Source organism: Monodelphis domestica, chromosome 2, assembly GCF_027887165.1.
Source record: "Monodelphis domestica isolate mMonDom1 chromosome 2, mMonDom1.pri, whole genome shotgun sequence".
NCBI lineage: Eukaryota > Metazoa > Chordata > Mammalia > Didelphimorphia > Didelphidae > Monodelphis > Monodelphis domestica.
The window spans coordinates 213,190,787-213,318,791 of NC_077228.1; the positions used below are offsets into that span (position 1 = coordinate 213,190,787).

The window sequence follows — 128,005 nt, forward strand, 5'->3', positions numbered from 1 at the left end:
TTGTGTCTGTTTTAGTCTGTCTGTGTGTCTCTGTGTCTCTTTGTTCATGCGTCTTTGTCTCTGTGTCTTTGTCTCTGTGTGTGTCTCTCTGTCTCTCTCACTGTCTCTCTTCCCTTCTGGTGATCACTGCATGTATTCTTCCAACCAATTGAAGACAGTCCCTTATTCAAGGATGCAGATAAATATTTTCTGAGCCCATCTCCCTCCGCCCATGATGCGGCACGCAGCAGCACGGAGCTCTTTCTCTCTTTCCTCCCATGCACCAGGGTGGAAGTGTATGCGGCAGGAAGAATAGAACAACTATTCTTTGTTATTCTAAAACCCCTGACTCAGCCTCAGGCTTTCCCATCCCCAGACCCGAAGCTTCCCTTTCATTCCTTTAACCTTCCGGGCTCCGAAGAATTTCTTCCTTCTTCCCCTTACTGTCTGCACCAGCAAAGTCAATAAACATTTATTCCAGGAGCCCGACCCTGAGCTAAGCACTTCACTTCGGACACAAAGAAATGCGTGGCAGCCCCTGCCCTGGGGGAGGGGAGTATCACAGGCTAAAGGAGGAAGAGAACATAAAAAGAAGGTGAAAAACAGATGCTGGGGAGAGGAACCCGGTAGGGGCAGGGACCTTGGGACTTCTTTAGCCTGATGGAGATTAAAATGAGGAAGAGAACCTTTGACTTGATTTCATCTTGCAAAACGATGAGTCTATGGAGATCATGAAGTCCGGGAAAGCAGACAGGTGGGAAATAACAGGTGAATTTCCTAGGTGCCCTCTTAAAATGGTGGAAAATTTAGGAGGAGCTATCAGATGTGTCTCTCCCCTTCACTTAGAGCAAGAAAAGACAGGGCAGCAGGGACTGGGAGGTGCTGAGGAGATGCCGATTTCATCTTTTTTTTTTTTAACCTTTACATTCCTTATTAAGATCAATACTATGTAATGGTTCTAAGGCAAAAGAGTGGTAAGAGCTGGGCAATGGGGGGTGAGGGGGGTGAGGTTGATATGGGGATACAGGTTTTCCCTCTGGACACCCAAACTCCAGAAGTGTTCTAGGTCAAAGGGGACATAAGAAATTCCCTTCTAGGAGCATCCAATCCCACTTTTGGACTTCCCCCTAGATCAGTGATGGTGAACCTTTTAAAGACTGGTGCTGTGCACCTCCCTCCACATGCTGAGTACACTCCACTAAGTTTTACCCCACACAGGGAAGGAAGAAAGAGCTCCCATTGGGCTGCTGGACAGAGGGGCACAAGAGGAGGAAAAAAAAGGCATCAGGCATGGTGGAAAGGGGGAAGGGAACAACTCTGCTGGAGATTCTCTGCCTTTCAAACTCTGCCTAACAAACTCTGGGGTTGGGGAGGGAGGGTATCCATGTGCCCACAGAGAGTGCGCTTAGTGCCATCTTTGGTACCAGTGCCATAGGTTTGCCATCAGTGCCCTAGATCATAAATTAATATAGATCCGAACTTCTGGTTCCACTCTGATAAGCATCAAAAGATATCTAACCTAATCATCCTTTGAATTCCATAGATCTCATACTCCCAATCTCAGTGAAATTATCTCATTCCCACCCCCCTTTTCTTATTTTATGACCACTGCTGTCAAAAGGGCATAAAATCCCCATACCCCATCTCCTCAGGGAGGCAGTGTCTACCCTTGCATCTCTCTCCTGGCTATTTGGTATTGCTTCCAAATTTCAAATTAATAAATTTCTCTTTTTATTTTTAAGCTAAGTTTTAGAGTCTTGCTTCTTGCAAAGGGCAACTTGTCCCAAATCTGAGGTTTCACTTCAAAGCTCTCCTACAACAAAGTGACTTGCCCAGGGTCAGCTAAGAAGTATTTATTGGAAGTCACATTTCAACCCAGGACCTCTCATTTCCAGGTCTGGATCTATCCACTGGACTACCTAACTGTCCTCTTGTGCAGATTTCATCTTATAGAATGATGAGTTTCTGGAGTTCATGAAGTCTAAGAAAATTGCAAGGTAGAAAATGATGAAGTGAATTCCTGGGATCTTTCCTTAAATGGAGGAAGAATTTTCATATAAAAAACACTCTTTTATCAAGTATTCTAGTATTTTTAGTTTCTCCACTAGGAGTATGATCTAGGGAGTCATAAACTGTTAGCTCTCCAAGAGCTTCCATTCTTAATTAATCTTCATTTTTAGATTTTTATTCCACTCATCTCCTTTTGGTTCATTTTAACCTGCATCTTTTGTTCTTGTCTTTGGCTGACTGCCTGAATCATTTACTTTAAAAAAAAAGACATTCAAATAGGATCAGAGAAAGCCCAAACTTCTTACACTGATAATTTGGCCTCATTTATGTTCCTTTTCCCTTTTCCCCCCTTGTTTCTTTTGCCATTTCTTTTTACCAGATTCTGCTAAAAACATCTTTCCATTGCTCCTCTGCTGACAATTTGGTGTGAAGAACTGTGTTTCCTGTGTTGTCCTATTAGGTTGCTAGGTGGGGAAATATAACACTGTCAGAAGAGTATGAGCCAAGTTGTTATCATGATGATTTTTCCTACTTTGTAGCAATGCAAAACCACCTGTTTCTATAGCCCAGGGAACCAGAAGCTGGCTTCTTGCCAACCCCTGTGTCTTTAGTTGCCATCTATGAACCAGTCAAACCTCCTTCCATGATTTTTCAAAGACCAGTCAATGGCTGGGCCTCAACACTCACAATCCTGTGATATAGTTCTTGCTCACTTACATTCATCAGTTTCAGGTCACTTCAGCTAGGTTGCCTTTGATCCCCTGCTATACACCAGATTATAAACTCCTTGAGGGCAGGGACTATCTTTTGTCTTTTTTGGTATGATTTGAGCCTCAGAGTCCATTGGTATTAGACTCTCTTCTTATTGGTGGAGATCAGTGCCCTGTGCCTGCTAGAGGGTTGGGCCAAAAATGGGGAGAGTGGGAGAAAAGAGGTATTTGGACTCTTCCGTTTCTTCAGAGTTCTTCTGACCCATGGCATTGAAAGAAGATGGATGAGCAACTAGAGTGCCAGGCCTGGAGTTGGGAGGACCCAGATTTAAATCTGGCCTCAGACATTTCCTAGCTATGTGACCCTGGGCAGGTCATTTAACCTTGCCTTTCTGTCTTAAAGTTTGTTGAAAGAAAGATAAAGAGAGAGAAAAGGAGAGGTGAGGTGCAGGAGAAGAGAGAAGAGAAGTGAGGAGGTGCAGGAGATTCTTTTCAGGACTGAAAAGAGAAAGACTCAGGGAAAAGACAACATATAGAACTTGGATCATGTATTTATTTCAGCTTGCTATATTAGGGGCTTTAGGGAATTTCTCCAAGTAAGATCTGGGACTTTTTCTCTTGGTTGAACTGAGTAATTTCTCTCTTGATAGGATAAGTGGATTGTGTGTTGTGTATGTGAATGTGTTCATTGTAGGACTGGTTTTTGGTGGGAAGGAAGTCCAATCTTGGAAATAAAGCTTTAAATATTCCTTTCTGCATTTAGAATAGCAATCAGGACTTTAACTTGAGTGTAAAAATTATATGCCCTCGACTAATAATATTTAAGGGATCCGATAGATATAAAGGAAAACAGAGGGGCCAGTTTCTGGTTCCAACCTTGTTTCCTTTTTTGACAAGATTTAAAATCTTTTGGAGAAGGAAGGATGGGAGGTGAGATAGATAAGAAATGTCTATTCTTGCCTCTCTGAAAGCTACATTTATAACACCACATCAAGATAGCCTTGCTACATTTGTATTCCCAGCTCTCAGCACAAGGCTGGCATATAGTAGACGCTTAATAAATGACTCAGGGCTTGCTTCTCACTGGATTTGCCTGCAAATCCTAACATGGACTTGTCAACATGGAAATCTAGAAGTTCCCAGTTTATTTAGTTTGAGGGTAGAAACCCCAGGGTTTGACCTTGTCACAGGAGAGGTTTCCCCCTGAGGGAAGGTCCCACTTCACCGGCCAATAGACATCCACTTCAGGTGGGAGGCAGATCCCATCGGAAGTCAAGTAGTTCTTTTGTCTCCAGAAGCCTTTCCCAGTATGTCACACCATCCTTCGGAGGATCCAACTCAGGACCTTCAAGATGTGCTACCTACTGCACCAAGGCTGAAGTGGATGTCTAAAGGCTGAAGTGGATGTCTATTGTCTGGTGAAGTAGGTAGGAACTTCCCTCAGAGGGAAACTCTCCTGTGACAAGGTTAAAATCTGGGGGTTTCTACTTCCCTACTAAATAAACTGGGGACTTCTAGATTTCCACGTTGACAGACTCCTATCACTGAACTTCCAGCAGCTCAATCTTTCTAACCTTTCAAAACTCACAAACTTAATCTGGTCTGTCTCTAACACTCCACCTAAATTAGGAAAGAATAAACTCAAGAACAGAAAGAATATCAAGGATACAGGCATTGTTTATGTTGATACAGGTAAGGAGACTAGGCTGGTGCTACTCTCTTTTCCCACCTGGAGGCTCACAGGAATTGTTCCTGTCTCTGTGGTGGGTGGCTCAATGGATTGAGAGCCAGGCCCAGAGATGGGAGGTCCTGGGTTCAGATGTGATCTCAGATATTTCCTAATTGTATGACCTTGGACAAGTCACTTAACCCCCATTGCCTAGCCCTGACCACTCTTCTGCCTTGGAACCAATGCACAGTATTGATTCTAAGAAAGAGGGTGAGAGTTTTGAATGAAAAAAAATTTTTTTTTTAATTTTCCTGGACCTCTAAGGCTTTACGGGACCTTGGAAGAAATTTTTATGTGGTTTGTGTAGAATGTTGTAGCTCCCAGTAGTGAGAGTAGGCCCCAATAAAATCAGAGCCATCAGCTAGCTAGAGCCAAACACATAGCTTACCTACCCCCACCCCCACATGAAAACTTAATCCAATTCCTTCCCAAATACTAGATGTTCTTCCAAGAAATCAATGTTGCAGGAATTCTGTGAGAAACTTTGTTAGATGGTTACACACTGACATATTGAATTATTATCCTATAGAAAACTCTGTCTAAGCTTTGGTGAGGTAACCTAAGTCATTGTACTAAGATTGTAAATCATTACTAACCATTGTCCCTGCAAAAGGCTTACCTAATCCCTTATCCCATGTCACTTTTTCTATAAAATACTAGCTGTGATCAATAAACTTTGCCAGCTTCACTGTCCTTCCTTATGAGTGTCATCCTTCTCCCCACATCTCATTCTCCTCACCCCTTCAGGACCCCTGAATGTTTGTCAGGACCCCTTAGGATCCCCAATAGAATGGGACATCTAAAATTTTTGACCAGTCTCTAGCTTAATTGACCTTATGTACTGAGGGGGAAGAGTTTACGACCAGAACAATTTGGTTTCTCACTTGAAGGTAAGAGAATGATAAGCAGGTCCCATTCCTGATTTACTGCATGGGAAGCTTTATTAGAAATCAGGTTTCCTTCAAAGCCAGGCTTTTTGTTGCCTTTTTCCTTGTTGCCTTTGGGTTAAGGAAGGACATTTTGAAAATCAAAACAAGACCTTCTTACTATGAAGCAAACCCTCAATAAACTTTGCAAATTGTTTCTTTGTTGAGTTTTTATGTATTTGGGGCAATTGGATTTTTACCTATACTCTACTTACATGAGATTTGTGCTACAGTGAATTATTTGAGACTATATCCTGACAGTAGTAGAGAAGTAAGTGAAAAAGCAATGCTTATACCTCCTTAGACTAGAGATAACTATTCTAGCTTGGGAGATGTTACTCAAAAGGAGCACCAGAATGGCGATAGTGGAGGACAGTTAGGGCTCAGTGGAGAATGTGCCTATTCAGGGAGCCTGCTTCTGGAAATGTTTGATAATATGGAATGGAGGTCCCCTGATCAACATTTGAGATCATGACTGTTTCCAGTCCTCTAGGTTACTGTGGTTAAAAAAAAACAACACTTTTAAAAAAATTCATTGCTGGGTCTGCATTCAGAAAGCACTAACCAGTCAAATTAGGCTCTTCTCTCCATCCTCTCTCTCATCCCAACTTCATTTAAATAGAGGCAAAGACTGCTATAACCTTCCTGGCGGGAGTAGATTGCTTTCTCCATCTAGATCAACAAGAAGTTATATCTTCCTACTTCTGTCCTCATTGGGCCTATTCTGCCGTTGGTGAAGGAGTATTGGAGACAAAACATGAGGCTGCAACCGCATGCAGTTAAAATTTGAAGAACAAGACACCATACATTCCTGCCAGGGTTTGCAGGCAGCTGATCAGAGTAGAAATCTGAGTTTAGAATGATTTCCTTGTCTTAGCACAGCATTATATTAAAGGAAGCCAATTGGGGTTGGGGGTAAAGTTCTCATCTATCATCAATGTTAAATTTGGAAATGAACTTAATGGGAAAGACACTCCTAATTCCTCAGGGCTACATCTAGAACCCTAATGGGGAGAGAGGACAGAGGTAGCTTGGAGACTCAACTCATAAAACTGGACTTGGGGTAAGAATTCCTAGTCCTGTGGTAGTGAACCTATGGTATACATGCCAGAGGTGGGCACTCAGAGCCCTCTCTGTGGGCATTCCTGCCATTACCTCAGCACAGAGTTTGCCAGAGTTCCATGACTAGAAAGCCAGAGGAATGCAGGGTTGGGCTACTCTCCTCCCTCTCTCTCCACCTATGCCTGAGAACACGCTTGCCCCTCTAAAAAGTTCACCATCATTTCCCTAGTCTATATAAGGGAGAGATTCTTAACTTTTTTTGTGTCATAGCCTCCTTTGGTAATCTGGGAAAAACCTATAGACACCGCAGAACAGTGTTTTTAAATGTACAAAATAAAATATGTAGGATTACAAAGGAAACCAATTATATTATATAATTTTTTTCCTAAAAAAATAACTTGGATCCCAGGTTAAGAACTCCTTATAGAATAAGCCCAAGTACCACTCTTTCTCTGTGTATTATACCAAGAATTGCTTCTCTTTTGAGGAAAATTTGTGCTGAGGATAAAGTTTATGGGACAGGTTGTACTTCTTTGGTTTGTTTCACAAAAAAATTAGGTTGAATTTTTTTCCCAATAAATAAAAATCCATTTTCTTTCTATTACCCCAGCCATAAGAAATAAAAAAGAAATACAAAATCTTTATAGCATATATATATATATATATAAAACAAAATAAATCCCTATATTGGCCATGTCAAAAAAATGTTTTAATCTGAACTCTTGTGTCCATTACCTCCCTGTCAGCAGTTGCGTAGTATATTTCATCATAGGTCCTTCCTCTGGAATTGAGTTTGGCCATTTCATTCATGGGGTTCTTAAGTCTTTCAGAGTTCCTTGTCTTTACAATGTTGTTATTGTAGAAATTGTTCTCTTGGTCCTGAACTTCACTCTACATTGGTTTGTATAGGTCTTCTCAGATTTCTCTGAAACTCTCCATCATTTCTTACAGCCCAATAATATTCCATTCTATTCATGAACCATAATTTATTTAGCCATTCCCCAATTAAAAGCAAAAGATCATTTCTGAAAGGGACAAGTTGTTTTTCTTCTCAGCCTAGAAGAGACTGAAAATTTCTAAAACCTAATCATGAATCCTGGAAGTTGCAGTCCCATATAGAGAGCATTGTTTTCTCTCTGCTCTAGGAGAGACTACCAAAAGCTCCTAGCTAGAGAGGACATCTGTTGCTTCAGTTTTTAACTGGACTGAGGCAGAGCGGAGGGGCATTTAACTGAAGCCCAAAATGAGAGCAGTGGGCAGTAGTAGTTAGCAGAAAGTGGCATAATGGCCGTCAGGGAGACAGAAAAATTCTAGTAGGAACATTGAATTGAGAATAAAAATGAGGTTATTGATGTTACTGGAGATCCCCCTGCTTAGTATTTCACCGATTCTAACTATGAAGAATGTGGATAGCTGGAATAGACTAAAGCCTAACTGTTGTCACTCCTTATTATGAGGGAAAGGATAGTAAATATCCCCCGTGCCTGTTTCAGATACACTTTCCAAATTATTTTCCTGATTTCTTTAAGCTGTTTCAATTTCTTGATTTTTGTCCCCCTTCAACTTTGCCTGATCCTAAGTGATCTGTTACTTAGGACTCTCAATTGCATATGGACGGAAGTGCAATGATTAGTTTGGCTAGTCACTGGACTAAACAGATCAGAGATCTAGAAATCTGTTCAAAATTCTAATGTTTTATTTATTTCACTGAGGGGGAGCTATCAATTGAGATCAGTTTTCATGGTTTTGATTGTACTACTCTTATCAGTATCAGAGAGATGGATTAGGGCCCTGAACTCTTAGGCAATGAATCCTTGAGTGAACCAGATTCAGGTGGTTTAGGTTGGTAGTTATCCCAGAGAAATTTCTAGGAGAAGCCTGGACAAAGAGAAGCTCACACTTCCTGGACCAATCTGTGGGAGGAGGAAAGTGGACTTTGGAGAGAATCTGCCCTGCACAAATTCTCCCTTTCTTTTCATTTTCAGTATTTCCCATTATTCTTAATTATATGTTTTCTATGTAGCTTTTACTGTTGTTTTAGTTCATTAATAAAGTATCCCTTTAGCCCTTTTTTAGTTTAGTGTTAAATCCATGGATTATTTCAGGGGGCAGCTGGGTAACTCAGGGGATTGAGAGCCAGGCCTAGAGACTGGAGGTCCTGGGTTCATATATGAACTCAGATACTTCCCAGCTGTGTGACCCTGGACAAGTCACTTGACCCCCATTTCCTAGCCCTGACCACTCTTCTGCCTTGGAACCAATACACAGTATTGGCATAATTATTATTGGCATAATTATTATTGGCATAATCATATTGTTAGCAGTTTTACAGCATCAGAACACAGTTGTAGGACTGGCTATCCCAGAAGCTTCCAGCAATTTTACTGGGATTCTTTGGTGAAATGTACCACTGGCTTGGCCTGGCTCACTGCAGAGAACTGTTCTCTCTGATGTCATACTTTTTTCCTAATTGAACTTTTCCTTATAAATCTTTTTGGAATATGGTGCTTTTCAGCAGTGGTGCTGATTTAACTGAGATGGAGCTTGGTCAGTGTCCAGCCTGCTTAGAGCCGCAGGGGCTAATCCAGGCAAATGAATGTAGATATTTGTGAAAACCTTTCTAGCTACCAGAGCTTGAACTTTGTTGGCACAGTCTTTGAAAACCTAGGATCACTTCTACACCACAACAAAATGATGCTAGAGCAAGGAGTTTGTGGAGCCTCTGTGACAAGTCCCTCATTCAAAGATCAGTCTTGGAAGAAATTAGAAAGGATTATCATTAGTATGGGGGTTGATGAATGAGTTTATTTTTTGTTTTTCCTAGAGATACTTTCCAAGACAATTTTTGTAGTTGTTGTTGAATTTTTAAGGATTATTTAATATATTTTATTTTCCCCAATCATATGTAATAACGGTTTTTAACATTTGTTTTCCAAAATTTGAGTTCCAAATTCTTTCCATCTTTCCTCTCCCCCTCCCCTTGACAATTTTCAAGGTTTTAGAAGGGTTAGGAACTCTTGGTGGAGGGAGTAACCACACTGACAAAATCACAGATCCTTGAAGTACTTAATTTGGTGAACCACAATGTGACATCATCATCATCATCATCATTATTATTCATGAACATAAATTTAAAACCAGAACCCTCAGACAAAATTTGGCCAAAGTATTAAGATCTGCCTTTAACCATCACTTGTATAAATACTATAAAAGTACAAAAGGGTGCTCTTTTAGTGCATCTTAAAGTAATTTATGGGCAGCAGCTAGGTGGCATAGTGGATAGAGTTTAGGTACTGGAATCACAAAGCCTCATCTTCATGAGTTCAAATCTGGCCTCATATGTGGTAGTTGTGTGACCCTGAACAAGTTACTTCACCCTGCTTGCCTCAGTTTCCTCTTCTGTCAAATTAGCTGGACAAGGAAATGGCAAACCACACTAGTGTCCTTGACAAGAAAAACCCAAATGGGGTCACTGAGAATTGGACATGACTGAACAACAAAATAACAGAGCTATTTGCAGTCTCTTCTCCTTCTTCTCTGCCCACCACTGTTTTGTTGCTGGGTAGCAGCCACCTTTCTCTCCCCAGACTACCCCACACTACCCCACACTGTGCTTCTCAGTCATGGGGGACCTCCAGAGCCTTGTGAGCTTCTCCATCACCCTCTGGATCCAGTCTAACAATGGTCCTGTCTTCTTCAAAGTGGACGGGCAACACTTCGGGCAGAATCAGACCATCAAACTACTCACTGGTTCCTCTTACAAGGTGGAGGTGAAGATCAAGCCTACCACCCTCCAAGTGAAGGACATTACCATTGGTGGTGTACTTGTCCCATTAGAACTGAAATCCAAAGGGCCTAATAGGGATGAAATTGTTTACAGGACACTGAAGGCACAACTCCAACCAAAAGTGGGGAGCGACGACCCATCCAGATCATGATGCCTTTCAATGATATTGGGACCTCTGAGACAGCGTGGCAAGTCAAGTTTTACAATTACCACAAATGGGATCATTGCTAGGGGGGAAGCCCCTTCTCTGTCCCTGAGTGTGAGTCCAAGCCCATCGAGATGCGCAGCTTAATGTGAGTGAACAAGGAATCTTTCTTGTGCACATGAGCCTGATATTGCTGGACAATCTCTTCAGAAATCTACCTTAACAAAATTAAACCCACAACCAGCACAAGCCTTAATGAAGGCCTCCTTTGACTGTTGCTCTCTCTCTCATTGGATACTAGTAACAGGAGTCTCAAACTTTTTTGGAGGTATAATCCTCCTCTGATGCAAGCCGCTTCCCCTCATGTTGCAGATCATGATGCAGCATCCCTGGCAAAACTACACCTTTCTCTATTTTGCATCTGTGTACATCCCCACCCACCCCCAAAGTACTCAGTGGGACCATTGACTGCCTCTAGCTATAGCCAAGCAGAAATATGAGTTAGATGTTGGCTATTAAGTGGTTCTGTGGACTGTTGCACATCTTGTTTCCAAGTTGAATGACTTTTTCTTTTCTATTCAGTGTTGTAAACTGTTTTTGGACTTTATTCACCATGTAGAATTTGGTAACATGTACCCTTTGCTGTTTTAGACTCTGGAAGGATTTTTCAAAGAAGGCCCTTTGGAAAGTTATGAACTACAACAAACGATAACTAATATGGTTTGCTAGGCAGAGTCCCTCGCCACCTCTCTCTCCCCAGCCCACCCCACACTAGCATCCCCAGGCTGTGGTGCTCAGTCATTGGGAGACCTCCAGAGCCTTGTGAGCTTGAGTATCTTGTGAGTATTGAGCTTGTGAGCTTGAGTATCTTGGCTTTGTGGAAGTAGGCTTGCAGATAGATAGCATTTTTCCTCTTTTTCCCTCAGATGTAAAATGAGATGGCTGAAATGGAAGGGACCTCAGAGACAGTCTAGTTCTATAACTACGCTCTTATAAGTAGCTAAAATCTTACCCAACCACTTCTGTGTAGGGTCTAAGAGACTGTCACAACTCTGCTCTTTGCAAGCCAGTTTACCTGAATTTTGTCATATTGCCCCTTTATTTAAGAAGTTTTGGTCATATTGCCCACATGGTTGAGACCTGAATCACTACATTCCTCCCTCATGTGAACTTTGTGAAAGTGTGTATGGAATTGTAATCAACTTTTGAACTTTCTAATAAAGGAATTGAAAAGTTAAAAAAACCAAAAAACAAAGTATTTCATGGGTTACTTAACTTGATAGGTTTGGCCAAAGAATTCATTCCTATGGGTTTAACAAAAGTAATGTCACAACTTGAAAAAAGCTGATTTGATTGGAATGTTCCTGAAATAGAATTGGTTACCAATAACTCATTTTAATTTATTTGAACCATCATAGTCAACTAATTTTTTTTTTTTGAGGCAAACAGAGTTGTGACTTGCCCAGAGCATACAGCTAGCAAATGTCTGAGGCTGGATTTGAACTCATGAATCTTCCTCTTTCCAAACCCAGTGCTCTATCCAACTTTTAACTTTTTAAACTAACTTTTAAACAATTTCTTCTTCAGTACCTTTGCTGTGCTTTGCTGAATAGTTTTTTCAGTTATATCCAACTTTTTGTGATCATATTTGGAGTTTTCTTGTTGAGGATACTGGGGTGGTTTGCCACTTCCTTTTTCAGTTCATTAGACAGATGAGGAAACTAAGGCAGAGTTAAGTGACTTTCTTAGGGTCACACAGCTAACAAGTGTCTGAGAACAGAACTCAGGAAGATGAAGTTTTCTGATTCCAAGCCCCACACTCTGTCCACTGTACCACTTAACTGCTTCCCTAAACTGGGAAATGAAAAAGTAAGTCTGAAAAGTAGCAGAAAATGCATTTAGTTCTTTCCTTATAAAGCTTACAAGGTTTCTGGGGAAACCAGGAATAAACATAAAAATTAAATAACAATACAAAGAATTCATGGCAATGTCATTTTTTTTAACCCTTTTCTTCTGTCTTAGAATCATTACTAAGTATTGCTTGTAAGGCAGAAGAGCAGCAAAGACTTTGCATTTGGGGTTGTGACTTCCCCAGGGTCATACAGCTTGGAAGTGTCTGCAACCAAATTTGAACCCAGAATCTCCTATTTCCAGGCTTGGCTCTCTATCCACTGAACCACCTCACCTACCTCACACAATTAAGTGCCAAATAAGTGCATAGAGACATAGTGGAATGTAATAGAATGATGGACTTGGGATTCAATTCAATCCAACCCAATAAACATTCATTTATTCATTCATTTATTTTTGTCTAAACTCTTTCTCTTTCTTTTTTAATTCAAATTTATTTTATTTTCATAAATATTTATTTATATATTTCTCTTTCCCTTCCCCCTTTCTCTCCCAGCCCCCTCCCATATTGAGAAGCAAGAAAAAACAAAACCTGTTACAAACATAGACCTGTCCAAAAAAGAAAAGAAAAATTACTGTCTATCCCATTTCTATCTGATTAGTATATTTTATCATGTTCCCTCGAATTGTGACTGGACCTTGTGCCAGCCAGTGTTCCCAAGTCTTTCAAAAATTTTTTCTCTGTATTATTGTTGTTATTGTATAAATTGTTCTTCTGGTCCTGCTCATTTTGTTCTGCAGCAGTTAATGTATTTCTTTGCAAGTTTTTCTGAAACCATCTTTTTCATCATTTCTCATAGTATGATATTTTATTTTTCAATAAGGGCTTATTGAACACCTCCTGTGTGGCATAGTATCCATGGGATCAAATTTAATTTTTCCCCCAGATTACAAATTGATAACATTTTTAATACTTGTTTTCTGATATTCTGCAATTCATGTTCCTCCCCACTCTCCAAGAAGGTAGATATGACATAGGTTGTACATATATTATCATGTAATACATATTTCCATGTTTATCATGCTGTGAAACAAGACAAGTATTAATTACACCAGAGAAGAATTAATGGAAGAAATAAGGTAAAGAATTGTAAGTGTCAATTTGCAGTCAGCCTCTTTCTGTTTCTTCTATGGAGGTAGAGATCCTTTTTCATCATGAGTCCTTTGGGGTTGTCCTGGAGGATTGAATTTTTATTTGACACTTAAACACTAAAAGAAAAATTAGCTTTCCTATATGCACAGTTGAACAGAAAAAGACAATTTTGTATAAATCTGTGAAACTTTATAATAATATACAGCTTGGTTGTTTTTTTTTAATTTGGAAAATTTTATTTAATTAAGTAATTTAGAATATTTTTCTATAGTTACAAGATTTGTGTACTTTCTCTCCCCTCCTCCCTCCTCCCTCCTGAAGCTAATGCACAATTCCACTGGGTTTTTCATGTGTCATTGATCAAGACCTATTTCCATATTATTATTTGTACTAAGGTGATCATTTAGAGTCTACATCCCCAATCATATCCCCATTGACCCATGTGATCAGGCAGTTGTTTTTCTTCTGTGTTTCTACTCCCACAGTCATTCCTCTGAATGTGGACAGTGTTCTTTCTCCTAAGTCCCTCAGAATTGTCCTGAATCATTACATTGCTGCTAGTAGAGAAGTCCATTACATTCGATTGTGCCACAATGTCTCTGTCTCTGTGTATAAGGTTCTACTGGTTCTGTTCCATACAGCTTGTTTTTTAAAAGAAATACATAAAAGGGGAAACTAGATTGTACAGTAATTAGAGCACAAGGCCTAGAGTTGGGAGGATCTAGATTCAAATCCAGCTTCAGATACTTCTTAGCTGTGGGACCTTGGGCAAGACGCTTAACACTAATTGCTTAGGCCTTATTTCTTTTCTACTATAGTTTCATTTCTAAGACAGAAGGTAAGGGTTTAAAAACACACCCATGTACACACAAATTAAATCCTCACTGCTAATATGGAAATATATATTACATGAAAGTATAGGTATAATCTATATCAGACTATTCACTGCCTGGGGCAGATGGGGGGGCAGAGTTGGAAGGGAAATTTTTTGAATTTAAAATGTCAAAAAACAATTGTCAAAAATTGTTTCTACACATAACAAAAAAAAAAGCATTATTAAAAATAATCCTCATTGCTATTTTCAAAGTTGCCCTGTTTGTCTATTTTCCTTTTTTCTTTTTGTTTTCTTCTACGTACTGTCACTTAAAAACTTCAGGATTTTCAAGTTCTGATTTGTCACTATGTTTATCAGAGTTCTTAAATCTTTTAAATTTGTTTTTTTTTCTTACCCTGTTGTTATTGAATACATTGTTATATGATTTCTGTTCATTCTGTATCAATTTATATAACTCTTGCTAGATATCTCTGAAACTATCCATTTCATCATTTCTCAAAGCATACTATTTCATTACCTTCTTATATCATAATTTGTTCAGCCATTTCCCAATTGTTGAACAACCTCTTTGTTGCCAGTTCTCTTCTACAACAAAAGAAGTTGCTGTAAATATTTTTGTACATATTGGTCCTTTTCATTTCTTTGGTGGTATAGCCCTAGTATTAGTATTGCTGGTGGTATAGTTTCAAATTGCTTTTTATCTACTTCTTTTCTGTGAATTATATTTTATTTTTTCAGTTAACAAGGATTTATATTCTCCCTCACAGTTCTTCCTCCCACCACTGAAAAATAAAGAAAACAAATCCATTGTAACAAATATGCAGTTATTAATATAATTTGTTCAACTGTTCCCCAATTGGTGGGCATTCCCAAATTTTCTATTTCCTTTCTACCAAGAAAAGAGCTGCTATAAACATTTTTGTTTCTATAGGATCTTTTAGTATTTCTTTGATCTTTTTCAGATTACAAGCATTGTAGTAATAATATAAGTGACTCAAACGGAATGCATAGTTTTTTTGAGGCATAGTTTCCAATTACTTTCCAGAATGATTATACCAATGCACAGCTCCACCAACAGTGCATCAGTGTTCCTGTTTTCCCATAGCCTCTTCAGCATTTGACATTTTCCTTTTTATCAATTTTGATAATATGGTGGAGGGGAAGGTGGTACTTCAAAATTGCTTTAATTTTCATTTCTCTAATTGTTAGTGATCTGGAGCATTGTTTTTATATGGCTTCTGTAGAGTCCGATAAGTGGTACTACAAGGAGGGGGTTGTCCTTTGTGATAGGGACCCGAGGAGAAGTAGGGAATCATCGAACCAGGGTGAAGAATGACAGACACGGACAAGTCAGTGTTTGAATAGGGCAGGCAACCTCTATGATTTTCCCCTTGGGAGGAAGATATAGAGGAGAAGATTAAGGTGGAGAATGTAAGCAGACAGGGGCTGGAGCCTTGTGGAGGAAGAGATTCAGAAAGGAGAGAGAAAGAGAGAGAGAGGATTAAGGAGCCCAGTGGAGCTCCACGAAAGGGGAGAGAAAGCCAAGAGGAAGTTCATGGGTTTGCCTCTGAATTTAATCCCAAGCACGTAGTAACCACATCACAAAGTATAGACACTTAAGATTGGGTGGCAAGGTAGAGGGAACACCTTTGTAGAGAATTGAGTCCGAGCATGTTAATGAGTTTGTCTTAGCCAAGGGCCACATGGCCAGTTCAAGGTTACATTCACAAGCCTCATTGGTATAACCTTATGTTTGGAGACACAGTAACCATACAATGATTTATATTTCATAGATGTGAATATGCTTGGGATGCTACAGCTTCAGATTCTTTAGATTTCTTCCCTCCATAACTGCCCATTCACATCCTTTGACTATTTATCTATTAGAGGACTTTTGTTCTTCAATATTTGAATTATTTCTTTATAGAACTTGAGCATCGCATCTTTAACATAAAAAATTGTTGTAAAGATTTTCCCCTAGTTAACTGTTTCTCTTCAAATATTAACTGCATTGATCTTGTATGGATAAATATTTTTCAGGTTTTTTTCCTCCCTTCCTCCCTCTCTTCCTCCCTTCCTCTCTCCTTTTCTTCTTCCCTCTCATCTTTCCTTCCTCCTTCCTCCCTCCCTTCCTTCCCCTCTACTTTCCTTCCTTCTTCCCTTCCTTCCTCCCTTCATTCCCTACTACCTTTCTTCTCCCATCCCTCCCTCTCTCTCTTTCTTTTGCCATCCATTTCCATGTTCTAGCCTAGTTCCTTGTTAAGTATGTTTTCATTTATTCATTAAGTTGGTCAACCAACAAGCATTCATTAAGCACTTACAATATGTCAGATGCCAAGTATTCTTATATGTTCAACCCTCCTTTATCCAGTTGTATTGAAAATGAAGTTTCATGTAATGCTCCTTTTCCCAACTCCTTATTCCTGGTCTGTGTTATATAGTAAGTTCTTTCCCTTACTATTCTCTTTCTTATCTACATCATTCCTTTTCTTTCTCTCTTTTCTTTTTTTTTTTAATCTTAAACTTGTTAAATCATAACAAGACTAGTCTCAGACCTTCTGTCTTATATACATCTCCCTCTGTTTCTTCTTTTAGACTGTAAATGATGCATCATTGTAGAGTCCCTACAACATTTTCAGATATATATACCTTTGTTTTTCTCTTGACTCTTGCATTTCAAAGTTTCTACTCAGCTCAGATCTTTTCCTCTTTTACTAAAGGTCATTTCCCCCCCTCTTATAGGACTTTATTCAGTTTTGCTGGATAGGTTATTCTTGGTTGTAATTCTTCTTTTGCCTTTTGGAACATATTCCAAATTCTCTTTGAAATGCTAGCTGCCAAATCTTCTGTGATGATGACTGTGACTCCTGGTATTTGAACTATTTATTTCTGACTGCTCCCATTATCTTTTCTTTGATATAGAAGCTCTGGGTTATTGCTATGATATTCCTTTGGCTTTTCATTTTGAGATTTCTTTTAGGAGGTAACCGGTGAATTCTATTTTCACCTTATTGTCTGTTTCTAATAAGATTGTGAGGTTTTCTTTTAGGATTTCATTCAGTACAGTATCCTAGATTTTTAAAAAAATAATTTTGAAATGTTTTAAGGTAATTCAATGATTCTTAGATTATCCTGACTTGGTTTCCATTTCAGTTGTTTTTGATAGGAGATACCTTATGTTTTGTTCTTTTTTAGTTTATTTTATTAATCCTTGTGGTCTCATAGAATCATTTTTTGTTTAGTGTGTTCTAATTTTCACAGAATCTGTCAATTGCATAAGGTTTTTATATTTTTATACCAAACTATTTATTCTGCCTCCATCTATTTCCTTTAAAACTCTCATTTTAAATTCTTGGTCCATTTCTCTTAGGAATTCTAAAAGATCTTGTGTCCAAGCTGAATTTTTGTTTGAAGCTTTGCTAATATGCTGAGAATAATGCTGATATTATTCTTTTCTTTGAGATTTGTATCTTGACCATCTCAACTATTTTTAGTATTTCTTTATCATTGCTGCCTTTTTTTAAATACCAATTTTTCTAGCCTTACATCCTGATTAGAACTTTTCATAACAATAAAGCTCTACTCTTGTCTAGAAGGAATGGCAGGGGTCCTGTTTGTTACTGATTTATATTATCTGGCCCTTACTTCCTTCAAGAACTGAATACAATGTTTTTCAAGGACTTTAAAATCAGTACAAACCAGAGGGCAGTCAACTTTCAGAGCCCTAAGGTCTGATCTGATCTAGAGCATAATCTTATCACTGCCCTCCTGGTCTGGGCTTTGCAGAGTGCTGACTTCATTTTAAGGTCAGAGCAGCCCAGCCTCCTCCCTACTCTTCCCCTGGGCCATGATTCACCCCAGAATCTAAACTCATAGGTTTTTGGTTTCCCTCTCTTACTCCTGGTTTATGTGTTGAGTAGATTCTTTGCCCTATGCTTCTAGTCCTGGATTTTTTGACTGGATCCATTCCCTTTTTTCTAGGGGAACACAAGTGTATTACCAAAGTTCCCTGGATCATCCCAGTTCTGTAAACTGAGAGGTTTCCTTGTATTATGTTTCTAGGCTGAGCTTTTCTGGTTGTGTTTTTCAGCAGATCTAGTCTAGGAAAATGCACTGACTAGCTTTTCTCCTTGGATTTGTTTTGTTGTTTTTAAATCCATATCTTCTATTTTCGAATCACTAAGGTGTATCAGTTCCATTGCAGAAGAGTGGTAATGGCTAGGCAACTGGAGTTAAATGACTTGTCTAGGGTCTCACAGTGAGGCAGTGTCTGAAGCCAAATTTGAACCCAGGACTCCCTCTCTCCAAGACTGGCTTTCTATCCATTGAGCCACCTAGCTACCTTCATATTTGTTTTAATGATTCAGTTTGGTGAATTTTCTTTCTTCTCTTTTTTTTCTCCCCTTCCATCCTTGCCCAGTGGAACTGGGTGAGAACTTGGTTGTTCTGCTGTTGTTCACTCTACCATATTGAACTTGTGCTAATCAATAGGATTTTAATAGAAATGAGTGGTGTCGTGGGCATGCTGGTAAAACATAAGTTCCTTGAACTTTAAAAAATGGTCTTTCAGGGGCAACTAGATGGCTCAGTGGATTGAAAGCCAAGACTAGAGAAGGGAGGTCCTGGGTTCAAACATTTCCTAGCTGTATGACCCTGGGCAAGTCACTTAACCCCCACTTATCACTTTTCTGCCTTGGAACCATTACACAGTATTAATTCTAAGATAAAAGGTAATAAGTTGTTTGTTTGTTTGTTTTTTAAAAGAAAAGGAAAGAAAATTATCTTCCATTAAAACAATGGATAATGTAATTGTTTACATTTTTGTGGGTGCTGAAATATAGTGAATTGCTGAAATCTACAGTATTCAAACTTATCTCTAGTATAAATGGATTCACCAAAGCACATAAAGCTTTGGAGACTGTAATTTAGAATTGTAATGAAAGTGTTTTGGAAAAATTATAAGTAGGACAGAGGCTAGAATAGGGGAGGGGAGAGAGGAATGCTTTATCTTGAGGAGATAACCATCTACTCTTTTACCACTGGTATTTGCTGCAGGCTGTGATATGGCAATAAGCCATCTTCAGAAGTTCCAAATATTTTTGCATTTGTTGCAGGGATCTGTTTACCCCAACAGGTGGAAGTGTGTCATGCCCAAAAGATACCAACAGCTGCAGAAGCCTGGGCTCTTCAGAAACTGTCTTAAGAAATAAGTTGGAGGCCATTCCCTGTTACTGAGGCATAACTGAGGTTTGTGAGGGTCCCCCAACTGGAATAACTGCTATTTTTGTCAGCTCTACATCACCTGTTCCATTTAAACATTACAGTGAAAATGTCGGGTCTTCGCCATGTGCCCTTCTCCAGGCCCTGTTAGAGGTGGGACAATTCTGGAGGATTTCTGATTTCTTTTCTGTTACTGATTTTCAGTGCCTCCAACTTGAATTTCAAGCTGCCTACATCATCACACTGTAGGGTCTCATGTCTAGGAAATGTCTGAGGTCACATTTGAACCCAGGACTTCCCATCTCCAGACCTGGTGCTCCATCTACTGTGCTACCTATAGTGGTTTAATAGTATGTACTTCTTAAACAAATGTGACATCATTTATCAGTCTGCTATCAATAAGACCTATAACCCGAACTATTTTCCCAGTAATCCCTAGTAATGGATTCCCTCTTTGCATTCTGGTATTTGAACAAAGAGTTGGGAGAAACCCTGGAGATCAGGTAGTCTAACCTTTCCTATTATAGATGGACAAATTGAGGTCCCCAGAGGTGAACTAATTTGCTTGACTGGTAAACTCACTGATAAGGGAGCCAAGAACGTGACACCATTTCTTGATTTCCAAATCCCTGCTCTTTTCCATCACTCCATGATGATTTGGAGAGCTTCACTTATTCAACAGAAACACCGAGTACCTATTAGGTTGTCTGGTTTCTCTCCTAACTCAGGAAATATATTTTTGCAACGGTTGATCCAAGGGAGAAGTTTGTGGGCACAGGATGCCCCCCTCCCCCTCAGCCCTAGAAGTCAGAAGTCTTGACTCCGCAGCTGATATTATGTAACTCTGGAGTCACTGATCTGACCTCAATTGTTAAAAAAAAAAGGATTCAGACTGGATAAGTTCCAAGATCTCTTCAAACACACTCTGTGGTTGTGGAATCAAGTTTTTCTGTCTTTGACCTTAGGGGCTCAGGCTTGTAACGAGCAGAGCTAAGTAGACACAGACAGCCATTTTAGCCTCACTAGGACAATTGCTGTTTTGCTCAGCTCTGCATCTGTTCCATTTGGCTATTCGTATTTAAATACATCCCTCCTTCTCCAGTTGGGTTCATCAGGTGGGATGAGCGGCAGTTGTTTTAGGGCAGAGAAGCCTTAGGAGTGAAAAGTCAGAGTATCTATCATGTGGAGGTTGGCATTTTCTTGCTCTTTTGTTCCCCCATCAAGTATATATGAACCTTTGCAATGTCTAAGTTACTCTGCTCAGTGCTTTGGAGGATACAGAATGGACAAGGAAAGGATGGCAGGCTTCAGAGTTGGAAGGGACCTTAGAGGTCATCTAGGCTTAGTGGCTTTATAGAAGAATAAACGGGGACTTGGAATGAGATGGGAAATAATGGTCAATAAAGCACAATAAAGGGAAGTGACAGAGTGGGGAGCAGTGAAGGAGCACAAATGAATGGAGCACCAGACTTGGAGTCAGGAGCACTTGGGTTCAAATTTGACCTCAGATATTTCCTAGTTGTGTGACCCTGATCAAGTCACTTAACCATGACTGCCCAGCCCTTACTGCCCTTCTGTCTTAGAATTGATATTAAGACAGAAGGTAAGGATAAAAAAAAAGAAAAAAGAAAAATGCCTGGAGAGGATAATATAGTGTATGTAGTGAATATAGGCTTTGAAATCAAAGAATTTGGATTTCAATCTTAGCTATTCTGTATGTAGCCTTATGATCTTTCTGGATCTACTTCTTCTATAAAATTAAGGGACTGGATTAGTGACCTTTGAGGATACTTCTATCTCTAAATTAGTGATCCTATGATTTGATCCAGAGCCTTCTTACTCTAAATTCAATCCAGGGGCAGCTAAGTGGCTCAGTGAATAGAGAGTTAAGCCTGGAGATAAGAGGTCCTGGATTCAAATCTGATCTCAGACACTTCTTAGCTATGTGACTCTGGGCAAGTCACTTAACCCCAATAGTCTATCCCTTACTACTCTTCAGCCTTGGAACCAATACTTGGCATTAATTCTAAGACCAAAAGCAAGAGTTTTTAAAAAATCAAATCCAAATATCCATCAAATATTCAAATTTCAGGGGGATAATTTTGCTTGAGCATTTATTAAGTGCCTACTCTGTTCTGGGCACTGTCCTTCATGCCAGACAAAAAATGAAATAGCCCCAGCTTACAAAGAGTGTATATTCTTTCAGAAGAGACAACATATACATAAATAAGTATATGCAGAATAAATATATGGTAATTTGTTTTGGGGGTGGATTAGGGAAAGGGTACTATCTTTTAATATTTTCACTAAAAAATAGGTGGTACAGTGGATAGAGTACCTGACTTGGAGTCAGGAAAACTCATCTTCCTGAGTTCAAATCTAGCTTCAGATTCCTAGCTGTATGACCGCCAGTAAGTGGCTTTTGCCTTAATTCTTCATCTGTAAAATGAGCTGGAGAAGGAAACCACAAAATGCTTCAGTAACTCTACCAAGAAAATCCCAAATGAGGTTATGATGTCAGACAAACTGAACAACAAAATAAAAAATTCATCTTTTTGTTGAAACATTCTGTGAAGTACTTTGGTACAGGAAATTCGCCTGATATTTTCCTAAAGTACTGAAGGGCTGCATACTCTACATCCACATAACTATACAATTTTGCAAAGAGCTTTTCATTTAACAGACTTAAAAAAAAAGAATTTATAATAAGGTAGTAAAGCCTAGATGGGGCCAGGTTCTGAAGAGTTTTAAAAGCCAAACAGAGGAATTTATATTTTATCCTAGAAGCAAGAAGGAGCCATTGGAGTTTATTGGGTCAGAGGACTCATATAGATCCGACCCAGCCATAAGAAATATGACTTTGTTAGCTGTGGAGGATAAATCAGAAGGGAGAGAAACTGGAGGTGGAGAGATTGGCTAGAAAGCTATTTAAGTAGTTGAGAAGTGAAGGCAGCCTGAACTAGAGGGATGACTGAGTGAGGAGAAGGGAATATAAAGGAGAGATATCATAGAGGTAGAAACATATGGGATAAGAGTTGAGGATGACATTGAGTTTGTGAACCTAGGTGAGGAGGATGGTAGGGGAAGTTTTGGAGGAGGGATGGATTTAGGAATGAAGATAAATTCTGTTTTCAATACACTGTTTGACTTGACTTGCTATATCCAGTTTCCAACGTCCAACAGACAGGTAGTGATACATAGCTAGAGCTCAGGATAGAGACTGGGGCTGGATGTGTAGATCTGGGAAACATCTGCATAGCTAATTGAACCCAAGGACAGCTAGGTGGCTGGGTGGATAGAATGCTGGACTGGGAGTTAACAAGACTCATTTTCCTGAGTTCAAATCTGGCTTCAGACACTTACTAAAGCTGGGTGACCCTGGAAAAATCACTTAACCCTGTTTGCCTCAGTTTCTTCATCTGTAAAATGAGCTGGAGAAGGAAATGGCAAACCACTCTATCTTTGCCAAGAAAATCCCAAGTGGGATCAAGAAGAGTTGGACTGAAAAAAAAACTGAACAAATTGAACCTAGAGGAGCTGATGAGATCACCCAGTGAGATAATATGGAAAGAGAATATAGCTTATGATTGGGAGACACCCACAATGAATGGGAGTGGCATAGAGAAAAGTCCAACAAAGACACTAAGGAGGGGACGGTCAGACGGGTAGGAGTACCCAAATTCCAGAAAGAAAAGAAGACCCGGGAGGAAAAAGTGATCGTTATTATTCAGTGCTGGAGAGAGTTCAAGAAGAATGAGGACTGAAACTGAGAAAAGATATATTCTATTTAACAATTATAAGATCAAAGATATACCCTTGGCACCTAGCACTATACAGTAGGTGCTTAACCAGTGTGTTGAACCCAGAGAATAAAAAAAAAACAATTAAGAAAGGTCATAAAGCTGCTCAATCTTCAAAGGCAAAATTGTTTTAACGAGGCCTTTTCTTTTCTTTTCTTTTCTTTTTTAACCAAGGCTCTATGAGAGCCAGCAGTTGTCTTTATTCTACTCCCTTATAATTGACAGGAAGTTTAACTTATAGTTAGCACGGGCCAGGGTTCCCCTTTGTCCAATCACCTCCTCACATTTCGGGGAGTGGGGCGGGCACTGAAGCTCCACCCCTTCTCAGGAAGGGGGTGGGTCTTAGGCCTCTTGTACCGCGGCATGAGGCTGCCTGGCAGCCCATCGAGCCAATGGAAATGAAATTGCCAGTTTGAATGGCCCAATCCAGAATGGGGGAGAGGCGGGGTCTCAGCCCTGTATAAAAAGAGCGGCCAGGGGCGGAGTGGGGTAGAGGGTGGCTTTTTTTGTGTGTGTGTCTGTGTGTGGTAGGGTCTCTCTGTGTTTGTGAACGTGTGTTCGGTTGGACCCGTCTGAGCGCGGCGCTGCGCTTCCTTACCGTTCGTCCTCCCCCGTCCCGGGCCGGCTCCGACTTCACCATGACCACCACCACTACCTTCAAGGGCGTCGACCCCAATGGCAGGAATAGCTCCCGGTAAGCGGGGGAGGACGAGGAAGACGGAAGAGGAGGAGGAGGAAGATTCTTGAACCGGGGGGAGGGGAGAGGGGGGTGGCCCGAGGTCCCCGAGTTGTATCCCCTTAGGTGCTGGAGGGCGTGGGTGGGGATGAGGGATTCCTCGAGTGGCGGCCCACCTCAGCCGTTGGTCGGGCCCCCCCTTTCTCAGGGTTGGCTGAGTGGGTCTCCCCGGGGATGGAGAGAGGGGGGAGCGAGGCTCCTTTGTGTGAGGGGCCGGGCCGGCACTGGCTGCCCCACCCGGCTCACCTGCCGTGGGGCTCGTGGTCCCCACTCTGCCCTAGCCGGAGCCAGCCTGTGCTTTGGAAAAGGGGGAAGCAGTGGAGGAAATCCTTGAGGATCCCCTTCCTTCCCCCCATGCCAATTGACACATTTGACCACCCGGCAGTCAAGCTCGCAGCCTGGAGTACCTTGTCTGTCATAGTCTGCAATAGCCGGGACTTTATGCTTCTTCCTTCCCCGTCACCCCCCACCCCCAAGGCCCGGCTCGTGGCCCCTGCATGCACCTTCCCTCCTTCCTCCCTGCGGGGAGGGTGTTCTAGTGTCTGGGTGTAACCCATTCTCTCCTCGCAGGACTGGATTGGAAGTGGCTCGGGGAAGTAGCCTTCCCTTGACAAAGGAAGGCTCTCTACCCCACCCACTTCATCCCCTAGCCAAGCCCACCTGAGAACCTTGGGTCCTAGAAATCCTCTCTCTGGTCCACCCTTTTGGACCTCACCCTCTTATTCCTTCCCCTCTCTGCTTTTTCCCCTGGACATTTCTCCGGGGAATTTATTTTCCCGTTTTCCCGTTGCAGCAGCTTTCTGCACTTGGGTGGGGCTGGAGGCACATCCATTGTCTCTTCTGTGGCTGCTCCACCTGGGAAGAAGCTCCTCTGCAGGCTGGGAGGCGGTTATCAACTCCTCTTTAACTCAGCCTGGTGGTTTGGGGGAGGCAGTGAAGGGCTTATGAGGTCCTGGCTGAAACCCTTTAGGCCCTTCACTTCCTGGAAAGGTTTGATGGTTTTCTTTAAGGTGTCTACATTGTTTAAGCTAATCGGGTACTGTTGCTTTAAATGTATTATAGCCAGCTTGAAATGAGCATGCTCCTCCTGGGTTGGAGGAGGCTTAGATTCTACTTTGCTTGAATGTGTCTCAGTTCTCCGTTGATCAGTGCTGTTTTGGCAAGTGGCTGGTATTGGGGTCCTAGGGAAATGTTACACAGGGAGCCATTTTGTGGGGCCAAGGAGGCAGGGAAATGACAACAGTATTTTATAGGGTCGATGGGAGCGGGGTTAGACCACTTGAATAAAAAGCAGGTCTCCGTGGTAAATTAGTGCAAATTAGACAATAAAAACTTTAAGTTAAACTCAACACCTTAAATGTTTTTCAAAGAAAAATAAAAGTGTTTATGAGCCTCTGTGTGACTTTACACAGCTGTTGTTTAAGGGACTATCTGGAAACCACTTAGTTGGCATTACTTTCTAATTCACTTGATTTTTTTTACAATATGTCAGGTATCATTGCTAGCTTTCTCAATGGGTGGTGGAGAGAATTGGAACTCAGGTTTAAAAATAAAAAAATAAAGTATAAAATCGGGTGGTCGAGATTTTTTTTAAAGGCAACTAATGACAATGACTTATTGGGGGAAGGTGAGCAACACTTAGTTGAAAATTTAGGTATAAAACCAAGAAAATACTTGATTGCTTCTTGCCTTGCCATCTTTGAGCTGGAATGTTAAATAAACACAAATTAACTTTTGGAAAGAGTGGTTTTAAGTATGAAAACAAGCCTTGGTTTTGTATTTCCTTAGAAGTATCTCCTGTGATTTCATCAACTTATCTTTAACTGCCTGAAAAGGTTAGAATGAAATTGCAAAATTTGGAATTTTGGGGACCATTTTTGGTACTGTTTATACACATTTTGGTGTGTATAGTAGTACACACATCACACAAAGGCTCAAAAATACTTTTATTTTTCTTTGAAAAACCCTTTTTGAGTTAAGTTTTATTTAAAGTTTTTATTGTCTGAAAAGCATTAATTTACCATGGAGATTATGACTTCTATAATCACCTATGTTATTGTGCCTTACTTTGTTTTCATTCTGTTTCTCCAGAACTTCTTGTCTCATCTTTGCCAGATTTGTACTTCATCAAGGGTTCTTAATCTGGGGCCTGAGAAGTTTGTTTTTAAATAACTTTCAATATAATTGGTTTTGCATTTACATTACTCTGAGAAGGGGAACATAAGCTTTACCAGCTTCCAAAAGGGGAGGGTCCATTATGAAAAGTTAGAGAACTCCTGCTCTACATACTTGTTTGGCTTGAGATTTTCTTTCCCCTTGGTAAAAGTAAACCGATTTTGAAGAGGTAAAGTTAGAAGATCACATGGGGGTGGGTGGGGAAATGCATTCTACCACCAAATAGCCTAGTATTAATAACATGCTTGATCAGAAATTAGCCATAGTTTGTAATATTCCAAGGGGAGAGTAAACTCCACATTTTAAGAAGTTATTTCTATTTGATTTTTAAATCTCCTGAACCTTTGTTTAGGGACTTTTCCTATTTGCTACTGTAAATGTCATGAACAACAGCTTACTGTGTTGTGGGGAGGCCTTGATATTGGCAATTGTATAGAAGGAACACTGTTTAAACTTAGGGGGAGACAATGCTTTTGCTTTTTTTAAACTGTTACTAGACTAAAAAAAATACAGTAAAACTCTTTAAGTGTCCCAGTTCTGAATATATTTATTTACTGTTTACTGTGCCTTCCTTCTTAATTAAAAGCTTTCCAACAATGAGAGTGAAGGGGGAAGGTGGACTAAAGTTAATTGGCTAGAATAATTCAAGTAGTTTAGCTGATAAGATCATAGATTTAGAGTTAGGAGAGATCTTAGAAGTTATTTAGCCCAACCTCATTTTGCAGTTGAGAAAATGAGGCTGCGGTCCTTTTATTTCAAATTTAGTGCCTGGATACAGATAGTAAGTTGGCATTAGTGCTTTTATGGTTTATCAAGTACTTTCCTCAAACAACCTTGTGCAAGTATTAACTTATTTTTAAAACTGATTCCATTGTGACTTTTAGTTGAGAATATGGAACACAATGGATAAAGGGCTGGTCTTGGAATCTGCTAGACTTAAGTTCAGATAGCAAGTTCATATACCAAATCTGATAATGTTTAGCTGGAGGAATTCCTTTTTATAATCAGCAAGCATGTACTAAGTGCCCTCTGTGTCAGGTATTATAGAAACAGAAGAGATGAAACAGTCCTTGGCCTTGAAGAGCTTACACAGTATTAGAATATATATTTGTATACATATACACATATACTATAGATGTATGTGTGTACACACAAACATACCTACAAACATGCAAAATAAATACAAGGTAATTTGGAAGGACAGACACCAGCACCCTGGAGGAATCAGAAGACATGTTCTGAAGACCTCCCTTCTCCCAAGAATTCTGAAGGAAGCTAAGCTAAGAAGTCTTAAGAGGTGAAGGTGAGGAAGGGAGTACATTCCTGGCATGATGAAGGTGGGTACAATCTATGCAAGGGCATAGACACAGAATATGGGATGGTGTAGGCGAAGGACAGTAAGAAGGCTAGTTTGGCTAGAGAGGAATGTGTGTGAAGAGGAACACTTTATTATGGCCAATAGAAGAGTTTGTATCTGACCATTGAGCAGGGAAGTGACATGATTAAACTTATGTTTTAGGAAAATAGTTTTTTAAATTAAAATTTAATTTATTTCCCCAATTATGTAATAACAATTTTCAGCATATGTTTTCTGAAATTATAAGATCCAAATTATCTCCTTCCCTTCCCCATCTTGGAGATGGTAAATAATTTGGTCTGGGGTACACATTATGCAGAACATACTTCCATATTGGTCATTGTAAGAGAATACTCATATTAAACCAAAACTCCAAAATAAAAACCATAAATAAACTCAATATGAAAAATACTAAGCTTTGATCAGCATCCGACTCCTATAGTTCATTCTCGGAGGTGGATAGCATTCTTTGTCATAAACCTTTCAGAATTATCTCAGATCATTGTATTGCTGAGAGTAGCTAAAACTTTCATTAATCATAATATAGTATTGCTATTACTATGTACAGTGTTCTTCCAGTTCTGCTTAGTTCAATCTATATCAGTTACAGCCATTCCCCAATTGATAGACATCCCATCAATTTCCAATTTGCTAACACAAAAGAAGCTGCTATAAGTATTTCTGTACAACTAGGTCCTTTTCCCTTTTCTTAATGCTTTCTTTGGTATACAAAGTGTGGTATGCAAAAGGTATGCAGTTTAAAGTCCTTTGGTCATAGTTAGGAGAATCTTTTATGGCTGTTTTACAGAACAAAGACTGGAAAGAGCAGAGTCAGGGAGGAGATGAATTAAAAGGTTATAGCAATAGTCCCAAGTGAGAAGTCATATGGACATAGGTAAAAAACTAGGGTGATAATTCTGATTAGAAGAATTGAAGAGATTCCAAATATTAAGGTAGAATTAACAAAATATAGCAACTCAGTATGCGCGATGAGGGAGAATGAGAGGGGATCAGGTTTGATAATCTGAATTGCTGGAAGGAGGAGGATGCTCTTGATAGAAATAGGAAATTTGTATGAGGCTTGGGGGAGGGGGAGAACAAGTTCTGACATGTTTGAAATGGGGAAAGTTTCGATAGGTAGCTGGTGATAAGTAGAGGTCAGAAGTATCTAAATCTAGGAATTATCTGTGGAGAGAAGATAATTAAACCATTGAGAATTGGTGAGTAAGCTGAGAGTTATAGGGAGGGCCCAAGGTAGAACCTTGGGGTATAATCAAATTTAAGAGTATCTAGGAGGAAGGGGTGGTTGATGAGAAAAATGTTGCCATAAGTGTAAATGACTCTTTCAGTGAGTTTTACTTTGAAAGAGAGGAGGGCTGATGGGGAAGATTTGGGTCTTTTTTTAAGCCTTGGGAAACAACCAATAAATAGATTGACAATTGGGATGATTGTAGAGGCAGAGCTGCTGGAGGGGATGTGATCAGGGATATAGTTGTAAAGATACAAGACATTCTCTCCCAAGACTAGAGTAAAGGAAAGAATGGGGTTGATGTCAAGGATTTTTGAGGAGAATTTAGAAGAGGGAGTTTATGGTGATTGGCTCCTATTAAGTATGAAGGAAGATTCCACTGTGAAGGTGGGGAGAAGGGAGTTGGGTTGGGGGGCTTGAGAACTGGTATGGAATAGCTGTTGCTGAAGGAGGGAGAAGAGGCAGTCCTTGGCAAGCAACAGAAAATCAATAAGGAGGAATAAAAGGGCCTCTTGTGGGGGCAGTTAGGTATCTCAGTGGATAGAGTGCTGGGCCTGCAGTCAGGAAGACGTAAGGTCAAATTTGGGCTTAAACATTTGGTAGCTGTGTGACCCTGGGCAAGTCACTTCACTCTGTTTGCCTTAGTTTCCTCATCTATAAAATGAGCTGGAAAAAGAAATGGCAAACCACTTCAGTATGTTTGCCCCCCCCCCCCAATCCATATTAGGTCATGAAGTATCAGATATGATTGAAAAATGACAGAATAGCAACCAAAAGGACCTCCTTATGTGGACCAAGGAAATAACTTGAACAAGACATAACTGAAGAAAAGAGTTCTGGCCAAAAGAAGCAGAACCTGGAGCCCAAACAATTAAAAGTTCTTCCAGAAACCAAAATGGGAAACCAGTACCTCTGAACTGTTCCAATAGGGTAGAGTAATGGCTAATAGGACAACCCCTGGAAGAAATTTAATAATGTAAATCTCAGCAGAGCTGAGTACTAGGAATTTATCAGAACTATAGGGTTTTCATCCTCAAATGTCTTGGTATTTATAATTTTGAGCTGTGCGCTGGACAGTGGGAGATATGCAGGGAGGGTCAGCTTCTTATCCATTGGTAATGGCAGGCAAGAGTTAATCTAAATCTTGTCAATGGAGGGGACAGGGGACCATTTTGTTACAACCTCTCGTAACAGGGAAAAGAATTTTTTTCAGTTAAATATTGTTAATTTATGACTTTCTATCAGTCATTTATGATGGTAGACAAAACCCTTCTTTTCTACTCTACTCCCCAAAAAGTAACATTAAGCAAAAACAGTCCAATAGAGTGACTGCATCTGACAGTGTGCACAACATTCTGTCCTAGGAATTAGGTCCTGCCTTTGCTGGGAGCATATAGGTAGATGTTTGTTTTTTTTATTCCCAGGGACCTTCAATTTTTTTAGCAATCTCTTTTATATATTACTGTATGCAGTCATATATTTTTCTTTTGGTTCTGCTCATTTCATTTCACTTGTTCACATGTTTTTCCTCAGGTTTTTCTGAATTCTTCATTTATTATTCCTTATTGCACAATAGAATCGATTTTATTCACATGCCATTTTTTGCATCAACACTAAAGATTCTACAGAAAACTAAAACTGGGCACAATTGAAGGAATCCTGGATTCTAAGCATATTCATGATAGTTCAGAATAATTTTAGCCTTTATTATACCTAGTGGCTAATTTTCATTAGAGGTCATTGTTGAAACTTCCAATAGAAAGCTATTTGTAATGCCATGTTATTATTCAGAGGTGAACTTGAATTGTGAATCCAATTTTCCTCTTAGTGGTTCTATCTGCATTTTTTCTTTGGAAATTAAAAAAAAAAAACTTATGGACTATCGAAACTTTTCTTTTATTCCTAGGGTGTTACGTCCTCCAGGGGGAGGGTCTAATTTTACTTTGGGTTTTGATGAGCCTAGTGAACAACCAGTGAGAAGAAACAAAATGGCATCTAATATTTTTGGAACATCTGAAGAAAATCGACCTTCTTGGGCCAAGTCAGCAGGTATTTCTCACTTGCATGAACTTAGGTTATCTTTGAAAAGTATATATGCTTAAGCAATCTGAACTGTTTAGTGTTCCTGAAGAAAACATTAAGACTTAGTCTAATCATTAATAAAACAGGAAAGTTTAATTCTCTTTTGGTGAAGACGCTGCCTGGAAATAGTATCCTTTGAATGAATTGATAAGTTTTTCAAGACTTTTACTAATCTTACAACTTCTGGGTGGTGTGTTTTTCTTTTTAGTCATTACAATCTTGAATTCTAAGACTTATTCTTATTTTTAGGGGCTCAGTCTAGTAGAGATGATTCTGAACCATCTGGGCTCCAAAGAAGAAACTCATCTGAAGCAGGTTCTGGAGATTTTGTAGGTCCAAAGGTTAGTATGCCATATAGCAATGCAAAAAGAATGTTTTGGATTTAAAAAAAAAAGAACAATAACTAATAGTGCTATGTACAATGCATTCGTATGTCAAAATTTGCAGATTGCTTTATCTCACCCCTAACAACTTTATATGGCACTACTTCTGTGAAAGGAGTAGTTTATATAAGAGAAATCAAGATCCTGTGGTTTAGTGGCTAAGCTCTAAATTAACATCTACTCAAACTTCTCTCTTAAACCAAGAATTACTTTTGTTCTCTTGTATTTGACCAGTGCTTTAGAGTCATAAAATCTGTCCAGGCTTACTCATTTTTAAGGAAATTAAGATCTAGAAAGATTGTAACCCGAGTTGCAAAATTGGTGCTAGAAACTATATTTCTGAGATGCATTGGGAAATTGGGTAAAGCTAGTTTACTTTTTGGTAAATTATTCCTAGCTGTTTGGACAGGTCTACCTTTACTAATCTCAGAGGTATGATAGGTATATCTGCTTTAGCTAAATACCTCTGCATACTACTTAAAAATTGTCAGATCATTTTTTTAAGCACTAACTTATGTCTTAGGATTGATACTAAGTATCAATTCCAAAGCAGAAAAATGGCAAGGGGCTTAAGTGACTTGCTCAGGGTCATACAGCTAGGAAATGTCTGAGCTCAAATTTGAACCCAGACCTTCCTTGGGCTTGGCTCTCTATCCATTGCTACCTAGATGCCCCACATGATGCAATTTTTAACAAGAACCAAAATACTAATATCTCTATCTCTTTAACTAGTTTTCCTTTCTTTATGCCAAAACTCAGTTGGATATTAGATCAAAAAGATTTTTGTAGCCACTATCACTATCTCTGGTGAAACAGAACTTGTAAGCCTCTGGTTGTTGGGTCCACATGTTATATCTGTGTTGTCAAATGTTGGCTACAAAGTCTTATTTTTCCTTTTTTCCCCCCTTTGTAGGGAGAAGGTGATGTTCATGGTGAGTACTACTAGTTTGTTTCTGCTCTATGAATGGTTTTATAATAAAAATTTTAGACCAAGTTGTACTGGAGAGGATGAGGGTAGTAGAATAAATGAATTAGGTTGGACACAAGACCTGGATCCTGCTATAATTTATAAGGTGAGTTAAATGTATTAACAGTATTTTCTACAGAGGATAGAGAAGAAAAATACTAGAGATTGAATCACTCTATTAAGCTCCTACTACTTACCAGGAACTGTTCTTGGCTTTGAAAGTATTTGGCACACAGATATAGAGATGGGAGGTCCTGGGTTCAAATTTGGCCTCAGACACTTCCTAGCTGTGGCACTCTGGGCGAATCATTTAACCCCAGTTGCCTAGCCCTTACCACTCTTCTGCCCTTAGGAATCAATTGATTCCTAAGACAGAAGAAGGTAAGGCTCTAAAAAAGAAAAAGGAAGTATTGGCACAGATGCAGTCATATCTCATGTTGTCATCAGCAATGAGATTATTACCACCTTTCTTTGGTTCATTTTTTTTTTTGCATTTGTGGTTTAAGAAAGAAAACAATGAAACTTCATAAAAAGGGTACAATAAACTCCACAAAGGCAAAACAAAGCCAAATCCACAAGTCCTGAAATTGAGATTAGTTTTGTCTTTGTCATGTTCACCGAGATTGTTCCCATAAATATCTGGCTTTTCAAGTTCAGTAAACAATATTTTTAAGCATAAGTGTATGTAGAACTTTGTGTTTATTCAGCAAGATATAGAATCTTGCTGACTTTTATTAGAGGTTGGGTGCCAGGTAGAACCATAAGTTGAAAGCTAAATTGACAAATGTCAGACATCTCTAGTTATAATGAATCCTCTCATTACAAATATCAATCAATGTTGATCATTTTAAAAATAGCTGCTGTCTATAAGAATGTGACAGTCCAGTTTTCTGATCTGTTTTCTCTTTGTCATGAGTCATTGCTGTATATAGTTTTACTTTAAGAATGAAATCCCTTAAGAACAAAATTCTCATCCACTCAAGCACAGTTCTTTGGGAAAGAATCAAGACACAAGAGTGCAGTTTGAATTTCCTAAAACCATTTCTAGAAAGACAAAGCTCAGTTATTTCTTTTTTGGTCCAAAGATTTGCATACATGATTTGAAGTGAGCAGACTGTCCTTTTGATGACTGACTGATCAGTGGTCTTGACTAAGTAAAAAATCAGTAGACTGCTGTTCTTATAGTAGCATTCAAGTACCTAGAGATTATAGTAAATGTTATCATAAACTGAAATATTTCTCTGAGAAGTCTCTAATCCTTATTCAGGAATAGGTAGTCATGGAAATAATTAGGAATTTGGTATATGTAGTAGTAGCAGCTATACTTGGGCTACAAAAGAACAAGTACTTGACTAAATGGTATCAAATCCAATTTTTCAAGTTTTACTCTTTGAATGCAAGTAAGTGATAGAAAAAACATTTTACAGGGCAGCTAGGTGGCCCAGTAGCTAGAGAGCCCGGCCTAGAGATGGGAGACCTGGGTTCCAATCTGGCCTCAGACACTTAATAGCCGAGTGACTCTGGGCAAGTCACTTAGATGCCTTGGAACAAATATTTAGTATTCCAAGACAGAAGTTAAGGTTTAAAATTAAAAAAATAAAAAAACATTACTTTGCTTTGGATCACACTTAGGTTTCTTTTGATAGGTCAGTTTACCCCTTCTATATAGTTTTGTGGTGGTTTTTGCTAGAAGTAAATATCTACTACTAGACCTTTAGCATGACATTGTTCATTTGGATCTTTGTTATAGAGAAAATTATTATAACTATCTGGTGTTTGCAGTGACTAAACTTCCTTAAAATCCCAAATCAATATTAACTGAAATACCTGCTATGGTAGAAGTGTATCATAGGGAAGCTTCAATGGTAATCTCATTTTTTGGTGCCAATTATCAGTATTTAAATATTATTTGTATAAGTCCTATTCATGTGATGTTTTTCTCTTGATTAGCATATTGTTGGCATAGTACTTTAAACTCTTAATTATAGTGGCTTACAGTAGTCTGGCACTCTCCATCATCATAATCATTGTTGACATTTGTGTCACACAAGGTTTTACAAAGTCTGCTTAACTTGTGATCCTTCTTAGTTACAGGACCTGGAATAATCTGTATTTACCAGAAAGATGGTGTTTTAGTTATGAAAGTCCTATTAATTCCCCCCCCAATCCACATGAATAATTTGATTTTTTTCCCCCATTCCCCCCAATAATTTATATATGGGATTATTCAGCACCTTTCAATTTTTTCTTTTTGCTTATGTGGGATGAACCATTTAGATACTCTGAACCTCTAGCTGCTTATATATTTCCCATTTAACTGAGGTGTGTGTTTGACTCTGCCCATGGAAATGCTCTCTGCTTTCTGGAAATCAAATGGTTAGAGCTATATTGTTTTTAGAAATTTCTTTTATTACAAGCTATTTTAATCATTACATATTTCCCTGGGGAGAGGTTGGTAGTCTCCATCCGTGGGTCTCTTTAAGAGAATATACATTCATCTCTTAAGTGATTTGGACATTGCTTTGGCCTCCAGACAGAACAGATGGTTGAGTTTCTTCTAGATCTGGGACTGGCCCTTGTAATCTCTTCTCAACCTTGTCTTCCTCTTCCCTCTCCCCTAGAGCTATATATATATATATATATATATATATATATATATATATATATATATATATAATAATTTTATTATATTATATTTTAAATAAATATATATATAAAGCTCTTCCCCATATGTATGGGGAAGAGAGAGTAAGTAGAATTTCTAGCTGGACCAATAAATACTTCGATCCTAAGGTCTGTTCCTTTGTAATGGTTCAAGCTTTATAAAGATCATGTTCTTCATTTGATGTAAATTAGATATATGACTAGGGGAAGAAATAGCTGATATATTCCAAAACTGACCTAAGGAAGTGAAAGCTGCCATTGTAGAACTGTAGATTGATTCACCGTGCTTCAGGGTATATCCACTAACTGTGAAACAATGAAGTATTCACCACGAACCAATTAATTCAGACTTTCAGAAGTTCTTCATAGTGTTGAGCGGGTAGGCAATGTCAGATCAACTTGGGTGTAACATTTTGGAATTGAAAGCTGAAATCATGTATGAATCTTTTGAAACATTAAATTCAGTTCCCAAATTCCAAAAACTTACCCATTTTGCTTTCCCAATAAACTGCCTTCTGTTCCCCTGTTCATTTGTAAAAAATACTGTTATTTTGGTTTTGCTATTACTAGATCTACCCTCAAACATATTATACTTTATAACAAGACAACATAATCATATAAAACAGATCCACATATTGGCAATATCCTGCATTGTTTTTCACCTTTAGCCCATTATCTTTCTGGCCTTCCCAGGTTTCTCTGAATTGTTAACATTCAGATATTATAATTGAGTTCTGTTAATCCCCGATTGATAGGCATCTATTTAATTTCTAGTTCTTTGCTACAACAAATTAAGCTATAAATACTCTTTTACCTGTGTGTTCTTTCCCTTAATCTCTTTAAGGCATTAGTCTAGATATAGTATCTATCACAGTCACAGGATATGCACAATTTAGTGACATTTTGGGTATGATTCTAAAATACTTTTTAGAATGGCTGCACCCATTTTACAGCTCCACCAGCAGTGCTATAGCATGTCTATTTTCTCTGAGCCTCATGTTCCTGTTCTGTAGACTTGTAGAACTTGGGTTTTAATCATACACAAATGGATACATGACCTTGAGATAAAACATTGCATGATAAATTAGAGAATGGATGGAAATGCCTATTATAACTATACGAATATATACAATTGCTAAGAATAAGAGACTTTTTGCCCAAACATGACTGAACGGATTCATTGGAGAAAAAGTGGAGTTTTGATTACTTAGAATTGAAAAAAGCTTTTTTGTATAAACAAAAGCATATTACCATTAGAATTAGAAGAAAAAGTTAATTTTGGATTAATAAAACTTTGCAGCAAATTTCTCTGATCAATAAGTCTGATATCCAAGATATGTAAGGAATATATATAATTAGGAACAAAAGGAATTCCCTAACAGATAGATGGTGAAAGGATGTGAAAGGCAATTTTGAGAAAAACAAGCTATCAACAACCATATCAAAATGCTTTTAAAGCCATAAATAAGTGAAATGTAAAGGACATAGGTACAAAAATATTCATAGCAATTCCTCTTGTTGGAATTGCTATGAATATTTTGTTGTAGCCAAGCCAATCTTGCTGTAGCCAAGAACTGGAAATCAAATTGGTAATTTCCCCCCATCAGGTGGATAATAACTTCATAAAATGTGATATGTGAATGAAAAGTCAGATTCAAGAGAAAAACAATACAATACAATAACAACACAAGCAAAGGAAAATAATTGTGGAAAACATAAGATTTTTGGTTAGTGCAGTAACCAGTCATGACCCCCAGATGTTTGACCAGCAGAAAGGTGGTAGATTGGAGGTGCAGAGTTAGACATATTTTCAGACAGGGCCAAAATTTGGAGTGATATTTTGTAACTGGATTGTTTATTTGTTTAAAGGATGGCTTTTTTTTTTTTTGGATGAGGATGCAGTCAAAAATTAGAGATGGTGATAATACTAAAAGTTAGAACCATCATTGAGACACTTAAAAAAATACTCAGAAAAGAACCTGCAGTAGGGGACAAAACCAAAGCAAAGGCAGTGTTGGAATTACTCTATTAAATTTGAAATAAAGTAGAAAAAAAATTGGCTTTGTATAGTGGTGACTTTGTTTTTAAAGGCAGACCATTTTCCTTTGTATAAGTAAATGTGTTTCATGCTTATTAACTTCATAGTAAAATTGAGTAAAAATTTTAAATTATATAAACTCCAGACTCTTAAGATTAGGTCAGTAATAACAGGACATTGATTTTTTTTTTACCCTTACCTTCCATCTTGGAGTCAATACTGTGTATTGGCTCCAAGGTAGAAGGAGTGGTAAAGGCTAGGCAATGGGGGTCAAGTGACTTGCCCAGGGTCACACACCTGGGAATTGTCTGAGGCCAGATTTGAACCTAGGACCTCCCGTCTCTAGGGCTGGCTCTCAATCCATTGAGCTACCCAGCTGCCCCCTGCATTCACACTCTTAATAGTTCTTTTTCTGGAGGGTAGATGGCATTTGTCATCCCTCCAGGCAGAAATGAAGAGGTTGGTTTTTTTTTGAGACCATTCACACTATGAATTTAAGAACTGCAGCTAGTTTGGTGTTAACCTACCATATATTTAACTTCTTCATCTTAAGCAAATGTCTAAACTTGGAAAAACATTGGTTCCAAAAGACTTAAATTACAAATTGAAAGGCTGGAATTAGAAACAGGAGAAGAATCTGTATTGTCTAATACTTATGTATCCAATGTATCCAAAGTGATATTTCGTTAGGGGGACAAAGGGGGAGGTCTGAATAGTAGAAGAAGGGAGAGACTGTCTAACTTGATTTTCTGTCACAATAGAAAACATGGAAGTTGATTTACAAGTTGACCTGGGACAGAATGAAGAGAAATCTGTGCCTGCTGCACCTGTTCCCAGTCCAGTTGCATCAGCACCAGCACCAGCACCAGCACCATCCAGAAGAAATCCACCTGGTGGCAAGTCCAGCTTAGTCCTTGGTTAAATATGACTTTTTTTTTCCTCCCCTCCATGCTTGTGAACTGCACAACTTGAGCCTGATTGTACATCTCTTCAAAATTTCTTTCATTAAAAAAGCACTTTATGTACTGCTGCCTTTTTTTTTTTAAGAATTATTATCCCCATTTTCCAGGTCTGCAGGCCATGGCATGAGTGTTCTCTAGTAGGTTGCTGAGCGAACACTTTATGAAGCTTAGTGATGTGTTTTCAAGAACTAAAAACTCCGTTCTACATGTGTTAGTTTTTTGTACCTAGGTGGTTTTTAAAACTCCATTCTTGATCAACCTTATTGATCAAACGAGGCTCAATAGACCCATGTAAACAGTCTGAAGGTACAGTTCTTCTCAGGCCCCCGAAACACAAAGTTGACTTCATCCAAGGCTGTCTCTTTGGTTTCAATCTAATTTATCCTGTAAATAGCCTTTGCTACAAGCATCCACACTTTTCTGTGCCATACAAACCCGTAAAGAGCCCTGGGCCTCATGCCTTGCTGACTGGAAAGCAGAGAATCTGTCTCTAGATTTTGAACACAGGAACTAAACCAGGAGTAAAATTGATGTCTGAGCCTAAGGCGGAAAGGAGTTGAGTGTCCAATTGAATTTAACTGGATTCAAAAACAGTAGAGCAAGGGGAGTGAATCATACAGAAAGTGAGTATTCATCAAGGAATGTATCCTGCAGGGGTATTTTCCCTACAAAATGATTCAGTGCTGTGTGCATGAACATGCTGGTGCTTGACCATGAAGTGAAAGTCTCATCTTTAAAATGTGTTGTAATTTCATTAATCTGGGCTGTTTAAAGTAAACAACAGAGAAGTTTTGAAGTGTTGTGTCCTGTGTTTGTTTGTTTTTTTTTTTAGGTGGGGGAGGGAGTAGATTTTTACTCTAATATATGTTTTGGTTTTATTCTTGTTCTCCTATGAATTGTTCATTTCTTTATTCTATTATTTTTACAATTTACACTTGGGTTTGCCTTCTTGGTTTTAACTTCTTAAAGTTTAAGAAATGACAATTAAGAACAAAGATTCTCTACTCCAGAAACAAGATATTGGAATAAGGATAATACTTAGCTAGTGGGAATCAACAGTATCAGATGTTTCCTTCATAAAACCTTTTTTACCAGACCTGCTGTACAAACATTCTCTTGATAGCATTGTTTCTGCCACACTGAATTGTTCATCTCTAGCTGAGGACCAGAAATGAGAGAAACAAAAGGTGTGGGCCAGTCAAATAATGGATCATTCATTAACCACTGCTTATTTGGAAGAAGGCATAATCAAGTACTAACCACACTTTCTTGCAAATACTGCAAAATATTTTATTTGCTAAACAATGTGAGACTACAATTTTCACCTTTTCTATCTTCCTTTAACCAAATCAAGTTGTTAGCTTACATTTTAAGAAACTGATATTAGATTAGGGCAAGAGCTAGGCAAACTAGGGGTTAAGTAACTTGCCCAAATTTGGAATTATGCCCAAAGGGCTTGAAAAGAATGCCTACCCTTTGAAACAGCAATACTACTACTAGGTTTGTACCCCCAAAAGATAAAAAGGATTGTACAAAAATATTCATAGCTGTGCTTTTTGTGGTGGCAAAAAAATTGGAAAATGAGGGGATGCCGTTTGATTGGAAAATGGCTGAACAAATTGTGGTATCTGTTAGTGATGGAATACTATTGTGCTATAAGGAATGATGAAATGAGCAGAGAGCAGAACCAAGAGAATGTTGTACACAGAAACTGAAACATGGGGGGGGGGGCAATGTTGAATCTGGCCAGATGGACAGCATAGGTGGAACAACATAAATGGAAAGCTCTTTTAGGAGGACAAAATAGATGGAAAGCTGTCCCCTAGAGGTCATCAATTCTAGGGGTTTTATACATATATGTGTGTGTATATATGTATATATACACAACAGTGAAGATGGGAATATGCACTCAGGCAGGCACAGGGAGGTTTGGCCATCTGACTAGGTCTGCCTGAAGACAAAGGAGATGACCCTCATAGTTTAGGGGACAGATGGATATCTGAGATAAACAATCCGATGGTATCAAGGTGTATCTATGTCCATATCAAACCTAAAGGATGAATTCTTTCAGGGTCTTATCAGATGTAAATTTAGGGTTAGTAGTCACAGGGATGTAAGGGAGCAAAGGAATTTTTCTGTCTATAGTTTGCCTGAAATACTTCTATAATTTGGGGGTACAAGGTCCCATGCCAGAATGATCAAATGTAATAGACTTTGCCACTAATAGCAATGTAATGATACAGGACAATCCCGAGGGACTGAGAAAGAACGCTACCCACATCCAGAGAAAACTGGAAGTAGAAACACGGAAGAAAAACATGATTTATCACTTGTTTCTAGGATTATGTGATTTGGGGTTTTGGTTTTAAAAGATCACTCTTACAAAAATGAATCATGGAAATAGTATCAAGTGATAACACAGTGGGCGACACCATGAATCATATAACCATGGAAAAATATTTTAAAATTTTATAAAGTAACTTGAGTCAGAGGCAGTGTCTGAGGCCACATTTGGATGCAGGTCCTCCAACTCCAAGCTTGGCACACTATCCATTGTGCCATCTAGTCGCCCCTATTAGATCAGTTCTTAAGCATGCAAAACTGTGATGTCAGGAATACCTGATGGTAGGACTCTAAGCAAGACATTTCACCCTGCTTGCCTCAGTTTCCTCATCTGTAAAAAGAGCTGGAGAAGGATATGGCAAGCCATTTCAGTATCTTTGCCAAGAAAACTCCAAATGGGACCAAGAATAGTCAGTCAGGCTTAACCTGAACAAGGGTATCCCTGCCTCTCCCTAGCCCCACCTTCCCAAAGACTAATTTCCGGGAAGATTTAAATTTAAGAGCATTACAGCCTGATTGCACAGGTTCTTCATTGCCTTCTTGACCTCAGAGGCCACATGATCTAATTTTTTTAAAACTTCCAATTTTATTTTCAGTTCAAACATTTAAAAAGTGCCAACTGTTGCAGGCACTGTATTAAGTGCTGGGGATATATAAATTGGCAAAAGACTGTCATGTCCCTGTTCTCAAGGAGCTTACAAGCTAATCAGGGACACACCGAACAAATGAATATATAAAAGGCGAGCTATATACAAGATGAATAGGAAACAGAGGGAAGGTACTAGAATTAAGAAAAAATTGGGGAAAGCTTCCTGTAGAAGGTGGTGGTTTTAGTTGGAACGGAAAAGGAAACCAAGGAGACCAATCCGAGCGGAGGAGAGAGAGAACTTGGAGAACACCCAGAGAAACTGGCTGGAGTCCAGGGAGGGGACAGAGTTCTGAATTTTTTCCTTCCCTTACTCATAGAGAAGGTGAGAAAAACAAAACCCATTGCAAATCAGGATAATCGTGCAAAACAAATTTCCACATCAGTAGTCAATAAAATAAAAGAAAGAAGGCAATACACTCGCGGTCATTCGCTCCCAGGCTGGAGGCTGACCGCACGTTTCCCCAAGAGCCCCCTGGAATCGTGGCTGGTCAGGGTCCGTCCATCCTTACTTTACAGATGGGGAAACAGGCCCAGCAGTTGTCAGACTCGGGGTCCTCACTCCCTACCCTCGCCAGGCTTCTTTTCACTTACCAATAATCTTAAGGAGAAGCCAATTCTCTTAATGTTCTGATAAGGGAAGTTCTCTTAGAAAATGCCATAGGGCTTTAAAGCGGCTTAATTGCCAGTTTCTCCGGGGCTCCCCAAGTTAGGAGGAAAGCCGTCAGGACCCCATGGGAATGCCTTTGAGGCTCGTCCCACCAATTAACCTCTACTTAGCCGCCCCCGAGAGAGTCGGCTACGTTTGGACGCTAGTCCTTAGCGGCCCCTCCCGGCGGGAGCTCTAGGGGGTGGAGCCGAGTTACCGCCTCCTCAAGGCCCCGCCCCGCTTCTTTTGCGGCCGCTACTGTTCCGGGTTCGCGGCGTTCCCGGGCTATGGAGCTGGGCGAACAACGTGCATTGCGGGTGCTGTTGGACATGGACGGCGTGTTGGCCGACTTTGAGGGCAGCCTCCTGCGAGGCTTTCGGGACCGCTTCCCCCAGGAGCCGTACGTGGCCCTGGAGGACCGGAGAGGTTTCTCGGCCCGGAACCAGTACGGGGCCCTGCGGCCCGACCTCGCGGTAAGAGGCCGGGCCGGCCCCAAGCCTGCCGGGCTCACACCACCTCCCACCCTCCCCAAAGCAGGATGGCCCAGGCTGAGCCCCGCGACCGCGTGAGCCACCGGGTCCTCCCTGGGCTCTTTCAAACCTGCACCGCCCCCTCCTTTGGCCCCGACCCTAGAGGATCTTTCGGAAGCTCGGGGGCAGGCCAGGTGCCCCACTGGGCATTCCTTTAGCAGGACGAGCCTCCCACCGGATAAGAGCCACAGGCTGGGTGAAGAGGCGAGCCGGAACATTGTGTCTTTCAGATGAAAGTGGCAAGTGTGTATGAAGCACCTGGGTTTTTCCTCGATCTGGAGCCTATCCCCGGAGCCTTGGAAGCCGTGCAGGAAATGAGCTGCATGAAGGAGTAAGGAAGTGTGAGGGCAGGGGGGAGGGGGGAGAGGGAACGCTGAAACTGAGCCAGTTTCTCCAAAGGGCCTGTTTATTTTGCAGTACTGAAGTCTTCATTTGCACAAGCCCACTGAAGAAGTACGATTACTGCACGAGTGAGAAGGTTAGCATGTTTTAGAATGTAGACATGCCCTCATCTAATGGCTAGACCAACCTAGTTTTTCCAAACCTTGAACTTAAAACTCTCTCCCTCTAAGAAATCCAGAAAACAGCTCAAGCATCTTGGGGAGGGAGAAATGGGGAGCAGGTGTGGGTGGCAGAAGGGAAGAATGCACTGCCTGGATGCAGGCACAAAGCTTTTCCAGACCGACTACTGGCCAGTTTTCTCTCATGATATCTGGCAAAAAAAGTTAGTGGTTCCACTGCCTGGGCACTAGATTTAGCTCACTGAAAAGAAGTCAAAAGCTTGAGGGTCAGAACATGGTTGACCACCCCACTCCTCTCCATTACAACAGTACCTCTGGGTGGACAAGTACCTGGGTCCTCAGTTTGTGGACCGCCTGATCCTGACCAGAGACAAGACAGTGGTCTTAGGGGACCTGCTCATCGATGACAAGGACGTTATTCAAGGTTGGGGCCTGTTCCTTGGAATTTTCTTTTTTAAGATGCAGGTAGGAGAGGGAGCTTTTTGTTGATGTTGTTAAAATACTGGGTGATGCTAGTTGGCTTTCTTGTGCCCTGCTCCAGGCCAAGAAAAGAAACCAAGCTGGGAGCACATCTTGTTTACTTGTTGCCACAACCAACACCTGGACCTACCTGCTTCCAAAAGAAGGCTTAATTCCTGGAGTGACAACTGGAGAGAGATCTTAGAGAACAAGCGGAAAGTAATAACAGGAGAGCATGGGAAGAGCACCTGGAGGAGCACCAAATAGTAGGAACTCCGCAAGTCACATCAATCCCTGTAGGGAAGAGTGACTTCCAACAGGCAGGGGAGTTGGAGGCGAAGGAAGCTGAAACAGGCCAGGGAACAGACCTTTATTCCAGGGTAACCTCCTCAGCACCAGACCCAACCATCAAATGCCTCCAGGAATAACTGTACCTATGTCACAATAACACGGGACTGTGCGTCACACATCAATAAAACATTTCGACTCTGAGGCCTGCCTGTGTCTCTTTGGAATGGTGAAGGGGGCAGAAAAAAGGCCTAATAAGTATCTTCCCATACGTTAACCTACTTATTCTCTTAAGTGCTGGCTGAACTCTGCTTTTCCTGTGGTCCTTCTCCTAGCACACATGCATGCGTACACACTTTCACCAGTCTTCTGTCCTCCTTAAGTCCCTCTCCAGATGAAAATGTTAAAGAGAAATAAAACCTCTAACCCTTCGGTGCAGAGGTAGGAGAATATGATATGGAATATTGCATGTCCTGTCAGATGCAGTTGAGGGATGGGTTGGTTTGGGCAATTTTTGCCCCCTCTCTAGATCTTTGATATAAGGAAGGGCATGGTTCCCGGCATGGGGGAGTTGGGAAGGATGCATTTACAAATGAAACAAAAAGCATCAATAAAAATGAAATTTTTATTTAAAGAAGAGGCAGAAATATCCAGCCACCTATGGCTTCAACTCTCACCACAAACCGGTACAGGTAACAGTTATGCAAGTATGTGGCAATCCATTCCAGATAGTGGTCTTATTACATGTAAAGGTGCTTCACAGCCTTCTTCCCACTGTGTCCTTGGTGCCCATGAGACCTTGAGAGTTATCCATTCTTAAGGGGCCAGAGATTACATAGAACTTGCTTCATATTATATCTGTACCAGCCCCACAGGGGCCCCCTAACAAGGATGACTTTACATTAAGCTGCTTCGACAGTTCCTAAGGCATCAGCTGCTAGTATAACTAATCCTACCTGTACACTGTTGCTCTTGGATACATTTCATCCTCACAATGACAGTCATCCCCATTTTGTAGATGGAAAAATTTAGGCTCATGGAGGTTAAATGCCTTGTTTAATCAAGAGCACATGGCTGGAATCAGAATTCAGGTCCTCATGTGGTTCTCTCACTTTTACCAGAGTGTTTTTGATAGTTGGGGCATGGAGTTCATTTCAGTGCTTTGTAATTTTACCTTATAAATGTTAAGGGAATTTACATATTACTAGCCAAATCTCCCCCCATCCCCACCCAAAAGGTACAAACCTTTGCCAAACAACGGTGGGGATGGTAGGTACCATACTTTGTTGCTCTTAAGATTCATCTTATTCCAGGGGCTCTTCCTACCCCCAAAGCTTGTTTGATGGGACACTTTTTTCTTGTAAAATCCTGCCATCTTTTTTTCCCTATAACCCAGCTCAGTCTTTTCTCAGGCTCAGCTTCTCTCACTTATGTCCTTCTAATGACAAGCCTTTCTACCACCTAATTGGGGCCTACTTGATACTACAGGGGTCCTAAGGATAGACACCACCAACCTTGGCACAGTATTAATCAGTCTTTGGGAAGTGGGATGCCCACAGCAGTGTGTGCACTCAAATTCCGGGCCTCTTCCACCTGGTCAGGGGAGCAGTAGTCTTCCAGGAAGATGGTAGCCAGATTGCTGAGTCTCTTATTTGCAGAGAGGGAGAAGCGGAGCATGCACTCCACCACAGGCAGGGCTGTGAGCTCCTGGATGGACTGGGATGTGCTCAGGAACATGAGTGTTGTGACTGCTGACATGACTGTCTCCTCATTGCAGCTGGAAAGGCAATTGATGATGGGTTTGACACCTCCCATCTGTAGAATATACACTTTGTTGACTTTATCCAGGCACAAGTTGCAGAGGCCACCTAAAGGACAAAACAAGTCAAGCATCTGGTAGGCCTTTGGACCATCATTCTTAAGGGGTGGGGATGGGAAGAAGAGTAGAAGGGGAAGGCTGCCACATTTCTGCATTCCTAAAGCTTGTTCAAATCACAGAATTTGAGAGTTGGAAGAAAACTCTGTGACATTCTAGACCAAGCTCTACCCCAGTAGGAATCCCTATCACAGAATACCTGAGAAGAGGTCATGGGAACTCTATCAGTTTGGACATCTCTTTTTGGCAAATTCAATTTCTGCTTGAAAAAATCCAAGGAAAACCCACCACCTTCCAAGGCAGTCTAGCCCAATTTTGGATGGAAGACTCCTGGGATCCAGGGGGCCAATGGATGGAGGTGGAGAGACCAAACCTAAAAGCAGAGTCTCTTTTAATACTGAACCTCAGCATGAGACCACTAGGAGAGGATCCTGTTAGATGAATAAGGCAAGAAGAGAGAGACTAACTTTTATCACCAGTCTTGACTTTTTTCTCCTGAGATTTCCATTTTCTGGCTCCTTTTGCTCTGGGGCAGATTCAGTTCATAATCATCCTCTTCCCTAACCAGGGACATGTAAATATCTAACAAAATGGCCTTCCTTTAGTTCTTTGAAAAAGGGTTTACCAGATGGAACTTTGACTAGGAATTAACAGGAAGGATAAACACAATGATGCTAATTAGAGTTTAGTCACAGGCATGGCTGATACCTGGATCTTTGTCCTCCCTCAACCCAGTCTGTTTGGCTATACCCAGCCTAAGAGCAGCTGCCACTGGAGCATGACATGCTACTTCACCCCTTAGGGAGTCCCCATTAAATTCTTGTTTTCGGTTTCAGTTGGAGAACAGAGCCTGTGGCCTTTTCCCTCCAATCTAGTCTTCTTGCCCCTGCCAGAAGAGTCCCTATGAGCATGTGTGATAGGATATCTATTGGCAGTTCTCTAAAGAAAGGGTTGGGTCCACCCAGCCCTCCTTCCTTTCTCATACATGGATAAGCTTTTACTAAAAGGAGACAAGGCTGCCATCCTGGACCTAAATGGCCCTCACTTCCTGGATGCAGCTTCTCCTTTACGGATGGATGGCTCCTGGGACACAATGGATTGACCCTGGGACACCTAGGCCCACAGATGGAAGAGAAGAGACCAAAGCTAAGGGCACAAGAATTCTCAGCCACTGAGAGCTGCATATCTCAGCTGTTAGGGCAAAATAAACTGCCCTCTGTTCGTTGTTCAGTTGTTTCTGAGCACCTCATTTCATTCCAACATGGATCTTAGACTGTGTGCCATACTTGAGCCACCTCTAACATGATATAACCCACCTTCCCACCCCCAACTACACAAAATCCTCTATTGGATCCCCTTCCTACTGCCAAAGAAATACGGTGAAAGCTTCTCACCTCTACCCTCCAAGGCCCTCCATCAATTGGCTCCAGCCTCATCTCTGTCCACACATTTATTGTTGTCCAGTTGTTTCCATCTCATCAACTCTTGGTGATCCCATTTGAGGTTCTCTTAGCAGAGACTGGAGTGCTTTGCTGTTTCCTTCTCCATCCCCTCTACATTCCCCAAGCAGCACTCTTTGCTGCTCTCTGACTTTGCCTAAATATTTCTACTTCTGGCCTTCTTAGCTGGGTTGAAGAATCACTATTACTATTATTCTCATTTTACAGACAAGGAAACTGAGGCAAATGGAAGTTAAGGGACTTGCTCAAGGTCACATGGCTAGGTACTCTTCTATCCAGTGACACTAGCATCCTTGCTATTCTTCAAATACTCTCATTTCCTCATTCTGGGCAATTTTTACCAGTCATCTCTCATGCCTAGAATGCTCTCCCTCATCTCTACCTCATGGCTTCCTTCAAATCTCAGGTAAAATTCCATCATCTACAGGAAGTCTTTCTGCACTCCTCTTAATTCCAGTGCCTTCCTTCCCTCTGTTGCTCATTTCCCATTAAACTTATATAGCTTGTTTGTACATAGTTATCGAGCAGCTAGGTGCCAATGGATAAAGCGGGCCTGGAGTCAGGAAGACACATCTTCATAAGTCCAAATCTGGCCTCAAACAATTAGTAGCTAGGTGACCTTGGGCAAGTCATACAACCCTTTTTGTCTCAATCATCCTCATTTGTCAAATGAACTGGAGAAGGAAATGGCAAACCCTTCTAGATCTGCCAAGAAAACCCCAAATGGGGTCACAAAGAGTCTGACATGACTGAGTAACAACAAACATGGCTGTTTTGTATGTGGTTTCCCTCATTTGTCTTTAAGGGTAGGTCTGTCTTGCCACAATGCCTGGCACATAGCAGGCGCTCCATAAATGTTCAATGACTTCTTGATTCCAGATTCAGTGCTCCATCCACTTTACTCCCTTGCTGCCTCTTAATGCCACACTGACTGTGCTCTCTTCTGTTTTCCTCCAGAGATGTTATCCTAAACCTGACAAAATGCCTTTATGTTTTGCATTTGCCTCTCTTTCCCATTAAAGCTGCTTCTGTTTCTTTGTTCTTGAATGTCTGGCACTTGGTTCTTTTACTTAATAACCTCTCCTCCCCATTTCTCAACACCTCCCACCATCTCTCCTCTCCTCCCCTCTCTCCTCAATTCTGGAGTTACTTCTCATCCCAAAGACTAAAACTCTAAAATTCTACCTGTGGAAAAAACTATACAGAGGCCTTAGGCCCTAGGAAGAATAATCACTTTGTCCTGGCCTCTAACAGTTTTGGGGATCACATTCCACACTGGAACCTCTCTACTGCTAGAGTTTAGTCTATGTAACAAGAGATGCAAAAGTTACATGGGTCACTAAAATAATACTTCCTATTCTGAAATTGGGAGCCTTGCTGGCCTACAGCACTTTCAGTAGCAGGTGTAACTATGGCAGTATATGCTGTGGAAGCATGTGAAAAGCATTTTTAGTTCAAATGAAAATATTCATAAATATTGTCACAATCTAAAGTTCTTTCTAGTTTCCTGAAGGAGACATCACTAGTACTGAGTCAAACTTCTTATGCTTTCCAATAAAATTCTTTCTTTTAGGCCTAATCCTTTGTCTTGGGAAAATATATAAAAAGTTAAGAAGGAAAATTAAGGGGCAGTTAGGTGACACAGTAGATAGAGTGCCAGGTCTGGTCTGGAATCTGGAGGTCCTGGGTTCAAATCTAACCAGACATTTCTCATAAAGATAGCTGTATGACCTATGGCGTGTCAATTAGCCTTGTTTGCCTAGCTCTTGTCCTTCTGTCTTACAAGTTGTTACTAATACAGAAAGGGTTAAAAACAAAAAAGGAAAAGTTAAGGCCCTGGAAAATGGCAATAAAGGCGGTAACCACTCTTAGAATGAGAAATGCCTAGGTCTAGTTAAGACCATTGCCTTCTCTTATTTCCTGATCTACCTAATAATATATTGCCTGAAGGGATTAGAGTTTTAGGGAATCCCTTGGATTACTTCAGGGCAGCTAAGTGGCACCATGGACAGGGCACCAGGCCTAGAGTCAGGAAGACCTGAGTTCAAATCCAGACTCGGATACATATGTGACCAAATCACTTAACCCTGTTTGCCTCAGTTTCCTCATCTGTAAAATGAGCTGGAGAAGGAAATGACAAACCACTCCAGTATCTTTGCCAAGAAACCCCAAAATGGAAATACAAAGAATCAGACCCAACTGAAAAAACAACTGGATTACTCTAGGTCCTTGGTGACCAGCTATAAGAAAGTCCTTGAGGAAAGTGGTCAAAGAGGGATGAAGTGGTTTTAGGAGAATAATTCTAATAAATTTTAATAAATAATTGATATTACTAGAGAAAAAAGGATAGTGCAAAGAGTAGTAAAGTTGGAAATGCAATCATTCTAAATGGGAAGATAAACAACAGAAAAAGTCAAGAAAGGGAAAATTCAGCAGAAAGTTTTGGAAAACTGAGGAGTGAATTTGCATAATTAAAAAAAAAAGACATTCAACTAAGCTAATCTTTTGCCATTGAAAAGCATCTCTGTTGCTACTCACTACAACTGCTGAGTAGCTGAAAGGATGAACTCCCAGATCTTTTGAACCGGGAACAAATGAGGACTCAGTGACTTCTAAGGGTTTATGGGATTTAAAGCTAGAAGGGACCTTGGAGAGCTCCCTGAAGGGACAAGATTCTATTCTCTGGTTCTAAACTATAAAACATGCACTGCCCTTAAAAGACAAACAAAAATCCAAAGCCTTCTGAGACATAAAAAGAAAAAAGCAGGTCTAATCTTAAAACTGGAACACAAAGGGTAATCAGTGAGGGAAGGATAATAATAACTCCCACCAGTAAACAGCTTGGTTTACAAAGCATTTTTGTCAAAGGAACAACATTGTATTGAAACTGTCCTTGAGACTTACCCAGGGAGTTGGACCACTGAGCTCCCTTTCTGGTGACCTGAGTTAAAAAACTAGCCTACAAAGTCTCAGGCATCATAATTGATGGATCATGGCCAACACAGAGACCAGGAAGCTACACCCAACTGAGTCAATGCTGAATATTTGTTCCATACAACGACTAAGTAAACTTATTAAAAACAACCATATGGTCTTATGAATGACTTGTTTTGTTTCAGTCCAGAACTTGAACCACCATACTGGCCTAGCCTACAACAATTACATAAGAATCCCTCAGGGTATATTGTTCAAATACTATTATCTCTATTTTACAAGTTTTAAAACGGATTCTTAGAAGGGCAGGCGGTGTCATAGTGAAGAGTGTTCAGCCTCAGAGACGTAGTACTTATGAGATCCTGGCAAGTTATTTAGCCTCTGTCTGACTTGGTTTTGTGTAAACAGAATCCGCTCCCTTTCCCCCAGCTCGTCCTACCTCATGTGACATGGGTGTCACATGAACAAGCCAAACAGAGGTTGTAGGTGAAGAGCCCCAGGAATATGACCCAGACCTAAAGGTTACGGGTCCGGGTCAAGAAAGGATAAAGGTGTGGGGTGAGACATATCGCTTTTTATTCCCTGGGAGGTGGCAGTGGAGCACCAGGGCTGAGTCAGCCAGCCATGTGGAGAACCACATGGTCAATTGGGTTAGATTAGTCTTAAATCGCTATATATCTGCGTTCTCAATTTCAAGTGATTATTAATAAACTATGGAAAATAAGAACCTGGAGCTATTAATTTAATCTAATAGTTTCCTCAAACATGAAATGGAGATAATAATAGCACCTACCCCAATCAATCAATAAGCATTTATTAATTGCCTACTCCATGGGGCTATGGACTGGGGAAAACAAAGAAAAGCAAAAGGCAGCCCCCGCCCTCAAAGAGCTCATAGTGGAATGGGGGAGTATATAATGGAAAATTGATTCTAATTCTATTTATACGACTCAATCAAGCTGCCATGGGTTCAATACTTTCCTATGGTCTTTTAAGTCCAACTCATTAACGTTATAACTCCATCATTTACTTTATACAGGAGAAACTTGGTCAAGCTTTTCTCTTGTAATTACCTCCATGTAGGACTCAATTCTACTATGAATTAAATTTCTCCTTTGGTATGGTCTACTTTTGTAAGGTCACCCACTGCTGCTTGTTCCTGTCCTACCTCCTCCCCCCACCAATTTCATCTAACTCAAATTCAAGTTGATTCAATTAAAGTCTCCAGGTGCAGACTAATCATCTGAACATTACTCCCATCTTCCAAGAGGAAGCAATAGGGAGAAGTGGAGGTGATTCAACCCACTGCCTCATTAAAATGTCTACCAATCACGATTGGCATGATGCAATGTCAGGCCAATCAGAAGCTACACATATCATAATTAAGGTTTTGCTATGTTATCTTGCTAGTGGTTGTAAAAGACCCTATTAGGCCTTACTTAGGACCTTTGGCCATTGAAAGAGGCCACTGATCTCATCTGTTGGGTCTAATCTAATAATACTGATCATGTTCAGAACTTTGTCTCTCAGAAAGAACTATGGGAGTAGAAATGCAACAGAAGAATATATGATATCACTTATCACATGTATATATGGGTATGTGATTTCGGGTTTTGGCTTTATAAGATCGCTCTATAGCAAAAATGAATAATATGAAAATGGGCATCAAGTGACAGCATTTGTACAACCCAGTGGAATTGCTTGTCAGCTCTGGGAGGGGGGAGGAAAAAGGGGAGGGAAAGAAAAGGAATCATATAACCATGGAAAAATACTTAAAAATTAAAATTAATTAAAAAAAGAACTTTGTCTCTCAGTTTACCTTAATCTCAATTCTGATAGAAGACAATGTGCAAACAACTACGTAAACAATAAAATGTGCAGGATAAAAAGAAAAGAAAATAATTAACAGAGAGAAAAAAGAACTAGTTAAGAGGGACTGGGAAAGACTTTTTACAGAAGTAAGATTTTAGCTAGGATTTGAGGGAGGCAAAGATGAGGAAGGAGAACATTTCAGGCATGGAAAAAGCCTGAAGTCTAGAGATGGAGTATCTCTTTTTCTTTTTAAACCCTTCCTTTTCATCCTAGAATCAATATTATGTATTAGTTCCAAGACAGAAGAGTGGTAAGGGCTAGGCAATGGAGGTCAAGTGACTTTCTTAGGGTCACACAGCTAGGATATGTCTGAGACCTAGGACCTCCCATCTCTAGGCCTGGCTCTCAATCCATTGCACCACCCAGCTACCCCAAGATGGAGTGTCTTGCTTGAGGAACAGCAAGGATGACAATGTCACTGATGAAAGAATGTTTGTTGTGGGGGGTGGGGAGAAACAAAGCTAAGTTATGAAGGGGTTTGAATCCCAAAAAGGGATTTTATATTTGATCTTGGAGGTGGCAGGGAGCCACTGGAGTTTACTGAGTAAGGAAGCAACATGGTAGGGTTAAGGAGGATGGATTGGAGCTGGGAGAGACAAGTGGCAGATAGATCCATGACTGGCCTATTGCAATAGTCCAGCTGTGAGGAAATAGAGACCTGAACCAGGGTGGTGGCAGTATCAGAAGAAAGAAAGGGGCATATTCTCACAGGATTTTTGAGAGGATTAAATGAGATAATATCTGTAAAGCACCTTGCAAATGTTAATGCACTATGTAAATGTTGGCTATTGCTATTGTTACTAAATGATTTGGCTCATGGTCATGGGGTTACTAAGTAAGAAACCATTATTTGACAAAAAGATAAATGTATATATATATATATTTTAAAAACTGTCTTGTGTATTTCTATTTATCAAATAGAAACTTGTGTTTCTATTGCCTCTGGCCTTCATTCCAAAATCTGTATGCCCTTCTGGCATACATGGATAGAATGAATGAATGAATAAATGAATGAATGAACATTCAATAAGCACTTACTATGTACAAAGGTCTGTGTTAAGTGCTGGCAATACAAAGAGCAGCATCTATTCTAGGAGCACTCAGTTGAAGGGCATGTCCAAAGCCGAGTGTCAGGAGGGTAAGTAATTAATCTAAATAGGATTCAGTGTAGAGGGCAAATAAGGCTGGCATCATTTTTAGTATCATTTAAATAAGTAAGATGACTGAATAACTAGAGGGAAAATCTGATGTACTTTTTAAAAGAACTGTATTATATTGGGAGTTCCTTGAGGACAGGAACCATCATTTGCCTTTGTAGACCCAGTGCATAGCACAGTTGTTGTTCAGTTACACCCAACTCTTTGTGACCCCATTTGGGATTTTCTTGGCAAAGATACTGGAGTGGTTTACCATTGCCTTTTCCAGCTAATTTTACAAATGAGGAAACCAAGACAAAGAGGGTTAAATGACTTGCCCAGGGCCATACTAGAAAATGTCTGAGGTCAGATTTGAATTTAGAAAGATGAATCTCCCTGATCCCAGACTGGGCAGTCTATCTACTGTATCACCTAGCTGCCAGCTTAGCATAGTAACAGGCACTTATAATTGTTAGTTGACCAACAAATAGTAATTCGATTCAGAGTAATTAAATACCACTGAATTATGATGGGCATAAACATCAATTTATTTGAAGACCTCAAAATCAAGAAGACTGTTGCCAATAAAAACTGCTGGGAAAATTGGAAGACAGTGTGGGAGAGATTAGGTTTGGATCAACACCTCACCAAGATAAACTCAGAATGGGTGAATGACTTGCACATAAAGAAGGAAACTATAAGTAAATTAGGTGAACACAGAATAGTATACATGTCAGACCTTTGGGAAAAGAAAGATTTTAAAACCAAGCAAGACTTAGAAAGAGTCACAAAATGTAAAATAAATAATTTTGAATACATCAAATTAAAAAGGTTTTGTACAAACAAAACCAATGTAACTAAAATCAGAAGGGAAGCAACACATTGGGAAATAATCTTCATAACAAAAACCTCTGACAAAGGTTTAATTACTCAAATTTACAAAGAGCTAAATCAATTGTACAAAAAATCAAGCCATTCTCCAATTGATAAATGACCAAGGGACATGAATAGGCAGTTTTCAGATAAAGAAATCAAAACTATTAATAAGCACATGAAGAAGTGCTCTAAATCTCTGATAATCAGAGAGATGCAAATCAAAACAACTCTGAGGTATCACCTCACACCTAGCAGATTGGCTAACATGACAGCAAAGGAAAGTAATGAATGCTGGAGGGGATGTGGCAAAGTAGGGACATTAATTCATTGCTGGTGGAGTTGTGAATTGATCCAGTTATTCTGGAGGGCAATTTGGAACTATGCCCAAAGGTCGATAAAGGACTGTCTGCCCTTTGATCCAGCCATACATAGCACTGCTGGGTTTGTACAAGAATATTCATAGCTGCACTCTTTGTGGTGGCCAAAAATTGGAAAATGAGGGGATGCCCTTCAATTGGGGAATGGCTGAACAAATTGTGGTATATATTGGTGATGGAATACTATTGTGCTCAAAGGAATAATAAAGTGGAGGAATTCCATGTGAACTGGAACAACTTCCAGGAAGTGATGCAAAGTGAAAGGAGCAGAACCAGGAGAACATTGTACACAGAGACTGATACACTGTGGTACAATTGCACATAATGGACTCCTCCATTAGTGTCAATGCAGTGACCCTGAACAATCTGCAGGGATCTATGAGAAAAAACACTATCCACAAACAGAGGACAAACTGTGGGAGTAAAAACACCGAGAAAAGGCAACTGCTTGACTACAAGGGTTGAGGGGACATGATTGAGGAGAGACTCTAAATGAACACTCTAATGCAAATACCAACAACATGGAAATGGGTTTGGATCAAGGACACATGTGATACTCAGTGGAATTGCACGTCGGCTATGGGAGGGGTGGTGGGAGGGGGGGAGGAAAAGAAAATGATCTTTGTTTCCAATGAATAATGTTTGAAAATGACCAAATAAAATAATGTTTAAAAGTAAAAAAAAAAAAGACTGTTGCCACACTATTTTAATATTTCCACCTACTGCCCAACAGCTTGAAATAGATCCTAATGAATGCAGTGTCTTTTGCTAAAGGTGAATGGTTAAGCTTATTTATGTTCAGTAGCCCAAAAAAGGCATTTATATATGAAGTCTTTTTTAAAAATTCTAACAGTTTAAAGATTCCCATTCTCATTAAAATCATTCTAAGGAATCACCTAACATCTATTAAGTTGGCAAGAACCGTTATTATGAGTAATGAAGAAAAAGACATGTCATCCTGCTGGTCGGGTTGTAAATTGGTGCAAATCTTTGGGAAAGCAAAAAGGAATTATACAATAAGCACTAAGAGACTAAGCAGGCCTTTTACCTGGGTTACAGAAGTATACCCTAAGGGAGTAAGCATATACAAAAGTATTCACTGCAGCTTTATCTGTAATAGCAAAAAACTAAGAACTATATCTAAGTGGCACAATGGATAGAGTGCCAGGCCTCATCTTGCTGAGTTCAAATTTGGCCTCAGACACCTACTAGCTGTGTGACCCTGGGCAAGTCATTTAGTTCTGTTTCCTTGAGTTTCCTCATCTGTAAAATGAGCTGGAGAAGGAAATGGCAAACCCCTCTAGCATCTTTGCCAAGAAAATCTCAAATGGACTCACAAAGAGTTCTGGTGAGAGGATTTATTTTTTAATATATTGCGAATTGTTTCTGTATTTGGGTTTGGAATCAAGAAGCTCAAATTAGTCCCTCAGCCTCAGGATTCATTCTTTTATGCCCCACCCAAAGAATTTCTCCTATCAGAGAATAGGAAAGTGAGATTATGGAAGAAAAGAGATACCCACAAATAGCCTAAATAATGAGTCCTTCAATCTCTCATTGGAAATCACTGCAAGGGACAATTTTGATTGGGCATAACTGGATTTTTCTCCTGAGTAGTTGGGGAGCACGAGACCTTTACATGGCTAGCCCACCATTACCAACAGATGGAGAAGAATTGAGAGTTTTGATGGATCACCTCCTTATTAGCTATTCCCCAAACAGAGATGTCTTGGGATGTCCAAAGGAGGGAATTAATAATGAGCTCCTAAAATTTTCTATTTATGGATCTGCATGAGGGATCACTTAAGAGATCTATGACCAATTAATTAATTTTGTAGTTAATGCTAGCCTAATCAATAAATTGATATTCTTACCCAGAAGTCAGTCTCTTGGAAATATTTTTTTTTTTTTATTTCGGGGCTTGGGGCTTGAGACAAGCCACAGGATCCTACCTGAGAAATTAGGGACCCCACTACCACCTAGCTGTGCCCAGACACTTGAGACACTGTGCCAACAGAAGCACTTGGGCTTGCCTGTATTTCTCACCAAGTGCTTGGGAGTGGGGCCTGCAGGCTGGCATAGATTCTGGTAACAGGGGGTGATTCCTGGTCGCTCAGTGCCTTTCAGTGGCCTTATCTGGGTATTTGTGACAAAGGAGGGGCCAAGTGGAATGAAGTGGGCAAGAATGCTGTGTCCTTATGCCTCTTGGAAGCACTAGGTGAGCCAAGGGGAAATGAAAGCTCAGGGTGGGAGTGGTTTTCCTGCTAAAAAAAGCCACTGTCTACTTTCTGTTGTATGTTTATAACCTGTCAGGAGATAGGGTAAAGAGACCCTTAGTCTTTCAAGAAGGGCAGGGCCCTGAAGTTGAACACTAGGCCCTGACCTAGAGGGACAACTTCCTCTGTTTCCCTATTGCCTTCCCTCTATGCCAGTTACATCTCCACCCACTTAATCCTTATGTGTGTTCTGGTTTTGTCCCTCAAGCTGTTTCCTTAATGGCTAGTTAGACCTAAAGTCAATTCTTTGGTTCTTCTGCTCATCATTGGTCCTTTCTCCTTAGTATTCTATGCGCCTATATGCTGAGTTTCAAATCTGTTTTGCTTCTATTTAATTAAAAGCCTGAGGTTGGTATATATGTGTCCATGCTATGTCTGCTACAAGGGCTCTTCTCTTAATTCTGATTAGAGCCCAGTTGGAGCAGGTTGCGTTCAGTTTTCAGCTTTTTAAGTGGAAGACTACAGGTAGTATTGACACTATAATCCAAGAGTACAGAATTTTGTATTGTTTTGTCATCCTGTCATCACTCACTAAAAAGAACAAAAATCCAGGTTAACTACTGAGCCTGGTGGTTTTTAACATGTTCCTCCCCTCTGCCTTAGAACCAAAGTGGTCTCAGTCTCAGTTATGCTTGAAGCAGCCTCTATAGAAGGTCCTTAAATAGGCTTTAGAAACTATTGTAAAAAAACAGAGAGGGGGCTGATTTACTTAACTGCAACAGAAGGTCTTGGATGATCCCCACTACCATCCTCTCAGTCTGTCCTCACTTTCTTCTTCCACTATATTAGGTACTATGTCTTCCTCCTCTTTAAGTTCAGCAAAAAAATCATCTATCCCCCAGGCCTTGCTGCTTAGAGCTTGTAACTGGCTACCTTTCTTGTGCTTCCGATAATCATCAACTACCACTGAAAGAAGCTGTGTCACATCCCAGAATTTGAGCCTATGGTCATGGCCAATGCTGGCAAGAAGCTTACCATAGTGAGAGAGGGTTAATTGCTCCACAGGTTCACCAGCATGTTGCCCCATACTGCCCACAATTCAGTTTGGCAGGATATTGACTGCCCTAATAATCCCATCAGTAGAGGCTGTGCATAGCAGATTGTTTGTGATAGGCACAATGCAGCCCATAGACTCTGCCTTTAGGGCAGTTGCTCCAAAACCATTCCAGTTGAAGAGGTAAATGGTCCTCTCACTAGAGCCCCAAGCAACTTTCTTTCCCCTCTTCATTATTGAACGAGGTCAAATTCCCACTCTGTTTCTGATAGAAGTTCATATCAATGGCATTTAATATTAAAGACACCAAGGTAGCCATCCCCACTGGCAGTAAGAAGTAGCTTCTTAGCAGGGTCCAGAGTCATATCTGCAATGTATTCCTCATGTTGCTTCAAGTCCATGGTAGGACCCTCCTTCCTCTGGTCGCAGAGCCGAATACTGCCAACATTATCCCCAGTAGCTAATAGATGCTCATCTACTAGCAATAAGCTACTGATAGGTACACTGTGAGCCTTGGAAATTCGTTTATCCAGTTGGCTTTGCTAAACATCTAGGATATGAATGGCTTTATCCTTGGAAACACTGATAAGTTTCTGTCTATCTTCATCTTTGGAAAAGGCCAGGTCAGAACAGGACTTGAGATGGTGTCCTGAGGACCAGAGCTCCCTGGTTTCACCCTCCCAACAGGAATACTTGAAGATGAACATGTCCCTGTCCACGTCCCCTGCGGCCAGGAGGTTCCGTGCTGTGTAAAAAGCCAGCCCGTTGGCCGGAGCCTCCAACACTATGTCTTCTGGAGTGTCCCGCTCCTGGGGAGCCATGGTCTCTGTCTTAGACTCAACCTCAGACTCACTGGAGGCCGCCATGCTAATAACAACTCTCTCTTGAAATTTTTGTCACATTGGAAAAGATTGAAACAACTGAATAACAAAGGACTGCCCATGTGTCCTACAATGGAGGGTTGACTGATGGTTATATTGTGATTTCTTTTGACATAATTAAGTACACAAAGACCACATAGAAATATGGAAAGATACAGACTTTGATAAAGAATAAAGCCAGAATACAAATATTATGAATACACAATAATAACAAGAAGAAAGGTAGTGTGGTACGGTGGGAAGACCTCTGAATTAGGAGTCAGAGGACTTGGGTTCCACTCTTGGTTGTGATGCTTATAATTGGCAAGACCCTAGTTAAGTCACTTTCTCTGTGGGCTTTAGTCTTCTATTCATAAAATGGGGTAGGGGGTAGGGTAGACTCAAGGGTTCTTAGCCTGCTCTCCTTGAATTTAGGTTTAAACAAATATATTCTGATAACTATATTCAAATATATTCTGATAACTTCAGTATAATTGGCGGGGGTTTTTTGTAATCCTATGTATTTTATTTTATGCATTTAAAAACATTATTCTGAGAATTGATCATACATTGTAATAGACTGCCAAAGAAGTGCATGACACAAAAATGGTGAAGGAAACCTCTAAGTTAAATCATCTTCAAAGTATTTTGAGCCATAAATCTGAAATAAAACAACAAACCTATGAAAAGTAACATAAAAAGTATACATCATAAAAAGCTCTTTTGGAAATTGAGAAATTAAGAGTGGATGGGCCCAAGGTCTAAGTAACACAAATGTCTTCAGACAAAGACAATATTCATTATGAATGTTTTACAAAGTAGAGAAGAGGTACAGGCCCCACACTAGATTGTCAACCTTTTTTGAACCATGGAACCCTTTGGCAAGCAGGTTGCTTTGAAGCCTATGGACCTCTTCTCAGAATAATGCTTGTAAATACATTACAAAGGATTATATTAGGATTACAAAGGAAACCAATACAACTATCAAAAATATTTTTTAAAAAGTTCATATACTCCAGTCAGGACTTTTTGCTTTAGATGAAAATGTCTGGTCAACTGATCCACTTGTCTATTCCATCATCACCATCTTTTTTTACACCCTTACCTTCTGTCCTTGTAACAAATCTAAGAGAGAAGGGCAAGGACTAGGCAGAGTAAGTGATTTGCCCAGGGTCACAGAGCTAAGAAGTATCTGAGGTCACATTTGAACCCAGGTGTTTGGTCTACTTCATCTTCAAACACTCTACCTGCTGAAATCTCTGTTTTTGTTTTGCATTTACTCATCTGTGTATATACTTTCCCCTTTAGTATAGAACTGAAAGGCTCGAGGATAGGGATTATGTTTGGTATCCCTAGTGCAGGGATGGTAGAATTTCAGAATGGAATTCAAATTTAAAATAGGACATCTTACATTTGTGTGGACACTAAATCTTAGTGACACATGGTTTACCCTAAGTGCTTACAAATATAAAGTCTATCACAAATAGGAGAAATGGATTTATTTCACATCAGCTTTAAGGGGAGTCAACTGTCTGACCCACAACTAATTGATGGCACCCATTTGCTTACTGTTATTTTAATGAAACCTTGTGTCAAAGAAAAACTATGCAAGTTCCTCCAGCCCAGAGAATGGACCTAAATCACCCTGTACCACTAAACCACAGCTTTTGAACCACAAAATTCCAGCTCACAACTGTCAAGTGTGCCAGCAGCACCACCTGCTGGTAGTTCCAAGAAAGAAACCATCCTGGGACAGACCCTGCTTTGCAGTAAGAACTCGCCCATATTGATTTAATGGGCCACTAAGTAGTGAAATGGATAGAAAGCTGAGCATGGAATCAGGAAGCCTCATCTTCCCGAGTTCAAATCTGGCCTCAGACACTTCCTAGCTGTGTGACCTGGGCAAGTCGCTTAACTCTGTTTGCCTCAGTTTCTTCATCTGTAAAATGAATTGAAGAAGGAAATGGCAACCTATTCCAGTATCTCTGCCAAGAAAATCCCAAGTGGGGTCATGAAGAGTTGGACACGACCAAACAACATTTATTTATGAATACTCACACAGTTCTCCAACTTGGGAAGGTCACAACCACTTTTTTGGGAGAGCTTACAATCTGAGCACTTCTACACTGATTTAACTGGACTGATTCAACAATCAGTTTGGAAGTTGATTCATGGGCTAGGCTTTTCCATAGCTAGTTAGCAGGCTTAGGCCAAATGGCAATTATTATGAATACTCAATGAAATAACAACAACAATAATAATAATTATCATTTATATAATGTTTTTAAGATTTGCAAAGTGCTTTACAAATATGATCTCACTTTATTCTCACAACAATGCTTAGAAGTAGTAGGTTCTCTTTGTCTCAATTTTACAGAGAAGGAAACTGAGGAACAAAAGTGAAGTGACTTGCCCAGGTCACATCCCTAGCAAATGCTTAAAGCAGAATTTGAACTCAGGACTTCCTCTCCATCTAATTGCCTTATGATCATAAAGATGTAAGAAGAGTTCCCCTTTATACCACACTTTAGGGTTTGCAAAGTATTTGACAATGCCATTTCATTTGATCATCACAACAACTCTATATGCTAGGTACTCTAGGCATTATCTGTAGGGACACAAGGCAGACTATCATCACAGATTAAGACTTTTCTATACTTAAGTTATTTCTTAGAGGGTAACCAGGCCCCTCTGAAATGTTCATCCATACACAAATGAATCAATTGCACCAAACCAGAACATTTAAAGATACTCTACACATCCCACTGCCTTGGTGAATTTTTCAGTCACAACTCTCTCACAAGAACTCACAACAACTCTCATATCATGCTATGTGGAGGGCCTTCAATCTGCATTGGTGGAGGGTGTGTTTTGTTGTTGTTCAGTCGTTTCAGTCTTGTGGAACTCTTTGTAATCCCATTTGAGGTTTTCTTGGCAAAGATACTGAAATAGCTGGCCTTTTCCTTCTTCAGCTCATTTTACTCATGAGGAGACCAAGGCAAAGAGGGTTAAAGAACTTGCCCAGTGTCACAAAGCTAGTAAATATCTGAGACAAGATTGGAACTCAGGTCCTCCTGACTCCAGGCCTGGTGCTCGATTCACTGTGCCACCTAGACTCAAATTCTTTAAAAATGTATCAAAGCAGCTACCTCTCATAAGTAAGCCAAAGAGTGCTAGACACACAGTAAGTAACGGGATAGAGAGAAATACGCTACAGATGACCTTGCTAATAACTTTCGTGGTACAGATTAAGGTGGCTAATGGCCACAGGAAGGCCTACATAGGCAACCAGGTGGCACAGCAGAGAATGTCTGGCCTGGACTCAGGAAGGCCCAGCCTCAAATCCAGCCTCAGACCTTTGTCTGCCTCAAAGTGTCCTCAACTGCCAAAAGGGGACAATAACAGCTCCTATTTCATGGGGTTGTTGTGAGGATCGAATGAAGTAATATTTTAAAAGTACTTAGCATAGGGGCTGTTGGGTAGCTCAGTGGATCGAGAGCCAAGCCTAGAGATGGGAAATGCTGGGTTCAAATCTGGCCCTAGATACTTCCTAACTGTATGGCCCTGGGCAAGTTACTTAACTCCAAGTGCCTAGCCCTTGACTATCTTCTGCCTTGGAACAGAAACTTGTATTTATTCTAATACAGAAAATAAAGGTTTCAAAAAATGAACTTAGCATAGTGCCTGGCACATAGTTGGTGCTTAAAGCATGTTCCTCTTCATTATTTTCTCCCCTACATTCCATGAAGCAATTTGTAATGTCTACATGCTCAAGACAAGGTGACATAGTAGAGAGATGGTTGGACTTGGAAGTCAGGTAGTCCTGGGTTCAAATTCTACCTCAGATCTGTATTAGCTGTATGACCCCAGGCAAATCAGTTAACCTGAAATGGAGTCTCCTCTCAATAAAATAAGGCTATTAACAGCATATACCTACAGGTTAGTTGAGATATTTAAATAAGACAATGTATTGTAAATGCTTTGCAAATCTTAAAAGTGGAGACAGTGCTTAGAGCAGGGCCTGGAGTCAGGAAGACTCACCTTCCCAAGTTCAAATCTGGACTCGAACACTTATTACTTGTGTGATCTTGGACAAGTCATTTCACCCTGTTTCCCTCAGTTTTCTCTTCTATAAAATGAGCGAGAGAAGGAAATGGCAAGTCACTTTACTTTAGTATCTTTGCCAAGAAAACCCAAATGGAGTAAATGAGGAGTCAGACATGCTGAAAAACGTCTGAACAACAAAGCTTAAAACGCTATATAAATGTGAACTCTTATTTAGGATATGGTTTTAATTACATAATTACATTTAGCATCATTAACAATTACCACCTGGAAGGCAGACTCAAAGTAGAGTTATAGAAAGGCGGTCTACCCTACAACTTCTCCAAAAAGATCTAGAAAATGCACCAAACTTTGATTCTCTGTGGGAAACCCAAGAAAAAGTCACAATGAGTCATTTTTCTAGCTCAGGTTGGGACAGAAGGACAGACAGAAAGGTCTGTGGACACTGGGGATGGGGTTTTGGCCAGGAGTTTCCTCTGGGATGCATTCCAGTATCCAAGCACTGAAAGAGTACTGAGGCTGTGTGATGTCCCAGACCCCACTGAAAATTCATTCATGTAGGATGCAGGAAGAGATGCCAACTGGCAACTTTGTTGATTGTTATTGTTACCCACTTCATGGTCACATATTCAGGGTAGTCTGAGAAGGGGAACTATGCCCAGGGATGGTAACTTTATGGGGTGAGTAGCGGTCCTGGGGCCTCTGTTGTGAGCAAGGAGCATGTTCATAGCATCAGCTCTGTGCCACTGACCTCAGGAGTGGAAAATAATTTCAATTCTAGCTTCCAGGCTGTAGAGGAAGAACCAGGGAAGGAATCTCAGACCAAAGGGTAGCTTACAGTTCTTTCATTATGAATCAGCAGATCTTTCCAGGTGGATAATAGTGGTCAAGACCCAGGTCAAGGACTTGGAGAGATGGGAAAGGATCTGTTTGTACAAAAATATTTGTAACTGCACTTTTTGTGGGGGGCAAAAAATTGGAAAATGAGGGTATATTTCTCAATTGGGGAAGGGCTGAACAAATGGTAGTTTATGATGGTGATGGAATACTATTGTGCTATAAGGAATGATGAACTGCTTGATTATTATAAGAACTGGAAAGACCTTCATGAACTGATACAGAGTGAAATAAGCAGAACCAGGAAAATATTATACACAGAAACTGAAACATTGTGGGAAGATCAAATGTAATTGACTTTGCTACTAGCAATGTAATGATCTAGAACAATCCCAAGGGACTTATGAGAAAGAACTATGGGAGTAGAAATGCAAAAGAGAACTTATGACTTATCACTTGTTTATGTGGGTAATGTAAAAAATAGACTCGAATACAGGACTACAATCCCCATGAGCCTTTGCTCCACTTCCCCAGAATGCCTTGTAATCTCACCTGGGCCGAGATCGAGAAGGGATTTAAGTGGATTCAAAGGCTTTTGAAGGGGTCTTGGCTTTTTTTGGACTTCCGTTTTGGAGCAGAGGCGTCTCTTCCATGATGTGAGGTTATTTTGTCTAGGCCTCTGGCCTAGGCACATGTTTCTTACTTGTATATTCTTAATCTTTAACCTTTAATAAACCTCTAAAAAATATAATACTCCTTGCAGAGAGAAACTAATTTCTACCTGCCTCAGATGCCTCAGTCTCCCCATCTCCCCTAAATTTTAATCTTTACAGTATATAATTTGGGATTTTGGTTTTAAAAGATTCTCTATTATATAGAAATAAGTTTTGAGTGATAGTATATGTATAACCTAGTAGAACTGTTTGTCAGTTCTGGGAGGGAAGAGGGGAGAGAGAAAACAAGAATTATGTAACTAACCATGGAAGAAAATTAAAAAAAAAAAGGAACTTGTAGAGCTTAGAGCACAGATTCAGCTATCTGAATATGACCTGAATCAGATTACTCTAGGGAGCACTAAAAGATTGCAAGTTCTCTGTCTGAGCTATCTGTAAGAGCATGGAATAACATTAATATTCAATACTCTAAGAAAGCGGCAGTAGGACCAGCCCAGAACTTCCTTCTAGAAGTGTGACAGAGTCTGGTCCTAACATCAAATCCAAAATCAGGAAGTAGTCTAGAAGAATAGGCAAACAAAAAATAATCCAACCAAAGAAGACTATCATAGTGACAAGAAAGCTTGAGGCACAAACTTTAGAAGAATGAGTTTAAAACATCCATCAACAAAACTTCAAATAAAAAGCATATAGCTTGGACATAAATTTAAAGGAAATCACACAAAAGTTTTTTAAAAGTTAAAAATTTTTTTTTAATAAGCGAAATGGTGCTAGAGGAAAATATTGGAAAAGAAATGAGATCTATGGAAGAAAGAACTAGAAAGAGAATTAACAGTTTGGTACAAAAGGTACAAAACCTTATTAATGCAACAAATTCTCTATACAGACTAAACCTTTTTCCCCTGCATATACCTCACTATTAGGGGGAGATACTACTATTGCTTCCTATATACAGGAATTACAGCATAAACTAAGTGAACTTCATGAATCCGGAGCTGCAGTACAAGCCGGACCACTAGACTTTTCTCTGCAAGACCTGAACCCAGGAGATAAAGTTTATATCAAGAATTTCAAGCGAACTGGAGCAACTCAACCTTCATGGGAAGGACCATTCCAAATATTGTTAACTACTCCAACATCTATAAAGATTGGAGAAAAGGACTCTTGGATTCACTGCTCACATGTGAAGAAAGCATCTTCTGCTGAGACTGATTGACTGTATCCTATCATATGCATTGGAAATAATAATCCATAGACAAATGGATGCTGTTTTTTGAGAACACATTGAATTAATAATTTTTCTTTATTTTTATGATTGCTTTTCTTTTATTTTGATTAGAATATTTGATTTTTTCTCATTTCTTGTACTAAAGGTACACATAATATTATTTTCCTGCAGTAATAGAAGTTTAATATATATATATAACTTGCTATAGTGTCAATGCATACCCAAAAGCTTTAAACTATGGGAACCTGCCAAGTCTGTGCTCCTTGTTTTTTATCCCTTTTTTTGGAATCATACATTAACATTAATCACAGTCTCATAACATTTTATCAATAAATGGCAGGTTCCCATAGTTACTCAGACAAGTACAAAATTTGATTATCATGCTGGCTCCCTATATCCCTGAGAATAACAAAAAGGTCAGACAAGGGAATGACATTTCCCCATCAAAATAGAATTCTAATTTTTTTCTTCTTATATTATGGCAGCTTCCTGTAGTCTTGGCTACAAATGGCTAAATGAAATATTATTGTATTCTGTCCCAAAGACTTATGGGATAGAAATTACTTTAAATTGGACCTATACAAGGACCTATTTTGAATTTTTTTTTGTTTTTGGTTGTTTTTTCTCTTCTTCTGATAATTGACTCATACACCCCCATAACTCAACATTGCGTCCTGAGCTGAACTGGATGTTTTTTTTGTTTTTTTTTTAAATATATTTTATTTGATCATTTCCAATCATTATTCATTTAAAGACATAGATCATTTTCTTTTCCTCCCCCCCACCCCCCATAGCCGACACGTAAATCCACTGGGTATTACATGTTTTCTTGATTTGAACCCATTGCTTTGTTGATAATATTTGCATTAGAGTGTTCATTTAGAGTCTCTCCTCTGTCATGTCCCCTCAACCGCTGTATTCAGGCAGTTGCTTTTCCTCGGTGTTTCCACTCCCATAGTTTATCCTTTGCTTATGAATGGTGTTTTTTTTCTCCTGGATCCCTGCAAGTTGTTCAGGGACATTACACCGCCACTAATGGAGAAGTCCATTACGTTCGATTGTACCACAGTGTATCAGTCTCTGTGTACAATGTTCTCCTGGTTCTGCTCCTCTCCCTCTGCATCACTTCCTGGAGGTTGTTCCAGTCTCCATGGAACTCCTCCACTTTATTATTCCTTTTAGCACAATAGTATTCCATCACCAACATATACCACAATTTGCTCAGCCATTCCCCAATTGATGGGCATCCCCTCGTTTTCCAGTTTTGGGCCACCACAAAGAGCACAGCTATGAATATTTTTGTACAAGTCTTTTTGTCCATTATCTCTTTGGGGTACAGACCCAGCAGTGCTATGGCTGGATCAAAGGGTAGACATTCTTTTGTCGCCCTTTGGGCATAGTTCCTAATTGCCCGAAATGGATGTTTTTTAACACCTACTTCAGGGGGGATTGTATTTTAATTTAAAATCCAGGAATTTTGATTTTTTGTTTGAGATTGTATTTTTACATAAAATCCAAGATTTTGATTTTTGTTCCAGAAAAGATCTTCAAGGAAGAAGCTTGTTAACTCCTAAATCCAGAGAATGAATTGTTGCAGAAAGATGCAGAAAACCTACACTTCAAGAAGATCAAGAATGAACTTTGGATATGGTTGATTGAACTGAACTTTGATTGAACATCTATTGTAAATTTATGTCAAAATTTGGCTTTCTGTCAATGCGCCTAGCAAACATTGGTTTTGCTTTCTTTCTTTTCTATTCCTCCCTCACTACTCTAATTTCCTCTTAGAAAATTGAATATTGTATATATCTATAGTTAGAAGCACATTTAAGACTACAAGATGATTATGTTAATTGATCAATGGGGAGACTAGTCTCCCAATGATCATCAGGGGTGATTGTGAACCTTAAAAATTCTCAGACTCTACTTCATAAGGTTTGGTTAAGACCATTCCCCATTTTAAACAATGAAGGAACTTAGATCAGGAATGTGAGGCCTCTACTCCACCCCTACTTAAGCCTGCTTTAGGGGAAGAAACTCCTTGCTGAACAATGAAAAATACTTAAACCCATACTTATAAGGCAAAAGCTCTTAAGCTGTGCCTATTTTTAGATCTGATACAAAAGGGTGCTAAGTACCTATAAAGGTCAGGCAACTTGTGAATTTACAAGGAGCAAAGAGGTGAGAACTTATTCAGAGGTATTTTTTTCAGGTGTGAACTTAGTCAAAAGTTTAAAGTCTACTCAGATATGAATTAAGAATGGTCTGTCCTTTGGAAAAACATCTACTGTGATTGGTAGATGTGAGAACTTAGGGGAGGTGACATAGGAGAAAATTCCCTTTAAAAGGAGAGGAAAAACTGAGAGCAAAGGACTCTCTCGCTGGAGCTCCCTCTGAGGAGACTCTGTCCCTCTGGACTCTATCTCTCAGGGCTCTCGCTGGAACTCCCTCTGAGGAGGCTCTGTCTCTCTTGGATCTCTCTCGGGAGAGTCAGCTAGGAAAGCTGAATTAGAAGAGGCAACTGGTGTCTCTTTGAACACTAGAATCCTTGCTTGGACAAATCTTATGGTGAGTGGATAAAGGACTGACTGATCTTTCTCTTAGAGCTTGGGCCTGGGTTGGCCAGGGCTGGCCAGGGCCAGCCTGGGCCAGCCTATCCTTTTCTCATTATTTCCTTTTTCTCTCTCTCTCCCTTTCATTTAATTCCTCATTTGTATTAATTAAAATCTCTATAAAACCCAGTTGACTTGGGTATATTTAATAATTGGGAATTTTTCCCTGGCAACCACCTTATATTTGATTTTAAAACAAGACACTGTCTTGAAACCATGTTTTTTGCGGTCACAATTTAAGGCAACCACTCTATTATCTGCCACAATTTATGTCTTCCATTATTTTAATCTCTACAGGTCACACAGCTAGGAAATGTCTGAAGCCATATTTGAACCTAAGACCTCCTGTCTCTAGGCCTGGCTTTCAATCCACAGAACCACCCAGCTGCCCCTGATGATACATATTTTTAACGAGGGTATTGTTTTTCTTTTGTTCTCAGTTTGGGTTAGTGGGTGGAATAGGCAGGAGAAAATGCAGATCTTTGCTGACTGAAAAGAATACAATTTAACTTTTAAAAATTTAACTATTTGATTCAAGCATTCTAGCAAGACACAAGTTGCACTTAGTACCTATGATGGCAGATGGATCATTAGGGTCTACTTACTCTCTTTTCTCTGTACTAGCTGCTTCACCACTCTGAAGGTCTGTGTCAGTGTTTCCTCTACCAATACTGATGACAGTCCCTGTGCGACTTAACAGATGGTCTCTGAGAGATGCTATGGATGAAATTCATTATCTTCCAGCTGCCTGGTGATGAGCCTCTCCTTTGTGAATTAATTGTCAGGTGTCCTAGTCTTTAAGAATTCAGGAGTCACTTCCATGCCATAAGGATATATTATATTAACACTTTATGTCTTCATCCCTCATATTTAATCAGTTGCCAGATCTTGCTGTTTTTCATTTCTGAAACTTGTCATATTCAGATTCTATCTTTCTATTCTCAGTTATCACCTAGAGCAGTAATGGGCAACCTTTTGAGCTTGGTGTGTCAAAATTTGCCAAAAAAACGAGCATAAAGTGGGTGGTGTGTCACTTTGAGAAAACCATAATTTTGTGATATTTATAGTTTAAATAACAAAAATGTATAATTGTATTTAATAAACCAAAACCTAATTATTTAACTTAACTGCTTAGTGACTTCTTTGTTCATCTGACAGTTGGTTTCTTTTGTTGGTCTTGATATTATTTAACTTGTGTGGGGTGCCATGAACTAAGATAAGTGAGGGGGAGGGGAAGTTTAACTAAGTTGCCTATTAGTGACTTTTTTGTTGCTGAATTTCACTGGCTAACTTCAATTGAAGGTTGATATTTTGTACACATCAATGTGAATGTACTCAAAGAATAAGATCTCACAAAAATACATAGAGGGTAAAATTGTGAGTAAAGGGGGCAGCTGGGTAGCTCAGTGGATTGAGAGCCAGCCCTAGAGACAGGAGGTTCTAGGTTTCAATCTGGCCTCAGACACTTCCCAGCTGTGTGACCCTGGGCAAGTCACTTGACCCCCATTGCCTAGCCCTTATCATTCTTCTGCCTTGGAGCCAATACACAGTATTGACTCCAAGACAGAAGGTATGGGTTTAAAAAAAAATTGTGAGTAAAGCCACTGCTATATTTTTCAGGGTGCTAAAAGTATCTGGTAATCAGTTCTAGGCACTTCTCCCTGCCCAGTCTTTGGCAGTCTGGGTACCACCCCACCCCAGCTGCTGTGAGAGCAACAGCTGCTGCCTGCATGTGCTCCTCTTCCCCGCCCCCGTGGGGGCCCCATGCATACCAGCTGCCTGGCATGTGCCACCTGCTGCCTGTCCCCTGCCCCTGAGGCCAGCATGAGGAACAGCGCCCCCCACCAGGCCATGGCTGTGGCCATGTCTGCACAGCTCCTGGGCCCTGAGGTGCTGAGCCTGCATGCGCCATCAAAAATGGCTACATATGTCAGTGTTGACATGTGTGTCATAGGTTTGCCATCATGGACCTAGAGGTCTTGTTTGATACCTTAGTGATTACAGCAATGAACTAGAGTCAAGAAGACCTGAGTTCAAATCTGACCTTAGATACTTGCTAGCTATTTGACCCTGGACAAGATACTTCACCTCTGTAAATGGGGTTATATAGGTTATTATAACACCTATCTCAAGGTTGTTGTGAGGATCAAATGAGATAATACTTATAAAGTGCTTTGAAAACCAAGATAGCTTTCACTATTACTATTAATGGGCAGTTAGGTGGCACAACAGATAGAGTAACAGGCCTGGGAGTCAGGAAGACTCATCTTTCTGAGTTAAACTCCAGCCCCAGATGTTTCTGAACTGTGTGACCCTGGGCAAGTCATTTAACCCTGGTTGCCTCAGTTTCCTCATCTGTAAAAATGAGCTGGACAAGGAAATGGCAAACCATTCCAATATCTTTTGCCAAGAAAACCCCAAATGGGGTCATGAAGAGTGACATAACTGAACAACAACAAATTCAGGTCCTCATCATCTTTCACTTCAATTATTAAAAAACTCTCCCAATTGTTCTGTCTTGGTTCTCCCCTCATTTTAGTCTATCCTCCACACTGCTGCCAAAGTGATTTTCCTCAAGTATAGATTTGATCATGTCACTTTCCTACTGAGTAAACAACAAGAGTCCCTGCCCCCTTCCCGCCCCCCTCCCCCTCTAAAATAACATATAAATATCTGTTTCACTCTTTTTTTTTTTAAACCCTTACCTTCCATCTTGGAGTCAATACTATGTATTGGCTCCAAGGCAGAAGAGTGGTAAGGGCTAGGCAATGGGGGTCAAGTGACTTGCCCAGGGTCACACAGCTGGGAAGTATCTGAGGCCAGATTTGAACCTAGGACCTCCTGTCTCTAGGTCTGGCTCTCAATCCACTGAGCTACCCAGCTGCCCCCTTATTTCACTCTTAAAACACCTTTACAACTTTGCCAAATCCTTTCTGCCTGACTGGATGCTCCTCCTCCTGGTCTTCTTCCCTTTCCTCACAAATAGCATTCCCAACTTTATGCCTCTGCATGTTCCCCCAGGCATGGAATGTCCTCTCTCCCCATCTCCACCTCCTGGAATCTTTTTTTTCCTTCAAGAGGCTGCTCAAATACCACCTCCTAAATGAAGCTTCTACTCCTCATTCCTCTCAAAAGCCTGTGCCCTCCTTCTCAAATTGGTTTGTATTTAACTATTTTCTATTTCTTCTCTTTCATCTTGTAGATTCCATTAGAAAGGAAGCTCTATGTGATGGGGAATTATTTCATTTATTGTATTTTTATCCCCAAAACATTGCACATAGTGCCTATATAATAAATACTTGCTGATGGGCAGCATGCTGGAATCACATGCTAGATGCCCAGGCTATGGTATATGTTTTGTTTTTACTATTGTAAACTCTGTTAATATGGGGGTAGGGGGTAGGGTTTAAACCTTTCATTACAAATACTCATGATTTGTGCAAGGCAGCTATGTAGCATAGCAGATAAAATGCCAGGTAGGAAGACATAGGTTCAGGTCTGGCTTCAGACACTTCTTAGCTGTGTGACCCTGGGCAAGTCACTTAACCCCAACTGCCTAGCCTTTTCAGCTCTTCTGCTTTAGAATTGATACTAATACAGAAAGCAAGGATTATTTTTAAAATAATAAATACAAATACTCATGCTCAGAAAGCTCATTAGGAAATAGGTGTATGACTGTGGGTAAGTCATCTTTTCTGAGCCTCAGTTAAAAAAGGGTAATAAACCCCTTTGTATCCCACATTTGTACCTCACCACTTTAAATTAGAGCTCACTCGTCCCATGGACCTAGGCATATTTTGGGGAGAGAATATCCTCAGGTTTCTGAGGGAAATGATTTGTACCAAATGCTCCTACTCTATCTTCTCAGTAAATACTTTTGCTAAAAGCTAAAAAAAAACAAAATGGGGGGGGGTAATAATAGGGTTGTTAGGAGGAAAGCATTTAAGTGCTTTGAAAATGTTAAAGTGCTACCTAAATGCAAATTATTATTAAGTAACATATATTTATATGACACATTGACTTGAACAGTAATTTTACTTTTTCAAAGTTTTTAAAATCTTTTTTTGGTCTAGATCTGTAATTCCTTCCTTCCTTCCTTCCTTCCTTCCTTCCTTCCTTCCTTCCTCCCTCCCTCCCTCCCTCCCTCCCTCCCTCCCTCCCTCCCTCCCTCCCTCCTTCCTTCCTTCCTTCCTTCCTTCCTTCCTTCCTTCCTTCCTTCCTTCCTTCCTTCCTTTTATTACTTATCATATCCCTTCCCTCTTCTCTCCCTGGATAGCCATTTCTTGAAACAAAGAATAAAAAAGGAACAAAGGAAATAAAATAGTTTAGTAAAATTAACAGATATACTATAATTTCATCATTTCCCTTGGGTGGAAAACCCCTCCACAGATGCAGGTCAGTAATCCTCTGTAATCAATAATCTCTGAGAGATGTCAGAGATAATGATAATTTAAGTTACTTATCCAGGATCATACAGCTATATGTCAAAAGTGTCAAAAGCAGGACTTGAACTTGGGCTTTTGGGGCTTTTTTTTTACTTCCATGCCATGAAGTCCCTTGTTTTATTTTATTTTATTTTCACACTATCTTTCTAAGATAGGCAGCAAGGTGGTGCAACAGATAGAACACTGGGCTTGAAGTCAGAAAGGCTCATTTTCTAAAGTTCAAATGTAGCCTCAGACATTTCCTAGTTATAACCTGGGCAAGTCACTTAACCGTGTTTGCCTCAGTTTCCTCATCTATAAAATGAACTGAAGAAAGAAATGGCAAATCTCTCCAGTCTCTTTGCCAAGAAAACCCCAAATGGGGTCACAAAGAATTAAATACAACTGAAAAACAAATGAATAAAAACATCTTTCTAAGATAAGCAGAGCAAGTGTTATTATGCCCATGTGTCATAGGTAAGGAAACTGAAAGCAATGGATGTCATCCTGCATAGGTTGCATAGAGAGATAATGCATGGCCACCATAAGTAAAATGGTGTCTTAACACCACAATCAAATTATTCAAGCTTAACAGCTTGGGCAAAGAAGAATTCAAAGCTCTTCCAAAGCAAGGGTGGATGGGGGCAAGGGCATAGTGGGAAATACAAGTGAAGTTAGTTATTCTACTACCCAATTCCAAAGACACTTTACCGATTGCAAATTCCACTAATGTATCGCTGTCTTCACTCAGTACATCAAGGAATAAGTCCAAAACCTGTAGCTCCCGGAGATACTGGTAGTTGTTGGGGTCATATGCAAAGTTTGCTAGATTGGCCAGGACCTGCTCCTTGGCTTCTGTAATGGAAACAAACATTATTAGGCTTCAGAGTAGATTATGGACATGGTCCCTTGAGAGAGAAGAGAGGGAAGAGTCAGTGACTTTTTCTCTTCATTCCAGGAAGGGAAATATCAAAGTTACTTAAGAGTCAAAATTGGCTAAAAAAAGTTTTAACTAGGTTCTTAGGGTTGGGGTTCATAAACACTCAAATGTTCAAAAGAACAAGGCTGAAAATCTCAGCCAATATGGAGAGTGAGAAGACCTGTGCAGCAACTTATATACACAGGTGGGCAATGTTTGCATTTCTGACACAGTTGTGGAATTATTATCTGAATATCAAGTGTAGGCTGATCTAGAAAAGAAGGTGATAGAACTAGAAGAACACTGCTCTAGATTTGAGGTTGTGAGGGAGAAGGAATGGTTCCTAAGGGAAAGAGAAGTCACCAATGGTCAAAAAAAGGATATGGCATTCTTCCGGGACATCCTTGTAAGGATGATGGATGATGGAAGAGTGTTATATAGGAAAAAAGAGTTGTACCATTAGGATTATAAAAGATTTCGAGCTCTTCCTGAAGTGAGAGTAAGATGCTGAGGAAAAAGAAGCTAATTGCCCTCCAAAAGAGAAAAGGCAAAGCTCAAGTAGATTATGTTACCAAGGACAGGGAAAGAAGTGAAGGCAGTCATAATAACTGGTGATTTCCTACTCACTATAAATGAGATTGGCTAATTTTTGACCTAAAAACAACAGAGAGGTGTGTTATCTTCGGGAAGCATGAATGCATGAGACCTTCCCATGACTTATCAAAATGGATAACAATTCCTATAGGTAAAAATCCACGTTGAAAGGACCCTAAAAGGAACTCCTCTCTTTTTGCTAAAGGCAAAGCAGCTAATAAATTTTTTAACTTGCTTTCATGAATTCCATCCTTCAAAAGGTAGAGAAGGAATCAATTAAGAGAAATTCTTTTTTGGATCTGAATCTCACTAAAGGAGAGAACCTGGTTGTTAATATGGAAATGATGGGAACCCTGGAGGGAAGTAAACACTCCATCCTAAAGTTTCTAACAGAGAAGAAATCTAGGCATTGTCTGACACATGCCCTAAATTTGAAGGAGATTTCAAAGGGCTCCAAGAAAAGAGAAATAGGATCCCTTGGAACAAAATGCTCTGAAGGAAAGAAGCTTAGGAAGAAAAGGAGGAGATGTTCAAGGAAATTCTGAAGATTCAAAAGGAAACAACTAATCAGAAAGAAAAATGGGATTTGCCTCAAGGAAAAGGCTGGGTAGAGACCTGCTCCTTATTTATCTGTAAACAAAAACTCTGTTAGGTAAAGACATCAGCAAACTCTAGCTATTGGACTCCAAAGCAAAGAGGCTAGGGAAAATTTGTGTGGGCATCTCAAAAGGTGAGAACTAGTTTTCCAGTGATCAAATAATGAGTAAGGAATGATCTAAGTCTCAAAATATCCGCCAATGGGGACTGACAGAGGAGGTCCTAAGGCCAAGCTGTCAGACCAGTCAAAAAAAGGACATGACTGCCTTTATAAACAAGAGAAAGAACTCACTCTCTTCTTCCTTAGGAGGCCAGTGAGCCATTCTTTGTTAGCAGACTCATATATCTGTTAATAAACTATGTTATTCCCAGATAAATGGACTTACATTCTTTATTTGTTAAAAATCTAAACACTACTGTCTGAAGAGACTGATGTGCATACACAAGGAACTCACCAATCAACTTAGATTTAAGGCTAAATTTACAAGAGATGGATACAATGACAAGTAATGGAGAATTCATATAGCATAGTTCTGTGAAAAGAAGATCAAACAACCTCCCTATTTAACCAATGAGGAAATTGAGTTCAAGAGATATTAAGAAATTTGCCCATGTACACATAGCTCATATGTGGCAGTCAGGGTTTGAATTCTTCCTACTGTTTTAAAATTCTAAGCATTTTCATCAACATCTTTAAGAGCTGTCTTTCCTTATCTTTTTTCTTTAATTATTTTTATTACACATTGTTTTTACTGTTAACAAAAAAAGAACAAAAAACCATTAGGAATGCTAAAGCTCAGAAAGAGCTGATCCTTTCTAGGACATTTCATTCATTCATTCATTTTTTTTTTAAACCCTTACCCTCTGTCTTAGAATCAATACTGTGTATTGGTTCTAATGCAGAAGAGTGGTAAAGGGTAGGCAATGGAGGTCAAGTGACTTGCCCAGGGTCACACAGCTAGGAAGAGTCTGAGGTAAGATTTGAACCCAGGACCGCCTGTCTCTGGGCCTGGCTCTCAATCCACTGAGCCACCCAGCTGCCCCCTCTCTAGAGCATTTTAGTTGTCTTGGGAGGAAATGGAAGATCCAAGAAGGGATAGAGTTTTTGCTTGGGGTAGATTAGAGCTGCTCAGTTATTAGTTTGCTTGTTTTTTCTACCAAGGAGAATGGCCTTTATGATGGAAATGACAAAACAAAATAAACTAACAGGAAGTAAATCCCCAAGGTAATTAAGGAGATAGCAATAAAGCACCTTGAAAATTCACCTGGCCAGGATGAATAGTTGCAGATATGACTGGGAGAGATGCCACAGATTGGGGAAGACAGGCAAATGTTATTTCCCTTTTCAAGAAAGAGAAGACAAAGCCTACACTAGCCTATTGGGCTCAATTTCAATTGCTGGGAAAATCATAGATCAGTTCATTGAAGGAGATAGCTCATAAACATCAAGAAAGGGAAGTGGTGATTAGAAAGAGCCAGTCTTGGCTTCATTAAGAACAGTCATGCTACTGGACTGGGAGGACCTGGGTTCAAATGTGACTTCAGATACTTCCTAGGTATGTGACTCTGGGAAAGTCACACATAACCCTGATAGCCTAGCCCTTGCCACACTTCTATCTTAGAAAAGATATTAAGATAGAAGATAAGAGTTAAAAACAAAAACAAAAACAGGTTATGCCAGACTCACCTTATACTTTTATTTTTTAAACCCTTACCTTCTGTCTTAGTATCAATACTATATATTGGTTCTAAAGCAGAAGAGAGGTAAGGGCTAGGCAATGAGAGAGTTAAGTGACTTGCTCAGGGTCACACAGCCAAGAAGTGTCTGAGGCCACATTTGAACTCAGAACCACCAGTCTCTAAGACTAGCTCTCTATTTATTTACTGAGCTACCTAGCTACTTCTACTTCATATACTTTCTGTTGAGATTACTAAACTGGTAAATGAAGGGGAATGGTGCATCTAGTAATGTTTCACTTAAACTTTTAGCAAAGAATTGGATAAAGTATCTCATACTATTTTAATGAAGGAGATGGAAAGACATAGGTTAGGAAATAAAAATTGGTTAAAAAATGAAGGGAACAAGGGCTCTTTAACAGTATATGTCTTTCTCAAGATGTAAGAATGGGGGGGGGGGTTCTTAGGCTGAAGGACCTAGCCACCACCAATTAAAGATGTCTTGAGATGGTCACGGGAGGGGCTGAATAACGAGCTCTTAAAAATCTATTTATTAACCAGCCTGAAGAAAATCATGGAGACCTATATCATTTTCTCAGTGCTGGCCAAATCAATAAACCTGATATAATCGATGAACTTATATTCTTACCTAAAAGTGTGTCTTTTGAGATAATTTTAATTGTAACACACCTTACAGTTATAGGGAGTTGTCTAGGTTACCTAGCTAGTATGTGTCTAAATTGTTTTTTTTGTTTTTTTTAATAACCCATACCTTCTGTCTTGGAGTCAATACTGTGTATTGGCTCCAAGGCAGAAGAGTGGTAAGGGCTAGGCAATGGGGGTCAAGTGACTTGCCCAGGGTCACACAGCTGGGAAGTGTCTTGAGGCCAAATTTAAACCTAGGACCTCCCATCTCTAGGTCTGGCTCTCAATCCACTGAGCTACCCAGCTGCCCCCTATGTGTCTAAATTGTAACAAAATCAGTAAAATAAAATAATGGTATGTGAGTTGTTTTTTTTTTCAGGTGGGGGGGAGCAATGTGAGGGGGGTATGGGGGTCAGGAGGAAAGATGCCAGATTAGGTCTGTCAGTTCTCTCTGACTCTGTTTCTCTTTCTCTCTCACCTTGGCTTGCTGTCTCCTGGAACTCGGTGACCAGTGCCTGCAGGTATTCTAGCCGTCCTCCCTCTGGCACCACTCGAGGTTTGGGGTCCATTGGCAGAGTATTTTGGGGAACACATTAAAAGGTGTTTGTGAATAAGCAGCAGAGCTGGACAGGAGGACTGTCTATAAAGAAACAGAGAATATCATGAAGGAAAAGGGGAAAGATGTGAACCACTGTTATAGGCTCTTATGCAGTGAGATGGACAGCTAAATTGGTCCCTCTGAAAATATATTCCAGTGGCACTACAATTAACTAGACCCAGAATTGAGTAGGAGTAAGAATGTAAGTTAGGAAGTAACCCTCCCATAAAGGAAGGAAGGGAGGGAGGGAGAGTGGAAAGAAAGAAAGGAGGGAAAGAAACAAGATTATATTAAAATGTCTATTATGTGCTAGATAGACACTAAGTGGTTTACAAATATTATCTCATTTGAACTTTTCCAGGGCCACAAGGGTCCTATTCCTCCAACTCAGTTACAAAGTTAATTGAGGCAGGTAACAAAGAGGATCAAAGATAGTGTATAGAAAAGACTTTAGGAGCTATCTCATCCAACCACCCTCATTTTACACATAAAGATGAGATTCACATTAGTAAATGACTTGTCCAAAGTCATACAATGATTAACCATTAGTAAAATCATTGCTGTCACATTCTCTCCTTTTTATACCCTCTCAAGCCTTGGCAATCTGGCCTCTAACCTTGTCACTCAACTGCAAAAGCTCTCTCCAAAATTAAAATGACCTCCTAACTGCCAAATCTAATAGATTTTAGTTGTTGTTGGGGTTTTTTCTATTTTTTTTTCCTTTTTGACTTCTCTGAGGGGACTGGCACTGTGGGTTTTTTTTTTTTTAAACCCTTACCTTCCGTCTTGGAGTCAATACTGTATATTGGCTCCAAGGCAGAAGAGTGGTAAGGGCTAGGCAATGGGGGTCAAGTGACTTGCCCAGGGTCACACAGCTGGGAAGTGTCTTGAGGCCCGATTTGAACCTAGGACCTCCCGTCTCTAGGCCTGGTTCTCAATCCACTGAGCTACCCAGCTGCCCCCTGTGGGTTTTAATAACCCAGAAATTGTTTCCCTTCTATCTGACCACCTCTTTTCAATCTACTTTTCTGGGTCATCATCCATACCATGTTTCCTGTGGGTGTACTTCAAAGCTTTGTCCTGAGTACTTTTTCTCTCTTTATAGTTTCACTTGGTGACCTTAACTGTTCTTATGGGTTTAATTATCTTCCATATACAGATGTAATCTGGACCTATATATCTGGCCCTACTCTCATTCTTGATTTCTTATATCTCTAAATGACTATCAGATATTTCAACTTAGATATCCCGGAGACACAACTATTCTCTGAGTTATTCAGAATTGAAACCTAGATACTATATGGGATGCCTAACTCTCTCCTGTCATATTCAATCCATTAAGATTTGTTAATTCTACTGTTGGAGCACCTCTCCCATACATCTTCTTTTCTCCTCTGACATTGCCATAACTTTGGTGTAGGCCCTATCATCTCCTCAGAATTGTTGCAAAAGTCTGTGGGTTGGTTTCCTTTTCTCAAATCTCTCTCCACTCCAGTCCATCTTCCACTCTGCTACTAAAGTCATCTTCCTGAAGTGAAGGCATGACCATATCAATTAACTCCAAGTGACTCTCGATTTCCATGATCAAATATAAAATCCTCTGGTTGACTTTTGGAGCCCTTCACAACCAGTACCCTTACCTACCTTTACAATTTTCTTATTCCTTATTTCTTATTCCTTATTTTCCCCACCTACTCCAATTACATTGACCAAAAGACATTTCATTTCCTGTATCAGTGCATTTTCTGATGAACTGAGCCTCCCAATGTTTGGATTTTTTTCCTCATTTTCGGTTCCTAATTTCACTGGCTTCCTTCAAGTATCAGCTAAAATTCTACCTTCTTCAAGAAGCCTTTCCTGGGCCCCTTAATGCTAATGCCTCCCCTTTGGAGCACTTCCAATTCATTTCTTATATATCTTGTTTGCTCAAAGTTAAATGCATGTTGTCTCCTTTAGATTTCAAGCTCCATGAGGGCAGAAATTGTTTCTACTTTTCTTCATAGCCTCAGTACTTGCCACGTGCCTGCAACACAGTACTTAATAAATGCTTGTTGACCCGACTTCACTTTGCACTGGCTGTCCTTCATGCCTGGAATGCCCTCCCTCATCTCTACCCTCTTGCACTTGTTTCCTTCAAAATGTCTTTCAAGCATCACCTTCTGCAGGATTCCTTTCTTGGCTCCCCCTCTTTCCCATTACTTAATTAAAATACAATAAATTGTAATTATTTTGCATACACTTAGGTACCTATTCCATCCATCACAACCCCTACTTCACCCCTCATTTTATGTCAAAGCACTTTGAAGGATATTTTTCCCCTCTCGGTATTATTCCCAGTGCCTGGCATCTAGGAGCTTAATGTTAGTTGCCTGACTGATTGAACCTAGGTATTTCGCTTCTAAAGCTAGTGTTCTGGAGCAGGCCCTTCTCACCAGCACACAAGGCCTTGGTAAAGACCAAAGCAACACAATAGAAACAATTTCCGGAGTTTCAAGGCTCCTGGCTCGATTTCCTTAACTCTCACAATGGGGGGAGGGGGGAAGAGAGAGAGAAGAGAGAGCCATTTAGGCAAGCGCGTACGCACAAGCAGTGGGCTTCAAACACAGGGGGTCCCCTATATCTGTCAGTTTCGGGATGGATTTAGGGACAAATGAAGTACCCTTAGGGATCCCAGACCACTAACACAATACTCCACACAGACCTACCTACTCTGCCCAGCTCTTCCGCTTCTCACAGGCGGAAGGTGTCTCTGATCCCGCCCCCAGATTGACGGAAGGGGCGTGGCTAAGCACCGCCCTTTCCAGATCCCCACGGAAGAAGGGGTTCCTGCGTGAAGGCTGTCGAGATGAGAGCTTACTGGACAAGCCCGGGGTTTTTCGGGTTTCAGAGCTAGAAGCCGGGCCTTGACGCCAGATACGCCGAGCTTGGCGCTTGTGGGAAATTGAGAGCGGGCAATGATAACAGCACCTACCTCTCAGGAATGCTGTGAAGCTTAATTAATTTTCAAATATTAATCCCAATTAAAATGAATATTTGGAAAGCACTTTGCAAACCTCAAAAAAGGTTATATATATGTATATATATATACTATGTATTTACATATATATATATGCTACTTATTATGATTTGTTAAGCACTGTCAGCTCAGCATCCTTGCCTTTCTGAACACACAAATCTATCATCCTTCTTGGTGCATTGCACAAGCAGCCCCCTGCCTTGTCTGTCCCTCCCTTCATTTTTTGCCTCTTCCAGTCCTAGTTTCCTTAAGATCTCACTTTCAGCACCATTTTTTACATGAACTCTTGGCTTTGAATGCCTTTCCCTCTTCTTCCCCACCCCCCACAGCTAAATTCTCTTCCATTCATTTTGTATGAGGGGGTAGCTTCTAGAGATGGCTAAGCAGCCTAAGGAAATGTTTTCAAAAGTTGAGGCTGAGCCTCTGAAGGATGTGATCTGATACCAAGAGAAAGTCTAACTCCAAGGGAGTGTGGTAACTCAAGAAATTTGGAAGATTAATGAAGCCTACCCCCCCCCCCCCTTCCATTTCCCCTCCTTCTGGTCTCCCATGGGTAGGTCCCACTTAAGCCCTTTTCGGGCTATTATAACCGAAATTTGCAACAGCAATGCTCAGCAAAATTGCTTGTAGCCCCCTTCGGCACCATCCTCACATATAGATCCCTTCGGCAGGTGGTTCTACCATCTAGGGCAGTCAAGGTAAGACCTTGTCCCCAAATCCCTTTGCCTTTTTGTTGTTGTGCATGTGTCTCAGCCCTGATCTACCTGCCTGGTTTCAAGATAAAGTCCAAGATCTCAAGTTTACTCTAGCTCCTCCTTCAGAAATGCCCTTGCATACTCCCATCATGAACTGGTGGACTCTAGGCTTCGGATAAAATGTCTACCATCTCCCTGACAATTCAGATACTATGCTTATATCTGTGCATTTTTTAAAAAAATTGGAAACAATTTTATGAACTATTTAAAAAATTTCCCAATTAAGAGTTGCAATGGGATTTGAATCCATTTGTTAAACACAGAAAAAATGCAATTTGTTTTCAAGATTAATTGATATCAGGAAAAATAGAAATTTTCCAGCTTAATATAATTTTTAAAACTTTTGTATATAATTGGTGGGACTGAAAAATAAGGATCATGATTTAGTAAAGGTAGTCAACAATGTGCTTCTGGCATTTGAGGCCATATATCCTCATGAAGTATCTTTTTCAACTATTATAGCTGTTTAGAACAAGTACCTAAAAAACTATACTCATAATGATACTTTTGAATTGCTGTGTCACAAAATGTTAAACCAAGAAGTAAATTAATCATGAAGCATATGTAGTCACAGTGTGTCATTCTTGGTATCCCCAGTACAGTGTCTGCCACATAGTGAGTACTTTAAAAAAATGCTTTTTGAGGGGCAGCTAGATGGTTCATTTGGATAGACCGGAGGTCCTGGATTCAAATCTTAGCTCAGATACTTCCTAGCTACGTGACTTTGGGTAAGTCACTTAACCTCAATTGCCTAGCTCTTACCACTCTTCTGCCTTGGAACAGATATTTTTATTGATCCTAAGACAGAAGGTAAAGGTTTAAAAAAATGCTGGTGGACTGACATTCCTTTAAGATATGATTAATATTTTTAGCAAGAACAAAAAGGGTTTTTGGACCATTAGTAATGAAATATTAAAAATATTTTATTTACTCGTTTTAAAATGTCTTTTTTGTGTATGTCATAAAATGCACACAATTAGTTCAGTAGTACATGTATATAATTATAAATAAGTAAATATATATGTGTATATATATATTAGAAGTATGTGTTCAAATTTTTTACATGTAGTATGTGATCAGAAGAATTTGGCGAGCTGGTCTTAGGAATCAGAACCTTAAGAACCCTGGGTTCAGGTCCCATCTCTTCTACATACATACTATCTGACCCTCAGCAAGTCACAACCTCTTAGTATCCCCAGATAGCTCACTAACACCCTGAATTGCAGAATAAGTCTTGCTTTGCATGTGCAGAGGAAGTTTTCTCATCAGGAATTCTCTATAAAAATGAAATCACAGATCTGTTCTAAAAAAATACTTTTTATCAACTTATATACATACATGTGTCCCCAGATAGGGAATGTAAGCTCCTTGAAAGTAGAGACTTTCATACTTTGTCTTTGTATCCCTAACCCTTAGCCTAGGGCTTGGCACAGAGTAGGTGTTTAATGAATGTTTTGATGATTGACTCATTCAACAAATGTTCCTCCTATGAGCAGGGCTGTATGTGAAAGAATAGTATCAGCAAATACTGGACTTGAGACAGAAGGCCTAGGTTCAAAATCTCAAGGAATCACTTTTCCTTTTTTTAGAGTTCAGGGGGAGAGTTATCTTTGCACCATTTACCTCTCCAGGTTGTTGTGAAGAAAGTGTTTTGTAAACAACCAAGTTTTCATTTGCTAGTAAATATGGAATGAACGAAATAGTCTCTGATGTTGAGGAATTTATAGTCCAGTAAAAGAAGAAAGTATGCTTTGAAGGATAATCTTTCAGGATAATCCTACTTGCTTCAGCAGACTCTATATAGCATCATATAAGCAAGGGAGGTTGAGTGGAGAGGGCTGGTAATGACAAGTGCCTCCATCATTGCTTGCCTGCTATGTACCTTACTGCCTATTAGTCAGCATGTTCTTCACAGAACATTCTTCATAGGCTGTCTCCTATTTGGGTACTTTTTGAGCCCACCCACCACGGACCCTACAGTAGGGCAGAAGTAACCAAAGTTAAATGGTTTATAACTTTCTCCACATGTACACATCTAGACAGAGAAGACAAATGCTTAGTAGGAATGTGGAAGCTAGGTACAAATCCATGAGAATATAGAATTTTCTTTTTTCCAATGAACTTTAGAACTAGGAAAATGACCAACTCCAATTTTTTCATTGTAGAGGGAATAGCAACGGAAGTCAAGAGAGGGGACATTACTTGCCTAAGGTCACACAGTAACAGAACCAGAAAGAACCCAGGGATTGATTTCCTGTCCAGGCCTTTCCCCACTGTATGATGATCTTTTATCTTATTCAGCTTTCTGCTACTATTATTAGGGGTAGGGAAGGACAGATTCTAGATTATCCCATTTTACAGACAAGGTTGACTGACTCACCCTCTTGGTATAAGTAAGTTTAGGAAGAGAATTCTAACCAAGTCTTACATCCTGATCAATGAGAGTTCCAAAATCTGTTCTACAACTCACACATGGTGCAAAACCTTTGCCTTTGTCCTCACTTCCCCAAATTAAGAGGGTGTCCTTACTATCCTGCCAGCTGACATGCTTCTCTTGCTGGGGTTGCAGCTACTGGGGTTGGCCTCTTGGGGGAGTTAACGTACCAGCTTGATCTAATCACCCAGAATGTGAAGTGAGTGGATGGGTGGGTACCTGCCATCCCTTCTGTTATCTTACAGAGCAAAGAGCACACTGAAGAACAAGAGTCTCCCACCATTCTGTTCTAGGTCCTCCAAGTCTTTGTGGGGGGAGGAAAGATAGAGAAGATCCAGATTAAATGTGTTTTCTGCTGGAGTGGTCCTGGACCCCTGCTATGAACTCCCCAGAAGGAGAATCAGGGTATTTCTTGGGTCTTTTGAGGGAGTGGGTCCAAAACTAAACCACCTCCCTCCCTCCTTAATCACCTTCTCCCACCTTCCAGAGCACCCCACCTCCACCCCTTGCAAGGTGATTCTCTGTCCTTGGTCCTTATTTTGCTCTGGAATCATCACCCCTTATGGGGAAGGGAGTGGGTAGTGTGTGGAGTAGAATTGGGGAAGGGTGAGATCAATGACCTAGGGTTTGGGGGTCACAGAAAGAGACCTTTGTGCAAGTAAACTATGATTTTAGGGATTTGTTTTTTCATGAGGCTTTTGGGCTGCCCACCTTTCAGTCATGTCTGACTTTTCATGACCCTGTGGACCATACTGACTGGGGTTTTCTTGGCAAAGATTCTGAAGTGCTTTAGCATTTCCTTCTTCAGTGGATTAAGGCAAGCACAGATTAAATGACTAAGTAAGTAGCTGAGGCCAGATGTGAACTCAGGCCTTCCTGATTTCAGTCCCAGCACTTTATCCAATGAGCCACCTAACTGCCCCCTACCCTTACAGGGGAAGGGGCCACAAAAAAACAAAACAAAACCTTAAGGCCTCATATTTAGCAGCAAATGTATGTGCTTGCTGGTGAGCACCAGACTCCTAGCCTGCTCTGTTGTTAGACCACAAGCTCCTGGAGATTTCCTTGTTCTTTCTTTTACACTCCCCATGATGGCTAGGACAACACCAGGCACACAGTGGGCACTTGACAAATATCCTGTGAATGTGAATTCCCCTATGCCCTAACAAGGTTAAATAGTTCAACACAAGGGCCTGAGGCATCCTTGCCTTGTAGCACAGGGGATAGGTGAGATTTTAGCACAGGGAAGCAGGGAGGTCCAGAGCAGGTCCTGTATTCACTCCACAGTTAAAAGTGGGTGCTGATATGATGATGAGAGAGGGGGTGTCAATGAGGGCATTAACTCGCCCCTGCTGGGCAGAATCAGGGCCATGGCACTCCATCCATGCCTGCATACAGCAGGACAGACCATAAGTTCAGGTCATGCAAAGAAAATTAATTCTTAAAGGTCCCTGAGAAAGCTTCTTTCTGGAAACTTAATCCAGTCAAATCAACAACAAAATTCCTCCCAGGCTGCTTCTGCCAAGTGGAGAAAAAGGAAAAAAAAAGGGGAGGGGTAAGGGGAATAAAACTTACCCCACACCTATTTTCTGTGCTTCATTAATTCACTTCATTAGTTCAAAGAGTTTTATAGCCAGCTGCTCCAGGAAACAATGTCCTTGTGTGTAATTCAAACATACTGTTTTTCTTGGTCTCTGCTGCTAGAACAAGTCTGGTTCCCTCTGCCCAGGGCTGCCCTTAGCCTCTGCTAGTCCTCTCTCAGATGGACCTTGCTGCTCCTTCCCCAGGGATGAGAGAGGCAGGGGACTGGGAAAAGACACAGCAAGTTCCTCTTTCTGATCCCTTCAAGGCGCATAGGGTCAGGGGTTTGTGGACCATTCTGATGATAGGTTAAGAGTTCACAAGAGGCTAGTGCTTCACTGGACCTTGAGTGGAGAGAGACCAGAGAGACATAAGAGTAAAGCAAGTGAAGTAGCACACAGGAGGCCCTAGTGTCAGGGAGAACTTGTGGCCAATGGACCCTAGATCTCCTTGGCTCAGACACTTGTCACATATGTCACATATGTGACAGCTTGGGGTGGCTGAGGCACAGGGAGGTCCTCTATGCTTCTCAGGCTGAGGTCATTTTCCAGAGCAATTATCTCCTTGGCTCTGTCCATCATCTTCTCCTTCTTCTTCAGGGTGAAGAAACTGAGACCCAAAAACAATGCAGCTGAGATGAGGAAGAAACTGGACATGTAGAAAAGGTAGCTGTATTTGCCAGTAGTGTCCAAAAGTAGACCTGCAGTGGGGAGAGGAAAGCCAGGTTGAGTGAGGCAAGGGATGCAGGGACCTCAGGAGCTATTTCTGAGGTTCCTCTTCTCCAATAGACTCCTAAGTCATGATGAAAAATCACATAACTGTCATAACACTTTCCTGTTTACAAAGTGTGATCCTTACCACAAACCTTGGGAGGTTTCCAAGACAAGTAACATTATCACCATTTTATAGTGGAGGAAACAGAGTTTGCCCTAGGTCATATAGCTAATAAAATCATCCAGCCAAGGCTTGGATCCAGGGCTTTGGGATCCAAATGTCAGGTTTCCTACTGTATCATTTACGTAAGTCAGACTGGGTGGTGTGTGACAATTTCCCTTCCCTGGGGACTATACTCATAGGCTCATAGGATTTAGAATTGAAAGAGGCCTTAGTTACCATCTAGTCCAGCTATTTCATTTTGACAGATGAGGAAAAGTGAGGCCTAGAGAGATTAAGGGGCAGCCAGATCGCACAGTGGCTAGCGCGCCAGACTTGGAGTCAGGAAGACCTGAATCCAAATGAGACCTCAGATACTTACTAGCTATGTAATCCTGGACAAGTCACTTAACCCTGTCTGACTTAGTTTTTTCATCTGTAAAATGAGCCGGAGAAGGGAACGGCAAAGCACTCTAGTGTCTTTGCCAAGAAAACTCCACATGGGATCATGAACAGTTGGACACAACTGAACAATAATAATAAGAGAGATTAAGTGATTTGTGTGGGATTAGAGAGATAAGTAACAGAATCAAATTCAATTTTATTTCCATAACACCACACTTATCTATGCCCTCTTCTCTCCTCACAGGGATGCTTCTTTTCTCAAATATTAGCCCCAGCCTCCTTCCCCAACTGGTAACCTCCCTATCCTCACCAGCCAGTGGAGGAGATATAAGGACTGGGATACTCTCAAGGATGGTGAAGAGGCCCAGGGCACTGGAGAATCTGTCCATGGGCACTATATCCATGAGCACCTGGAACATCAGAGCCCCAATGCCACTCATGGAGATGCTATACACCAAGCAATAGAAAACCAGCACAGAGAAGTCAGCTGAGATGACACAAATGAGGTTGCTCAGTCCATTGAGTAAGATGGCCAGGATGAAAAAGTACACACGGTGACCAGCAAATATTGACCAGCCAGCTACCACCCCAGTCATGGGCCTCAGGAATATGTTGCTGAAGCCAATAATGGAGATGAGCCAAGCAGCCTTGTCTTCTTCCACATTGTGGCTCAGAGCAAATGGCACCAGGAAGATGTGGGGCACTGTGAAGCCCATCAGCATCCATACTATTCCCAGGGTGTAGAAGCGGTAGCCCTGGTTCTGGAGGAAGACATCAAAGGCCAGACGTCGTCGTAAAGCCTGAGCACAAGTCAATAGGCAACCCTGTGCAGGGACTTTGTTGGGTGGAGGATAGATTGACTCAGTCTTAAGAGACACAGGCCTCATGACGGCCCCACAGATGCAGCAATGAAGGAAGACCCCACCAAATATCAAGAAGGTGCCTCTCCATCCAAAGACCTCCAGGAGGTATCGTGAAAGCAGGGGCCAGAGTGTGGTGCCAATGGAGACACCAGCCGAGGCCAGTGCATTGGCCTGTGTCCGGTGGTAGGAGAAGTAGTGTCCCAATGCTGTGATGCCTCCCTGAAAGCTGAAAGACATGCCCAGGCCTGCAGTGGAAGCAAGGGGGAAGGAAGAGATGCCATCTCAGTGATCCATCTAGTCGAAACCTCTTAAAACTTTGATGAGAGTTGAGGTCCATTCCCCACACCCAACAGTTCCTTAAGGTAGCAGTTTTGCCCCTTTCTCCACCCACTTATCTAGTCCAGTTAGACGTGGCTTGGTCTAGCCCATGACGGAGACTGCCACTGGGGAATAAGCCAGGGATCACTTCTGGAGCAAGCCAGAATAGCATATCACCCTTGCCTTCAAACAGCCTGCCCATCTATTTTTCACCCCAACCATGCTTTTCAGATCTTGTTTTCCCTTCCATCTCCTCCTGCTGTTGCTCCTCTAAGCCCCCATCCCACCAAATCCCAGCCTTAGAAAGTTAGGGGAAAGAAAGAAGGAGGGCAGCTAATGGCTATCACCTGTGATGAATCCGGCTGTGATGTAGAGCTGGCTAAGGGAGTAGGAGAAGGAGCTGGCCACCATGCCTAAGCTGGCCAGGACTCCCCCTAGCATCACTGTCACACGGCAGCCAAAGTACTCCACCAGTATACTGCAAATGGGCCCTGGGTGGGATGAGACCAGAAAGAAAGAGAGTGGGACAGGTTAGGGATGGGGCTGGAGGGAGAGCCTGTAGTCCTGGAGAATAGCAGACTAGGACATATTTGGATCAAAGGGAGCTCCTCCATCCCATTCCATTTCATAGAACCATACAAGCTCCAAGGAGAAAGGAATCTCAGAGTCTAATGTTTTTTCTGAACAGAAATCTTTTCTGCAACATTTCTGAAAGGACATATTTGGATCAAAGGGAGCTCCTCCATCCTGTCCCATCCCTTAGGATTATACCAACTCCAAGGTGAAAAGAATCTCAAGAATCTAATGTTTTTCCTGAACATTCCTGAAAATCATACAGTCATACACTGAAGTCATACAATGCCTCTTTGGATGCTGACCATGAAGCAGCTAAATGGTACAGGGGATAGAGTGCAGAAAATGGGATAGGAAGAGGAGCTCAAGGTCAGCTTCAGATACTTCCTACTTTTGTGACCCTGTCTGCCTCAGTTTCCTCATCTGTATAAGGAGGATGCCCACTACTTCACAGGATTGTTGTGAGGATAAAATGAGTAAAGCTTTTTGCAAACCTTAATAGTGCTAAAGGAATGCTGACTTTTATTGTTGTTACTCTTTTTGTTGTTATACAACTCTATGTGTTAGGAAGTTTTTCCTTACACAAAGCTTAAAGCTGTCTCTCTGCAGCTGCTTCTAGTTCTGCCCTGGAAGGTTATCTCAGGCTCCCCAGGTCTTGCATCCTAAGTGGCTGATTAGGTTGCTTGGAGTTAATGATTAAAAAGGTATATGTAGGTAGCCCTTAGAAATGGAACTCTGAAACAAGGATTGGTTAAATGAAATAAGGTATGCTGGAGGGGAAATCTTCCAACCTATTCCTGTATTCATTTTTTTCCTACCCAGAGGGGGTATGCCACAACCCAAGACATAGATGTCTGGAAATGAACTATTCCAAGTTGTCTGCACCTGGGCATCTGACCAGGACAGCACTTCCAACCTCACCCCACTCCCAGACCTCTGATTAACTTTCGTCCCAGTTCCTGCACTCAGTATGACTCAGGGGTTTCTCAAATGTCACCTTTCCAAGTGACCTGGCAAAGTGAGAAGGAAAGTATAGGAATGAGAGTAAAAATTAGAGGTGAGTGGGAATATATATGTGAAAGCAAGAGATTATGGGGGAATGTATATAAGTAAGAAGGTATGGGCGTGTGTAATATGATGATGATATGGGCAAATTTGTATATAATCTCATGTGATTATAGGAGAGAAGAGGGGTGTCAATGTGTACATAGAGAGAGTCCAAGAGTTAGAATAAAAAATCTGAGGCTTGGGTGTGTAATTTACTAGCTATATGTCCTTGGGGAAGTCAGTGTAAAAACTCCCTGAGCTACCTCAGTTTCCTCTTCTGTTAAATGGGCAGAACAATACTTCACAAGATTGTTCATCGTAAGAATTAAATTATATAATGAATGGAAAACTCTGTAAAAAGTAAAGAGCTGCCTGACAGTCTTGGTAGCACTATGAATTTGTCCAAACATTCTAGAAAGCAATTTGTGATTATGCTAAATTACTGAAATGCTAACACCCTTAGACCCAGAGATCTCAGCACTAAACATGTACCTTCAAGGAGGCTGATGATAAAGTGAAAAGTCTTATATATGCTAAAATGCCAATAGCAGCCCTTTTTATAGTAGCAAAGAACTAGAAACAAAGGAGATGGCAATGAGGCCAAAAAAGTTGAGGGGCATGGATGTCACGGATTTATGATGAATATAGAGAAACACCTGGAAGACTTATAAGATGAACTGATACAGGGTACAAGAACCAGGAAAACAATGACTACAACAAGGTAAATGGAAAAAAATAATAATGAGATTAAAATTGAATGCTGTGAACATATATGACCAAGCTTCACTGCAAAGAATATCTATAAGAATTTACCTCTTTCCTTGAGATAGGGAATTATGGATATGGAACACTGCCCATAATTTCCAATTTGGTTCATGTGCTGATTAATTTAGCTGAACCAAAATTTTTTTTTCTTTTTTATTCTTTATTATAAAAAGGTCTCTTTTCCAGGAGGAGGAAGATTGAGAAATGTAGGTTATAAAAATGAAAGAATAAATAAAACCATAAAAAGTAAAAACTTAAAAGTATTCTGTAAAAATAAGTTAAAAACCTAAAGATTCAGTAGAAATTTAAAGCATTACATAAATGTGAGCTCTTATTTAGGGGTACCAAAAAGAATGTGTATAAGTTGGAGTATACATATGGATGGAAGTATAGGGTGGGTGACTAATAACCCTGTGTTGGAGATATACCAAGACCAGTATGTATTCAGAGAGTTGAATATGTATTTCTGGGGCAGAGAAATAAGTAAATTTGAGTTGCTTTGTTCTCCACTCATTCCTTCAACATTCTACGAATATTTCTCAAGTGCCTATTATGTTCTGGGCATAATAAGCACTAGAAATAAAAAGACAAAAATGAAACACTGGCTCTCTAAGTAACATATCTATCTGATTAGGATGTGAGGAAGGGAATAAACATTTACTTAATTTTTTTTTTTAAGGCAGAAGGGCAAGGATTAGGCAAACAGGGTTAAGTGACTTGCCCAAGGTCACATAGGTAGGAAGTATCTGAGGCCACTTTTGAACCCAGGATTATCTCCAGACCTGGGTTTCTATCCTTTGAACCACCTACCTGCCCCCTAGAATAACCTAGCATTGTGCTAATACTATCTCAGTTGATTCTCACAACAACCCTGTAAGGGAGAAGGTGTTATAACCTCAATTTACAGGAAACTAAGGTAGACAGAGGCTAAGTGACTTGTCCAGGGTCCCACAACTAAGTGTCCAAAGTATGATTTCGATCCCTGTCTTCCTGACTCCAAGTTCAGTATTCTATAGATTATGCTGCATGATGTATATACTTAAGGTATTTAAGGAAACATCTATATGTATGTTAGACTCTCTTAATATGAAGTTAGTATATGCTAGGTGTAGGGCTTGAGGGGCAGCTAAGTAGCACAGTAGACTGAGCATCCTATTTGGAGAACAGAGGTTCAAATCTGGCCTCAGATACTTCCTAGCTGTGTGACCCTGGGCAAGTCACTTAATCCCAATTTTGCCTAGTCCTTATTGTTCTTCTGCCTTAGAATCAATACCTAGTATGGCTTCTAAGACAGAAGTTAAGGGTTTAAAAAAAAAAAAAGAAGCAGGGCTTGAACGAAGGTTTTGCTGACCCTGCCATTCCTTTGTATGAGGGGCCAGAAATCCATCCCTTCTTCTCTTGCCAGGAGACTCCCAGGACCAGGGTCTTTACCCTAGTGGCTGGAGGTTGGGCCAAGGACAGGCAGTCTCTGTTCCCTTCTCTGTGCCAGCTTTGGTAATCTACCTTGCCACAATAAATCTCATGAGAAAGCAAGGAAAAACCATTCCCCGGTGATTGGAAGACAGCTGGGGGGACCAGCAGAGTATGCTCCTGGCCATGAGAGAGGGGGGAAAGGGAGGGAAGAGGAAACTTGAACCAGCCTCAGTTATCTTCCTTGTTCTTCCTATCTAGGCTTATGCTGAATGTGCAGATAGGGGAGGGAGTCTGATGGATTGGAAGAGGATTTCCATCCTTTTCAGGCACTCTGAAGATCCTGGCTTCTTGCCCTGCTCTCTTCCCTGAAAGAGCTCCTGGAATTGCTTAGAGACAGGAATGAGGCAACCCATTCTAGGAGGAGGTTAGTAGCCTTGCCAGGAAGCACTCCCAAGGTAACCTCTTAGGACCACCAGGGGAAAGCTCAGCTTCTGGAAAGGTTGAATCTGGGTCCAAGGGTGAGAAACAGTTTATATTTGTAATAATTTACATAAATATCCTATAAGAGAGGCAATCTATCATAGTGAACAGTGAGTTTCCTAAGGGTTAGCTAGAGAACACAGTGGGTCCAGAGCCAGGCTTGGAGTTGGGAGGTCCTGGGTTCAAATCTGACCTCAGAAACTTGACCCTGGGCAAGTCACTTAACTCCAATTGCCTGGCTCTTAATTTTCTTCTGTCTTGGAATCCATACTTAGAAAGAAGGTAAGAGTTTTAAAATAAAAAACAAAACAAAACAAAAACAGTGAGTTGGCCTCAAATCCAGGAAGATGTGTGTTCTAGTCTCACCTCTGGCATGTACAGGTCAGTCATTTAACCTCTCAGTGGTCTAGGCAACTCGAAGGCTATCATTTGCAGAGATGGTTTTGATTGACATTGGTAGAAGCAATTTTTTCACTTGGGAGTATATTAAATCATCATTAAATGCCTTACATATTATTTTATTTGAACCTGAGAAGAGTTCTGTAAGGTAGATAAAACCAAATATAATTGATATTTTATAGAGTGTTTTATCATTTGCAAAGCACTTTGTATAGCAGGTAAAGTGGGAATGTGTGATGGTGGGGCTCTTTCTCACCCTTCTCTCATTTAATAGCAGGCACAGAGGGCAGATGGGTGGCTCAGTGAATTGAGAGCCAGATATAGAGATGTGAAATCTTGGGTTCAAATCTGGCCTCAGACACTTCCTAGCTATATGACCCCATTGCCTAGCTCTTACCATTCTTCTGCCTTGGAACCAAACACAGTATTGATTCTAAAGCAGAAGGTAAGGGTTAAAAAAAATTTTTTTTAAAGAGCAGGCACAGATATCCCCTGATATTTGTCAGCTTGTCAACTATGATGGCACTTAATTGGCTGGTGAGCTGGGAGCCCATGAAGAGATATACCAAAGAGGCAATCCCCATCCCTAAGTGTGCCTGCTCCTTCTGGCTGCCAAATATAAGGATGGTTCTCAGTCCAGAGTCTTGGGGGGATGGGGGAGGAATGCCTTTCGCCCAGAAGGAGGAAGCGCTCTAAGCGAATAGCCTCTTCGATCTGGGATGGGGCGGCCCCTTCTTTGTATCTTCTCTGCCTTGTGAGCTTTCCTGGGCGCTGGAACATCAGGGGATCAGTTTCCAGAGCAGTTGGGGCAGAAATAGCAGCAGAGGTATCAGTCAGCCAAGAGGGAAAGAGTGTCCCATGGAGAAAGAAAGATTTTAGGAAATAAAAAGAGTTCCCTTGGCCCTGAGGAGGCTGTACACAAGAGAGATAAAATGTGAAATAGTTAATGAGTAGCTCGGTTGCAAATGGACTTTATGGGACTGTAATCATTCTATGATTCTTTATGCTTGGCATTGCTCTTTCTGCATGGGAATAAAATTGCCCGTGTCACTCCTGATTCATATTTGTTTATATTCTGGGTATGTTTTCATCTCCTCCCGGGCCTGATTCCCCCACTGGTGAGAACCCCTTAGACGAGAGCCCAAAATAGGGTTGTTGGTGTGACTAATGCAGAAATATATTTTGGATGATTTCCTATGAATAAGTATTATATTTCTTGCCTTCTCAATGACTAGTAGAGGGGTTTGTGGGAGAGAGAGAATTTGAAACTGAAACTAAACTTTTTTTAATGAAAAAAAAAAAAGTATAGCTGCTCCTCTAAGTTGAAGTGACCTCATCCAACCAAGGCCATGAAGCCAGTAAGTATTTGAGCAGAGTTGGGGTGGCTGGGTTCTACAGTGGATGGAGTGCTCAGCCTGGAGTCTGGAAGACTCATCTTCCTGCATTTAAATCTGGCCTCAGATATTTACTAGCTGTATGACCTTGGGCAAGTCACTTTAATCCTGTTTGTTTCAGTACCTCAACTGTTAAAAAATGAGCTGTGGGGGGTAGCTGGGTAGCTCAGTGGATTGAGAGCCAGGTCTAGGAGGTCCTGGGTTCAAATCTGGCCTCAGACACTTCCCAGCTGTGTGACCCTGGGCAAGTCACTTAACCCCCATTGCCTAGCCCATACCACTCTTATGCCTTGGAACCAATACCCAGTATAGATTCTGAGATGGAGGTAAGGTTTTAAAAAAAAGAGCTGTAGAAGGAAATGGCAAAGCACTCCAGGATCTTTGCCAAGAAAACAGCAAATAGGGTCACCAAGAGACAGACACAACTGGACAAAGGCAGGTAGATGGTAGAGTGGATACAGAGTGGTGCCTGGAGTCAGGAAGACCCAAGTTCAAAACCAGCCTCAGACACTTAACTAATAGTGTGAACCTGGGCACATCATTTAACTGCTATTTGCCTCAGTTTCTTCAACTGTAAAATGAAGATAAGAATAACATCTACGTCCCAGAGTTTTTGTGAAGATCAAATGAAATAATATTTATAAATGCTTACACCAGGCACTTAGTCAATGCTTCTTTTGTTCCTTCCTCTCAGTTTTCCCTCCTTTATTCCTCCAGCTCTCCAGAGAGTACAGGGAGAGCTGTGATCCTTGGCTCTGATTATCCCACATGTTCTGCGCTAGTCTCTCATGTCCTCTTCCCACCATGATGGGCAATTTTCTACCACCTCCTGGAAGGAGCTGCCTCAGCTCTGATCATAGACAGTTCTGGGACTGCTCCGAAGGGCAAGAAGATCAAAGGTTCCTGGGATCCAGGTCTCAGATATGGAGCTAAGTTAGAGATCATTTCATCTCAACAAAGACCCAAGACCCAAAGGCATGAAGTGACTTACTCAAGGTAACACAGGTAGTAAGTGGCAGACTAAAGATTTGAACCTAGGTCTTGTGACTTCCAAGTTCAATACTATTGTGATCAACTGGAGAGTCTTAAGAAGAATCATACCAAAGGCAACTAGGTAGTATAGGGGAGAAAGCACCAGACTTGCAGTTCAGAGGTCCTGGGTTCAAATCTGACCTCAGACACTTCCTAGCTCTGTGACCTTGGGTACGTCACTTAACTCTACCTAACCCTTGTTGCTCTTTCTGCTTCTATCTCAGATAGAAATTAAGAGATTTTGGGGGTTTTCTCTAAAGAAAGTCAACGGAAAACCCAGTTTAAACATTGGATAATATATTGTGTGAAGCCCTGGATTTAGATCCTTGGTGTTTTCATGTAAGAAAGATGGAAGTAACTCTAAGGATTAACTTAAAAGATTTTTTATTATTTCATCTCTAAATTTTTATTGAAATCTCATGGGTTTTTTTTCCAGTGGAATTGCACATTGGCTACAGGAGGGAGGTGGGGGAGGGAAGGGAAAGAACATGAATCTTATAACCATAGAAAATATCCTAAATTAATTAATTGAATAAAACTTTTCAAAAGAGAAAAAAGAAATTTCATGTTTTTACATCATCTCATTTTTTTAATATCTCTCCCTTTGTAATAAAAAATAAAAGAGCAATTCAGAAAAAAAAATAAGTAAAACCCAAGATTATATGCCCTTAATATTGTTGTTGTTGTTTAGTCATTTTCAGGCCTGTTGGATTCTTTGTGACCCCATTTGGGGTTTTCTTGGCAAAAATACTGGAGTGGTTTGCTGTTTCCTTCTCCAGCTCCTTTTACAGATGAGAAAACGGAGGCAAATAGGATGAAGTGATTTGCCCAGGATGGGTCACATGGCTAATAAGTGTCTGAGGCCAGATTTAATCTCGGGAAGATGAGTCTTCCTGATTCCAGACCAGTGGTACCGAAAGGGGAGGTATCTTTGTTTGGAGATATTTAAAAACATTTTTTCTGTGAATGGGATAAAAAGATCTCAGGACTCTTGGCATGAAGTTTGGGAGCAGATGCACAGTAGGAAGAGAATAAGCCTGGATTTAGGTTCAACTCCCAGCTCAGGCTACTTATTGGCTGAATGACTCTTGGACAATTCTCTTAACCTTTGAGTGAAGTTTCTTTATCTATAAAAGGGAAATTAAAGTACTCAATCTGGCAGGAGGGTGGCTGAGTGAATTGAGAGCCAGGCTTCTGGCCTCAAAACACGTCCTAGCTGTATGACCCTGGGCAAGTCACTTAACCCTCCATTGCCCAGCCCTTACTGCTTTTCTGCCTCAGAACCAATCCACAGAATTGATGCTAAGACAGAAGGTAAGGGTTTAACAAAAAAAAAATTTAATCAAGTATTCAATCTGCCAAGATTTCTAGGAAGAGCAAAGGAGATAAATGTTCTTATGATAATAATGAAGCATCATGAACGCATTTGCAAAAGGAGTACGTTGGGCTAGATGGTCTCTAACGTCCCTTCTCTTGCTCTCACATTCTGTGACTCTAAAATTCATTCCAGGACTTGTAGGATGTCAGTGAGACCTTGGGCAAGTCATCAGATCTCAAATGAGCACTCCTCCAAAGTCATGCTTTCCAGGCCCTCCCCCTTTCAGGGAACTCACCTCCAGCATGGAGCACTGAGATCATGATGGAGGGGAACCAGGATGTCTCGCTGTTGCTGGCTTGGAAATCATGCTGGAGGTCAGCGAAGAAGATACCAATACAAGTAGGGAAGCCCAGCGTCAGGCCCTGCGTCACCAAGGTGGCCAGCAACACCACCCAAGACCATCTGCTCTCTGCCTGCTCTTGGAACTGAGGCATTCTCCTCTCCTGCAGGAGTCCCCTAGGGTCCAGAAGGAGAAAGAAGGGGGTCAGAAGCCCAGTGAGCAGCTCCCAGGCCAATGGCAATCTGGGCTGCTTGCCTTTCCTTCTGGCCACCTGCCACATTCACAGTAAGAGCCTAACCCCACGCAGCAGAAACCTGTCCCTCCTTGTAGGCTGGTGCCGGGGCCACCCAGGCTCCTCAGGGGGACGCCGCCCTTGGAGAGGCAGCCCACACTCTGACTCCCTGTTTGCTTTTGACCCACTTCCTGGAACCAGGCAGGCAGGACGAGAGGAGGGAGGGAGTGGGAATTGGAGTGTCTGGGTGGGGATGGATGACACAGAGAGGGAAGCGTCAACCCATCTCTTCCTCCAAAGTTTGGAGCTGAAAAGGAATCATGGCCCACCCCATCATGAACTGAGAAGACAACCGAGGAGGAGGGCTTTGCTCACTGGGGACCGTTATGTGAATGTAGGTCTGACTCCAGAGCCAGCCCACTAGCCCCAGCAGAAAGCCCCAAGGGGAATGGCACACTCCCTCACACAGGCGCCCCAGAAAAAATGTTAAAAGGCCTCTTTCTGCTGAGGCTGATCATATTGTCCCTTTCAGGTAGTTGCTGAAGCAAGTCATTTATAGCCTTAACATTCATCCTAATTTGCCTTGAAAAACACTCCTCTACGGGGTACTTTTCTCAGCCTTTGAATACCCACTTTCTACCACTAACCAGGTGTAGGACGACCCTTCCCTACCATCTTTACCCTCATTAGTCACTTTCTCTCTCCCTCTTCCTTCTTTGGTGAACTAAGGGATGTCTACATTGGGGATAGGATTTGGGGTTTTGGTCTTCTAAGGTGACTCCATTACAAAAGTGAATAAAATGGAAGTAGGTTCTGAGTGATAATACAAGCCAAACCCAATGAAATTGCTTGTCAACTCCAAAGGGCAGGAGGGAAGAGGGGAGGGAGAGAACATGAATCATGAAACCTTGGGAAACTTGTGTTTAAGTTTGTTACTGGAATAAAAAAAAAGAAAAATTAAAAAACAAACAAATTATGAAGAAAGAGCATCTAGGTGACTCAGTAGATAGAATATCAAGCTTGGAGTCAGGGTAACCTGGGTTCAAATCTGACTTTAGACACTTCCTAGTTGGGTGATCCTGGGCAAGTCACTTAACCCTCATTGCCTACCCCTTGGCTTTCTTTCTTCTCTAAGTGGCAAAGTTGGTATTTGATCTCAGAACTTCTAAGTCCCCATCCAGTTTTTTTTTATCCCCCATTTATTTTACTATATCTATATTTATCTAAACTATATTTATCATCCCCCATTTATTTTACTATACAAATGAGACAAGATGGAGTAGATGCCACTTACCCTGAAGCTCTTTAAATATCCTGAGATCTTTAAATCCATTACTGTTGGACCAATACTTTCTTATTCAGTCAGTAAGCATTTATTAATCCCCTATTGTGTGCCAGGCACTATGCTAAGCACTGGAAATGCAAAGAGAGGCAAAAGACTAGCCCTCAAGGAGTTCATAATCTAATAGGGGAGACAACATGCAAACAACTCCATAGAAACCATCTCTATGGGGGATAAAAAGGAAGTAGTTGAGAGGGAAGGCACTAGAATTAATGGAGAAAGGGGAAAGATTTCCTGTAAAAGGTGGCTTTTTAGCTGGGACTTAGAGGAAGCCATGGAAGTCAGGAAGTAGAAAGGTGAAAGAACATTCCAGGCACAGGAGACAGTCAGAGAAAATGTCTACAACGTCTTGTTCATGGAATAGTCAGGAGGCCAGTATCATTGCATGCTGAGTATAAGGTATGAGAAGACTGGAAAAGTAGAAGTGGGGCTAGGTTTTGAATTTGATTCTGAAAGTGATAAGGAGACACAATATCTATCCCATTGGCCCAATGGGCATCTTCAGCTCTCCATAGACCAAGTTATTTCCTGTGCTCTGCAATCAAGTCTTCCTCAATAGATTTAGCATTTTTGCTGTTCTCATTCAGTTGTGTCTGACTCTTCATGATCTCATGGACCATAGAAGATCGGGCTCTTGGTCTTCCACTATCTCTCAAAGTTTATCCAAGTTCATGTTCATTGTTTCTATCTATCACGTCCTCTGCTGTCCCCTTCTCCTTGTGTCTTTAATCTTTCCCAACATCAGGGTCTTTTCCAATTAGTCTTGCCTTATTATGTGGCCAAATTATTTCAGCCTCAGCTTTAGTGTTTGATCTTCCAATGAATAGTCTGAATAAGTTTCTTTAAGTATTGACTAATTTGATCTCCGTGTCCAAGGGACTCTCAGAAGTCTTCTCAAAACACTTCTCCAAAGTGTTGATTCTGTAGTGCTCAGCTTTTCTTGTAGTTCAGCCATACTTGACTTAAAACAAAACAAAACAAAACCCAATCCTTACTTTCCCTCTTAGAATCAATATCAAGTATTGTTCTAAGGCAGAAGAGCAGTAAGGGATAGGCAATGGGGGTTAAATAATTTGAAATGATTTGCCCAGGGTCACACATCTAGGCAGTATCTGAGGTCACATTTGAACCCAGGATCTCCCCTTTCTAGGCTTGGCTGTCAATCCACTGAGCCAGCTTAGCCATAAATTAAAAAAATTTTTTTTTAAATCTCCCGGTTACTCACCTTCCTCCAGCAAGGATTTTGGCATATAGCTCACAATTTTTCTCTCCTCCTCAACTCTTGCCCTCATACTTAGGAGACTTCAACACATATTAACTCTCCCTCAAACACCCTACCCATTCAGTTTCTCAACCTACTCACTTTCCATGCACTCCTCCTCTCCTCTTTATCCATACACAAAGATGATGCTATCTTTGATATTGCCATCACCTGAAAAATGTGGGTGGGTACTTATTTCCCTATTCAAGAATCCTGAAATCCACTTAGCTGACTATAATCTATTGGTTTTCCAGTTCTTCCTCTGCCTTCTTTTGCCATACCCTAATTTTTATCCACATCTTGACCTCCAATCCTTTGACACTCCTCTCCACCTCACTCTGTTCTTTCTCAGGAAATCTCTCCTGTATTAGCCTCTCTCTTCTTTTCCTTACTCTCTCCTCTTTTACTTAGCTTGTCAGCTGTATATTACTAATGGAAAAACCATACCTTTGATTATATGGACCTTAATGGGCAAGGTGATGTCTCTGCTTTTTAGTAAACTGGCCAGATTAGCCCTACCTTTCTTTCCAAGGAGAAAGGATCTTTTAATTTCATGGCTGCGGTCATGATCTGCAGTGATCACTACTTTGTCATGGTGGAGGGGTTTGTATAACTCAATGAAGCTATGAGCTCTGCTGTGTGTACCCAAGATAAACAGGTCATAGTAGAGTTCTGACAAAAGGTAATCCACTGAAGAAGGAATTGGCAAACCACTCCAGTATCTTTGCCAAGAAAACCTCATGTAGACAGTATTAAAAAAGAGTTAGCATAGTGTCCTAATAAGTTTGGATTGATAATCAAGATATTTTTGTTCTAATCCTGGATCTGCCATTAATTAGTTGTGTGACCTTAAGCAAACATTATCCCACTTTGGACCTCAGTTTCTTTATCTATGAAATGAAAGGGTTGGGTCCTGAAGGTCTCTTCTAACTTTGACATTATATGATTGCTGATTTTCCCTCCTCAAATCTTTCCAGCCTAGAAAACAAGCAACCTTCCCTTGAGAAAAACCAAACAAGACCCTAGTGCCTTCTTCTGAGAATTAACTTAGCCTGCCTCCTTCCTTTCTCCTAATTCAATAACTCCTAATTCAAGCAACTTGTTTTGCCTGTGGCAGCCCAGAGGTGAATGAATCAGAGGCAGTAACTCTGACGCCCCAAACTACAGATATTTTGGAGGAGGGCAGACAGAGAAGCATCTTTCTTCATATTTTTCATATCCTTTTTCCCTAAAGTTAAATTTATTTTGTTGTTCAGACTTTTTCAGTTGTGTCCAACTCTTTGTGACCCCAATTTGGGGTTTTCTTGGCATAGGCACTAGAATGGTTTGCTATTTCTTTTTCCAGTTCATTTTATAGATGAGGAAACTGAGGCAAATAGAGTGAAGTGATGTGGCCAGGGTCCCACATCTAGGAAGTGTCTGAGGCCAGATTTGAACTCAGGAAGATGAAACTTCCTGATTCCAGGCTCCACACTCTATACAATTTATCACCTAGCTATCTTTAGGAGAGAGGGTCTTACCAGGGTGCCCAATCCTCCTGCCTTCTTCATCTCACCATTTAGGGGCATCATCAGTAATACCCAAGCCCTTCCTGGTCAGGTTACTTTCCCTGCACCTGCTTAAGCCATTAATACCACTCAAAGCTGATATTTGATCCTTGGGACTTAGTGTCCTATCTGAAGGTACTTCCCTCAAGAAGTCACTCAAATTCCTTCAGAATGTTTCAAAGGCCTCTTACCTTGGCACAGATTCAGGCCCCACCTGTGCCCTTTCTCCCCCTCCTCAATCTGAAGATCTAGCTGGAGGTAGTCAAACTGACCTTGGCCCCACGTGTGGCACCGTGAAATCTGGGGTGTGTGTGTCTGCCTGAATGAACGTGTGAGTGCTTCATTACGAAATTCTCCCAACTTCTAGTTTATGGCCCCTTCCATTCCCTCCCCCCAATCCCTCCTAGCCATCCCGGTCCCAAGGATCAGTGACCAGCACAGACTCCACTAACTCATTAACTTCAATACTCATTTCCTCAGCAGATCTGAAAGGTCAAGGGCCATCAGTTGATCCTGCCCTGATTATTGTCAGGTTTACTCAGACTTCTAACCTATCTTTAGACCCAGCTCTACCCTTAAGATCCCAGCTCCTCTCATTTCCCTTTTCTGTCTCTTTTTCTTTCCCTTCTTTCCTCTTCTTTCTTTGGACCTGCTTGTTAACCTCTTTTATTACAGTTATTATTTAATATATAAAACTGACAAACATCAACAAATATAAACATCTTATATAAATAAGAATAGAAAGAATATCATATAGGACATGAGTGAGGCAGTGTTAGATTTAAAATAGTTTTGAGCGTTAATTAGTTGTAGATAAGAGAGTGGGAGCCATAAAATGTGATAATTAAAATGTTTTGGTTCATTATCATTTCCTTCCATTTCCCCTGCCAAAAAAAACCCTCTTTTGCAAAAACGAGTAAAGCAAAACAAAACTAGATATTACATGTTTAAAAATTATATCTTTCTGTACCTCTAATCAGTCATCTCAATTGTAAGAGCTTGAAAGCAAAATTCATTATCAGTCTCCAGAGGGGTGTCTGGTTGTTGTATCAATCAGAACTTTCAAGTCTTTCACAGTGGTTTTCTTTTATAGTGTTGTGCATGTATAAATTATTCTACTGGCTTTGCTTACCTTGCTGCATCAATTCATACAAATCTTCCCAGGATTCTCTGAATCTGTTCTTTGTTCTTTCTTGCACCACAATAATATTCCATCGAATTTCCTATATCACTTTTTGTTCAACTATTCGCCAATTGACAGACACCCATTGCTTCTAATTCTTTGCTATGACAAAAAGTGCTGCTATAAATATTTTTGTGTATAGAGTTCCTTTCCTTCTTTCTTTGATCCTTTTTAGGTAAAATCAAAGTACAAATAATTCTCATTTTATGTAGGTGGACCATTTAAGGAATTAAAAGTGATTTCTACAGGGAAGACAGGAAGAAAGGAGGGAGGGAGAGAGGCAAAGATGGACACATAGGAGCCAGAGGACAGAAAAGTAAGAGCAGGTACTGATGATAGGAAGACAAACAGATGGGACCTCACTGGGGGTGGGAGATTGGAAGGTGAGTATGGGAGCAAACTGAGTGGGGCAAAGGCCTCCTCTCTGGGCCAAGATGGAAGTCTCAAACCAAGCCCCAAATCTAGTGACAGCACCTGCATTTCTATATGTCCTGTTTTCACTTGGAGGGTTTTTAAAGTTAGTTTTGTTGGGTTTTTTTTTGTGGGGGTAGATGGGAGAAAAAGTACAGTACTGTATAGTAAAGTTAACAGGTTTTTTTGGGGAATGTAGATTTCTTTCAGAATTCTTTACGTAAAGTCAAATGTATATAATATGAATTTACATAAAGCATGAACTGTTTGTAGTGGTATTTTTGGGTTAAAGGGTAAACAGCGACTTCCAATTTTTTTTCCAAAATGATTGGAATAATTCGTAGTTCCACAATTGTTCTATCAGTTTGTTTTCTCACAGCCCTTTCAGTTATGATCATTATCTCTTTTTGTTATATTTCCCAATCTAATGGGTTTGAGAGAGAACCTCAAAATTGTTTTCATTCTCTTACTATTAGCAATTTGGAACATTTCTATATGGTTGATTACTTTTTTTTTTAAACTCTGTTCATATATTTTTTTAAACCCTTACTTCTATCCTAGTATAAATACTCAGTATTGATTCCAAGGCAGAGAAGGAATACCACCTTGCTTCCCCAATATCACTGAATTCAGATTACACCTTTTGTTTTTTCAATGATCAAGGAATCTGTTTTCTTTTTCTTTTTCTTGTTTTTTTTTTTAACTTTTATCTTCTGTATTAAAATCGATACTAAGTATTGGTTCCAAGGCAAAAGAGCTGTAAGGTCTAGGCAATGGGAGTTAAATGACTTGCCCAGGAACACACAGCTATGAGTATTAGAGGCCAGATTTACAGAACCTCTTGTCTCCAGACCTGAATTTCTATCCACTGAACCACCTAATTTTTTTTTTTAAACCCTTGGAGTCAATATTGTGTATTGGCTCCAAGACAGAAGAGTGGTAAGGACTAGGCAATGGGGGTCAAGTGACTTGCCCAGGGTCACACAGCTGGGAAGTGTCTGAGGCCAGATTTGAACCTGGGACCTCCCATCTCTAGGCCTGACTCTCAATCCACTGAGCCACCCACCTGCGACCCCACCCCCCCACCCACTGTCTTAAGGAGACTGTCTTCAAAGAGTCTACTACTTGGGTAAAGTTTTCCGTTTTTAATTCCAAATTATTCTTTCTATTATTCTTATTCTAACTTTACTTCTTTTTTAAATCTCGTTTCATTTCTTCAAGTCACCCTTTTGATCATTGTGGTGTCTATTAGTATTTTTTGTGGAGTTACTTGGTCTGGGTTTGCCTCTTGGGCTTCTCTTAATCTATAGGATGTCCTCATTGTGTTTGGTGGGTTTAAAAAATCTTACACACAATGAATTCTATCACTACTCTACAAGGTGGTATTTTGAAGCAAAGGCTGGCAGGTGGGTAGAGAATATAGGACCTTGGGCACCCAGACTCTCCTCAGCTCTTGGGGGGTTGGAAGGTTCTGGCCTTTCTAGTTTCATGGAGGGTTTGGGGTCAGGAGTGATGGGGGTCCAGGACACTTTTGTCCCATCTTTGGCTCTCCAAACCTCTAGTCCTCAGGAGTCTCCCAAATTGATTCCAAAGCACATTCAGGATAAGATCTCAGCTCTAAACTCCTCTAGGGGCAGATAGCTACAAACTTCAGTTCTTTGGTCTTTGTCAAGTATCCATGTTCCCTTTCCCTGACCTGCCTCTCTCCTCTCTTCAAGCCCTTTTCCTATTCTCCTAATATGTCCCTCCCTTTCCACCCCCTTCTTTCTGGATTGGGTATCAAAGGACCTGGTTTTGAATCCCAGTTCTATCTTTTTCAAGCTGTGTGACCTTGGGAAAATCATTTCTTCTCTCTGCCTCTGTTTCTTCATCTGTAAAGTGAAGTTAGACTAGGTGACCTCTTAAGTTCCTTTCACATTCAACTCGAATGACTTCTGCATCTAACCTTTTCCAGAAACCCCTTCTCCAAACGTTCTTTCTTTAAACTCTTACATTCTCTCTTAAAATTGATACAAAGAATTGGTTCCAAGACAGAGAGTGGTAAGAGGCAGGTAACTGGGGTTAAGTGACTTGCCCAGTGTCACATAATTAGGAAGTGTCTGAAGTCACATTTGAACCCAGAATTTCCCATCTCTAGGCCTGGCTTTCAATCTACTGAGCCACCTAGCTGGCCCCTCTCCAAACTTTCTTTAAGAATCCCTAAAAGGGGGTGGGTGGGTAGCTGGGTGGTTCAGTGGATTGAGAGTCAGGCCTAGAGATGGGAGGTCCCAGGTTCAAATCTGGCCTCAGACACTTCCCAGCTGTGTGACCCTGGGCAAGTCACTTGACCCCCATTGCCTAGTCCTTACCACTCTTCTGTCTTGGAGCCAATACACAATATTGACTCCAAGGGTTTAAAAAAAAATTAGGTGGTTCAGTGGATAGAAATTCAGGTCTGGAGACAAGAGGTTCTGTAAATCTGGCCTCTAATACTCATAGCTGTGTGTTCCTGGGCAAGTCATTTAACTCCCATTGCCTAGACCTTACAGCTCTTTTGCCTTGGAACCAATACACGATATTGACTCCAAGATGGAAGGTAAGGGTTTAAAAAAAAAATAAAGAATTCCTATAAAGGGATAGGGACTGCTTTGCTCAGGACTTTTTCATAGTCAGCCCCCCTTCTATAAATCAGTTTCCCATATATTTCAAGAATTGCTCACTGGTGTGAGGGATTACTTACAGTATTGCCCATTATATCAAAACTGACTGTAACAGCTGATCATGATAATCCATGCTCAGAAATTTCCTGGTCATCTAGGCTGGGAACTTGACCTCACTCTTTACTGGCATATGTTACTCTATCTATTGGAAGAAGCAAAGCCTGAGAAAACAGGTCCATCTGGCTGTATGGGACGATCCCAAGAGATAGACTGATGGCATACCTACTTAAATAGGGCCAAATGTTTATGAGGTTTCAATTAAATGGAAGGAAAAAATGAATGACTCAGTTTCCTTATTTGCATTATCTATATCTTCCGGGGAAGCAGACTTTGTGTTGATCAGGGAAAATCAGGTATAGTGAATATGACACCTTTCTGGTCCAAATTTTCTAGAAAAGACTGACAACAAACTACCATGGGGATTCAAAAGCCAATTAATTATTGTTCTACATATAGAGCCACATCAGTCAGGGTCAAGGGAGATACCTCCAGTCTTAGCTCTCTGGATGAGGGTTCTGGATTCTTTACACCCTTTGATAAATTTGTGCTTGGATATCTTAAGCATAACAGAATCCTTACTCTTTTGAAGCATTTTTTCCTCCCAGCAAGGTATCCTCTCCTGATTTTCTCTCCTTGACACTTTCTTATCTAAATACAGTGGAACACCAGCCTGTACACCCTGTTCCTCTTCTATGGATTTCCAGCACAAAGTTCACATCCCTACATGCTTCCAGAGAACATAGGGTCAGAATCAGGTCCACACTCCTTACCCAGAGACCCTCAGTCAAAAGTGAGCAACACTTGGGGTTCATGTTTGTGAACTGTGGAGCCAAAGCTTTGGAGATCCCTCTTTCTTCCTACCCATTGACAAGACTATGTCCTCCTTCCCAGAAAACAAACCTGGGTAGCTACCACCCTGGAGACGTCTAGAGGACAAAAGACTCCTCAACATGGTCCTCTCTGACCCAGATTCTGCATTTAGATAGATGTTGAAGGAGTGGGTCTGAACCCTGGGCTCAGTATTCAAGTTAATTCTTGCCCATCATAAAGATCCCAGGATTAGAGATGGTACTTCCCAGGCCTCAGAGGCTGGCAACAGAAATGATCAGGCACACTTGGCATGGGACCCCACGTTTTCTGGACCCTTCCAAGGGAGAGAGAAACCAGCCTCAGATTTCTAGATTCTGTGGATTCTGTTGTTGCCAAGGGAATCCAAATAAGTTACTGGCTTCTCTTCTTCCCTTCCCAGTTCACAAATGTGACCGCAGATGTCCTTAGTATGGGGTGGATAGGAAAGGGGAGAAAGACAGAGTATATCCAGAAAGTGGGCAGAAGGAAAGATTAGGTAATGGTGTCTGGCAGATAGGAGTCAACTACTATATGCTTTTTTTGACTGACTGATCAATTGAGAGCCGTTGGGACAGTGCTGAGCCTTGCAGGTGGAGGACTTCTCCATCTCCTCAAGGAGAAGGGAAGCAGTTTTATAGGAGAGGATGACTGAGAAAAAAAGTATTCAGCTCCCAGATTCAAGGTTAATCTCTGCTTTCTGACTCTTCCCGGTTGCCTTCCTTCCCACTTTACCTGCCTCTAGGCTGGGGGGTCTCGCGAGTAACCCGAGATTTAAAGGGAACAGCACAGGACTGGATTTGCAAGAAGAGGCAAAGTAGTATGCTTTGGGAGTCATTGACGTGGGGGATCTGAGGCCATCGGGTTCACAGGAAAACATTTCTCACCCCACCCCATTTCAGCTCCCACAGGTGTGTCTTCCAAAGTAATCCCTGCCCAAGTAGAGGCATGACCTTATCCAAGAAGCAGGAAAATGTGTGTGCCGGCCCGCAAGCTGGCATTGCCCTCTGGCCTCTTAAACAATGATAATCGTGAATTAAAAACAGCAACCAAGAAAACAAAACGAAACAGCCGGGAAGGGCAGGATGGTCATAATATTAGGCGAGACTGGCTTAGGGGTGAGTTTGTTGCCAAGCCCCAGTGTCATCAAAAAGGAAGAAGATCCTGAACCCGGCCTCCATCCCTCCTAATCTTTATCCTCCAGCCCGAGGTTAGCGGGGCTTTTTAAAGGTTTTTTTCCCCCGGGGATCTTGGGCTGCGGGGGTGTGGTGAGAGCGAGGGACCCGGGTTATCTTGGGAAAGTGCAGGGATCCCCTGCAGTGGGGCTGGGAGCGGAGTGGGGAGCAGCAGTAGGTGTTAACTAACCCTCTGGGGGTAGGGAAGGGTGCGGTGGGGGCGTCGGCAGGGGGAAGGTCCCTGCCTCCCCATTCGGCTCACCGGTTCACACAGGGCCCCCATGCAGAGTGACTCCGGAGCTAGTGTCTCGTCTCCCTCTCTTGCAAAGCAGAGAAACCGTTTCCTGTAGTCAGTCGCTGGTTTTTCCCCCCACTCCCCCTACCCCCACTCCCCACCTCTCGCCTCATTCTTCCCTCCTCTCCCCTCCCTTCTCCGCCCCAAGTGGGAGGGAAAAAAGGAAGGGAGGAGTCTGGGGGCTGGCCTGGGCGGTGTTGATCTGGAGGAGTGGGGCAGACTAGAGGTTGTTGGGAGTACTTGTTGTGGAGGGGAAGCCCATAGACCCCACTGGCCCGGACGTAGACCCTTTATCAGACCGAAAGGATTTGAGGTGGCTTAGTGGGAAAAGGGGTGAGGAATTTCTCTCAGGGATGTATGAAGTGGGGGAGGGGGCAGGATGCTTTATGTCTGTGGGGTGGGGGTAACGGGCGGCGGGAATGGGTGATTTGTAGCATTAAGACTTGGCCAGATTCGAAGAGCCTGATTAGCATCGGAGTTGCCTCACTCTGTTTTTTTACCCTTTCCCAACATGGACATCGCCAACAACATACACGAGAATTAGGCAATCTTGAGTAATGATGAGTAGCTTTTAGAGCCAGGACAGGGTGACTTTCCTGAAGCAGGATGCTGGCTTTTTGTGTCCAGGAAGCTAAGAGCGTGGGAGGGAGGGTGGCCTCGACCCAATCGGACCCCACTCCCATTTCCAAAGCTGGGAAGGGACTTATGGAAGCAGTTGGTGAGAATGGAAGACCTTTGATGGATGGATGCTAAAACAAAGCAAACAGATACACCACACACAGAAGCTAGGCAAGGCTTAAGTGATGGAGAGACAGCTTCCCCGCTCTTCTTTTCCTCTCTCCAGCACCTGGCACATGGAGCATATAAATATAAAACTCCAGAAGTCCTAGGAGAGGGTGGAAGAGTAGCAGATGCCCTTTCCCAACCCTGTGGCAGCATGGTCTCTGCCAGTATGTCTGGTGCAGTGAGCACATACGTTTTTGCCAAGGTGACCCTGATCCTTGAGCCCAACTTCTGTTTTGTGATGTTTCCCTGAACACAGGTGATTGAATAGCAGTACCAAGATGGACACTTGTCCAATGTTGGAGGAAGCCTCATAACTTTAAAAAGTCAGGATATCCTGGGTCTCTCAGTCAGAGGTGACTGGCAGCAGGAGGACTCAGAGGAAATAGTTTGGACAGCAGCTCTCAAATAATTTTTTTTAATCTCATGCTTAAAAAATGTGTTTTAGAATTTAAAATTATCATTTATTTAAAAATTATGACATGAAGACCCTCAAAGATTTTTTGAAATTATATTGAAGACACTCAATGATCTTTTTTATGTGGGTTATATCTATCACACTATTTTGTGTGAATTCTATATAGCATATTAGAAATTTAAATGTCATAATGTAATTTTGAAAATAATTTTGATTCTATGGATGTCTCCCTGAGCCTTAGGGAGCTTCAGATCACAAGAGCCACGTTTTTAGACAATGTATGGCCAAAGAAATAATGAATTCTGATTCATGCAAAATGCTTCATATTTTGATGATTGTCTCAACCTCCTCAGAGAGTATGTATTTATATACTACTGTACTTTTGTAGAAGGCAGCTAGGTAGCTCAGTGGGCAGAGTGCTGATCTTAGAGTCAGAAAGACCAGAATTCATATCCACTCTCAAATGCTTACTTACTTATATGATCCTGGACAAATCACTTTACCTCTGTGTGCCTGTTTCATCTATAAAATGGGGATAATACTAGCACCTATCTCCCAGGGTTATTATAAAGATCAAATGAGATAATATTTATAAAATGTATTACAAACCTTCAAGGACTATTTAATGCTAGCTACTGTTATTAGTTACTGATTTTTGTTTAAAGCTTTATAAACCTTTGTGTTAAACATTCTTTTTAAAGAGCTGAGAGTGTGGTGGACGTACGACCCCCCCCCCCAAGAAATCTTGGAGATGTGACAACCAGCTTTGTCTCTGACCTCAGGAATATTGTTTGTCCCCAAAACCAGTTTACAAAAGAACAAAAAAGAACTTCCACCTTCCATGCATATGAAACTCCAGATGGATATATAAATATGTGATAATTTAACCCATCCCTTCTTTTTTAAATTTTTAAAATTTATTTATTTAATTAAATTAGAATAATTTCTATGGTTACACGATTTAAGTTTTTTTCCGTCCCCCCTCCCAGAGCTGATGAGCAATTCCACTGGGTTATACATATTATTAATATTTTAAAGTCAACATCCCCAATCATAATACCCATTGAACCATGTGCCCATTACTTCTTTTCCACCTATATATCAAAGTCCCCATCAAAACCCTCTGATGATTCTCCCTCCCCCTTCTCTGTATACCCCATTTATTACATAGTATATCCTATATAATCTATCCCTTTCTTCCTCTTAAGAGGCAATTTCCATCTTCTCTCCTGGCCTTTAACCTTTGCGCCTAATAAATTAATTTATTTTCTAAGATTTGTTGGAGCTTTGTAACACCATTGGATGAGTCAGCTCATGAGAACCAGGTCATATATAATCCTCCCACAATCAGACCACCAGGTAAATAGTTATATTCAGGCATCTGGTGGCACAGAGAATAGAGCACTGAGGGGGAAGTCAGGAAGACTAGAATTCCAGTCTGGCCTCAGAGACTTACTAGAGCTTTTAGACCTTGAACAAATCACTTAACCTCTACCTCAATTTCCTTATCAGTAAAATGAGGTTAATAATAATACCCACTTCCCAGGATTACTTCGAGGATCAAATGAGAAAATTATAAAGTGCACAGTGTCTGACACATAGTAAACTCTATAGATGTTATTATTAGTGCTGCTAAACTGAGACTGCCCCCTGTCAATTCTATACCTTAATCTGGCTGAAATTATCCTTTGAAGCTATCAGCAATAACATAGGTATAAGTGTAATTGTTTGTCAGCTCTAGGGGGGGTGGAGAAAAGAGGGAAGGAAGAGAAAATGAATCATGTAACCATGGAAAAACATTTAAAAAATTTTTAATGAAGCTATAACTTCTATTTCTTTTCCTTTCAGAGCTACCCTTAATATATAGCCTCATTCTCCTTTATGGAGGGAGTGATGTTCAGTGTGATCTATTGCCTAGAGATGACCCTGAGCCCTATTATTCTCCCCCTTTCCTGTGGACCTCGGTCCAGCCCTCAGCATTGGAAGGGGGAAGAAAGGGTAGTAGGAGTCGGCATCAACTCAAGTTTCCATTTCCCTACCCCAATCTCAACCCTGTTTTATAAGCACCATAATGGCCAGTAGCATGACAACAAATGTCTCCAAAGCAAGCTGGGTATGTTCCCAGGAGGCACCTGAGCAGAAAGAATATCTGGGGGCCAAGATAACTGCTGCTCTTCTTCTTCCTGGAAAAAAAAAAGTTAAATTCTGCCAGTTTCTGACTTCCTCTCCTTTCCCCAAGTCTCACCTTGATTTCCATCTTCTACTTTCACAAGATAAAACTAAATGGAAATCTGTGGGACTGCTGGGAGAAGGCATTCCCCTGCCTCGTGTTCTGGAAGGCACAGGAGAGCTGCTTCCCTGTTTGAGGATACCATGCTAAATATTGGAAAGACTCCCCAAAACTGATAGAAAAACAGTAAGTCACCTCAAAGTAGAACTACTTTCAACTCAGCCTTTGAAATCATTAAGATAGGGGCAGCTAAAAAGCACTTGGCCTGGAGTTAGGAGGACCTGGGTTCAAATCTAAAATAAAAAAATTTCTGGCTATGTGACCTTGGGCAAGTCATTTAAGCCCCATACCTAGGCTTTATTGTTTTTCTATCTTAGAGTGGATACTAAGGAAGGGAGAAGGAAGCCCTAGAGTGGGCCCCACTTGAAGTCCTTCTGTTTCCTATTGAGTCAAGGTAGTTTAGGAATTTGTGGGCCTTTCCTGAAATTCTTCTGATTCCTAAGGGGACAGGGTAATTTGAGGATACAGGAGGAGGAGGAAGGGGGTAGAGTTCAGAGCCCAGTTATAGGACCCATTTTCCATTGGGAATACCAGTTTTATGTAAGAGTTTAATGGTTGGGAATTCCCTTAACAGATTATTCAGTTGCCTCCATGAGTCAGGGTACATGCCCAGATCTGTGATTTTGTGGGGGACAACAACTCCTAGTGTGAAAATCCCTTCTACCAATTCACCTTGGCAACTTGCCTGTCATATATATTCGACTCAACTGTAGAGAACTGGTTCCAAACATTGAGAGGTTAAATGGCGTATCCATAGTCACAGAACTAGTAAGTTTCAGAGGCAAGACCAGAACCCAGGTCTTCCTGGCTCGAGACCAGCTCCCTAATGATTAGTCTGTTTCATCACTACTATTATTGTGTTATAGTAATTAATAGTAGTAGTGATGATATTCTACCAACAACTAGGATGATGACATATCCCTCTAAAGTGTTTCTGATCTTTTATCAGGTCTTTTATCCACCCGTCAAACCTCCCTCCCTCCCCTAATCCTTGGTATATTTGTTTTTAAGCCCTTACTTTCTGTCAGTAGCGACTCTAAGACAGAAGGGCAAGAACTAGGCAATGGGGGTTAAGTGACTTGCCCAGAGTCACACAAACTACTAGAAAGTTTCTTGAAGCCAGAATGGAACCTGGGTCCTCCTGACTCCAGGGCTGGTACTCTATCCACTGTGCTACTTAGTTGTTCCTCCAATATTTGGTTCTTAAATATCCTTAGGAATATGAAAATATTTTTTCCATTATTTCAGTCACCATCTTTACAACTATTTATCTCTTCCAGACTCTTCCTTTATTCCTCCTACCTACTCCCAGGTCCTCATATCATCCCATAATATGCACAGAGAAGCATTGCGACAATAGCTATATCTGGGGTGTTTTATTCTCTTTAATCTTGAGTCCCTCTTTGACTTAGAGCTGAACCCATGTGTAAAATGAGTGTGGAGGTATCTGCCTCACCCAAGCCATTGGGAGCCTCTGTTATCAGATTTGACCCTCCAACTTAAACCTTGCCCCTGTTTTGTTTTTTTTAATTTTATTAGTCGATTTAGAACATTTTTCCTTGGTTACAAGAATCATGTTCTTTCCCTACCCCCCCCCCCCCCCCGTAGCCAATGCACAATTCCACTGAGTTTTACATGTGTCCTTGATCAAAACCTATTTCCATGTTGTTGATGTTTGTACTAGGATGATCTTTTTCCATCTACATCCCCAATCATATATCCCCATAGAACCATGTGATCAAGCAGTTTTTCTTCTGTGTTTCTACTCCCACAGGTTTTCCTCTGAATGTGGATAGTGGTTTTTCTCATAGATCCCTGCAGATTGTTCAGGGACATTGCATTGCCATTAATGGAGAAGTCCATTACATCTGATTGTACCACAGTGTATTGGTCTCTGTGTATAATGCTCTGGTTCTGCTCCTTTCGCTCTGCATCACTTCCTGGAGGTTGTTTCAGTTCCCCTGGAATTCCTCCACTTTATTATTCCTTTTAGCACAATAGTATTCCATCACCAACATATACCACAATTTGTTCAGCCATTTCCCAATTGAAGGGCATCCCCTGATGTTCCAATTTTTTTGCCACCACAAAGAACTCAGCTATGAATATTCTTGTACAAGTCTTTTTCCTGGGTACAAACCGAGCAGCTTGCCCCTATTTTCTCCTTTCCATCCTTACCAGCTCTAGGAATAATGTCTCTCCTCTCAGATCATTGGTTTTTATCTATTTCTCCTTTCTAGAGAATCTCTGTTGGGTGTGAAAGGCATAAAAGAGGAGATAAGAGATGGCAGGACAAACATGGATGTAAGATGCCATGCAACTAATTCCGTAGTCGATCTCCGTTTGGACATCCAGTAAAGATGTTCAAAAGAACCAACATGGGAGCTCTGTCCTTCTCTATGACTCTCTTATCTCCCAACTCATTTCTTGATGAACACCAAAAATCTGGCAGCTTCTACCCTCTATCAGGCTCAATAGTGGAGTAAATAGCTCCCTGTATGGCCATGTTACCTGTTCTCTCCTGGTCCAGCTGCTCCCCAAGACTGGGAATGGAGTTGAGATGAAAATTGAAGCAGAAGGGCTACAAGACTTCCTAGCTGTACTAGGTTGCCCCATGGCTGACATGGCCTTTCTTTTTCAGCTGTGCTGGAGCACATGATGGGTATCTGTTGGAGTCCAGTTAGATATACTGCCATTTAAAGGATCTTCCAGCTCTTAAAATTCTCTACATTTATGCCATCTTCGACCATTGTCACTACACAGCCATCACCTCCTTAACTTTCCTTCTACCCCTCCAGTCTCCCTATCTTTCCTAACAAATTTAGTCCAACTCTTGATTTTACAAATGAAAAGCTGAGAGCTTTGTAAAAGTCCAGGATCTAATTAGTGGCTAAGTTAGACCTTGACCAGAGTCTGATAGAGCCACTCATAACAGCAATTAAAATTAAGATCCTCTGTGAACTAATGGAGTTGGAAAGAGAAATTGGATCATCTTTTTTGACCCATTTCAATAAATGAATCTCTAGATGAATGTTATGTGGTAACTCAGTGCCTGCCTCTTAAGGGGAATCTCTGCAAAAAAAAAAAAATGGATGAATACAAAAGCATTTATTAAAGGAAACTCCCTCTGCAACACATAGTCTTTTTTTTTTTTTAAACCTCACCTTCTGTCTTACAATCTTATCAGTTCCAAGGCAGAATATCAGGAAAGGTTAGGCAATTTAGGCTAATTTAGGGTCACAGCTAGATTTGAATCAGGTCCTCCTGACTTCAGACCTGTCTCTTTATGCACTGAGCTACTTTGCTGCCCCTGCAACTGATAGCCCTAGAGAGTTGCCTGAGAATTGAATGACTTGTCCAAGATAACACATCTAGTGTGTGGCAGAGGTAGACCTTGAACTCTGACCTTCCTGGCTCCAAGACCAGCTCTCCATCCACTCCAGTCTGCCTCTCAGAGGATATTAACCAATTCTAAATTCCCTGATTAGTGCCAGAAGGATGACCTTGGGATATTCTTGAGAATTAAGGAATTTACAGAGAGAGCAACTATATGGTTCGGTGGGTAGAGGGTCAGGCCTAGAGCTAGGAGGTCCTGGGTTCAAATATGGCCTCAGACATGTCCTTACTGTATGACCTTGGGCAAGTCACTTAACCCCAATTACTTAGCCCTTACTGATCTTCTGCCTTGGAACTGATACAATTCTAAGACAGAAGGTAAAGATTTTTTAAAAATTAATACAATCAAGCAAAAAAAATTGCACATTTCAAAGTCAAGTACTCTCCTCAATTATAGCTCATATTGGATTAAGGCTTTGCCCTCTGTGTAGTCTATATTCAGTCAACAATTTTCTACTGGGTGAGCTCAGTCTTTGTATTACTTCCACTCTAAGAATACAAAATCTAAGGTCTTCCTTACTTCTTCCTTCCTTCCTTCCTACTGCTGTGTACTGTGTGATTTATTATGTTTTGAATAAACATTGTTCTGAGTCTCCAAGAGATTTTAACCTAGTAGGGAAGACAAATGAACACAGCTGGGATAAAAATATTTTATTAGTTCCAAAAACAATTTCAACATCAAGGTTATAAGGGTGACAGTCTAATGGGATACAACATGTAAATAAGTATGTATAAATAAGAAAACTACAGGGTAAATAGAAGATAACCTGGAGGAGGAGGAGGTGGAAGGGCTAAGAAAGGCCTCCTTAGAAGGTTAGATTTGAGCTGAGTTCTTGAAGGTCAAGGAAGCCTAGAGGCAAAAGGATGGCTAGAGAGCAGTCCAGTCATGGGGGACAACCAGGCAAAATGCCTAGAGTTGGGAGATGGAGAATCTTTCTTGACGAACAGAAATGAAACTAGTGTCACTAGAGTATGAGTCCATACAAGGGAATAAACTGTTAGAAAGACTGGAAAGGGGGTGCAGCTAGAAGGCTCAGTGGATTGAAAGTCAAGCCTAGAGATGGAATCTCCCGAGTTCAAATCTCAGACCCTTCCTAGCTGAGTGATCCTGGGAAAGTCACTCAACTTCCATTACCTAGCCTTTACTACTCTTCTGCCTTGGAACCAATACATAATATTTTAAGAAAAAGATTGGAAAGGGAAGAGGGGAAACAGGTTGTTATAGGCTTCAAATATCACAGAGTTTTCATCTGATCCTAGAGGTCACTGGGTTGGTGAGGTTTATTATACAATCAGAGCTACAGTTTAGGAAAATACCTTAGGCAATTGAATGGAGAATGGACTAAAGTGGGGAAAGACAGTGGGGAAACCAATAAGAAAGCTATTTGTGATTGTGCAGGTATGAGGTGATAAGAATCTGAACCCAGGAGATGGTGGGTAAAAGATATATGTCAGCACAGAAATACATTTCACATGATGAGAGCCCCTGTCCCTTGAGAACTGTAAGGGTTTGACTAAAATATATGATTCAAAGTATTTATTGCTCAAAGTCAAAGTGACCTTTAATAGCTTTTATTTACAAAAGGGGTGGAAAGAGTGAAAGTAGAAAAATACAAAAGGATAGAGAAGACAGTCACTTGTTGACCTTCAACAGGAATTAAACTCTCCAGAAGACAGGAAGGGAAAGTCAGCTATCCACTCACTCAAGATCCCTCCAAGAAGCAGGTCAAGACCATGATGGGCTGAAAGTGACTCCTGAGGCGGATTTTCTTCCTTGAGCCAACCTTCTTCCTTAAGCTGACTTCCTTCTTGAAGTCCAACTCCTGAGGAAGTGAACTTCCTCAGCTCCAGAAATTCAGGGCCTTTTATAGTGGCTCCTTGTCCCTTCTCCCTTTCACAAGGGCCAATCACAATTTCCAAATTGCCTAGCCCTGCCTAGGGGGCAGTGTCTGTGGGATTCACACCTCTCATCAATAGGGGTTAAGTGACTTTCCCAGGGTCACACAGTGAGGAAGTGTCAGAGGCCAGATTTAAACCCAGGACATCCCATCTCTAGGTCTGGTTCTTAATCCACTAAGCCACCCAGCTGGCCCCACACTTCATATGCTCTTAAATACTTTCTACCCTCTCAAACCTACGTAATTTGGTGCTTGGGTTCACTGCCATAAGCCTTAGAAGGTGCAGAACATTTGGGTGGCATAGTGCTTGAAATAAATTCAAACTTTTACAAAAACTTCACAAAAACACAACAGCACAGAACAACACTACACACAGTGATACACATACTGCGCATGGGCACAGTGCGAGAGAGCAAACAGACTGATGCCTCAGTCACAAAGCCAATCAGCACCCAGAAAATAGAACACAGCACTGTGGTTGGTCATCTTTCATTCCATCAGCCAATAGTGTGCCATGTACAATCTCACATTGGCAAACTTGCGCAAGGGGTAGTGGCATACTGCATTTCCATTGCGTATAGTATGGTATTCTGCAAAATCCAAGTTTGTCTCTGTTCCTTGAGAACTTGCCTTAAGGGAAGTCCCAGACTGACTTTGTTATAGATCTCAGTTTAGATAGAATTAGTAGAAATAATCAAATCTTAAGGACCCTTTTGTCTTAGAAGTTTCTCCCTTAGTATCAGAAGCCTCTCCCAGGTAGTTTCCTTGTGTTCATTGAAAGCCAATCAGTTGAATCTTTCTGTTCTTTATTTTCCTCCAAAGTATATAAGATCCAAAATTCTTCAGCTCATTGGAAAACTTATTCCCAGAGTCTCTATGTAGTATCCAGCACACAACTGTGTGTAGGGCCAATTAGAGCATCATTTTCCTTGTCATGATTAAAAACTTATTCCTTCTAACTACTCTAGTGGTTCTGTGTTTTCATGGTTGACACTCAGAGTTCTTGGTCTACAGAAGAACATAACAGCAAAGCTTGGGGTTGGAGGGTAGTTGCTACATACCTCTATATCAACCAGGAAACGAATAATTCCTCTGCCCAAAAGTAAATGAGAATAGTGATAAAGATATAGGAGAGATTGTCCTTCTACTAGAACTTGGAGATCAGTGGTATATTCCAGTAGTTCATGGAACTCCCCAAGGCTGGATTTTTGCCTGGGGAGTTCTAGGTCTCATCAAGTCCCCGTCCCAGGGCAGCTGTTGCATAGCTTCCAGAATGAACATGGAACGTTGAGTTCAGAAGGACCTGGTAAGCTCTTGAAATGTAAGGACATCTATCCATGGCCCTGTGTTTTAGGGACATTCTCATATTTTTTTTTAAACCTGTACCTTCTGTCTTAGAATCAATACTGTGTATTGATTCCAAGGCAGAAAAGCAGTAAGGGCTAGGCAATGGGGGTTACATGACTTGCCCAACTAGGAAAGGGTCTTTCTCATTCTTGGTAATGAGACTGGAGAACATTTTTTTCCTTTCTTCTTGTTCCTATTTATTGAGTGCCTCTTGTATACAAACTGCGATTCTGGCTGTTGAAGGGATCTCAGAGAACATCCTGTAATAACAAGTTCAGACTTACAGTCTCTCTGTCCCTTCTCCCGACATGTATCTGGCTCCCTCCTTCTCACTCTCTCTCTGAGAGATAGTGGACTTATTCTTCTATTCTATCTCAGTTGCACAAAAGGAATAGTTGGTTATACCTCTGTCATTACTCACCAGTGTCACACTTTCCTGGTCAAGCACTTTGAAATTTCCTTATCATAATCTATCATTTTATCTTTGTCTCTATGCCTTGATCCTCCTATTTTTTTTTTTTTATCTTTGTCTTAATCTTCAGTCCTTTCACCCTTTAGTGCTTTCCCAGGTCATCATCCCAGTTCTCTTCCAACTTCCTCCCTTTTCACTCTCCATCTCTTAGTTCAGTCTTTTCCTAGATGGGGGTCCAAACTCCCAGTGGACTGTGGCATGACTCCAAAGGGTAACCAATAGGTGTGTGGGAAGACGGGTATCATCTCCACCTTCTTCCAATAGTCAATTAATTATCATGTGGCTTGTCTCCAAAACAGCTTCATATTCTTTTATTTTTCTTTAAAACAAAACCAAACCTGACCTTCCATGCTGGGGGCCATCAGACCACGACACCTTGACAGAGTCACGCATGGTAGCTGGGGAGACCACAGAGTGGTCCTTGGCGAGATGTGACTGCCCACTCTATCCCCCTTGCATGATTTCTTTCATCAATGCCCCTTACCTATGAATTGACATGATTATTATTCCCCCTAGTCTCAAAAGAAATAATGCAAGAGCAAAACACATGTACCCTTATTCCCCAAAACATCACCAAAAGATCAGACCCAATCCCAAAAGACTATTGTGGATTAACTTTTACTTAGGTACATAATTCCCAGCAAAACTGCAGCTACAGGCCAAGCCCAAAACTTTCTCATGAAGCCAGTACACAAATCAATCATAGAGGCCCATACGATACATACAGGTACAGTACAGGTACACTAAGCATCAATATGCCTCAGTGACTCAATTACACAAATCAGTAACTCAAACTCCCTAGTAAGCCACCTGTGACGAAATCATTCATCTTGTGTGCAACCTTTATTCTGTCTGTGATCACAATACAAAAGTATAGAATGTTAATCAAGTGACTTGTTAAAAGTTAATGTATCACTTTTCCAATTATCTCTCTTTGATTTTGTATACCTGCATGCCAAGAAAATGGGTATAAAAATAAAAACCAAGCCTGGGAATGGTGGAGCAGCTGTTAGGTGCAAAGCAGTTCCATGGCCGTAATGATTAAGCTGTCTTCTGTTTGCTATTTATTTTATTTTATTTATTTTGATTGATCGTTCACCACCTGTCGGGAACCCTGGAGTTGTGAGTAGGGCTGGACCCTGACCACAGCACTTCCATCCTATAATCAATGCTGTGTGAGACAAAAATGATGACTCATTCAAATAAAAACCTGGAACAAGAAGGTAGGAGTAAAAAGAGGCAATTGCTTATGCCCCTTCATGAAAGAGAGCATTTCAATGATGGACTAAGAAGTGCTGACTGACTAGGCAGCAAACAGGCAATATATACACAAGGCTCCTTTCCCCTCCCCTGTCAGGCCCTCAACCAGCCCTTAACCTTAAATCAAAACACCTGTCCTGTGCTTCCAACCCAACTCAGGTGAGGTAAAGGAAGCAACTGAGCTTGTCCCAGAGGTCCTCAATCAACAAAAGGTAACAAATTAGCCTTAGTAAGCAAAATGCTCATCTTGAGAAGAGCACACTCAAAGCTGTCTCAAACAATACTGTGTATTGGTTCCAAGGCAGAACAGTAAGGACTAGGTAATGGGGGTTAAGTGACTTGTCCAGGGTCATATAGCTAAAAGCATCTGAAAGAGGCTAGATTTGAACCCAGGACCTACTGTCTTTGGGCTGGCTCTCAACCCACTTGAGCCACCTAGCTGCCCCCTACATCCTTTTCAATCATTAGTCTTCAAGACTGCTTCACCTTGTTCTCACCTCCTGCTAGTCTTACATGGCTGTGCAAATTCCTATCCTTTCTCCCATTCCCCTCAAGATACTTATAACATAACCTCAAATTGGGAACTTCCTATACCAGGAACTGTGTGATCACAGTTTTCCTCCCCTTCTTGATCAATGACACATGTTAAACCCAGTGGAATTGTGCATCAGATATGGGAAGGGGGTGGGAGGAGGGGAGGGAAAGAACATGAGTCTTGTAACCATGGGAAAATATTCTAAATCATCTAATTAAATAAAATTAAAAAAATTAAAACAAAACAAAACAATTTTCTTCCTCTCTATCCAGGGGGCTCGATGATTTATCTCCAGATCATTTTATGAATGTGGCTGCTGAGCAATGAATAAGATCCCTGCCTACTTTGTCAATAACTATTTCACCCCCCAAACCCAGCCCTCTATCAAACTTCTCCATTTCTCTTGAGGACACCATCTTACTAGTCATCAAGGTTTGTGTCTTTACTCTCCCTCACCCTACATAGTCCATAAGTTGCCAAATCTTGCCATTTCTGTTTCCATATATCTTCCATAGCTGTTTCGTTTTCTCTGCCAGCACAGCCACCACCACAATTCAGGCTCCCTCACTTGGTCTCTTAAAATAGCCTCCTAATTGCTCTCCCCCTCTCAAATCTCTCCCGACTTCAACCCATCATCTAAACAGATGTCAAAGTGATTTTTCCTAAACTATATGTCTGGTCGTGTTGCCACCATACTGCATCCCTACTTGATAAACTTCATTGGTTTTCAATTTTTTTCTGAGATCTATGATAAAGATTGGCTTTTAAAGCTCTTTATAGCCAGGCCTCTTCCCATCTTTCAAATCTGATCATACATTATTGTTGTCATTTGGTTGTTTCAGTCACATCCACCCCTTCCTGATGCCATTTGGGGTTTTCTTGGCAAAGATACTAGAGTGGCTTACCATTCCTTCTTCAGTTCATTTTATAGATAAGGAAACTAAGGCCAATAGGGTTAAGTGACTTGTTTAGGGTCACACAGGTGGTATGTGAGACTGGATTTGAACTCAGGTCTTCCTGACTGTAGACCTGGTGCCTCATCTGATATATCCAATCAGTTCCAAATCTTGTTTCTATCTCCGCAAACTTGCTTCTCTCTGTTTACAAGCAGCCACCACTCTAGTTCAAGCCCTCATCATCTCTTGCTTAGAATATTGCAATAACTTAATTATTTGGCCCTGCCTTAAATCTCTTTCCACTCTAATCCAGCCTCCACAAAACCATCAAAGGAATGTTCCTAAAGCACAAGTTTGATCATGCTCCCCTCCCCCTGACCTGCTCAAATTCCTGAAGCTCCCCATTACCTTTAGGATTAAACATAATAATCTTTTTTGGGATTAAGCACAAATTCCTCTGTCACTTAAAATTCTTCACAACTTGCTCCTTCATACCTTTCCAGTCTTACACAATGCTCCTTTTCATGTACTCAGTAGTCCAGCCACAAGTATTCAAACTCTATTGTGGAGAGTGCAACCCTGATGGGCTGGCCACATTATTTGAATGCCAAATGCATGTTTACCTAAAAGACTATTTTATGGCAATCTCACACAAGGCAAGTGTTTACCCAAAAGTCAAAAGAAGAGCTATACGGACACTCTACAGGTTTTTCTGAAGAACTCTGGTGATCGATTATGAGACACGGGAGACACTGGCACAGGCTTGTCCAGCCTGGCACAAAGAAGGCACTGTGTTCTATGAGCAAAGCAGAATCGCTGTACCTCAAAAGAAATATGAGACATGCAAATTTAGAGACTCCTCCACCCCAAATATTCATACGGGCTATTGTGGCGAAAATTTATTAGCTGAGACACCACAAAATAAAGTCTCCAAGTCCAAAAAAAAGTTTATCAAGAGAGGACTGGTTTCACAATAAAGCCAGACTCTGGTTAGCAACCAAAGATCCAGAGCCTTGTGAGTGGCCTCCTTATATACCCAAAAACTTGTACAAAAGATATGATAATTTTTCAGATATATTTATGATTACCCAAAAATGAATCAAGTAAAATCAAAATAAAACCTAGAGTAAAGAAGATGGAAAAATCAGATAACATGGGTGTGTTTGAACCACAACTTCACATAGTGGAACCATAGGGTGGAGAAGTGTCAGAAAACTTTATGCCTGCTGTATGATTCTTCTTAGAAATGATTCTTTCAGAACTGTGGGAGAAGAAATGCAGAAGGAAAACTTATGATTTATTACTTGTTTATATGGGTATAGGATTTGGGGTTTTGGTTTTAAAAGATTATTATAAAAATGAATAATATGGAAATGGGTTTTGAGTGATAACACATGTATAACCCAATACAATTGCTTCTCAACTCCAGGAGTGGGGAGGGAAGAGGGGGAGGAAGAGAAAATGTATCATGTAACCATGGAAAAATATTTTAAATAAATAAAAATTTAAAAATAAATTATCATTTCAGAATTAAGTGATAACTATTTTTTGAAATATTTAATACTTACAATCGAATACTTATATGGTTTCAACAAGGCTGAACTAATTCAATTCAAAAAGGGCTAAACTACTAAAAAACTGTTCATATGATTATGATACAGAAAATACTTCAGATAGAATTATACCTTTGTTATTTTGAGAAAAGTTTAAGATCTGTGATACAAAATAACTAAATTAGGAAAAACTGCTGATACTGATGTAATCGTGAGTAGGGTAGGGGATTGCACATTCACACTATTTGTGCCCAACCTGTGACAGAGCCTTCTTATTGATCTGATCAGCCATAGCCAGATAGCTATGAGTTATGCAAACTCAACACATGAAAATTCAGATACATGCAACTGGCAATCCCCCCCCCCAAAAAAGGCAGAAAAATATGGAAAATAAACCTTTTTATTTACAAGTTAAATCCTTGCAATTTTCCTAAGCTGAATAAAGTTTCACAGCAATTTGCCCAGTCACTCTCATTGATCTGAGAACCTTAGTGTGAGGCAATACATTGTCCTGGCAAACATTAACTCCCCTCATCAATCTTCATTGGGAGTTCTTGCTTGTAAGAAATTGTGTGTTTCTCTTTGTTTCATTAATGTTATTTAGTTATTAATAATGGACACAAAGTACAAGAACAGTGCTGCTGATAAGCGTAATGATAGTCATAATGTGCCTAAGTATGTTTGTTTAGGAAATGCTTATTAAATAATGGGGTTTGCTATTATTCAGGATTTTCAACTTACTTGAAGAGTCTTGGGTACATATTAGTTGGCTACCCCTGAGCCCAACATAGTGATGTCATTTTGATGGTCTTTGAGTATGAAGGACAATAACCAACCAGCCAACCCAGCCACATAAATCCCATCTCTCTTTTTTGTGCCTTTGCATGAGCTCTCCCCCATGCCCAGAACATACCTTCTCCCCATCTCTTTCTACCTCTTCCCTTCAAAATTCAGCTCAAGCACTATCTTCTGCAGGAAGCTTCTCCTCACCTTCCCAAATGCTAATTCCCCCCCCTTCTTTCTCATATTCATTTTGTACTGCTAGAAGTGGAGGTTTGTGAGAAGGCTCATGAGGCTATTAGTGACATCTTAGAGGGGAACAACTTTTTTTTTTGTCACCTCTATTTCCATTTAAAAATTTTTTTAATTTTTAAAAAATTTCCCCTGGTTACATGATTTATTTTATCTTTCTCTTCTCTTCTGCCCCCCGGAGTTGACAAGAAATTTCACTGGGTTATACATATATTATTACTGAGATCCTATTTCCACATTATTCATTTTTGAAAGAGAGTCATCTTTTAAAACCAAAGCTTGTGGAACAATTCTTGTGATAAAGAAATTGGAACAAGGACCTCATCAACTCCAATTGCTGACCAACCAGCATGGTTGAACAGGCAATCCCAAATACCTTGGTTATAGCAGTGCCCACCAGACCACTAGTTCTGCTTCCAGCCCAGATCCTGAAGTCATAATCTAGAGGAACAACCCTTGTGAAGAAGGGACCTGACAACTGATATTGAAGGTGCTGTCACTTCCACCTCCTAAAGCAGCCACTGCTACTGAAGATCCAGAAAAGAAAGTTCAGTGTACTTATCGTCAAATGATTCAACCCAAATAGCTCTAATATGGTTTTGTTTATTTTTATATCATATATAAATATGATATATTTATTTATTTACCCTTACCTTCCATCTTAGAATTATTACTGTGTATTGGTTCTAAGGTAGCAGTAAGGACTAGGCAATGGGGGTCAAGTGACCACAGCTAGGAAATGTCTGAGGTTAGATGTGAACCCAGGACTTTCTGTCTCTAGGTCTATAATACAGTTTTATTAATGGAAATGACACCAAGAAAGTTAATTAGGTGGAAGAAAAGTTATTAATAATATATATATACATATATATACACATAAGCCTTCTAGGAACAATTTTTATTAGTTTAACATTATTATAAATTCAAGAATTTCTAGTTTATGGAGAAAAATATCCAAACTGACACAGTCTCCTTATCATGATATTTTGAAGTAATATTCATAGTATTCTTGAACAAGAAATATTTCAATCAAGAAACATTTATTAAGTATGTGCCAGGGACTGTTCTAAGTGCTGATACAAAAAGAGGTAAAATATTATCTCTGCTTTCAAGAAACTTACAATCTAATGGAGGATTAATGTTGCTTACTCATTTTTTAGTTGTATCTGATTCTTCATGACCCCATTTGAGGTTTTTGGTCAGGATACTGGAGTGATTCCTTCTCCAGCTCATTTTATAAAGGAGGAAACTAAGAACAACAGGGTTAAGTGATTTTCCCAGAGTCATATAGCTAGGATGTATCTGAGGCTGGATTTGAATTCAGAAAGATAAATCTTCCTGACTTCAGGCCTGGCACTCTATCCCATGCACCACCTACCTACCCCATTGGGGAAAACAACATGCAAACAAATGTATACAAGGAAGCTATAAGTAGGAAAATAGGAAATAATTAATAGCAGGAAGGCATCAGAATTAAAAGGATTGAAAAAGATTTTCTGTTATATGAAAAAGGCTTACACAATATGACAAAATATAGTATTACACAATTCAGGGTAACCATTTATTTTACTTATTCTAACAGAATAAAAGTCTAATCTTTCTAGAACACCCCTGGAAGATCATTCTCCTAAAACTATTCCATCTCTCTGGCCACTTTCCTTCAAAGGTTTTCCTGGTTGATGAGACCTCTTTCTTCCTCTTAGCAATACAGTAATAATTTTAGGGGAGGAAGAAGGTAATGATCTGACCTAGAAATGAAGCATTTCTCTAAGTCTGGTTACCACCCTTAATTAAATTAATTCATTTATTTAAAATACTTTGCAAACCTTAAACATTGCGTAGGAGACAGCCAGGTGGCTTAGTTGATTGAGAGCTGGGCCTAGAGACAGGCTTTCAAATAGACATTTCCTAGAGGAGTGTCCCAGGGAAAGTCACTTAACTCCCATTGCCTAGCCCAGCGATGGTGAAGCTTTTAGAGACTGAGTGCCCAAGCTGCATTGGAGCCTCCCCCTTACCCTAGATAGGGGAGGTAGAAGGTGCTCCCATTGGCTGCTGGATATAGGGGTAGGTGATGTGAAAAATATTCTCAGGGCAAGGACAGCTGGGTAGCTCAGTGGATTGAGAGCCAGGCCTAGAGATGGGAGGTCCTAGTTTCAAATTTGATTTCAGATACTTTCTAGCTTTGTGATCCTGGGCAAGTCACTTGACCCCCATTGCCTAGCTCTTACTTACCACTTTTCTGCCTTGAAACCAATACACAGTTATTGATTCCAAGCCTGAAGGTAAGGATTTAAAAAAAAAAAAAAATATATATATATATCCTCGTGCATGGTGGAAAGGGGGAGGGGAGCAGCCCCCTCCCCCACAGGTGCCATAGGTTTGCCAACAAACTTCCCATTCTTCTGCCTTGGAATCAATATGCAAAATGTTGATTTTATGATGGAAGATAAAAGTTTTTAAAAACAAAACAAAACAAAAACATTATAGAAATACTATCTATTATCAATCCATTTTCTGGGACCTTAAGTTTTCATTCATGTGTAACCCTTTTGCACATTTCCCTAAAAGAAACACCAAAAAAAAAAAGAGGAAAAGGATTTGAGTAGAGGACATTGCTTTTGAGAAATTTAACTAAGTACTAATAAAGTTTCCTTCATTCAGGTAATTTTGGAAAAGACTTTAGACTGGAGAAATATTTCCTTATTAATATTTTAAGTTGAACGAAAAGGGAGATTTTAGGGTACTGGCGCAATTACCAGCCACTTCCCCCTGAGGACTCTTGGGCCTTGTTATTTGTCTGTATTTGAATGTGAACTCTCTAAGAGGAGGGATTATCTTGCTTTTCTGTTTGTATCCCCAGTACTTAGCACAGTGCACATAGTGAAAATTTAATAGAAGCTTTTTCATTCATTCATTCACTCTTACTTTTCCCCTCCTCCAGGCTTTTTTTGTGGGCTGGATTAACCTCTCTGGCATGACTTTTTCAGCAGACACTTCCTTGGCCCTTCCCCTCCGGAAGTGGTTTTCTTCTCAAACTAAGCCTAAAGAAAAAATTGGCACCGAAAGATGAGAAGTTGTAAAAACTGAATCTATAACTTTGTTTTTTGGATTGAACCCCTCACCAGAAGTCCTTCTCTGGCAAAATGCCTCCATTTAAAATTTATCCCTTTCCAGAACTCCCCAGTTTTACCCTTTTAATTTATTCCAGTGATGACACAGAGTTTAAAATAAAACACACACCCATCCACAACCGGGAACAGCTAGATAGCATAGCAGATAGAGTGATAGATCTGGAGAGGAAGACCTGGGTTCAAATTTAGCCTTAGAAACTTAGTTCTATGACCCTGGACAAGTCACTTAACACTACCTCTCTTGCCTTGGAACTAATACTTAGTATCAATTCTAAAACGGAAGATCAGGGTTTTTAATAAAAAAGGAATGGAGGATTATTCTTTGGATGGAGTCCTGAGGGTGACGGTAGGAGTCCATTCTCTAAATAAACTTGAATGGAAGAATGGCAACTTGACCCAGGTAGAAGTAGATGAAAAGCTCAAGTCACATGTGCAACTCCATTCCCCAAAACGTGCCAAGTAGCCTGATACTTCCTGTGTCTTCTTGACAAAGACAGCTACGGTGAACTGTTCCAGAGCCCAAGTGGCACCCTCTGCAGAGCCTTGCTGCTTTTCTGTGGACATGTCTGCATTTTTTATGAAAGTGACCTTGCTCTCATTAGGGATGACTAATTAGGGATTAAAAGCTCTGAAGGCTACAAAAGCTTCTTGATCAGCCCCAGCAGGTGATGGCTGGGGAGGCAGTAGAGTGCCGCAGGGTTGTAATAGCTTCTATTAGATGGTAAGCTCCTTGAGGGCAGGGCATTGTCTTTTACTAAAAATAAAAATAAATAAAACGCCCAGTACTTAGCATGATTCTTGGCAATATTAAATACTTAAGAAATGTTTATTGATTAATTGACAAAACTTCAAGTATTTCTTATGCCAGAAAACAGCTCTTTCCATGTCCTACAGGTATTTGCATTGTGCTAAGGTGATGCCCTAGTCTTATTCTTCCAGATAAAGGCAGGTCACAACTCCCCTTCAGGGTTCTAGGAGGATCCCTGGAAAGTTGGGATGTCATCTATTCTGTCAGTTTAGAACTCTATCCCAATTCCAGTAGGTTTCCAGCCATCAGCCACTAATAGACCTTGGCTCCATTTAACCAATCAGCTTTTCAAAGGAGCCATTTACTGCAAAGACATAGCAAGAACAGAAGTACAAACATTTCTCCTTAACATCTGGGAACGAATTCTACATATGATTTAAAGTAGCATGGGCACTGGATTGGGCGGGGAAGATCATGGGGACTTTGCTCCCTTTTATCTTTCTTCTGGCTGCTTTGGACTCTACCTCCTGGAGTCTGTTGGTTTGCCCTTTTGACTTGTCAAAGCTCACAAGGTCATAGCCATCTCCAATCTCCTGCACCCAAAAAATGAAAACAAAGAAGCAAAGAACAGAGGCCCATATCCACAGGCCACGTATCAGTCTCAAATGGGAAGGAGCCAAGGCATCTCTCCTTATGGCATTGCCTCCCTTTCTTCTGGTAGGAAGAGAGCAAAGCAGGAGCTAGGTCCTGGCTGACTAGTGCCTTAGGAATGTTCCCTAGTTCTCGCTTTCCATCAAATTTGTCTGACACTTCGTCACATGATCAGCAGACCAGAACCAGCACCAGAACATTTGCACATGTTCCAAATAGTGGAGGCAGAGCCCTTTCATTAGAGGTCATCAAGTTTTTCTTTTTCTTTAAAAACACTTATCTTCTCTCTTAGAATCCATATGATGTATTATTGGTTTCAAGAGAGATGAACAGTAAGGGCTAGGCAATGGGGGGGGGGGGGGAGTGGCTTGCCTGGAGTCACCCAGCTAGGAAGTGTCTGAGGTCAGATTTGAACTCAGGTTCTATAGAACTATAGAACTCAGGTTCTATCCACTGAGCCACCTAGCTGTCCCCATTAAGCTTTTTTTAAAAGCAGGCTCATCAACCTCTTTCATGTGGAGAACCATATTGATTAAAAGTACACCAATGCCTTTTCACCAGTTCACTGTTACAAAAGCAAATTGGATATATCATTATAATATTGTAATCCAGAAATGGTTTTGATTTTCATATACTACCTAGGTACACATAGATTTGTCTCTCCAGTTTTGCTCCAGATTCTTGACCCAGCGGCCACTTGTGCTACACAGGGTGGCCGGTGATACTCTTTCTGGGCATGGTGGCGAAGAAAGCCTGAGAAACTAAGAGGTAGAGATGAGGATGGAGAGCATTCCAGACATGGGGTATGAGTCAG

The 128,005-nt window shown here is 40.7% G+C and overlaps 4 protein-coding genes and 2 pseudogenes across 13 annotated transcripts; 3 read left to right on the plus strand and 3 right to left on the minus strand.

Moving 5' to 3' along the window:
* Positions 1-10,039: 10,039 nt before the first annotated feature.
* LOC100027588 (CB1 cannabinoid receptor-interacting protein 1-like) lies at positions 10,040-10,530 on the plus strand (annotated as a pseudogene).
* A 13,031-nt stretch (positions 10,531-23,561) lies between these two features.
* On the plus strand, positions 23,562-38,616 carry JPT1 (Jupiter microtubule associated homolog 1). Of its 2 annotated transcripts, none has more exons than XM_001369560.5 (5): positions 23,562-23,901; positions 30,631-30,773; positions 31,056-31,147; positions 32,103-32,121; positions 37,620-38,616. In XM_001369560.5, the coding sequence occupies exons 1-5, from the start codon at positions 23,846-23,848 to the stop codon at positions 37,778-37,780; spliced, it is 471 nt and encodes a 156-aa protein (XP_001369597.1). In that variant the 5' UTR covers positions 23,562-23,845; the 3' UTR covers positions 37,781-38,616. The 2 variants fall into 2 exon arrangements, with proteins under 2 accessions (XP_001369597.1, XP_056673157.1); XM_056817179.1 differs by lacking the exon at positions 23,562-23,901 and adding an exon at positions 27,039-27,455.
* Positions 38,617-41,625: 3,009 nt separating this feature from the next.
* Positions 41,626-43,460, plus strand: NT5C (5', 3'-nucleotidase, cytosolic). Its single transcript, XM_001377817.2, has 5 exons — positions 41,626-41,931; positions 42,219-42,319; positions 42,406-42,466; positions 42,819-42,933; positions 43,051-43,460. The coding sequence occupies exons 1-5, from the start codon at positions 41,746-41,748 to the stop codon at positions 43,233-43,235; spliced, it is 648 nt and encodes a 215-aa protein (XP_001377854.1). The 5' UTR covers positions 41,626-41,745; the 3' UTR covers positions 43,236-43,460.
* A 403-nt stretch (positions 43,461-43,863) lies between these two features.
* ARMC7 (armadillo repeat containing 7) lies at positions 43,864-84,703 on the minus strand. 5 transcript variants are annotated; one of them, XR_008916415.1, is made up of 5 exons: positions 79,490-79,596; positions 76,665-76,826; positions 72,466-72,609; positions 67,936-68,125; positions 44,994-45,124 (listed from the first exon to the last, which is right to left on the minus strand). XR_008916415.1 is itself a non-coding variant. In XM_056817177.1 (4 exons), the coding sequence occupies exons 2-4, from the start codon at positions 76,753-76,755 to the stop codon at positions 44,787-44,789; spliced, it is 573 nt and encodes a 190-aa protein (XP_056673155.1). In that variant the 5' UTR covers positions 76,756-76,826; positions 84,565-84,703; the 3' UTR covers positions 43,864-44,786. The 5 variants fall into 5 exon arrangements, 3 of the variants coding, with proteins under 3 accessions (XP_056673155.1, XP_056673154.1, XP_056673156.1); XR_008916414.1 differs by lacking the exon at positions 67,936-68,125 and adding an exon at positions 61,956-62,043 and having other exon boundaries at positions 45,042-45,124; XM_056817177.1 differs by lacking the exons at positions 67,936-68,125; positions 79,490-79,596 and adding an exon at positions 84,565-84,703 and having other exon boundaries at positions 43,864-45,124.
* On the minus strand, positions 45,137-61,949 carry LOC130457251 (WD repeat-containing protein 55-like; annotated as a pseudogene).
* On the minus strand, positions 81,461-106,930 carry SLC16A5 (solute carrier family 16 member 5). Of its 5 annotated transcripts, XM_056817174.1 has the most exons (7): positions 105,366-105,677; positions 104,486-104,607; positions 101,305-101,457; positions 95,746-95,966; positions 87,377-87,520; positions 86,159-86,956; positions 81,461-85,270 (listed from the first exon to the last, which is right to left on the minus strand). In XM_056817174.1, exons 4-7 carry the CDS (start codon positions 95,942-95,944, stop codon positions 85,026-85,028), a joined length of 1,386 nt encoding a protein of 461 aa, XP_056673152.1. In that variant the 5' UTR covers positions 95,945-95,966; positions 101,305-101,457; positions 104,486-104,607; positions 105,366-105,677; the 3' UTR covers positions 81,461-85,025. The 5 variants fall into 5 exon arrangements, with proteins under 5 accessions (XP_056673152.1, XP_056673151.1, XP_056673150.1 ...); XM_056817173.1 differs by lacking the exon at positions 104,486-104,607; XM_056817172.1 differs by lacking the exon at positions 105,366-105,677 and having other exon boundaries at positions 104,486-105,358.
* Positions 106,931-128,005: the final 21,075 nt, after the last annotated feature.

What these genes read in the sequence shown, in the direction of transcription:
- JPT1 (XM_001369560.5), top strand. Translation starts at nt 23,846, where the DNA reads ATGACCACCACCACTACCTTCAAGGGCGTCGACCCCAATGGCAGGAAT. An exon ending in AATGGCAGGAATAGCTCCCG is followed by an intron (nt 23,902 to 30,630) that starts GTAAGCGGGGGA and finishes TTTTATTCCTAG; the next exon opens with GGTGTTACGTCCTCCAGGGG. An exon ending in TTCTTGGGCCAAGTCAGCAG is followed by an intron (nt 30,774 to 31,055) that starts GTATTTCTCACT and finishes TCTTATTTTTAG; the next exon opens with GGGCTCAGTCTAGTAGAGAT.
- NT5C (XM_001377817.2), top strand. Translation starts at nt 41,746, where the DNA reads ATGGAGCTGGGCGAACAACGTGCATTGCGGGTGCTGTTGGACATGGAC. An exon ending in CCCTGCGGCCCGACCTCGCG is followed by an intron (nt 41,932 to 42,218) that starts GTAAGAGGCCGG and finishes TGTGTCTTTCAG; the next exon opens with ATGAAAGTGGCAAGTGTGTA. An exon ending in GAAATGAGCTGCATGAAGGA is followed by an intron (nt 42,320 to 42,405) that starts GTAAGGAAGTGT and finishes TTTATTTTGCAG; the next exon opens with TACTGAAGTCTTCATTTGCA.
- ARMC7 (XM_056817177.1), bottom strand. Translation starts at nt 76,755, where the DNA reads ATGGACCCCAAACCTCGAGTGGTGCCAGAGGGAGGACGGCTAGAATAC. An exon ending in CCAGGAGACAGCAAGCCAAG is followed by an intron (nt 72,610 to 76,664) that starts GTGAGAGAGAAA and finishes TTTCCATTACAG; the next exon opens with AAGCCAAGGAGCAGGTCCTG. An exon ending in ATTAGTGGAATTTGCAATCG is followed by an intron (nt 45,125 to 72,465) that starts GTAAAGTGTCTT and finishes TTTGTCCTTTAG; the next exon opens with GTGGCCTCTGCAACTTGTGC.
- SLC16A5 (XM_007482667.3), bottom strand. Translation starts at nt 95,944, where the DNA reads ATGCCTCAGTTCCAAGAGCAGGCAGAGAGCAGATGGTCTTGGGTGGTG. An exon ending in CTCAGTGCTCCATGCTGGAG is followed by an intron (nt 87,521 to 95,745) that starts GTGAGTTCCCTG and finishes CATCCCACCCAG; the next exon opens with GGCCCATTTGCAGTATACTG. An exon ending in TATATCTCCTCCACTGGCTG is followed by an intron (nt 85,271 to 86,158) that starts GTGAGGATAGGG and finishes TCCCCACTGCAG; the next exon opens with GTCTACTTTTGGACACTACT.